Source organism: Nuphar pumila, chromosome 16, assembly GCF_984573655.1.
Source record: "Nuphar pumila chromosome 16, dmNupPumi1.hap1.1, whole genome shotgun sequence".
NCBI lineage: Eukaryota > Viridiplantae > Streptophyta > Magnoliopsida > Nymphaeales > Nymphaeaceae > Nuphar > Nuphar pumila.
Window position 1 is genome coordinate 82,200,442 of NC_143264.1, and position 144,179 is coordinate 82,344,620.

The 144,179-nt window shown below is 37.4% G+C and overlaps 5 protein-coding genes and 1 long non-coding RNA gene across 10 annotated transcripts; 3 read left to right on the plus strand and 3 right to left on the minus strand.

Moving 5' to 3' along the window:
- Positions 1–4,729: 4,729 nt before the first annotated feature.
- Positions 4,730–43,612, minus strand: LOC149813847 (uncharacterized). 2 transcript variants are annotated; one of them, XM_089992057.1, is made up of 20 exons: positions 42,695–43,612; positions 40,486–41,022; positions 40,243–40,392; positions 37,998–40,163; positions 37,790–37,906; positions 36,421–36,603; positions 36,258–36,320; positions 34,670–34,741; positions 34,297–34,572; positions 32,862–32,981; positions 25,477–25,536; positions 14,526–14,566; positions 14,348–14,425; positions 14,173–14,257; positions 12,032–12,187; positions 11,695–11,909; positions 6,375–6,541; positions 5,511–5,572; positions 5,279–5,369; positions 4,730–5,188 (listed from the first exon to the last, which is right to left on the minus strand). In XM_089992057.1, exons 1-15 carry the CDS (start codon positions 43,586–43,588, stop codon positions 12,059–12,061), a joined length of 4,971 nt encoding a protein of 1,656 aa, XP_089848183.1. In that variant the 5' UTR covers positions 43,589–43,612; the 3' UTR covers positions 4,730–5,188; positions 5,279–5,369; positions 5,511–5,572; positions 6,375–6,541; positions 11,695–11,909; positions 12,032–12,058. The 2 variants fall into 2 exon arrangements, with proteins under 2 accessions (XP_089848183.1, XP_089848184.1); XM_089992058.1 differs by having other exon boundaries at positions 4,730–5,369; positions 42,791–43,612.
- An 11,883-nt stretch (positions 43,613–55,495) lies between these two features.
- Positions 55,496–61,193, plus strand: LOC149813848 (ATP-dependent zinc metalloprotease FTSH 2, chloroplastic). The gene is made up of 5 exons (XM_089992059.1): positions 55,496–55,648; positions 57,548–58,756; positions 58,905–59,218; positions 60,130–60,370; positions 60,718–61,193. The coding sequence occupies exons 2-5, from the start codon at positions 57,575–57,577 to the stop codon at positions 61,054–61,056; spliced, it is 2,076 nt and encodes a 691-aa protein (XP_089848185.1). The 5' UTR covers positions 55,496–55,648; positions 57,548–57,574; the 3' UTR covers positions 61,057–61,193.
- A 13,682-nt stretch (positions 61,194–74,875) lies between these two features.
- On the minus strand, positions 74,876–76,564 carry LOC149813849 (putative aspartyl protease At4g16563). The gene has a single exon (XM_089992060.1). The coding sequence runs from the start codon at positions 76,536–76,538 to the stop codon at positions 75,084–75,086; it is 1,455 nt and encodes a 484-aa protein (XP_089848186.1). The 5' UTR covers positions 76,539–76,564; the 3' UTR covers positions 74,876–75,083.
- A 15,221-nt stretch (positions 76,565–91,785) lies between these two features.
- Positions 91,786–97,867, plus strand: LOC149813850 (syntaxin-52-like). 3 transcript variants are annotated; one of them, XM_089991587.1, is made up of 7 exons: positions 91,786–91,950; positions 93,514–93,733; positions 95,814–95,915; positions 96,276–96,379; positions 96,494–96,594; positions 96,672–96,716; positions 97,526–97,867. In XM_089991587.1, exons 2-7 carry the CDS (start codon positions 93,516–93,518, stop codon positions 97,655–97,657), a joined length of 702 nt encoding a protein of 233 aa, XP_089847713.1. In that variant the 5' UTR covers positions 91,786–91,950; positions 93,514–93,515; the 3' UTR covers positions 97,658–97,867. The 3 variants fall into 3 exon arrangements, with proteins under 3 accessions (XP_089847713.1, XP_089847714.1, XP_089847712.1); XM_089991588.1 differs by having other exon boundaries at positions 91,789–91,953; XM_089991586.1 differs by lacking the exon at positions 91,786–91,950 and having other exon boundaries at positions 93,504–93,733.
- Positions 97,868–99,525: 1,658 nt separating this feature from the next.
- LOC149813851 (uncharacterized) lies at positions 99,526–103,032 on the plus strand. Of its 2 annotated transcripts, XR_016428341.1 has the most exons (4): positions 99,526–100,515; positions 100,635–100,747; positions 101,102–101,277; positions 102,072–103,032. It is a non-coding gene; the product is annotated as an uncharacterized LOC149813851 (long non-coding RNA). The 2 variants fall into 2 exon arrangements; XR_016428340.1 differs by having other exon boundaries at positions 99,526–100,747.
- LOC149813852 (putative glucuronosyltransferase PGSIP8) lies at positions 101,829–119,806 on the minus strand. The gene is made up of 5 exons (XM_089992061.1): positions 118,872–119,806; positions 116,007–116,265; positions 115,311–115,515; positions 114,294–114,441; positions 101,829–102,652 (listed from the first exon to the last, which is right to left on the minus strand). The coding sequence occupies exons 1-5, from the start codon at positions 119,141–119,143 to the stop codon at positions 102,115–102,117; spliced, it is 1,422 nt and encodes a 473-aa protein (XP_089848187.1). The 5' UTR covers positions 119,144–119,806; the 3' UTR covers positions 101,829–102,114.
- Positions 119,807–144,179: the final 24,373 nt, after the last annotated feature.

Here is a 144,179-nt window from a genome sequence, read left to right on the forward strand (position 1 = left end):
TGCACCATATAAGTCAAGAGAAACAATAAAAGAGAAATGAAAAATTGAAAATGAGTAATATCCTTATAAAAATGGTGTGCTTCTCGAAATGCTTACTAATTTGAAGAAATCTCCCACCCCATGTTCCAAATTTAGATTTTGAGTTTTTAAGGATATTTTTACACTTTTGAAAATCTAGGACGATATTCGCAAATCATTGTTGCAAATGTCTCCAAAATGTTTACTAAAAAAAGATCGAATAAAGGGCACAAGCAGGAAGACATTTGCAACTGTGTAAGGACATTCGCAAATCATGTTGTAAATGTCTCCAAAATGTGTGAACCTCCTTTTATTAAAATTACATAAGGATCACTGACAAGTGGACATTCACAAATATGTGAGGCAATATTGTCAGTAACTGTATTGGTCCTGAATTGTTTGGCCACCAATTCAGCTGTATGGGCCAATACCAATACTCAAGTGGATCTATCGGCTAAAAAATGAATAAATAATTTATTATGTGTCAATCATAACGTGACACATTTTAAAAATATTAAAATAATTTAAAATATTTTAAAAAATATTAAAAGTATTTTTTTTTTTTTACATTTATTAAAAATTAACCAATTCAGGCTTTACAGTGTTTTTGATTACTGATAATATTAGTGTATTTGCATGTCAGAACATTCACAAATGTGGAAGTATTTAGTTCGCAAATATAATACGACATATGCAAATCATGTTTGTAAATGTCTCTAAAATAAGTAAACCTCCTTTTACTAAATAGGTTCACATTTGTGAATGTTTTGACCTTCGTATGTGAATGTCCTCCCACATTTTTTTAACATCTCACTGTATGTAACCCTTATCCGGTTTTAGTAAAAGGAGATTCACACATTTGTTGAGCATTCGCAAAAATGATTTGTGAATGTCCTCTTGCTTGTGCCCCTTATGTGATTGTTATTTTTTTATTTTTTATTTTTAATAAAAAAATTACACATTTTGGAGACATTTACAATAATGATTTGCAAGCATCGTGTTATATTTGAGAAAGGGTGAAAATATTCTAAAAAGTCAAGAATCAAAATTTCCAACATGAGAAGATTTTGTTGAATAGATAGGCATTTTGAAAAGTGTGCCATTTTGCAAGGACAATACAATCATCTTTATAATAAAAAAACCTTTTCTTTGGTTCTTCTAATTTACCTTTACCCCCAATAATGCACTAAAACCCAATGCTGTAAAAATCATATCATATTGAATAGGTTAAGGTGCCTTGAAAGAAGTTGTCTTGCAGATATGAAGAGGCTAACGACAAGTCAAACATGCCCCACAAGCCACAACAGAAACGAAGCAGCCAATCACAAAGTTCCATGAATTTCATCTCTTCATGTGATTGCAAAAGAGAACCAAAAACTTCATATCCTCCTCCTCCTCCTATATAACCCTTCCTTTTCTATATGAACTCTTCTCATCTTCTTCCACAACCCTTTGGAAACTCTGTTGCTCCTTTGCTTCCACAGAGTTTAGTCAGCAGATCATAGCCATGGTGTACCACTTGATAATTGCAGCCAAGATCAGGTTGCTAACAGGCTGCCACGGCCATGTGATCACACTGCTCCTGTGGCCTTACACACTCAAGTTTCCACTATGGAGTCGGGTATCTAAATCTTACCGGGAGCTAACCACTTCTTCAACTCTCTTCTTTTTCCAGTTAAGCCAGATCGTCTTCCAGGACCCTTCAATCTCGAACGGCCGGAGATGGGAAAGAGCCCTCAGGCTCATCTCGGAGAGGACCGCCAACATGTGGCGGCTTCCATCGGTGGAGCCTGATGCAGTCAGTCTTCATACATTAACCACGATTTCTTTGTAGGGATCTAAGGCTCCGCGTGATTGGTAGGAGATGACAGTGCAGGTCTCCCTGTGATGGGACGTTGCAGGTTCAAAACCCCAGTGGTAGGATTGAATAATAACTGGTGGGGTCTGCCTAACCCCAGCTTGCCTTTCAAAAAAAAGTGATGTTGAAGATGTTCATGCTCTTGTATGTGTTACGTGTATCAGACAATAGTAATGAAGTGGTACCACCCTTTTGGCATTGCCTGGGATTTTGTCTATTTTGAAATTAATAGCATGTTGAATTTTAGTGGCTACGGCTCACCATCCCATACGCCCAAGAAACCAAGACACTAAAGGTGTCGTTTTCTCCAATATATTGCAATGTAGGCAACTCTAGATTAATTCACACACACACACACAATCAATCAATATTCATTCTTCTGCATCAAGGCTTCTTCTAGGTTGTGGGTTCGACGTGTGGCTGTCACCAAGTTGATAGGACGTCACAAGTTCGAAACCCATGGTTAACACCCCTTGCAGCAATCCCCGGTGAAATCCCCAATGGGCAGGGGGGGGCTCAAGGGTTTCACCAACCAGAGGCCAACCATTTCGCTGTCGGTGATGAGATCTTTTTCTTGGATTATTCAAAAGAAAATTACGGTACTTTAAGGTTCTGACGTTATGCACTATAATCACCTTAGAAATTTTTAGTGTGCTGGTTACGCACCTGACCATTAGAACGTGAGAACAAAGACCTCTTAGTATTTAATCTATAAAAGAGCATATATATATATATATATGTGTGTGTGTGTGTGTGTGTGCGCGCGCGCTTGTGTGTGTGTGTGTTTAAAACTAATTAAAATAATAAATAGTGCCTCAACATGTTGTGGTGGGTCACCTAGATCCTGAGAGCAGAGACATCAAGAGGGAAAGCCTCTTGGGTGGTAGTTCTTGAGAATAATGATCTGCCGAAGGTCCCCCCCCTACTACCGGATGCTTATCTAGAATATCAAGCTGAAACCAATGGCATGGGAAGGTGGCTGTCTCTACCCTAGCATATTCTGTGCTTGAGGCCGAACACTTATAGGGGCCTATTAAAAAAAAAGGGGTCCCACGCCTGCCCCTGCTAAAAAGGAAGAGACACTTATAAAGTATTGGCCCCAAAACACGAGCACGCCACCTGTCTTTACCGAGTGATGGAACTCACATGCCAGAGAAAATCCTTTAAAGCATTGCTGTTGGTACCAAGACCTTGTTTGGAATGTGGTAGCTGTGATGGAATCATGTGCGTTTATGCATTTGAAGAAGTGGAAGCTGCCAAATCCATTCAATACAAAGGAGAATCCCATCCGGCCCAAGATACATCCATCTCTATGCTACTTGCCTAGTCAAGATGTGGAAAGCAATTAGACAGTGGGAGCCATTATTGTTGTTGGTAATGAATCCAGTGCCCCTTTCTCCAAAAAATGGTTCAATGCGGTAGTGCTTGAAATGGTTTGCGCATCATCATCCAAACATTTAAATTTTGCTTTTCAAATAGGTTACTGGCTAGTGGTTAACAGAACTAGGAAAGCCAGTGACGAACCTGAATCCATTTAGTCGGATTCAAATGAAAGCAATCTGGTTAATAATCAGATTTGGATCTGCTTTAAGAAATTTACATCTAAATTTGAATCTGATTTAACATTTGAATCCAGTTACTTACAATGGGCATATCTGATTAGCTATATATGCTAAATGGAACAAGATCTAATAGTAACTTTTATCGAATTCCAAATATGTCTTTGAATCTGATTAGGCCATAACCGAGTAAGTAGGATTCAATAATGCCTACATCCAACCCGAATCCAAACCATTTTTATTACTAGATAGAACTCATGAAAGGAGAACATAAATAGGGACTTGGAGAGAGAGAGTCTAGGAAAGAAGATAGAATGCCAAAAAAAAACTGAACTCATACATGAGGTAATCCATGACGTACATGAATTGGTGATGTGGACAGGCAAAGATGCTTCAAAATAAACAACAAACTCAAGGACGTTGATGTGGGTTAGACGCCCAAACCATGGTCTATTTTAAGACCTCTGAAGAGCTAGACCCGAATGGCTCCCAAGGTTAGGTCCCATCATCTCTTATAAATCACATCCTACTCTTTCTGAATTCCAGCAGAGCTTAAGACAGACTAGTCGACGTCACGCCCCAGCCCACCTTCTTTAAGGATAATCTTAAGAGCTTCTCTTCGGATCATACTACTCAAAGTATACAACAACAAGGTTCACTCAAAAGTGGGATCAGCAAGAGGATAAATGCATTTTTTGCAGAAAATTTTATCTTATATTTAACAGTCATTCAAGCCCCATCTTGAAATCGATCCCTCCTACCGTCAAGAGGGCATAGTCAGCACTAGTTTAGGTTAGTTTTGCAAATCAGGCCCCCAGAAAACATATGATCAACATGGTTCATTTGCAAAGAAACCGAATATTGGAGCCTTGAAAATGGTAAAAATTGTAGACCGTTGATTTTTGAAACCCTTCGGAAGCCTGCTTACATTTTGTAATTGGACAATCGAAAAGCCATTTGTATAAGCAAACCAGGTAAACCACGCCTGTAAAGTTAGATTTAAAAATTAATAATAATAAATGAAAAAACCAGCACCATCAAAACCCGCCCGACGTTTAGGAGGAACCAATTACTCTGAAATAAAATGCTTTGTTACACGTCTTAGAAGTCATTATGCTGGCTATTCGATACTATCAAGTTGGCATTAAACTGGGAATTGCAAGACAATTATTTGCGTGCCCCAGTATATTTTTACGATATTAGAACATGCTTTTCTTTTTTGAAAGGCAAGCTGGGGTTAGGCAGACCCCTACCAGTTATACAACTGTACCAGTGGGTTTTGAACCTGCAACGTCCCAACACAAGGTGGCGTGCATTAGCTGCTCCTACCCTGTTATGAGAAACGCTCAGGGCAATAAAACAAGCATTTGTGCACTGCTACACCAACGCAAATGCCAGTCATACAGCAATTGTTGTCATTTATCATAAAAGAAGTGGAGAAAGATTAGGTGGAACAAGTTAGAATGGAGGTTGATGCCTCCACACACTGTCGCATGGATACTCCAACATACCCCCTCGTATACTATTTCTAATGGAAATTTACACAAAAATGACGTGTCCCATGTCCATTCGGCCATATCCTTGTGACACAGCTTCCACATTTCTTCGCTATTGCCAGCAATGCTTCTGAATGGTGTTGCAGTAGATGCTACAATGCCACACGCTGTCTCTGCTGAATGCAACAGCACCTCTCTCTACTCCACATGAATTGGGTCAATCCAGGTCATGGAGTCCTCAATCTTTAACATCAAACCTAAAACCGCAACAGCATCAACCTTTCTTCGAATTTGAGATGTGATCTAAATGATTAGTTCCATAACCCAACTCTGAATGAATAAGGCACCTTCTGCATTATGGATCTGCTCTCAATCTCCAATATAAACCCAGAACTGCAGTAGCATTGACCTGCCTTGAGGTGATGAATCATTCTCGAGCTGCCAGAGTGTCATTTCACAATCTAAATGTCATTTTCCTTCGAGCAACTCGTTGCTAAAAATAATTCATATAACAAGCAATTATTTTTCTATTGTACTGAAGCATTTCAAAGAAACTAACAAGTCTTTTCTAAAACTAACCTGCACAGTAGCGAAGATTGGAAAACTACTATTGTCGCCAAGCATGACCAAAAGAATGGATTCTGTTCAGAGATTACATAAATAGAAATGAAACAACCAAAAAGAAGAAACAACCAAGTGAAACAATGATGAAAATTAGATATGTGGCGGTGGATGATGTAACCAAAAATAGCTTGTGTAATTTACGTCACTTTTTCAAGTTAACAACCAGGCCCCTGTATGTCCCTTCACAAGTTTTTAGGAAGATTTTGGGTGTCCATTTCATGAGCCTCTAGTTTTATCTTTTGTCAGACCCAATATTATCTCCTAGCTTTTTGAAAAGAGGTTCAGATCATGGACACTAGATTCTATAGCTAAGGTTCCGATGATTCATAAAGCAGAAGTGGGTGAAGAACAAGTCTGGATAGGGTGCAATATGATTGCAAAAAAAATTGTACATTAAGTACCCCGTCACCCTCCATCAGGTCGTGGGTCCCACACCTGACAGGCCCTGCCCCCAAGATGTAGGGTGTTCAGGTGCTTAATGCACAAATATTTGTGCAATCATATTGCACCTGATCTTTTCACGTGAACAGTCTAAAGAGCATACCCTTCAGTCTCCTGTAATGACTTAGGTCCTTCAGGAGGAGGGAGTTGGCTATCCTGAATTGGGGAACTATAGCAACATTCCTTTTTAGTGAATCGTATGCCTCCAACACTCTGACCTATATAAAGTATTTGATGTGGTGAGCAAGCCTAGAACCTGTCTGAAATCCTACCAATGCAATCGACTGAATAATTCTACATGAGGTGGAGATTACTTTCACAGCTTACTTCACAATTAAGACAGGTTTCAGAATTGTGTAAGATTGAATTTGCCAATACCTATTTTACGCAAGTAGTTCTCATGCACATACAGATTGGACGTGTGTATCTTGTTGAGCACACCACCTTTTTCTCATAATAGAACTGCCATTACAGGCCGATTTGAAGCCTATCCTGCATGAACATCACGGACCATGTTCTACCCTTGGAGATAGCAAACAACACTGCTACAAAAAGTGCAGAAATAGATTAGCCCATCTGTGGACACGAGATATGTTACACAGGGTTTATACAGAGTAGTATAATGAAACAAGTGTACTACCACAAAGCCACAAAGAGGCTACAAATGTGCCCATACACAAATACAAATGCCACTTATGGGCCAAATACACAAGAGCAACCAAGGGCTTAACATATAAACCTTTCAAAAGAGAGTAAAAGCACAAATATAAAAATATTATTAATTCACAATGCTTAGTACTACAAGCATAAAAACAAGGGGCCAAAATCCCTTTATATACAAGAGGGGGTATTGGGGAGCTCCCAATATAGACGTTTATAGAACCCCTAAACAAAAGGCTAAATTACAAAAATAAAAAATGAAAATCCAAAACTGGCCCTAATGGACAACACCTATTACATGTACAAAATAACCAAAATACACCTGATCAAATACCCAAATTACATAGCCCTATATATATATATATATATATATATATATATATATATATATATATATATATATATATATATATATATATATATATATATGCACAAGATAACACAATACATTTTAACACCTCCACCCCCCCAAAAAAAAAATAAAAACTTATGGTGTGATCATCGAAAGTTTGTCAAAAAAAAATGAAATTGAGGTGATGAAAGCGCCTTGGTGAAGAAGTCCGCTAGTTGATACTCGTAACTGACATATGGTAGGGTGATTTTCCTCAGGAATTCATCACGCACATAGTGGCAATCCATTTCAATATGTTTGGTCCTTTCATGAAATGTATAGTTGTCAGCTATGTATATTGCACTCTTATTATCACAACACAGTCTGGAAGGTGTCTGAAGATGAACGCTCATGTCTTTAAGTAGTCTTCGCAACCAAACGATCTCTGATGTTGTAGTAGCTATTGCATGGTACTAAGCTTCAGTAGATGATAATAATACTTTTTGTTGCTTTTTACACTTCCATGACACCAGATAATCATCTAAAAATACACAAGCAAATAGTTGAGCATCGATCAATTGGATCTCCTCCACAGAATAAGATATCAACTCAAAAGAGGAAGAGGATGATAACAAAAGTCCTCTAAAGGTAAAGGTTTGTAATTATCTAACAATTTTCATCACAACACTGATGTAAACTATGGGAGAAGAATGTTGGACTTAGCTAGCAGTATGAACTGCATGCGCAATATCAAGCCTAGTAATAGTTAAATAAGTCAAAGCATCAATCATTTGGTGATACAAGGTAGGATCTTTCAGAGGTATCTCATCATCAATCTTCATCTTGACATTAATAACTTCAAGGGTATCTACTTTTTTTACATCAATAATGTCTAACTTGACAATAATATCATTAACAAACTTAGTTTGAGAAAGTAAATATCTCCTAAGAGAACAAGCAACCGCAATTCTTAGGAAAAATCTAAGAAATCCAATATCAGTCATTTCAAAATATTTTTTAAGAATACATTTAATATGTTTTACTCCCTATTTGTCTTTACCTGTGATGATCATGTCATCAACATAAAGAAAAAGAATTACAATCCCTGCATCAGATTTCTTAGTAAACATGACAGTATCAGTATAACATAATTTAAAACCAAGTTTGAGCAAAACATAACTAAAGGGATCACACAGTTTGTTTTAAACCATAAAGAGTCTTTCTTAATTGAAGCACCTTACCAGAAGGAACTTCATATCCAAGACGTGAATTCATATAAGCTTCTTTTTTTAAATCTTCATTTAAAAAGACATTTTTTATAGTCGTTTGGTAGATAAGCCAATTTTTAACAGCAGCAACAACGATAAAAGTCCTAACTGAAGTCATCCTTGTTACGGAGAAAAATGACTCATCATAGTCTATCTCATATTTTTGTGCATAACCCTTGGCAGCTAACCTGACCTTGTTCCTTTTTAGGGTGTCATTACTCTTAGTTTTAACTTTATAAACTCATTTGTAACCTACAGTTTTCTTACCTTTAGGCAAGTCAGATATCTCATGAGTCTTAAATTTTTCAAGTGCTCCTAATTTTTCATTCATAGCTTCTATCCATTTGGGATAATCCTTTGCTTGTTTATATGTGACAGGTTTAAAATAAGACAAATTTCTAGTTGAACAAGCACTATATTGTTGAGCAAAGGATCCATATGAGGCAAACCTATCGGGAGGTCTAGAGGTCCAATTTGGTCTTCTGACACCTTCTAACTGTTAAGTTTCTAACTTAGAGTAACTTTCGAAAGCATTTGGTTGAACATTACTTGATATATATAGTTTGTCCTTTTTTAAATCAAAACATTTGAACCCTTTTTGAGTTTCCCAGTATCCAAAGAAAGCATATGGTAAGAGAGAGATCATCATTTTTATTGGTGAGAGCAAATCACTTACATCTAAAAAGTCTTAATCTAAGATAATCGGGAGAGATTTTCAAGAGTTTTTCATAAGGTGAAATGTTTTGAAACTTAGATGATGGAAGTCTCTTAATAAGATATACAACCGTCAAACAAGCTTCATCCCAAAAATGTTTTGGAACATTTTTTTAAAATCAAAAGAGTTTTAGTAGTCTCAATTATGTGCCTATGTTTTCTCTCAGCTAGTCCATTTTGTTGAGGTGTATAAGCATGATCTTTGATGTACGATTCCATTATTTTCAAAATATGTTTGAAAATCATTTGACATAAACTCTCTCCCAGAGTCGGAGCAAAAGATGGAAATTTCAGCTTTAAATTAATTTTTGATAAGATTATGATATTTTTTAGAGTTATTAAAAACCTTACACTTGTGCCTAAGAAAATATATCCAAAAAAATCTAGTGTAATCATCAATAAATATCACATAGTAAGAGAAATCATCTTTAGATAAGATAGGGGGAAGGTCTCCATACATCCGAGTCAACTAATTCAAATGGTTTAGAGGAAGACTAGGTCTTTTGGGGAAAGGAAAGAGCTCTCGTTTTGCTAAAAACACAATCTTCACAATGGAATTTTTCATTACAAAATTTGTCCAAATGGGATACATGAGATCATTTTGATAAACTAGGATGTTCTAGTCTTTGATGCCACAAAACTACGCCCACATTTTGAACAATATAACAAAAATTGCTTTTTGAAAGAAGAAGATGATCTATGTACTGGAGGTCCCCTTCCATATGTCATTCCTCAATCTGCTTCCCGAACTGAAAATCATGTACAAAACATTGTTTGTATGAAAAGGAGACACTACAATCATGGTTGGTAGTTTGTGAAACAGAAAGAAGATTTAAATCTAGTTTTGGACAAATCTAACTTTTAAAATAGAAAATTTTGAAGTACTTTTAAAATTTTCAATACTTTTTATGTTAAGAGAGGACCCATCGACGGTAAAATCATTATTTTGCGTTGAATTAGTACTACACTCGAAAAGTAAAGATATATTTGAAGCCATATGAAATGAAGCTCCGGAATCTAAAAATCAAGAAACCTTATCGGGAGGTGAAAATGTAGAGACTGCAACTCCGAAAAGAGAGGAAGAGGAGTTCTTGATTAGTGGATGAAGGGCCTCCATGATTTGAGAGAACATGATTCCAATGGATTTTGAATTTTTATTGCTCCCACTTCTTTATTCGTGAGACGTTTCCACGATTCCTCTTCCTCCTCCTCTCCTACTCCTGCTTCTTTAGTGTTACACTCGAAAAGTAAAGATATACGTGGAGTCATATGAAATGATGCTCTAAAATCTAAAAGCCAAGAAACCTTATCGAGAGGTGAAGATGTAGAGACTGCAGCTCCTAAAAGAAAGGAGTTCTTGATTACTGGATGAAGGGCCTCCATGATTTGAGAGAACATGGTTCTAACGGATTTTGAATCCTCCTTCATGATTTGAGAGAACATGGTTCCAATGGATTTTGAATCCTCTTTTTCCTCCTCCTCCTCTTAGTTTTCTTCTTCTTCTTCTTTGTTCACGCCTCAGGCTGCACCTTGAGGCACAGAGGGTCTCGCCTCTTCATATAAGGGAAGAGGTTTTTCCCTATAAATAATATTGATCCGAACTTGTTCAAACTCAGACCTAAGACCTCTAAAGAATTGAAACAATTGTTCTCCATGCTTGTATTTTTTTCATTCTTTAGCATCATTCGAAATTTCCCATATAGGCTCAAGTTTAGCCAATTGGTCTCAAACCCTTTTGAGGATACTATAGTATTCCCTCATGGTTTTATCGCCTTGTTTGCAACTATGTATTTTATCCTTGAGATCCCACTTGTGAGCCACATTTTTTTTGGTATATGTTTGTCTATATGTTTTTTTATACTCAATCATAGCATTTTCTCTATCAATTCCCTTAAGAATCTCTTCCTTAGACCCACCATCATCTCCAATAACTATTTTTGTGAGAATTGGTTGTGGCTCTAACGTGGAACCATCAACAAATTACCATATATCTTTTTCCATAAGAATTTTTTTTTAATGTCATGGCCCACATATTGTAGTTTTTCCATTCAAATTTGATGGGAACAACTTTTACAATTTCTTTATCAGCCATAATGGAAAAGAAGACAAGAGTGAGTGGAAAGAGAGAGAGAGAAGGGGATAAGAAGACGAGGAGATGTCCCAAGTTGACCTAGATGCACCGCAGGCTTCTTTACACGTTCCAAGCTTCCAACACCTGCTCTCATCGCTCTCTTTATGAATCCTTACACTTTCAAGAGCTTCTAGCTCTGATACCATGTAATGAAACAACAAGTGCACTACCACAAAGTCACAAAGGGGCTAAAAATGTGCAAATACACATTCAAATGCCACTTATGGGCCAAATGCACAAGAGCCACTAAGAACTTAACACATAAACCTCTCAAAAGAGAGTAAAAACACAAATATAAAAAATAATATTATTTCATAATGCTTAGAACAAGCATAAAAACAAGAAGGGGCCAGCAGCCCCCTTTATATACAAGGAGGTATTGGGGAGCTAGCTCCCAATATAGACGTTGGGAGCTCCCCAATGGTCATATTTATGACCGTTGGAGAGCTCCAACAGTTAGAGCCCCTAGACAAAAGGCTAAATTACACATACAAAATGACCAAAATACCCCTGGTCAAATACCCAAATTACATAGCCCTATATATATAACACTACATTTTAACAAGTAGTACATGGCAGTGTATTTAAATTTACCATGAGCACCGCACAAAGCCATCATCCACCAACATAAGGGTAGCTGCAGATGTATTTGCCATAGCCATCATTTCTTACCCACAGAGATTTGTCCGACTTTTGTGCCAAAGCATCAAGATCTATACAGGTAGTGATAAGATATGAACTTCAATACCTACTGTAGGATAGGATATGCAAGTGCTTCAGGTTAAACTGGTTTCTTTCATTATCATCATCTGATTAAGATCAATTCAAGCATCCATGTCAGTTGCCACCATCAGAAAACATAAATATAGGGAATGGAATAGCTGGCAGGAACATGCCTGTATTGTGAAAGCACAAGGACAATCCACATTACCTGCAAAAGCATGTCTGGCCAATACGATCACTCCATAAATGATTTGAAGCTTGGGATAATCATTGGAAGCAACCTTAGAGATGCTTTTCTTGCATCATCAGAACATGGGAGATGCATTAGCGCCTCTTCAAGAGTGGAATAGGCATCAGAAAAGGCCTGCATGGCAGATTAGGTCAGAGTTGAACAGCATGTGAAAGCATACAGACATACCCACTTTTCAGTAATATTGACTCCCCATTTTCCAGACAGCAACAACTTGGCTGGAAAGCGTTTGGCCAAAATTGTCCAGCCACAATAGAGCCAGTTGTGCCAGCATCACTTGAGAATCACTGACCTATAAGTCGCAAACTTTGGCCAGAAATCAGTAGGGATCGCACCATCATTGGCACTGTCCATCTTAGCAAACTAATTACTAACCACGCAAGTTAAGGGAAGGGAGAAGATACACAGTCAAAATTAAATGTAAAGCTAAAAAAATTCACTATGCAGCAACACCAGTAGAGAATCACGTGCTCACTCAAGGCTAGAAACTGGTGGAGAGGAAGCAATCACTGCCATACAACAGGATTTCCATATGAAAATGGTGGGGCCCATAGGATGAGCTTTTGTTTCACGCAAAATGGAAATGGCCCATTTTTCATAACTCATTTCATGTGAAACAAACAAGCCCTATTGTGAAAAATACCATTATATGTCGATTTTATAATGAAAGAAAGCAATTCCTAAGAAAAAAAACAAAATTTCATATATGAAAATGCATTTCCAACATTAGTACAACTGTACAAGTTTGATTTCATATCAGGGGAAGTGAGCTTCCCATAAAGTTCCAGGAGCGTAAAAGAAGTGCATTTTTTTGCACTTCCAAAGTGAGATTCAGAGCTCTCTAGAAGCTTCTGATAACTATGTGCATAGCACTCAATATTGTAAACTCAAAGTGCAATTCATGGATCTAACATCTCTTTTTCTCTTTTCCTGTTCTTTTGGCATTAAGTGTGGGATTTGAACAAAAATAGCTCTAGCTGAGCATATCCTTTAACCATCTGATGACATTAAACACCAACTTCTTACAAGACATTTAAAATAACAAGTAGGGTTGTTAACAGGTCGGGAATCCAACCCATCAGGTGAACCCAGACTTACCCAAATAACTAGTCTATGGAAGCTCAAACCAAACCATGTATTTAAAGAGTATTTAAAAAACAAAAGCTCAAACCCAACCACATTATTTGAGTCAGGTTCGGATCAATCAGAACAATATTAGGGTCAGCATTTTTATGCCTACACCGGCATATTTGGGCTTGGGTTCAGTCAGATCCTGTACACAAACCTGAATCACTGGCGTCCTTGTAGAAATCCTTCATCAAGAGGAGATATTATTTTTCAATCCAGATTAAAGTGTGACAAAGAAAATGAAATTGACAGCATAAAGTTTTGGACAAAGTCACTTAAAGATTTTCAATCTAATAAATGAAAATTATTTTATGGCAAATGAGAACTGTAATTGTGAGCCCAAATAGGCAGTTCCTATAGAAATTAATATCAGAGGGGACTTGATATGACAGCTTCTCAGATGATGGCTCAGTTCAGGTTTATGGCTCATCACACATAGAGCACATTTCCCAGCACACAAGATCCAACCCAGCCAAAATGCTTTATATTTGTTCGAGAACATATGGATTGACAACAGATATAGATTCTTCAATCTTTCCAAATAAAGAGTCATATATGTTAAATGTATTGTGCCTGCATGTCAGTACAAAAATGGAGATGAAAAATACCTCAACCATTTCCCATTAAATGAACTCTCCAGGCTAAAAGATGCAACACATAGGAGATGTAGCCGAAAGGATAAAAGATAACACGATACTAAAAGAAAAATATTAAACGAGGATAATGGCTTAGAGAGAAGAAACATCTACGAGATCTGCACATAGCCAGAGTTCTAGCAACGAATTGAAGATCACCCAAACAGGGCTAAAACCTAAAGGGAATAATGTGGAGAAGCCAAGTTTATGCAGTAATTAGAAGCAGATAAATAGGGTTGTCTGAGAAAACAGACACAAAGATGTGACATGGCTACAATAATGCTCATGATGAGCTAGTTAGGAAATACATGCAAAAACCAGTAAAGAACAAAATACCTTGATACACTGATGTATCCGAAAGCAATTCCTGCCAACGTTGTTTGTTGGATAAAGAGGGTCAGCAATATGCAACGGATCTAGGCTGAAAAATTCACAAGAAGAAAATTATTAAGAAAAATCACCAAGGAACAAACACAAGGGGAAAGATAAACAAAAATAAAAAATTCATCACCTTTGTCCTCTTTCTCTGTTCATATAAAGCCCACTACCTCTTATTGAAATACGCATTTGACGTGGATCAAACACATTACTGGGTTTTAGAGAGCATGATTCATCAGTTGGATAGAGGACAAAACATATCCTTTGAGAGAAAAAGAAAAAACTTGCTAACCAGTCAACAATTAACTTACCCAAAAAAATAAAAGAAGTCCATCAAGAGGCTCCCTAAGTTCTAGACAATAGAAAAAATAGCATTAGCTAACTGAAAAGTACAAATCTCAACCTCATGAGAAAATTAGGAGCAAAACTTGGCTACAATATCGTAGCTAGACAGCTAAGAAATAACAACAAAATAAACATGGAAAAAAGTATTGAACAGAAAAATATTATATTTGGTTTCAAATGTCATAAAAAGTACATGAAAATTATTTAATTGAGATAAGTTCAAAAATGACAAGGATAATGAGCTTCATACAGGGAACAATAATTTATTGTCTTTGAAGATAACAATACTTCCCTCCATCAGAGGCATGCATTTATGCAAATACGGTAGCATAATGCAAAATTAGGCTTCACTGCAAGGACAAAAAAGGTCAATTTGCCCTTACCAGCTTTTTCGCCAATACTATTATGATATTATCAGCTTAAGGCGCCAGTACCAAATTTGTTTTGTGGTTTATAATGAGAAACAAATTTGTCAAGCACATAGTCCAAAGGAGATGGAATACCATAGGCTCAGTTTGGGAACCGGCGTTGGAGGGATTTGCAAGGAATCCGGGGAAATAAAAAAACTGGACTTCAAAGGAAATGGATTTCTCAAAGGAGTTGTGGTTTCCCTATATTGTTTGGAAGCATAAGTAACTCTTTCAAGGATTCAGGCTTTCAACTCCTGATTACTCACCATGCTTGGCTGTAGGTAAGTGTAGTTGTAAGCCACTTGACTGCACCATTATTGCAGTCAATAATCGGGTAAAACAGGTGAATATAGGATTTACTGAGATAAATGGGGTAAAAATTTGAACCATCAGAAATTCAGGAACCCACCGGAATCCTTATGATTCAAGGAGTTGTAAACAGGGTTGCACAACGAGTCAGGTTAGCCCAAGCTCGAATCGGGCTCAGCTCACTTAAACCAGAACCGTTGTCGCCCAACAACGTAAATGAGTTGAGTCCACACATTAAGTGCAGGGCTCGGGTGCACTAATGACCCTAGCTTGATCAGCCACCAGGGCTCGTTAAGACCGTTTAGGCTCGGTTAAGCTTGCGTTAAAGTTAACCATATCGTATGCATGTTATACATAACATGTACCACGTGTCTTCTTCTCAAAAACATTTACCACGTGTTGTAAATTTGAACTATTGATCTTAAATGATCAATGGTTCATAATAAACTGAATAGCCCATATAAATTCTTAGGAGGCTAATCAGCAGAGCAGCCCCCTTCTCCTTTCCCTTTCCCCTTCAGCTCTCCCCTTTCCCTGAAGCCATTGCAGCAACCCTGTGCTACCATCGACATTAGAATGACAAGTCCGGCGAGACGTCGACAACGAGGCCTCCCCAGCCTCTACTAGCCCTCTCTCATGCTCTGCTCAATCCGCCACATTTTCATTTGTCGACTGTTGAAACCAACGTGGAAATGTCCAAGCTGCATTGCTAGCTAGGCATCTAATTTAAATGGGTGAGATCATGACCCAGAGGTGGTGATGGTGACCATTTCTAAATAGGAGCTACTAAACTCAAGGCCTCTCTCATATTTGCACCTGCTTTGTCTCCCCTCTTGCAGATTGGCAGCCTCGCAAGCTCTGCTCAACCAGGGTTTAAGATGCCACCATGACTGGTGCACACGAGTCAAGCCGAGCCAAGCGCGGTACCCGGCACGAGCCAGACTCGGGCAAGACCTCATCAGGCTCAGAACAAGCTCGAGCCAGGCCTGAGCATCCAGTTGTTGGGTCGAGCCGAGCTCGTACAGCTCAGGCTCGGATCGAACCTGGCTCATGTGCAACCCTAGTTGTAAATACCTCATTTTTATTAGATAAGTTGAAATTTGAAATTTCTAGTATTTGGGTTGGCAGATTCCCAGCCGAGATTCACGCTACACTCCACTTTCCTCTCCCAAACATGATCCAAATCCGTTTGGACCCTGCCACATCATCTAACCGTCTCTGACACCCTCCCAGCTCCTTCGATACCCTTCTCCCAAACAGAGCCTTATAGATGAAACAAAGCAAGATTTTGCCAAGGGAAATTGTAGGACAGTTGTTAGTTAAATCAGCTTTTTTTCTTTTGTGATGCTAATTTTTTCCCAAGCAGTCACCATAACATCATCGCTGACCCCAATTGTTTTGGGATGGAGTAGTAGTTGTTGTTGTAGTCACCATAACATCACCATATATTCCCCATTTCCTCATGTAGTTATATTGCAATAAAAACCAGCCTCAGCCTTATCTCTAACTGAAAAAGAGGGACCAAAATGTAAGTGGTTCCACCAACTAGAGCTGGTAAATGAACCGAACAAAGGTTCAAGCTTGGCTCATTCTTGTGGCAAGAGCCCAAGTTAAATGAGCCGAGCTTGAGCTGGCTCGTTTACAAAAGAAATGCATTTTTCAAAAATTGAAGATAATAGAATGAGGACTTTAAGCCTACTGAGTGAAACTCAAACTGGCTCGTTTGCAAAATAAATGCATTGTTTCAAAGCTATAAGCAATAGGATTTGAACTCTAAATGCATTGTTTGCAAGCCAAACACTTAAAACATTTAGTTAATGATATAAAATATATGTAAAATATATTTACTAGCTATCGAGCCTATGAGAACCGAGATAAGCTGAACACCCATTGTTCATGTTTGGCTTGCCAAGCCTATTCACGAGTTCGAACAAGCTCTTTACTACCCGAGCCACAAGCGGTTCATCTTGTTTCCAAGTCCTACCACCAACACAGTTAACTATATTCATATTAGGCATTGCAGCACAGTCCATGAGGAATTTAGCATCCAAAATTACCCTTCTCATGCTAAGAAATTCTCCATCCAATAAATCATAGCTTTCCGTTTTCGGTCAGACTCTGTCCAAGCCTCGAACATCATCATCCATCAATTCCTACTACTACTGTAAAGTTAAAAAGTTTGAACATACTGAAAACAGCAAGATGCTGCACCCAAACCTTTAAGATGCTTCACTTAACCACCTCAATTTTCACCTTGTACCAGTATCATTTTGATTTTCTTTTTCTCCCGACCTCTCATATTCCTTGTCTCCATCTACTGATGCTTTTTAAGCAGTAGAGTTCTGGAATTTTTTTTGTCCTATTTTCTTTTTCCAATCACTGAGCCCCTTGAATCTTCTTTTCCTCCGAAATGTGGCCTTGCAACACAACTTGACAGATTTATCCTTTTTGTCTTGGCAACAATTCAATAAAAGTTGACATACTACAAACTGACGGGTTAAAGTTTGAATCCCAACAGAATATCCTAGCTTGCAAGAAAAAAATGTCATCCATGTTCATCTTGTAAATTTACATCTACATGAAGTCATAAGATATTATAAGTTCATAGCTTGCTTCACAAGACATGGACCCTGGCTTCAAGTTCAAACATCAGCAACAAAAACCCAAAAAAAAAATCTTTATTTTACATTACAAATAGAAGGGTAGGATAAAACATTGTTGGTTTCCAGCTGAAACATCTTGAGTTTCTCTTTTTTCTTAGGAGAGATTACTATGACTGTCGTGGAGAATTAGTTTAGCTTAAAAAACCTGGATGTTGTAGTAACCTCAAAGATGCTTATATTTTTTTTATTTTCAATAGCCAAGATGAGAGATAGACTTTGGTGGATTAAAAGTTTGAAACCCACAAACATTGGTTTAGTGTGTTCTTTACCAATCTAGCCATCACCCTCAGCCCAGTAATAAGGTTAATATGGGCTGGTATTACCTACACCATAAACAATACCTCTTATGGAGCATATAAAACCCCACAAACTGTATTTTCTATTTCTATGAATCTTATTGCCCCCCTTCTATCAAGAAGTTTAACCTTCATCAAACCAAGGTTTTAAAACCCGTGACTCGGGACTCGACTCGTTCTTTATTGACTCGTGACTCGGCGGGTCAACTCGGTGACTCGGACCGGGTTTTGTTAACTTTTGATTTTAAAAGAAAAACAATTTATAATGTCTCAAACCATGTTTTTCAGTAAACAAGAGATCCTTGGGTTGTGTTAAGGCATGTAATCACTGAAACTAGGAGAGAGATGTGACTCTTTCTTAGGTTGCTTTTGAACTGATAACAATTGGCATCAACTAAATTAGCTTGGTTTTTGCTTGTATTACTTCCTAGGTTTGTCATTTTCTAGTTAAACCATTCATAGAGAGCAATAGCATTGAAAAATGCATAGGCTGATCTCTGCCAGACTATCTCACAGGAATATTCCCAACTTACCAGTTACCCTTGTGCCATGCCCCTTTATACAGTATTCTTAATGAAAAATTGAACAATGGCATGCCATGTGTCCTTTTTGTTGTCCATGTGACCATATATAAATGTACATCCTTGACAAATGAACAAAGGTCATTAAAAGCAACTAATGTTGTAGCAAAAAACTCTAGGATAGCCTTCAAATTTCTTTTTTAGACAAAGGACTATGGAGTAAGTTGAAGAATAACTATGGTGTAAGTTGAAAAATATGAAATTAAGTGGCATGACAAAAATTCTCGAAAGAGATGCAGCATATAAAATCCTGGTTGTTCACTCCCAAATAGAGCTAAAACTCTTTTCCCTATGAACACTGGCTTTTAATGTTGTTTCTTATGAATTAGCGGGATTTTTGTATTTTGATGGTTCTGTGCATTGTCAAGCAATCAAGAACTTATGTGAAGCTCTGTTGACATTTGTCTTATTGGTAGAAATTTATGGAAACGTTACGAATCCTCTCTTGAGTGACTTCTAGCTACTGGCTACCACAAGGCCAATTACCAGTTTCCAACATATACTTAGTTCTTTAATTTTATGCTTCTGATAATAGTAATACATGATGAATATTATAGTTGATTATGCTATGATAGTGATACCTAGTACCTGTTACGAAGTTAACATACACACACAGGGAAGATCCAAGAGCACACATACCACAAATCCAATGAGCACATCAGTCCACCAAATCAGCCAACACAAGGACCACTAAGGACACACTCACAAGAGACCCTAAGGGTCTGTCTGATTGCTTGTCCAAGATTGGACAGACCCTTAGAACATAAGGGACAAAACATATGTTTTGTCTGTAACAACCGTACTTCATCCCATGTTTGTTTCAACTCAAATAAAAAATCAAAATTCAAACATCCCAGAACTCGCCCGAGTCAGGCCCAAGTCAAGCCCGAGTCTTGGCAAGCCGAGTTTGCCTTGCCGGGTTGACTCATTGGAGGGTCGAGCCGAGCCGAGTCAACGAGTTGACTCGACGAGTTTTAAAACCATGCATCAAACACCTTACAGGTAACTTGGCACAGTGCCTGTTTTTTCTAAAGAAACTAAAAAAATTTAACAATAAAATAAAATCGAGATGAAACTTGCTGTGGTGCTTAGAACTATACCTCAAGGGTGCTTTTTAGGTAGCATTTGATTGTACCTGCAAATAGTTTTTCTAGGATAATGATGTGTAGAGTTTATCAATTTATGTTTAGTTAAACATTTAAAAGCTTGTTTGGATGTTTAAGTCATGCCTTTAAAAATTCTAATAAAAATAAATAGAAATATACCTCCTAAAATAAGGAGGAACTGATTTTTTTCTACTTCTATCATTTCTAGTTGGGATCCCCACTTCCTCTTCTTTCCTTTCCCCTTGATCGTGTTCTTCCCTTCTCTGCTCACTCTGATCCTGGTTTGTCCCTCTTCTCTCATGTTCCCCTTCTTCTTCCCACACAACAGACTGGTCCTCTGCTCCTCCCCTTCTTCCCTAATCTACCCAACCACTTGGCTGAGGGAGCAGCCACTGACAACATTGGTATCAAAGAAGACCAAGCACAGAGAGCATGATTCACACAAGGATGAGCAAAAACTGTTTTAAACACGCCATCATTCAAACAATCTATTTCTTTTTCTACTGTTTATAATTATTTGCAAACGTTGTTTGCATTTACTACTTCAAAATAATAAACATAAACACATCCAAACAAGGCCATGGTATTTCAAAATTATAAACACAACCATTCAATCCTCATGTTCCTTTTAAGTCAATCAACTTGATTAGTGGTCCTGGCCACAAGGGCTCCGCTCATCTGGTAGGGACGACTTGTGATTTGTGAATGTCACCAAGTTGATGAGGCATCACAAGCTTGAAATCCATGAAAGTGTGTGCATATGTGATTCTATGTGTGCATATTTATGTAAAATCAACTAAAGTTGAACACCAGATTGCCTTACCAGTCAAAACTAAAAGTTATGCATAAACGACTTCTATGATTTTTCATGGAAGTGTTTGATAATGCATGAAATGCATATCATATTATCATAAAACCATGCATTCATATGAACTTTTATAGCTTAAACACTCTTGTTTATGTTGTTTTAGGTTCGAAGGAGCTACGGTTCGAATTTCATCATAATCAAAGTTAAAACGAAGAAATTAGAGCATTTTCTGAGAAATCGGGTCTGTACTCATGCGAACCGGATCCAGATTAAATCCAAAATTGTGTAAATAGCATTGGGATTTGGTTCACACATCCTCTTAAACCCAAATTCAAGATCCACACGTGAATACTTTTAAAAAAAATCCGTTTTGAAAATAACACAGGCACTTTTTTAACAATTTTAGAAGGTTTCGGGTACTATTTTGGAAATAGTTAAAATAGGGACCTATTTTATAATTTTCATAAATTATTTTTATAAAAGGAGAACGTTCAGTCATTGTTCATTGTCTTCCCCTAGGGTTTCATGTCACCCTCTCTCCCAAACCCTTTATTCCCTTTTGCTTTCTTACTTCTTCTTCTTCCCCCTTGTTCTTTCTCGCCTGCGATTTCCGATCTTCGTCCCCTCCATTATTTTTGTGTTTTTTTTCGTTATTTTGGTTTTGTTTTTGTTGCCGGTACACACAAATGGAGGCTTTAACTCGGATTTGATGTGAATCACCATCTACCTTCACGATCGACCGACCGAGAAAACTCTCCCTTTGCAACTGACCGATCTCTTTTCTCCACCATCGATCTTCCTCTTCGTCAACTCGGTCTCCAACGTAATGCAGCCAAAAATGGATTCCAGCGACAAAAAAGATGTTTGTGGCATGAAAACCAAGGTGTAAGTCCACTCACCTCTACCCCCACATTCGTCATGCAGCCCTCGAGGTGCGCATTCCTCCCCCTCTGTACGTTTCGGTCTTTGAACCCTTATTTTGTATAAAGAACCCAATCTTGTCCCCTTTTCTTTTTCATTTTGTTTTGTGTTTTTGGTATTAGGTGTTAGTTGATGTCTAGAATGCGTTTATGTGGTCTGATCGTTTTCTTGGTGGTGTTTCGTTTGAGTCTTGAGTCGTCCGGGTCATGGTTGTTAGTCGAGAAAGTGGGAGCGGAAAGCGATACGAGAAGCAGGAGCAGGAAGCAAGGCACTTTCAAAATTTTAGGAAGCGAGAAGTGTGAGACGACTTAGAAGCGAATCACGAACCGTCTCGGAAGCGACCTAGGAAGCGAGGGGGAAGCAAAAAAAGAGAAAAAATAAAAAATAAATAAAATAAGGAGGAAGTGTGGGGAAGCACGGTGGAAGCGAGGGGGAAGCGTGCTTCCCATAAAAAGAAAGTGTGCTTCTCATAAAAAGAAAATGTGCTTCCCATTTATGGGAAGCACGCTTCCCAAAAAAGGAAACGTTTCCCTGCGTGTTTTGTAAGCGCGACGTTTCGTGCTTCCGAAACGCGCTTCCCCATATGCCTAGGTGCTTCCGGTAACTCTAGTCTGGGTCAAAGAACTTAACCGAAAAGGCCCGTCAAGAAAGTTTTGGTTTGTAAAATCTGTATGTATAGATTCATAGCGTAGTATATTTTTATATTTATTTTGCTTTGATTAATTTTAGAGTAGTTTTAGTGTAGATCTGAGTTTCTTGGTTTTTAGATTTAGGTTTTTCTAAAAATAAATTAGGCAAAGATTAGATTTTTTTCAATTTTTAGTGTTTTTCTTCGTAATATTGTTATTTTCTTGAAATCGTTAGATGTAGTTTAGTTTCTTTTTGGGATTCACGTAATTTTTTATTAGTTTAGGTTCAGATTTAATGTAGATTTAATTTAAATTAGGTATTTTCAGTATTTTTGTGGTTTTTAGTTCAGTTAGGTTCAGATTTAGGTTAGATTTAATTTAGATCATGTTCTTTATTTTTTATATTTATTAGATTAATTATTTAGATTAAAATAAAATAGCCAATTAAGGGTTTTTGTAAATCTTTTTTATTTCTTTTTAATTTTCGTGATTAGATATGAGTAGTTCTTGCATATTTTCAGTATTAGGTTAGTTTATTGAGTGTTTAATTCATGTTCTTGATTGTTTTTAACTGCTTTAGTTAGTTTTGTTTACTTAAATAGTTTAAATTAGAAATCGTTAGAATAAATAATTAGTTGTTTTAATTTTTTTAATTAAGCTAAGTAGATTAGATTTAATTTCTGTATTTAATAGTAGTTATACTTAATATTTAGTTCCAAAAAATTTAATTTCAGCACTTAGATTAGATAATAGGCTTTTAATTCAATTATCATTTTTAAATTAATTAGATTAATTCTAGTAGATTTAGTTAATTGTAAGTATTTTTTCTTTTTAATTAGTTAAGTTCAAATTCACGTTAATTCAGTTTCACAGTAATTAGATTAGGATTAATTCATTGATTAATGTCAATAAAAAAATAAATTATTTAGCATGACTAGCTTAGTTAGTGTAGATTAGTCGATTTAGTCTTTTTACCAATCATCGATTTTCTTAGACTAGCTTAAATTATTTTTGGTAAATTGTAATGAGCCATAGAATTAATTTGTCAATTGAGTTAGTATTAGTTTTTAATAAATTCACCTCAACTTAGATTTAATTGTTTGGTTTTTTTTATCTTGCATCTATAGATTAGTTAGAAACAATAGCCGACTTTTTTGTTTTTAATATTGTTAATTAGATAAGCAGATTAAATAGTCTAGGTTAGATATTATATTATTGTCTAGATTTAACCAAGGTTGCAAAACTAGGAAGCGGAAGCGAGAAACGATACTGAAAGCGGAAGCGAGAAGCGATGCATTTTAAAACGTATAGGAAGCAGGAAGCGAGGAATAAAAAAAAAGAAATGTAAGAATTGAATGAGAATCAAAATAAAACACAAATAAAAACTAAAATAAAAGTGACTAATACTAAATTTCATGATTTTTTAGTGTAAGAATTAAATTTTTAACAAAATCTAAAAATGATAACTACCAATTTATCGAAAGCGCGTGGAAGTGAGTGAGAAGAGTTAGAGAAAACACATAAAAACATGAAAAGTTGAGTAAGAAAACATATAATACGAATAAATGAAGCTTGTGGAAAGCATAGGAGAAGTGTGGGGGAATCGAGGTTCTCATCAAGTTTCGGAAGTGAGGAGTATCGCGCTTCCAAAGCGAGTTTTCGGGAAGCGAGCTTCCCACCTATCTAAGAAGCTTCCGGTAACTTTGGATTTAACTCATTATTTTAGATTTAGTTAGGTATGTTAACTTTAGTGTTAGTTTTAACTCACGTGTTACATCTAATGTTAGTTTAGCCTTATAGTTAATAATAAGTTATTGATTTCTTGTTTTTTTTTAAATTCTTTGTTTGACTTACGTTTCTTTATTTTATTACTTGATTTTGTTATTTAGTTAGGTTTGTTTAAGATTGTTAAGTTAGTCATCAGTGCAACATGTGTTAATTTAGTTATTTTATTTATGTAGTTGGTTAGCATATGTTTTCTTTTTTTGTCCTTTAGTTAGTTGTTTGTTAGTTAGTTTTAATTGATTCTTGAATACGGTTAGCATGTTTCTTTAATCAGTTAGTTAGTAAATTAATTCTTGATTTCTTGATTCTTTATTAGTTAATTAGTTCTTTACTTTTGTTAGTTCCAGCATATATTACTTATTTTACATGTTCAATAATTAATTGAATTAGTTTAGTTTATTTATTTAATTATTGCTTAGTAGATAATTATAGTTTAGTCTTAGTTCAAAATAATCTAGTTGCATTAGTTCCCTTTTAACATTAAGTGTAATTATTGTCTAGTTTACTTTATTTGTTAATTGCATTGTTCCCTTTTAATTTATAGTTCCCTCTTAATTTAGTGTTTCCTTGATTTTTATTGTTCCCCTAAAATAGTTCTCTTTATTTATTTAGTTGATTCTAATTTGATTATTTGATATTTCTTTGCTTATTGTTTAGAATAGGAAATGTCCTTTTTAATTTAGTTTTCCAAAATTTTGTAAACCTTGTATTTGGTCCCCTTAGCATAGTTTCCTTAATTTTGTAAACCCTTTGGGTAGTAGTTCCCTTGGCATTTTATTTTTATTATTACAGGTCCCTATTGTGCGAGCATAAGGAGGAAGGATGGGATGAGGTGGATACAAACGAAGAAGAGGATCATAAAGCTCCCTGGATTTCATCTGAGGGCACGAGCATATTAGAATTTATATTGTTTTTCAGTTAGTTTGTAATTAAAAGATAGTGTAATTTTCTTTTCTCAGTTATTAATAAAGTTAAGTTCAGTGAGTTATTTTTTGCCTAAGTTCTTATCCCCGTGGAGACGATCCGACTTGCTACTTTGCAACGAGTGCAAGAACTGGTTTTTAATTTATTATTTGGTGCACAGTTCTTGATTTAAAAATATTGTTTTCAAAATCATGCACGAGATCGAACTACTAAAAATTTTTTCATTATTATCATAAACACCTAGGCATCTACAAATCACATCTATTTACAATGCAAAAGCATGCATGAGAATGATACTATGGGAAACATTCAGATTCTTTGTAATTTAAGCACTTACTGATGAATTAACAAAATTGAATGACCATGTATCTAGCATTCAAAATCCAAATTGTAAAACAGAAGCTCATCCCTCAGTAAGAAATGTCAGACAAGTCAAAAGAAAGATTCAATTTCGCTGTCTCTGCGATTATGATGTTTATGCGTACATGGTTTCCAGGTCGGCCCTTATGATGTTGATGCTGAAGAAATCGTGTAATCAGCAAGACCTGCACAAAATTCACCATGTAAACATTACTACATAAGTTTCATATCATAAACTACTTCCCTCAGTTATTAGGATATCATCATTGAGATTGTACCTCAGATTATTTTCTCTTAATTCTACTAAAACTTTAATTCCAAGAATGCTTTAAACAAAAGAATAACAACAAATCTTAGCAGTTATCAAGACCGCCATAAACATTTATTCTAAGGTATCAAATTCTGGTACCAATATAAAAATATATTATCGAGCACAGACATTTAGAATAACATCAGAGAAACAGAACTGGTCTTAGGTGAATACAAGCAAGTGGTGCTACGTAACAAATTACAAGTATGTGCCTATTCCACATGAAGGGGTATCCCCTTATAAGTAATATGTAACAAGACTTTATTTTACAGAGAAAGAGCATGGGGATTGGGGTGGAGAAAAAACTTGGAGAGTGAGCGACCATTGGAGGAAAAAGTGGAAGCTCCCATTTAAGTGCCACATGAAATCCTTGACTTCAAACTTTGAAAGATTCAGGCTTATCATATTCTCTTTTTTTAGGGAAATCTAAAATTACATTCAAGTCGCAAAGAAAATACAAGATACACAAAAAGAAAGTTAGATTAGGAAAAATGTGATGATTCTCGTCAAATAATAGTATGAATAATCTCAGTCATCGACTCCGATTGTGCTGTTCCAGCCACAAGCTCCACCATGCCAAGGTGTGCCCCCACTTCCATCCATTCTTTCAATCTTGACCCTTATGCATCACCCATTTAGATAACTGATTGTTTGATGGAGTTGATCCTCACCCACTCTCCTAGCAGATATATAAATATGGGCAGTTTAACTCATCTTGAAGAGAAATCAAATGTTAGATCCAAACCATAATGAGGAGATATGGAGGAAGTGGATCCCCTTGTGGATGTCCCCTGCTGCTTTCGAAGAATCCTGTTATATATTTTAAATTATGCTTTTTCTTCAAATTAAAAAAAAAGATTAGTGTCTTGGACAACTTGTCGTATATGTGAGATCAATAAATGCAGTAAACAGTATAAACTGAATTTTGTGTGGTTTGCAATAAGAACAGATATCTGGCTCTGGTATTGCTTGATTAATGGAAACAGTCATAGTGATTAGAAACTAATGAAGTTGGAATAATGGACATTCTCGAAGCACAAACTTCAACAAAATGGAACAATTCCATCACTGTTTTTGTCATAATAGAAAAACCTCAAGAATGCCATAAGAGCACGTTTGGAAGCAAGAAAAAATCTCAAAGGAAAAGAAAATTTTTCCTATGAGAAGTTTTGATATGAAAACTTTTCCAAATAAAAAAAAAAATGCTCGTTTGTATAGCATGAGAAAAAGAGACTGAAAAAATGTGAGAAAAATGAGAGAGAGGTGAAAATTATGGCGGGTGGAGGAAGATGAAGATGGGGGAAGCTCTTCCTGTGGCAGCCGATGAATGAGCTGTGTTATGGGTGAATGGTGTTAAAATATATGTAATTCATATATATATATATATATATATATTTATATATATATAATACCCGATAGGGGTATTTCTATCATTTCACAAGTACCCGATAGGGGTACTTGTTTTTCTTAGTTTATTTTTTTCTTTATTTTTTGTAAAATGTATTTTTTATTTTTTGTTTTTTTTGCTCACTCAAAAGGGGCCCCACCATGTAGTCGATGGGGCCTCCAACGGTCACATTAGTGACCGTTGGGGGCTCCCAACGACTACATGGGGAGCCCCCTAGGTGGCTCTCCTTTTAAGGCCTCTTGGCCCTCTCCCTCTCCTTCTCGTGTATAAATAGGGGTGCTCCCCTCTTGTATTTTTTACTCTTGAGAGCTCTCTCTCTTTCAATAAGAGGCATTTATATTTTTATGTTGTGTTGTCTCTTGTGGGTTTGGGTATTAGCCCCTCTTTGTTTGTTCATTAGTAGATGTTGTAAGTGCTTAGTGCACTCTTTGCTTTTCCGCATATTTCATTACATGGTATCAGAGCCTTGTGTATGCTCTTCTTTTTAATATAGCTAGTGGTGTAGCTATATTTGTTTTTTTGTTTCTCTCTCCTTTATATTCTCTTGTAAGTGGTTGTTATGGAAGGAGAACAAAAGATTGATCTCTCCTTCAAGCTCAATGGTTCCAACTACATGATGTGGGCCGCCGCCATGGAAAACAACCTCAAAGGGAAAAAGCTTTGGGGATACGTTATGGGCACCATTCCGGAACCACAACTCCAACTAACTAAGATGGAAGGCGATCAAGAAAAAGCTCTTGAAGGAGATGCCCGCATAAAGGCCATTGAAGATCACCAATCTAAAATAGAAGATTGGGAGAGTAAGCATGCCAAGATTCTTGCTTGGTTCATGAATAATGTGGAGCTCAAGATTTGCGCCAACATTGCCAAATTTAGGATGGCAAATGAAGCATGGTTCTTCATGAAAGGTATGTTTACACAAAAAGACCTTGCTCGTCAATTCTTTCTTCAAGAAAAAATCCGGACTATCAAGCAAGGAGAAATGAGTGTTAGGGATTACTTTAGCACTCTTGGCCCTCTATGGGATGAGCTATCCTTACTAGAACCAAAATGGGTTTCTAGTATAGATGTGGAATTAAGGAGAGAACAAATGGAAAAAGAACACTTTTTCCAATTTTTACATGGGCTTAGGCCCGAATATGAACAAGTTAGATCCTCCCTCCTACATAGATCAAAGCCTCTTCCCTTGGAAGATGTCATAGCCGAAATATGCCAAGAAGAAACCCGTCTTGGCATGATTAAAGGAGGAAATGATGTCTTGGCCGTATCCAAACCCGGCAACCATATGAAAACCTACAAACCTCCACATTTTGGAAGACAAAATAACTATAATGGCAACTATAGAAAAGCCATTTGCCATCATTGTCAAGAACCGGGTCATATAAGACCTAATTGCCCTAAGTTGAATGAAGCATCAAAAAATAAAGTTGCTTTCGTTGAAAAAGCTACTCAAAAGAAAGAGGAAGCAATCAAAGGAACGGACTCTTTTTCTCTTGCTCAACTATCGGAGGCACTACAAACTCTACTCAAGATTCCATCAACTTCGGGTGCCGCCGTAGCTTCCTCCTCTCCTCCAGGTATGTCGTCTTGGATCCTTGACTCTGGAGCTTCCTTTCATATGACCCCCCTTGAAAATGAGCTTTCCGATTTATGTAATAACTTTAAAAACTCCTATGTTCAACTGCCGATGGTACATCCTTACAAGTTAAAAGTCTTGGAACCTTAAACTTTTCAAAAGACTTCTTTGTGCCAAACGTGAGAGTTGTACCTCAACTTAATTTAAATCTCCTCTCTGTTGCTCAAATATGCGATCATAGATGTAAAATCTCCTTCTCAACTAAGGATTGCTCTATACAGGATCTCCGGTCCGGGAAGCTGATTGGGCAAGGCCATAGAAGGGGAGATCTCTATTACATGAGCAACTTGAAACTCCCCATTAACTCTTTTTGTAACCATGTCCAAGATAAAAATATTGATATTTGGCATCAAAGACTTGGACATCCAAGTTTCTCAAAAATGTACTACTTTCCATTTGGAAAGAAATTTTGTAATGAGAAACATTTTGTTTGCAAGAATTGTATTTTTGGCAAAATGAAATCTACTCCTTTTCCAAACCGGACTTTTGTATCCAAAAGACCTTTTGAGTTAGTCCATTCGGATGTTTGGGGTCCTTCCCCCGTCATGTCTAAAGGAGGGTACTCCTATTATGTCACTTTCATCGATGACTATACTAGGTATGTATGGATCTACTTTCTCAATTTAAAATCCGAAGTCTTTGAGTTTTTTAAAAAATTTCATATGATAGTTAAAAATCAATTTTCAAGTAATATCTCTACTCTTAGATCCGATTCGGGTGGAGAATATTTATCAAATGAATTTCAAAACTATTTAGAAGTAAATGAGATTTGTCATCAAAGATCGTGTCCTAGGACTCCTCAACAAAACGGCTTGGCCGAAAGAAAGCATAGACATATCATGGAAACCACTAGGACACTCCTTATTTCCAAAGAAATTCCAAAGAATTTTTGGGCCGAAGCGGCCTTAACCTCAACTTATTTAATAAATAGAATGATATCTTCATCCTTACAAAATACATCTCCATACGAAAAACTATTTGAAAGAACACCTGACTTCAATAGATTAAGAGTTTTTGGATGTAAATGTTTTGTCCTTACTCATAAACGGGACAAATTATCTCCTAAAGCTATTGAATGTGTTTTCTTGGGTTATGGAGAAAATCAAAAGGTTTTTAGATGTTTTGACTTAAAAATAACAAACTCTATGTATCCAAAGATGTAACATTTTTGGAAAATGAAAATGGTTTTATGAAAACTAAAGATATTGACGAAAGTGAATATACTTTTTTATTTGATCTTCTATCTCAAGAAGATGAGACTCCTCAAGAAGAGGAAATCTCTAATGAGTCTTTGAATGACCTAGAGGAAATCCCTCTTGATAATGCTGTAGATGAGAATAATAGACCAATCCAAACATATGTTAGGCGTGGTCAACAAACTCAGATAAGTGCCTTAGAAAAATACTCTCAAGGATCCGACATTGAAGAAACATCTTTAAGGAGATCCAGTCGGATCTCCAATCCTCCAAATAGGTTTGTTTCCTATGAGTCCCTAACTCCTAGATATAGAGCATATCTAATTGCATTACATTCATTTCATGAACCTTCACACTATAATGAGGCCAAAAATATTCCCCAATGGGTTGAAGCCATGAACTTAGAGCTTAGTGCCCTTGAAAAAGCAAAAACTTGGGAAATAACTTCGTTACCCACTGGAAAGAAATCAATAGGATGTAGATGGGTCTTCAAAATTAAAACCAAGAGTGATGGTTCATTAGAACGTTATAAAGCACGATTAGTAGCTAAAGGATATGCTCAGGAATATGGTATAGATTATGAAGAAACCTTCGCACCTGTTGCTAGAATGACTAGTGTTAGGACTCTTATTGCTATTGCGTCTGTAAAGAAATGGCCTATCTATCAACTTGATGTTAAGAATGCATTTCTAAATGGCGAATTAAATGAAGAAGTTTACATGGACCCCCCACCAGGAGTATGTATTGGTAAAAATAAAATTCTTAAACTTAAAAAGGCATTATATGGTTTAAAACAAGCTCCAAAGGCTTGGCATGATAGATTTAGTAATGTAATGACAAGTTTAAATTTTCGTTCATGTTATACTGACACTGCTTTGTTTGTGAAAAGTGCAGGGTCTTCTGTAGTTATTTTACTACTTTATGTTGATGATATGATCATCACAGGAAGTGATGAGCAAGGCATTAATGATATTAAAAAGGTTTTGAAAGAAAATTTTGACATGTCTGCCCTTGGTTTCTTAAGATATTTTTTAGAAATTGAAGTGGCGTACTCTCCTCGAGGGTACATTCTCTCTCAGATGAAACTTGTTGCTGACATCTGTTCCAAATCGGGTATCTCCGATGACAAGAAGACAGAAACCCCAGAAGTCATCAATGCAAAATTAAGGTTGGAAGATGGAACACCTCTCGAGGATCCTACTCCCTACCGGCAACTTGTTGGGTCTCTAACCTACCTATCCATCACACGGCCAGACATTGCTCATGCCGTCCACTCTGTCAGTCAGTTTCAACATGCACCTACAACCGTACACATGAGTGCAGTCTTAAGGATTGTCAGATATATCAAAAATACCATAACTAAGGGAGTTTTTCTTTCTTCTGCCTCGTCACTTGATTTAATTGCTTATACTGATGCAGATTGGGGAGGAAATCCCAATGACCGTGTCTCAACTACCGGTTTTTGTGTTTTCTTAGGTGACTCTATGATTTTGTGGAGATGCAAGAAGCAACACAAAGTATCATTGTCCTCGACGGAAGCAGAATATCGTGCTATGGCCACTACAACAATGGAACTTGTGTGGCTAAGAAGCCTCCTCAGTGATATGGGCATTGCCATCTCTACTCCTTCGAAGATGTGTTGTGACAACAAAAGCGCAATCTATATTGCAAGCAATCACACCTTCCATGAGCGTACTAAACATATTGAGATGGACTGCCATTACGTTCGGGATGAATACCTAAGAGGAACTATAGCACTACCTTACGTCACATCAGAGTACCAGTTGGCGGACTTCTTCACTAAGGCTCTTGCGGCTCCTCGGTTTTTGTTTCTCCTTAACAAGCTTTCGGTTATATCCCCGTAAAGCTTGAGGGAGGGTGTTAAAATATATGTAATTCATGTATATATATATATAATACCCGATAGGGGTATTTCTGTCATTTCACAAGTACCCGATAGGGGTACTTGTTTTTCTTAGTTTATTTTTTTCTTTATTTTTTGTAAAATGTATTTTTTGTTTTTTGTTTTTTTTGCTCACTCAAAAGGGGCCCCACCATGTAGTCGATGGGGCCTCCAACGGTCACATTAGTGACCGTTGGGGGCTCCCAACGACTACATGGGGAGCCCCCTAGGTGCCTCTCCTTTTAAGGCCTCTTGGCCCTCTCCCTCTCCTTCTCTTGTGTATAAATAGGGGTGCTCCCCTCTTGTATTTTTTACTCTTGAGAGCTCTTTCTCTTTCAATAAGAGGCATTTATATTTTTATGTTGTGTTGTCTCTTGTGGGTTTGGGTATTAGCCCCCTCTTTGTTTGTTCATTAGTAGATGTTGTAAGTGCTTAGTGCACTCTTTGCTTTTCCGCATATTTCATTACAAATGGTTGCCCTAATGAAAAAAGAAAGAAAAATTCCACCACCCCCTTAGGTGGAGGAATTTTTCCTAAACTTTCTTTTCAAAAATTTCTCTCATTTGGAATGGATGGAAAAGTAACAATTTTTTCTTTCCTGCTATTTTCCCACTTTCAGGCGTTCCCTAAAGGAAAACAAGGTAGAAAGCAAAAGAGTGAAGTGCAATTTTCGGTGATAACAAGCATATACAACAAAGTGAAAAAGAAATTCAACCACATCATTTATATTATGCAAGTCACCAAAATAAATGGATCACACAACATAATGCTTCTGATCAAGTTTCTCAATGGTTAACCATCTTCATCAGCATGCAAATGTAAGGATTTGAGATGATTATATTGCTAATTTGCTAAAAAAAAGCAACATCGGACATCTCTGTACGAGGCAAGACACATGGACCAGTTGATGCATTAGTGCAAAAGAGAAAGGACTAAACATGGAAACAAAATGACTGGTTTTTCTGCAGTTAAATAACAAAATAGAAGGATGTGTGGAATACGATACATATCCACAAATAACTGTGGACATACTGTAACGAAATAAAGAGTGAATTACCAGACAGTATGAGCTCAAACCACCTGAATAAGAGCGATCTAAGCTGCGATCTGCTAAGAACTGCTTCAATACCAAAGCAAGGGGAATGGCTGCAGGAAATTGCCCTGACAGCTCCCTAACCTGAAAGCAACAAAATCAAAGAAATTTTACACTTGAAACATTTCCAACATGTCTTTATCATGAAACCAACATTAATGGGAGGAAACAATTAAAAAGAATAGTAGGTTCGCACAAAATTACAATGGGATGAAGAATATCCACATCAAACAGATGAAATGGCATTGCATTCATCAGAGTTGTCATCAGATATCATCCCTTCCACGTCATAAATATTAAACATAAAGAATAACGTGTAACAAGTAGCATAGAGACTAAATTGATAGACTTAAAACAAAGTCTAGCAGAATGTAACTACATTATTAAGGAAAAGCACCATGTTAGAGGACACCAGGAGGAGAGAAAGGATAAATATGATGCGCCTATCAGAGACAAAGGTATGGATCTTAGGGGTGTCTTTGATATTCTGTAGGAAGTAATTGAAAAAGGATACAGATAGTTAAAAGTAAAACTTAAAGAAAAAGGAAAGGCAACATTGATAAAGACATCTTGATCTTAAAAATTTTAATATTGCTGAATTTTTTTTAATGAAAAGGTGAGTAAATATGCCAATGTAGCCTCAGCAGATTTGCCTAAAGAACAAACTGTAAATCATGGTGATCTAACCATCCTATTATCTACCAAAAGCACTCAAATTCAGAGAATTAAGTTATTCACAAATATTATTAGATGAAATTAGAATAATGTCCATTCAGCCCATCTTTTACATACATGATACATGGCTCTCTAATGTTGCTCAAATTGTGAAAACACTTGGCATAGTTTGCCAAATAAAAAAATTGTAGTCCTAGCATATCTGCCCTTGAAAATAACATAAATCAATGTCACGAAGATGTCCTAAATATTTATTAAAAGCACTAAGCTTAAGCACTTTAGGTTGTTCACAAATATTAGAAGATGAAACTTGGACAGAGTGCCCCTTCAAGCCCTAGATGCTGCCTCTTATCCTCCATTCCCTCTAAAGGACCACTCATTCAGTTTATGATGACAAGATATGAGAAGCTTCCGACATGGATATAAGCATGTTTAACACTAATACTAAGCTCAGCTGTAAACATCAATTTACATATTCAAACTTCCGGTAACAAAGGGTGACATGAAGTAAGAATACATGAGAAAGAGGTCCACATACCTTTCATCCAATCTAATATACCATGGAAAAAGATCTCCATACTGATCATAGAATCAAATAAATTGAGAGTATAAAGTAACAGCAACGCTAAATATTTTACGAAAGTTCATCATTCCAACATGGAAACCACTTAAAAGTTAATTATTTTAATAAAGATAAAATAATTTGAGGGTCCAATGACTTTACCAACTCGGTAGTTTGAAGCCCAGAATGTGTTGGCGATTGAAAGCTGATATCCAACCGTATAGATTTCTTGTCAATACCAATATTAGGCTCTACTCGTGCATGAGTAGATGATGTTAAGCTTTCCAAGTTTGACAAGTTTGATATTTCACTACCAGTAGATGTGCCCTGGTCAGAAGATAGTTGGGCATTTTCACCTCTTGAACCATGAACAGCAGCACTTCCATTACAGGAGATAAGATCTTCAGGAACTTCAGCAACAAGCATGATCACAGGTATCTAAGGAAGAACAACATTCAAACAGAATAAGAGTGCATAGATTGCAAGTTATGCAAAACAATCATCAGAAAAGCATGAAGGGAAGAGGGAAAATTACAGCTGTGTTCTCAATGGTCTTAAGAGAATCACTTTTAACCCACTCCTGGTTGGCAAGGTATCTAGCTGCATGCTGGAGAAAAATATACAAAAGCACATCAGGCCTTAATCAAGCAATGGAAAAAATGAAATCAGATATATTCACAACGAGAAGAAATACAAACATCACAGGGCCGAACAATGTCAAACATGATTTCCTATGTTGACTAGAACATAAATGAATTGACTGGAGAGAGAGAGAGAGAGAGCAAATTTATATGTATCCAGTGTTAGTGAATAAAATGGCTTAGAACACTATATATCCATAGTTCACAGACTGAACTGGCAAATCAACTATGAGGTGTTTACTAAGCAAAGATTCTAAAGGCTTAAGGCGATCAGCTCCCCTCTTCTAAGCCTTGTAAGTTGTAAATCTTCCTGGTGAACTCACAGCGACTGGAAAACATTCCTGTGTAGGAAATACAAGCAATACTGAAAACCCACATGAGGAAAGAACCAGGGATTCCTGTAGCTTACATCAACGAATTCCATTCTTGTTGCACAATAAATTCATTAGTTCTCAAACGAAAGTTCATATGAGTAGACTCAAAAACATCATTGACGTCATCAAGCAACATCCCAACTACATGGGGTCAGTTTTACGAGTAATGTTTCTCCATTTCTTCCTATCTAAAGCTACAATTTTGGTCATCTCATAATCTTCCATATTATCACCTCATGGTCTGCTTCTTTTCCTAATTTCTTCCACGTGTATCATGTCAACCATTCTTATAGATGTTACAATAGGTCTCTGTGCAATGTTGAAACCATCTTAAACAACATTATCTAATATTTTCCCTTATGCATTTAGATATGTTCATTTCTAACACATCTATTTTCTTAACTCCAGGCATCCATCTTAACATACACATCTCTCTTATCTGCAACATGCACCCTCTCTTCGTATTGCTGCTTAGTCGCTCAACATCCAACACCATAAAGAGTGTTGGTATTAATGGTAATTTTGCACAAACGTCATTTTAATCATAGAGGCCACTAACTTGTCCCCACTTTATCCAGCAAGCATCGATCTTACTAGTGATATTTTCTTCAAATTCACAATCTTGTTGTACCATCCCAATGAGGGGGATGGAATCAAAAGTAATTCCTTTTGTATGTTCCATCCCAAAGAGGGAAGAACTTCACAAAAATTTTGGGACCATCCATCTAAAAGAAGCATGCATTATGGTTACACTCCGGACTCGGATTATCATGGAGTACAATCTACTCTAGCAAAGTTTAGTTGACAGAATCTCCTTGATCAGTCAATATCTCCATCTGATGATAGTGTGGTTACTAAACTAAATAATTGGCAATAGGTAGCAACAAGTGTAGTGTCCAATTAACCGAGACAGGTTAGTCCTCTCAATCAGAAAAATAAAAAGATCTGTCTCATGTATTCTACGCTTAACCTGTTAGTCCAGGCACATTGCATAGCATGAAGGCATGAAAATATATAACAAAGAACTACAGCTGCTGCTGAAGTATTGAGTTACACTTGAAATAAAAAACTTACATGAGGGGGGGGGGGGGGGGGGGGGCGAATTTACCTGAAGGCATGTCTCTTTAATACCATTACGACCCTCCAAAATTCCAGCTTCTTTTATGGGCTCCTGGCAGATGAAGTCTTCATTATCATCTTTTTCTGATGGAAAATACATCCTCAAGGAAAAGATCAAGATAAGGCTTAGCTCCTCTTAGTAAGGTCCTTACCAAATTTCGTACAGGGGGTAAACACACAACCAGATCCACATCACTAGTTGGAAGTGACAAACCAGTTGCATTTGAACCAAATATCTTTATCCTTGAACGTGGCCAGAGCACTTGAAGAGATCGAGAAACCCTCTTGACAGCCCAATTAACATAAGGTTTTCTCATCATATTTTCGGCACCAACCTAACATTACCAATAAGAAGATGAATGACCATGTGTTAGTATTGCTGCTCCCTTGTTAGCTGAAACATTAAAAAAAAGGCTTGAAAACATGGCACTTATAACATGCAAATACACTTCACTTCGAATAATGAAATGTGTTAGGGATTACAATCCAAAATAAGCAACTTCATAAATATATCAGCTATTTCCTCTCAACACCCCAAAGGCCTGCATAAACAGGCCCAAATCCATTGGATGAATTCACACATTGCATTACAACAGATCATGTGAAAATCACTTCCAAACATAACTAGACAGCAATAATCAGCAACAAACAAGGAAAGAACTATGCTAAAGAAATATTGTCATCCAAAATGTGAAGCACCGATTAGCACTGTCCATACAACCTACCGTCATGAAGAAACAGATAAAAGTATACCAAGGAGTTTAGTGAACCAGAAGATAGATGCAATATTAAGCACCATGATAATCATTAAAGCCCACAAAGCAAGAGGGGGCAAAAGAAGAAAAAATTTCAGGTGGAATAAGCAATCGGGAAGGCAAACAGAAACATGAAGGGAGGCATTGCTGTGACATGTCATCATGGATGTACCAATAACCTCCAAGCACCTTTAGCATTGCACTTTGAATTAAAAAAACAGAAGCCAAACCTAGATACTGTTAAGCAACAAGCACTAATGAAACGCTGAAGCCTGAAACATGATTCCACAGCCCAAGAAGCTTTTTTTCTACATGACTGGAATTTAATAAAATAAATATATTGAATAGTCATTAGCAAGACTGCCCTCTATAATAAAATAACAGCAGAAAATCAAGCCAAAAAGAAAAGGCAGCAAAGGCATCACCTAAATGAGAAAACTATGATTTAGACATAACATTAGGAAGAGTTGCCTTTGCTAGAAAATATATTCACCAAAACAGCAAGCTTTCCAACTGATCACAGATTTACCAAATAAACGCCCAGCCAAAGGTGCCAAGCGCATATGCTAGAAATTACCGAAGAGGCCTAGTCATCTGAAAGTTGCAGAAACATCCGCATAGAGAGAATATAACTCAATCATATGTCCAATAGCATGCAACAGCATTCTAAAATATATTATAGATGGCAACTGGAATTAATTTTCCAAAAAGCATTCACCAAAGGAGAACATACAATGAGGAGAAAAATCAAGAGATAAGCACCAACCTTCTTGCAGAAAAAATCAATTTCTTCATGAAGAAGACCATGTATCAAAGCTAAAGATGCTTTAAGATCAGGAGATTTCTGTAACTCCAGAGATTGAAGTGGAAATGCAACATCCGGCTGGAATGAATCAACTTAAAGTTATACACAAGGGAAGAATATTAAATGCACACATGATAATACTTATAAACTTTCCATGATATTCACTTACATGTTCCTGATCCAGGGATATCTGTGAGATTGCAAGCAAACGATCTTGTAGCAAGGAACCAGGTACAGGTTGCATCAGTGCCGTGCTAGTAAGACACTTCCCTGTGCATGAGGGCCAAAAAACTTCTGCACCATCTACACATGCTTTACCTTCCTCAAAACTTTTTTCAAAACTTTTTTCATCTAGATACATATTTTTCATGCCCCAGTGCCTAGGGCTGGAGCTTCCAGACCTCACAGTAGGGAAGTCCCTCTGCTTTCTTGATTCACCAACAGGAGAAGGGGGAGGCGGCTGTGGAGCACGTGGAACACAAAGTACTACAGGTGATGGAGGCCGCTTTATTCGAAGGTAATCCTTTCGAGTGCGAGGTATGCAGGGGCTACTATGATCAAGACTTACCTTGAAGTCTGACCTTGAACCTTTCCTTAATGAATTTGGAATGATGATGGGACGCAATACAGGGCAAGGCAGTGCATCCCTTGGCATCCCTTCTACAGAACCAACATTTTGGTTCGTCATCGAGCCAGAGACTTTCTTTTCTTCTGGTATCGTAGAGGAAGAGTAGTGCATCATTCCATTAACCTCATTCCCTGGCATAGCATAACCAACTGACTGGAGTCCAGGGGACAAAGAATCAAATGGAGGACAAAATGGAGCAGCAGGTGGAGAAGCCAAACCATTGGTACTGTATGAACAAGATAAGCCAGGCACCCCAACAATCTCATCTACTGCTCTATTCAAATCAGCTTCATGCCTTGCCCAAGAACTATCGTCAGAACTAAGAGAAGGGGGCCTTGAAAATCCTGTGCCAGCAAGATCAGATGTGTTCCAGTACATAACACCACCACCGAAGAACTGACTGTAGTCCCTGTCAGAAAAGAGATGTGTCTCATACTCTTCCTCCGAAAGCCAATGTCCCTCAAAATCATCTGCCAGATCTACACTTTTTGATTCATAAAGATCCATCCCTTCGCCTATACAAGTTTTCTCATTCTCATTTTTTGCTGTACTGTATTGTGCTCCATAGGCAGTAAAACCAGAGTGTAAAGAAGGTTGCAATCTTGGAAGAAATCCAGAATCGACGTTATGTGACAAAGACAGGCTTAATCTATTATTGCTTCTAACAGCAGGAGGCCAATCCAAACTCACTGCAAGAGATCTTGAGGACATCATTGTGCTGCTATCTTCAACAACCAAATTATTTGTGTACTCCGTGGATATGATAGACTGCTGGAAATTATTATGTAAGTTGCATCCCACTTCCAAGTGCAATCTATCTGTAGCAGCTGGGAGGTATTGTGCATTGACGGATAGGCACGGCAAATGTGACACATTTGACCATTCATTTATTATGCTTCCACCAAATCCTGCATTGCCATTGGCATGGTAATTATCATCCTTGCTCACCTGCAGAGGTGCAGTTTCTTTAGATGGAATAACAGTTTCTAAAAAGTTTGGCCGCCCAGGTGACACCACTGGCAAACGATTGCCAGGTGCACATTCGGGTTTATTGTGCTCATCATCTTTAGAATGTATTAGAATGCCTGACTGCTCCACAGCTGAAACATCATCTGAAACAGAAATGTTATTTGAAGAATTCCCTATAGACAATGCGGAACACACACTACTATTTATCTGAGAACATACAGCAATTTTTTTTATATTAGTGTCTGGTGAACCTTGGTTTCTTGGGACATCTTCACACTTGTCACTCGAGTCGGATGTAAATGAGCAGTTGCATACTCCTTCGCAAGGATTCGTTATGCTTGAACTGGAACATCCAAAATCTCGATCAGTTTTTCCAACTGCAGAATGCACTTCAAGATCTTCATGGACATCTAGAGTAGCATCAATATCATCCCCCTTAATGGAAGCATCCCAAGCACTTGAATTATGAGAAAACTGAGCAATAATTGTAGTATCAGAGAGATCATGATCAATATGAGGATTAACCGCTGATGCCACAAACTGTATTTGTTGACGCTGCCCATTGCTAGTTCTGGAGGAAGGATCATTAGACAATTGATGTCTATCCACAAGGCCTTCAGCGTTGTCTTCACATAATCTTTTGGATTTTGACTTTCTCTTTTTACTCTTGGAGCTTGCTTTCCCTCTCCTCAAGTGAGCAACATGGGCTTTATTATCAATTAATCTTTCAGAACGTTTCTAACAAAACAAATAAATAAATAAAATCAAAGATGTGGTTTTAATAGCAAAGAGATTGATAATTCAGAACAATGATTACCATCTCCTTTTCTGCATATGTATTAGCCTCTGAATGATTATTATGTAGTGTCGCAGCATTAACCATGTTATTAGTAGTGTCAGCTTGAATCCAAGTAGCCTGCAGCAGATTTCCATGGTTGCACCCCTCAATAAGTTTGCATCCATGTTCCTGGAGATTCACCCAGGACAATCAGTGATCAAAAGACCTTCTTGGTTCAGATTTATAAAATGGAACCACCCCTAAAAAACGAGGGAAAAAAACCTCAGAAGGCTTTCGGCACGCAACTTCAACCAGAGGAGACTGCTTCTTCTGAGATGTGCTCTTTCGGCGGGAGCCTTTCTTTTTTCCTTTTGCATGACCTGCATCAGACTTCTCAATGGATTTGATAAGCTGAGGTTTCATGTTGAGATTGTCCAGAAGCTCAAGCTTTATACAGTCACTCGACAAACGCAAAAGAAATTCCCTGATTCTCCTAAGCAGATTATCTGAAAGGGTAGGAATCGAGGCCAGTGAACTAAAGAAAAGTTTTTCTGTATCAACCTCATGATGTTGCCAAACCAGTAATGAAGCAGAAAGCTCCTGGAGTAAAAACAATCCATTAAAAATATTATCCAACGATGAAGATGGTTGGGAGGTTGAGACTACATCCAAGAGAACTGGATCAACATGGGAAAGCATTTGAATAGTCCTCTCCCACGCTGGAGAGATGTGGTGCCGATGTACTTGGATTGCATCTACACTATAATAGTCTCTTCTGTCCTTCAAAACATCATTTCTACCAGCCACAGTGTCAGTAACCTGGCATTGTTGCATCCATCAATGACCTTATCATACAATGAAGCTTCTCCAACACTTATGATAAATCATACATTATGGCCACAGAAAAAAAATTGAAAAATATGGGTCAAGCACTCAACAAAAACACAGAACAAATGAATCCAATCAGCATGTCACATGACCATCAATGACATTTTCCAAATAGATATTAGTTTGGCTCTTCTAATGTGCCCCAAGAAGTGGCCTAGTGTCCTTGAACTTGAACACAGCATGTATTTGGTTTTCCGTCTTAAAAGCATTACTCAATTGACTTTAAACACATATATGCATGCATCAGCTATGTAACATCCGTTCATTTGGAAGGGGTCTGTTCCCATGTCTGACACAGGTATGGGCACATCTATGTGACATAGATATACACATACCTTTTAAGGGCATTTCAAGAAGCGTTAAAGGCCTACACCCTTGATATCTCTCCACAATGTACGCTCCAGAGGCTTAGGCCTCTTCCCAGATGAGTCAATGAGGCATGACCTCCTTTATGAGAGGCCCACACCTCTTTCAAAAGTCAATAAAATAACTAACACTGGTAAGTTACTAATAGTAGTTGCAAAGAGGGCTAGTTACCTACTATGAGGGCCATCTTTTTATATCAATTTACACTTAAACATTTAAAAAGAATAAATGTTTCACTCATCTTTAATGCTAAAAAAAGGTAAATTATAAAAAAAGAATATGCTGGATTTTTCCGAATGCTAAAAGTTGCCTAAAAATTATAGGAAAACTGACAAAGAACCTACAGTTCCAATTGCCACAAAACGAAACAAAAAAGATGGGATTCTTTTCAACTAAAATTAGTTGAAGGCAATAATATAGCTTCTTTGGTTTGTGGTTTGATGGAAATATTGTCCATAGATATAAAATTAATGTTGAGATTGTTTGATCTCAGTAGGATATCATGTCTAAAATAGAAAAGAAAACCAAATAGAAATGCAGTCATAGCTTACAATATAAATTTGTTTTTCAGTGATCATTTGCAATAACTACTATTTATTTATGCTTTATAGTTAACGAAGTAATTCATTCGGCAGTTACTTTTTTATATATTTTATTAACTTTACGCATTGAAAATTATAGAGGCTCACACCTCACTGCGGCTTCAAAATTACACCTCACGCTTTTAAAATCCTTGGATAATATAGTACATTCTGAATTTGTTTGATCGAAACAGATTTCTGAAGGACACAACCTCACACACGCTTTATCAAATTGGTGCACTTAAACATACGTGTGCATACATAATTACTTATAAGTACACACAATTTGATAAACGGTAAGTCTTTGCCAGCTCGTGCATACATGAATTTGCATAGATTTTGGTATTAGAATTAGATGAAATAAATTAAATTCCATCTATTTGATTCGACACACACGCATGCACGCATCCACGTAGACTATATGCACAAACGAATGTGCAACGCATATGCAAGCACGCCCCAGCATGGGGGAGCACGCAGACACAAACACATCACGCAAGTAAAATGAGATGTTAAGAGTTACACCATCGTAACCACTTGGATAGAAATTCGAATTCTTAGTGCATTATTTCCAAATACAACGCCTGTGTGCATCTAAAACGCTGCAAGTTTCCACGAGATAATTGCATGGAAGATAGAAAATCTCGATGGCTCACCTCATCTACAATCTGCAACGTCTCTCTAAAAAATGTTGCCAGAAAACAACTTCTAGCAGAGCAAAGCGAAAAAAACACAAAAGCGAAGCGAATTACCAACGCTTTGGTTGCCTTCCGTGAAATCACGTAGAAGACTTGCTTCTTGATCCTATCGTCCAGACCATTCCACCAATCTATGCAACCCCTCTTCCTGTACAGCACGTTCTCCACAATCCCGGCAACATTCGCCCCCGCTTTCACCTTCACTCCCCGCTTCTTCCCCCGTGAATTTGCCCAAGCAAACCTTAAAGCCAGCTCCATCTTGTTCACCACGAAGGACTCCATGCTGTAGTACCCCTTTGCCTTCAACCACGGCAACTCCTCCCACTCCGTTGCCGTGGGCGCCGCTGGCCCCCTCAAGAACTCCCCGTTGGAGACCCCGTCCATAACCGCCGCGAAACCCTCCAAATCCCTAACGAAATCCTCCGACAGGGTGACCGTATCGACGGGAAAACACGATCCGACCTCGCCTTCCCCTTCCCTGGAGCTGAAGAGGCGTACGCACCGAGCTAGAGCTTCTTCGAACGGATTCGAAAGGCTAGCCCTAGCGAGGAGGCCGCGGGATAACCGGAAGCAGAGGCTCGGGAGCGGCGGGTCGCCGACCTGGACGTCGGGGAGGATGATGAAGAATCCGTGGCCGCTCCGGAGGAGGCAGGACTGCATCTGGAGGAGGAGGCGGGTCCATGCGGGATCGACGGCCGTGAGTGCGGCCTGCCTCTGATGGACGGTGAGAGACGAGAACCAGTCGAGGATGGCGTTTCTAGGGTTTGCAGAAGAGGAAGAAGAGGTGGAGGCGTGGTAGAGGGCGACGTGGTCGGAGAGGGCGTCGATCAATTGGTGGCGGTTGGCGCTCATTTTGATCGCAGGGGAAACGGAAGCTCCGGCGGGAGATCGACTCACCGGGGAGGGGGTGTTCCGCGGTATTTATAGTTGCTTGCTGTCGCTGGTTGCAGTTCCGAAGCCCGGAGCGGGCTCCCAACGGGTCGGTTCTGGGTCCGACTATCGTTGATGCAGTTATGGGTCGGGTTCGGTGTGGAGTCCGAGAATGTAAACGGTTCGAATTTGGATAAGATTAGGCTATTATCAGATCCGACTAATCGGATATTTGGGTAAAAGCAATTGGAATCGAATTCGGATTTAGATGGTAAAAAACTCGTAGTAAATTTGATTTTTTACATGTAATATGGAACCAGATATCCATAGAATTTTGTTCTGGGTCCTAATTTGGTGGTGAATCTGATTATAATTTGACCAGATATCCATAGAATTTGGTTTTGGCTTGGTAAATTTGACCAAACGGAGACCGATTCAGTCAGATATCAGATAAAATTTTATCCATTGACTTCCCTAGTCCAGTTTATAGGTCTGCCAATTGGTCAGGCCTCCTGCTAGATTTTGCTTAGGTGGACATTAAAATGATGAGCCCGCTTGACCTAACCCGGGCCCATCACGGAGCACACCAAAAGCCCGGCCTGAGTTACTGTCGGGCTTGGGCCAAGCCCTTTCAGGCCATCTAGCTAAATGGGTCAGGCTGGGCAGGACCTGTTCTGTTGGCCCACAACCTCCTATTGAATTCCAGCGAAGAAAGAGGGCCCCATTTCTTTCCTCAGTTCTACCTCAATACTCATTATTAAATTTATTAATATATTTATATAAAATAATATTTAAATCTCTTATATTAACCTTAAGTTTTTAACCAAGTGAGTGTAACTGTTTTCCTCTTTCATGACCCCTTTCTTTCTTCAATCCTTTCTTTAACAAGTCTACCTCAGTTGCAGAGAACTCAGCAGAAAGCAAAAGACGATGAGATCACTTAGCCACGATGATAGATAGAGACCTGCAAAGACCTCCTCCCTACCGCATGAGGGACAAGAATTGGGATTTTACCCATGGGACAGGGGTGGAGGTCCAAAGTTCCCCAAAAATGGTGATGGAAGGCAATATTTTGAGGCAGGCGAGAGTGGAAAGCGCCTCTGTCACACGTGTCCCAACCCACTGCCATCCTACCATTAGGTGTTTTTATTTAGTTTTGTGTTAAGTTTTGACCGATAGTATAATCGCATTATTTTTGTTTTTGTTTTTATTTTTTAACAGTGCTAAATTAGATAGATTTATTATTGATTAGTTATTGATTTCCGTTTAGTTGTCCTCGAATTTAGTTATAAGTAATTTGTTTGAGTTTTTAATTGTTAGTCTCGTGGGCTTTTTTGTTATTTTAATAATAGTCTTGTTAGTATAGGTATAGTTGTGTATTTTGTTTTGCAGGTATTTTCTCTTAGAGGTTGCTTCTTTGGAGAGGAGGATATCTATAATTACCTCTTTACTTGAGTTCAAAGAGAAAAAGTTTTGAGCTTAGTTTAGGGTTTGCTTTCATTTTAATCGTGTTTACTTTTATCGCATTGTAATTAAAGAGATAGTGTAATTTTTTTTTTTTTTTGAAATATTAATAAAGTGAGGTTTTTAAGTGAAATAGTATGCCTTATTTTTTGTTCCCTGAAGAGACGATTTGACCTGCCATTCTACATGAGTGCAAGGACTAGTTTTAAATTTATTATTTGGTGTGTAGTTTTTGCTTAAAAATAACTATTTGCCAAATCACCCTAAATTTTTTACGTCATTACCAGAGAACGACATAGATAAGGTCTAATCCATTACTCACTTTATTGATACTTTTTGTTTAATTAGTAAATATAGGTTTTAACTTAGTTAGTAAATATAGGTACATGATCTTTTGTGTTGTTATATTTAAGATTATTTGTTTAGAATAGTTAGTGCACTCATACTTGACGCAGATGTCAGTATATGCAAGGGTGTAAATCTTTGGGCTTTCTGTTGCATCCTTTTATCGAAGATCCTAAAAGACTTTCGTTATTCTCTAAACCAAAACGAAATGGATGATCAAATGGAGCATACTAGACCTACACGCCCTTTGAGGGAGTACTTTCTACCCACATAGTACACCCAGACATCATGCATCAAGAGATCTGATATAGGGGCATCACATTATGAGATTAAGGTCAGTGTTATTCAGATGTTACTGATGCAATTTTTTCAATAAAATATTTTTAAATGATATTTTTCAATAGAAGTGTTCGTGCAAACTGTGAATCAAATTATAAAAATCGGTTTACACTAGTGACGAAGTCCGGATCGAACTCAGAAAACGGGTTCAATCACTTTTATACCCAAAACAAAATAAAGTTTGTTGCCTTTCAATAAAATAAAAGAATCATTAACTACTTAACTAATTACAAAAGTTACCCTATGCAAAAAGGCTTAAAAAATAAAATGGCTTTATTACAACCCAATTAATAAAATGGCCCTTTCGCCCTAAAAGAATAAAACTAAAGAAAAGTAAAAAGTGCTATAGTTTTTTTTCGTAATGCGTGCATGGCCCTTCGCTATCATGCTTTATCTTCCTTCAATGTGAGCCCTGTTGTAAGACACAAAGAAAAGAAAAACAAAACAAGGAACATAGAGGAAGAAGTTTCTAAAATAAAAGAGGCTAATTAGATGAAAGAACTAGAATAATAGAAATAACTAACTATATCCAATTCAAATAACTAATTAAACTGACAATAAACAAATTAACAATGTCTAACTACTTAAAGAAATAAAGATTCTATGTTAACCGACTAAACAGGCAACTACTAAAACTCTATAATTCTTTTTTTTTTCTAATGCTCATGTCTTATGCAGTGCAGCCACCACTCACAAAAATTAGCGCACACCCAGTCTTGCCCACATGGCTGCACACACTTAAGCGATCAGACTATGCAGTCGTGCTCTTCAAGTACACCGAAGCAAAAGAAAATATTATTCAATCAGCGTGCCGCTCACAAAACAACAAAAACAAAGGAACCGGTTGCTATTATTACTTAACTTGTAGCAGCCCGAATGGCTGAATTCAGTTGTTCCAAAGATATTAGACTCGCCATGTTGCATCTAATGCTCGGTTCAGCTTGCGTGATCTGGTCAGATCACACCAACGTTAATGACCGAGCCTCAGCGTGCGTGAACCATGTTGTTGTGTGCACTCTTGTCTGACTCAAACCCAACAAAAAAACACTTATTGTTTTGTGCAGATCGGGTATGCACTAACAGGCTGGCCCGTGCATTATAAAAACGATGTGGCTGAATGCTCAAACTTGAGCGGATATGCGTGACTATATTGTTCATGTTGGTCTGCTTAATGATCTTGATCAGGTCTGTCACTAATGGCATATCTGATAAGAGTTTTTCCTGCGTGACTGCATAACAAAAAAATATGTAGTGCCTAATGCAGTAAATTTAATGTAACCCTAATCTAAAAACAGAACAAAAATAAAACAAACCCAGACTATATTTCAGCAATGCATGATGGCAATCATCTCTGATACGGTGGATGATGTTATAGAGATTTTCATGAATAATTTTTCAGTGTATGTCTCTTCTTTTGATGATTATCTTCATAAGTTGACCAAGGTACTCAAACGTTATATGAATACAAATCTTGTTCTCAATTGGAAAAAGAGTCACTTTATGGTTTAGGAGGGGATTGTGACCAAGAGAGGGATTGAGGTAGACCGAGCCAGGGTGGAGTCGATCTCACGACTGACCTCACCTACTACAGTGAGGCAAGTCCATTTTTTCTTAGGGCATGTGGGCTTTTATCAATAATTTATTAAAGATTTTAGAAAAATCTCTAGACCATTGTGTGCTCTATTGGCCAAAGAACATCCCTTTGATTTTGATGAAAAGTAAAGGAATGCATTTAAGACACTTAAAGATGCCTTAACTATTATACTGATTTTGAGGTCTCTAGATTGGATGATCACATTTGAGATCATGTGTGATGCTTTCGATTATGCCATAGGAGCCATTTTAGGACAGAGGATTGATAGAAAACCCTATGTGATTTACTATGCGAGCAAGACTCTTTCTGATGCTCAAATGAATTATACTATGACATAAAAAGAGTTGCTCGCCATAGTGTTCGCATTGGACAAGTTTAGGTCAATTTTACATGGTTCTAAGGTTGTTGTCTATTCTAATCATGCAACATTGAAATACCTGCTGAGTAAGAAAGACATCAAACCTAGGCTCATTCGGTGGGTCTTGCTACTACAAGAGTTTGATCTCAAGATTCGAGACAAGAAGGGCACCGAGAATGTAGTAGCCCACCATATTTTCAGGTTGATTGTAGATTCTACAATGGATCAAAGACCAATCAATAATTCTTTTCCAGATGAGCAAATTATGGCAGTAGGATTATTTAGTTACCTTGGTTTGCCAATATTGTGAACTATTTGGTGACCAGATAGCTACCTAAGCATTAGGGCATAAATGAGAGAGATCGATTGTTAGCACAGGTTAAGCACTATTTCTGGGATGAACCAGAGTTGTTCAAGTATTGTGTATACCAAGTGATAAGAAGATGCGTCCCAAAGGAAGAGTATGAGTTCATTCTTACTTTTTGTCATTCTCTATCTTGTGGAGGGCATTTCAGTAGTAGGAAGACTGCAACCAAGGTTTTGCAGTTTGTATTTTATTGGCTCATCCTCCACAAGGATGCTCATGAGGTTTATCAATGTTGTATTTGTTGCTAGCAATCAAAGAACATGTCCAAGAGAAACATGATGCCCTTGCTCCTCATACTTGTAGTGGAGATTTTTGATGTTTGGGGCATTTGTTTTATGGTCTTGTTCTCGCCATCATTTAAAAACGTGTATATTCTTGTGGCAGTTGATTATGTTTTCAAGTGGGTCAAGGTCGTGGTAACCAAGACCAATGATCATAAAGTACTGCTTAAGTTCATTGGTTTGGTGTACCCCATGTAATGATTCATGATGGTGGCAAGTACTTCAAAATGTGTAGGTTGTCTCTCTTCTTAGAAAATACTCTGTGCACCACAAGTTCGTCACCCCTTATCATCCTTAGATCAGTGGACAGGTAGAGGTTTCAAATAGGTAGATTAAGAGAATTCTTGAGAAGACAATTCGACCAGACAGGAAGGATTGGTCTCAGCGCCTTGATGATACATTGTGGGCCTACCAAACTGCCTTTAAGACCCCTATTGTCATGTCGCCTTATCATTTAGTCTTCGAGAAAGTATGCCACCTCACTATTGAGTTGGAATATAGGGCCTACTGGGAAATTAAAAAGTTCAATTTTGATTTGACCCAAGCTGGCAAGGAACGACGATTGCAGTTGAGTGAGCTCGAAGAACTTTAAAATGATGCATACGAGAGTGTGAAGATCAATAAAACTTGAACCAAGGCATTCAATGATAAACACATTGTCAGAAAAGTGTTCGAGCTTGGGCAAAAAGTGTGGCCCTTCAATTATCGTCTTCAACTCTTTCCAGGTAAGCTTAGATCAAGATGGGATGGTCCGTACGTGGTGCATGAAGTCTTTCCATATGATACATTGACCCTGTACAATTCTCGTACATGAGATACTTTCAAGGTCAATGGGCAACAACTTAAGCCCTACATTTTAGACGACTCACAGGCAGGAGAGTGTCAAGTCTTGGATCTTGCTGAGAAGTAAGACTGAGCATAGATTTTGTGTCATAATCATAGACTAAGAATAGATTAGATTGCTTTACTTTCTTTTCATTGTTAGTTTTTGAATAAACTATCATGGATTATTGCTTTATTATGTTACACTTTTAGTATTTATGAGTTACATGTTACAGGATAACATGGAACCTTGAATGGACTAATTCATATGCCAAACCAACAAAAAATCGTGCGTCTGCATGTGCATGGTGATGGTGCATGGACTAGGCAATATTTAGATCAACGGGTTATGCTCAGAAACATGTTGTATCTTTCCTTTTTCCTATCTTTCTTTTATGTTTCTTAGGTGTGCATGAACATTTGCATTCTTGTATTATAGTATGCCACTGAGGATAGTATCGTTCAAGCATGGGGGAGGGTATGAGATGCACACCCCAAATTTTTTTGTCCATATATCTATTTGTTTGTAAAAAAAAAAAACTCATAAAGTTAGGCTTTTGAGAAACAAATTTTAGGGTTATATGAATGTTTTTACATTATCTGACAATTTAGAGGATTTTTAAGCCCCATGTAAACAAATTTTTTTTGAATCCAATCTAGAAAGAGTGGTTATTTATGTAGATTTTAAAAACAATATAGGATATGATTGTTATAGTTTGTTTTGAATTGCATAAATGAATATGAACAATTATTTTATAAAAAACTAAGCAGTGAAAATGTAATGTGATAATAAGAAAAGAACACATGTGCAGTTTGTCTTGAAATTCATAGTTGTTCTTTAGTAGTTGAATTCAAGGACAATGCAAATTGCTTGCGCTCACGCAAATAGGGCAACTGGGAGGGTCAAACTTCTTTATCTAGTCAATACTTGTGTCTTGATGGGTTCAAGCAAGTAAGCTCGAGGGGTGTTCTACATCTGATGCCCTAAAGTCGTCTGGTTTGGGAGTCATCGGCCCAACACTCGTTATATGGACCCATTAGAAAGCCTAAGAGGTATAGGCATTGCACATGATAGGAAAAAAACTATGTATAACTATGAAAATCTAGACCTTAGTGACTCGAGTGATTAAGTTTGAGGGATATTTTGTATCTGGTGCCCTAAGGTCGTCTAGCCTGGGGGTCACTGACCCAAAGCTCGTTACATGGGTTGTGAAAACTTGAAAATTGACATAGTGCTCAAATTAAAAAAAATAAAGAAATGAGCTTAATGAAAAATCATTGCTTAGAAAGAATTTTGACAACAGTTTAAAAAACATACATGTGAGGATAGAGGGGCAATAATATGAATGTCCTTGGTTTTTCTGAAGAAAAAACATAGATAATTGCAAACTCTAGAAAGGTAAAAGAAAAATCTTTATTACTGTGGAAGCGTGTTAGACTCTAAATATATTATGAGAATGCATTTGCTTGAAATATATGTTCAAACTCATTTTCTTGAATGCCTAATGCTTTTTGGAAAAGACTGTATATATTAAAGACAAATATGTTTGTATGTAACATCATTGTAAACTCTCGCAAGACCAAACTTGCTCACTGGGGTAACTCAGGAGTTTAAAGGGCTTGTTGTATATGCTAAATGCAATTGTGATTCTTACGAAAGTGAGTTAGGTTAATTAGGATGTGTACTTGATTGCTATTTTCTGTTTCTTAGCATAGCTAGTTAGAGGTTGCTTAGGGTTGGTTTACTCAGGAACTGACAAGCAAGTAAGCATAGGGGCATTTGATAATGTATTAAATGCATATAATTTTATCATACATTTATGCATTTATATGTCGTTTTATGGCTTAAGTATCCATGTTTTTGATGTTTAAGGTACAAAAAAGCTTTGGTTTGAATTTCACTCAAAACTGAGTTAAAATGAGAGAGATAAAGCTATTTTAAGGTAGTGGATTGATTTTTTAGGAGATTTGGATCCAAATCTGACCCAAAGCCTTCACCATGGACCTTGAATCAGATCCATACTTGAACCCATCCAAGATCTGCATATCCAAGGTGAGAAAATACCGAATCACCCTCAAAGATGGCACCTAGAGGTAAATTATAAATTTTAATAAGTTGAAGGTTGTTCTTGAAAATAGCTTGAACTAAGGGTTGTTTTAAGGAATAGATGAAAATTTCCATATAAAAAGAAAGATATAGCAACCCTAAAACTCGTCCAGTAGCCTTGATAGTCGTGCCAGCCTCTTTTCTTATTCTTCTTCATATTTTTCTCTTCTTGTTCTCTTTTTCTTTTTCATTTTTCTCCTTGATTATCTTTATGTTCTCTTTATTCTTTTTATTGTATTTTGTATCTAATCGCTACAGGTCTAATCTTTTGGAGCTTTAAATTGAATTTGGCGTGAAAATGCCAATTACCTTCATTGTCGACGACCAAGAATCCCGTCTATCAACTGTCGGCCATCTTTTCTTCTCCATCAATCTTTTCCTTCATAGACTCGACTCCGGGACGTGTGCAGCAAGTGGATATCAATGTTGTAGCAAGAGAAAAATGTGGGTATGTATTTTCAAGAAAGGTAGATTGCTCTCTTCCTAAAATTCGTCGGACAACCCTTGAGGTAAGTGTTCTCACCCACTGCTTGTAGTTAGGCATAAAATAGGTTTAATTAGATTAGGCATGTAGTTCTCTGTTAGTTTATTAAATCAATTTATTTTTTAGTTTTCTTTTGAAATTTATTTGAGATTAGATTAATTAGAATTAGATAAATTAGCTTTAATAGCATAGCGTCAATCAGTGTTAGCGTGTCCTGCAATTTTAACGTGTCTTAGTTAATTTCAATTGTTTATTGATTAATTTGATATTAGTTAGATTAAAATTTATTTTTATCTTGCTGTTTTGCACCAGATTCTGTTATCATTATCATTTTTGGTCTGATTTAGTCGATATTAGCCGAGTTTTTGTTTAAGTTAGCAGTAGATAGCTATATCATGCGGGGTAGTTTTTCAGTGTTTTAAATTAATTTCCAACATTTTGTCATTAAGTTAGTGATTATTTCTTAGTTTAAAATTGATTTTTGAATGGTCTTCATTCTGATTAGTATTTAATTAGATTGAATTGCTTAGTTTTAAATATTTTATCGTTAATATAGAAATCAATAAAGTGAATTTCGCGTTGTAGTGTGTGATTTCATATGAATTTTTGTAGAGTTGCATCTAGGGACAAGACAAACACATAACTAGAGGATATTGGCTAGGTCTATGTTAAATTCGAGGAGATTCTGGTCTATTTTGACCTTGCTCGTCCTCTGTCCAAAGTTTACAAGTTCTGTCGAGTTCAGATTTTCTTTATTTGCAATTTGGGTGGAATAGTTTAGTTTTTTGTTTTTGTTTTTGGGTATTGCTTTGTGTTATTTGATATATTAGTGTTAGTTAGGTCTAGTCTGTGTGTGTGTGCATTGATTTTCGTCAAGAAAAACAAAGGTGTTTTTATTTAGTTTTCTGTTAAGTTATGACCATTAGTATAATCTCATTGTTTTTGTTTTTTAGTAGTGTTAAATTTGATAGATTTATTGTTAATTAGTTATTGATTTCCTTTCAGTTGTCCTTGAATTTAGTTATAATTAATTTGTATGAGTTTTTAACTGTCAGTCCCATGGGCTTCCTAGTTATTTTAATAATAGTCTTGTTAGTATATGTATAGTTGTGTATTTTGTTTTGCAGGTATTTTTTCTTAGAAGTTACTTCTTTGTAGAGGAGGATATCTATCATTACCTCTTTACTTGAGCTTGAAGAGAGAAAGTTCTAAGCTTAACTTAGGATTTGCTTTCATTTTAATCGTGTTTACTTTTATCGCATTGTAATTGAAAAGATAGTGTAATTTTTTTATTTTCTTTTGAAATATTAATAAAGTGAGGTTTTAAGTGAAATAGTGCCTTATTTCCTGTTTCCTGAGAAGACGATCCGATTTGCCATTCTACACAAGTGCAAAGACTGGTTTTAAATTTATTATTTGGTATGCAGTTCTTATTTAAAAATAACTATTTGCAAAATTGCACAAGTGGTGATGATCTCGAGCCATGCCCTTCCCTAAAAAAAGAAATGAGGGAGAAGACAAATCAAGGAGTTTCGTTATGTTATGTTCTTCGTTATCTTGTTTATGTTTTTATAGAACTTTTGGTGAGGATTTATGTTCTTTCTTATTGTCTTATCATCAAATATGACCTTATCGATGGATTCAACATGGTAGATTTAATATGAATCAATCATTTGATCATATTTTTTGGACTAAAAAATAAGTTTTTTTTGAATTACAAAATTTTGTGTTTTGTCCACCGTTGATTTTTTTTTAATCACCCAAAAACATTTCACGCAGGTTGAATTTCGGCAATTTAAATATCGATCTTCACTAAATGAATAATGTAGATCACATTTATGCAGTTCGATAATCAGGTTTTCCCTAGAAAAAAAAAAAGAAGTATTTTTTAAATTAATAAAAATTAGGAAAAGAAAAGTTTCGCAGAAAATGTTATAAAATTTGAAGAAACAATTTAATAAGCATGTTAAAGCATGTAAAATGATGGGTGAACTCGGTCATATGATCCAAAATGACTTAATCCGAACCATTATCCATATTTGTCCAAGTTGTCTGCACATCGTCATCAAACAACCAACATTTAAAACACAACATACCAGTAAGATCCAAACAAATATTGGGCTTTGGTATGTTACATATCGAACATAACCGGTGTTCTGTCAGTTTTCATGCCTTAGAAAGGCTGGCCAGTAAATGCAGTGTTATATATCTTGCGAGTTATATGATTTTATCCAATGTCCTTCATCTCGGGCAACTTCACACACCCCTTCTAGCCAGTACACAAATAGCAAATGATCGGGTTTATGTTTTGCTGAATCACAAAAATGAAATCTCCAACCAGGTTTTATATAATTTTAGAAGTTTTTTTTTTTTTAAAAATAGGCATAATTTTGAAATTTTACTTTTACTACAATTAAATCAAAACACTCCTGTTGCATCGGTACCGGATACAAACTCTTCCTATTCATCACCAACTACAAACTGACATGTCTTCTGGTAAATTAATCTCCTGGGGTTTATTTTATACCCACCTTCTACATTGCAGCAAATGACCCTTCCTGTAGATTTAAAACCATTGTAGTCTGGTATCAAATCAAAGACCAAGTTGCTCCATGCAAGTTAACAAGACAGAGTTCTTGTGAGTATAAAACGCGAGGACTGCGTTTTAATACATATTATTAAAAACTAAAAAGCAGTAAATACTATTGAACGTGTCTGATGGTTTTTAGGGATGGCAGTGGACCGGGGCAGGGGACAAGCTCTTCACCCCCGCCCCATCTCAAAATACTGCCCTCCATCTCTGCACGGGTCTTGATTTTAACCTCCATCCCCATTTCATGTCCTCTTGGTTCAAATGGACCGAGGTTCGTTTTCACTCGGTCCACTGCCATCCCTCACTCCTGCCCCGTCTCAAGATTAGAACCTCCATCCTCGCACAGGGATGAATTTTAACCTCCACCCCGCCTTCATCCCCGTTTCATGTCCTCCATCCCCGGTTCAAACGGGGATGAAGCGGGGCAGGGTTCCTTTAGAAGGACTGGGATAGGGCTAGGCAGGGAAAAGTGTAAGTTCATTCTCGCACGGGGATGGATTTTAACCTTTGTCCCCGCCTCCATCCCCGTTTCATACCCTTCAATCCAAATGGGGCGAGGCGGGACGGGCCCCCGCTTTCCCCGGTCCACTGCCATCCCTAATCCCTAAAGAAGGATTGAGGATGGGGTGGAGCGGAGCAAGATGGGGATTAAAGACAGAACAATGTGTGTGTGTGTGTGTGGGGGGGGGGTGAGGTGGTGGTGGTGGTGGTGGTGGTGGGTGGGGGGGGGGCAAGGCGGGCGGAGCTCCGTTTTCCCCCCATCGACTGCCATCCCTAATGATTTTATCTCGTTCACCGGCAGTTTGGTTGACAACTCCTTGCAAGCAAGGGGTAAGTCTACGGTGTTTTAAGCTGTCAGGATAGCGATCGTAGTTTTTTTTTTTGTGTAAATAAAAAAAATCTAGTAGTTTGATTGGACTGAACTTGACTTTTGGTTTCTATTATATCGCGTGAAAGGATTGTTTGCCAAGTATAAAGCTTAGGGAGCCAAGAGGCCACGTCAAGGTAGTGTCCTCCACCACAAACGGGCGCTCCTAGTCAATGTGTACTCGGCACCCCCAAACGGTGTCTTTGTGAATGTGAAAGTTGGGGAAAAAATCAGATAATAAAGGACAATATAGATTTTCCAAAGAGCAGGTGTGGCTATCGTTCAACCACCCTAAACAAAAACAAAATCCGAACGCAAACAGGAGAGAGGAGAAAAAACAGCGTTTGTTATAAACATCCTTGTGCAGCTCTGCCCCTCCGCAAAGGAAAATAGCAACCCTTCTGCTCTCCACCCCTCCTGGTACTCTCTCTCTCTCTCTCTCTCTCTCTCTCTCTCTCTCTCTCTTCTGTGCAGGAAAAAAATCATGAAATAGCGTTTAGTTTAGTTGGTCGCCACTGAACACGAACAATTCGTGGGGTTTCGCTTTATTTTATTCATTTTGGTGCTTTGAATTTTTCCTTCTGCGAGCTAAAAATTGGATCCTGGAAAACCAGGCAATTGTTGATGGTGTTTGTTTTAATTGGTCGCGACCAAACACGAAGAGTTTGTTTGTTTGTTTTTTCGCTTCGTTACATGCATTGTTTTTTTTATCTTTGCTCTTGGCCTGAATCGGGCTTTGTAGATTAGTATTTTTACAATTATGGTTATGACCCAGCTGATGAATGCCACAATTTCGATACCACGGGCACTGGTATTGCATCTCAATGATTAACTAATTTCCCTTTATGTTATCTTGAGTTATTCGTCTTCGTTCTTGGTTCAATCTCATCCTAGTTCTGGTGTTTATGGTGTTTTACCCTGTTGATTATGTTTAGTACATAAAATTTGCACTTTATGATGTGTTTCCCCCGTCGGCACCTTGTTGGATTAAGGAATTTTGATGCAATTGGTATGGATATGCTCATCAAATAATTCTCAGGAATAAAAAGTATTGGATTCCCACAATGATTATTGAACTAAGGAATTGCAGCACAGTCCATAAAATTTTGCACATTTCAAGCTTGTTTTGAAGGGCTTGCTGCTGAAATGAGTGATGCCTCGTCTGTTTGCTATACATTCATATTTGTTTCCTTTGATACTTCTAAAAGTCTCACAAAAATGAGCCCACGGGGGTTGCCCAGTGGTGAGGGTGGTTATTGGGAAGACGGTGCAAGCCGTCTTTCCCAGGATCGATTTTCCCTGGGTTCATACTGGTGGCTTGCCCCAGTGGCTGTCCTTTGCGGGACAGGGCACTCACCCAAGGTTTACTATCTAGGGAGGAAGCCCATTAAGTAACCATTGTTCCTAGGCAGGTTCCTAGTAAAAAAGACAAAAAAAAGTCTGGCATAAACACAATGAATTGGATCACGTCTTTCATTTTAGTTGATCTGATTATGCTAGAATGAAGAATCAAACCTATCTTTTTTATGTTTTGATTAATGCAAGGACTTGATATTGGCACAGTGTACTCCAACAATTCTTGAATTGCAAATTTATGAATTTCTTTACGCTGTAGATAGCGAAAGCAAGCCTGACCAAGCTGAGTTGTTTTCCTTGCTCAAAAAAATAACAAGTTCAATGCTCCATATGGATATAAAAAATGTGTGTTCTATGCATATACTTACCCCTAAAAGCTTGGTCTGGCTTGAGGTTGTTTTACAAGCCCAGATCTTGATCTTGATTGGGTCTGTAAGCAATCTGTGCTTGAGTTTCTCGTGAGTAGCACAGCTATTTCACATTCCTTGTGCATCCCTGCTAGTCTTGTTCTTTTCAGTGCATCCAATAAGTTTCTTTAGTATAGATTGTTTAGAGTTATAAAAAAGACTGATTTTCTTATGGGTATTGAATGAACTGTTATTAGTGGCTTTATTTGCATGAAGTTGCAAATGGTTTTGCATATTTCTCCTTATGTACATGTTAGTGCCTTGATTCTTTGAATCCGGCACATGTCAAACCTTGGCTTGTGTGATGTAGAACAAAAAACAGTGATTCATCAAATATGGTGACCAAATGATATTGTTGTTAGAGTTTTCTTAGATTACCTGCATGTGTGTTCTTCATGTTCATCACTTTTTGTTATTGTTTTTAGATTTCCTTTTGGCATAGAATCTTCCATCTTTTTCATTTTGTTTTCCTGCCGATAACCAGAGATTATTATGTTATTTCCCATATTTCATATTTTTTGACCATGGTTTCCATTGCCATTATGTTGTATTGCAGCTTCTGGTCTTGATCTTGCCTGAACTGATGGCTGCCTCACCAGCTTGTCTAGCTTCAGTCAGCCTGTCTTCTTGCAATAACAAACTTGGTAAATCCTTTTATGGCAGACAATGCCCACACTACTCGGGCCTTCCCTCTTTGAGCATGATTCCTAGATCAGTCTCTGCCACTGCATCTTTGGAGCAGAGGCAGCACAATGGAAGAAGAGAATTTTTGAAATTGTTGCTTGGAAATGCTGGAGTTAGTTTATCTTCTTTATTGAGTCCTAAACGTGCCAAAGCTGATGAGCAAGATGTGTCATCCTCGCGGATGTCATACTCAAGGTTTTTGGAGTATTTGGACAAGGATAGAGTGCAAAAAGTAGATCTTTTTGAGAACGGTACTATTGCAATTGTTGAGGCAATTTCCCCTGAGTTGGGTAATCGAGTGCAGCGGGTGAGAGTGCAGCTGCCTGGGTTAAGTCAAGAGCTGCTTCAGAAGTTAAGGGAGAAGAATATTGACTTTGCTGCTCATAATGCCCAGGAAGACTCAGGTTCTTTCCTGTTTAACTTAATCGGAAACCTGGCATTCCCTCTGATCTTGATTGGAGGATTGTTTCTTCTGTCAAGGCAGTCATCTGGAGGAATTGGTGGGCCTGGAGGTCCTGGTAACCCCCTTGCTTTTGGCCAGTCAAAGGCTAAGTTCCAAATGGAACCAAACACTGGTGTTACCTTTGATGATGTTGCTGGTGTAGATGAAGCTAAGCAGGACTTCATGGAGGTGGTAGAGTTTCTGAAGAAACCAGAAAGGTTCACTGCTGTTGGGGCACGCATTCCTAAAGGTGTCCTTCTCATTGGTCCACCAGGAACTGGAAAAACTTTACTTGCCAAGGCAATTGCTGGTGAAGCAGGAGTTCCATTCTTTTCTATTTCAGGATCCGAATTTGTTGAGATGTTTGTAGGTATTGGTGCTTCACGAGTTCGTGACCTTTTTAAGAAAGCAAAGGAAAATGCGCCTTGCATTGTCTTTGTTGATGAAATTGACGCTGTTGGTAGGCAGAGAGGGACAGGAATTGGAGGGGGAAATGATGAGAGAGAGCAGACACTTAATCAACTTTTGACAGAAATGGATGGTTTTGAAGGCAACACTGGTATTATAGTAGTTGCAGCAACTAATCGTGCAGATATTCTTGACTCAGCTTTATTGCGACCAGGACGCTTTGACAGACAGGTCGGTCTAATATTCTACCCTCACTAGGCCATATTTCTATGCCTTTTTTTTTTTTGTTTTTTCCACGTTTACATGACTTAAATCCATGCATCCAAGTGGGTTTTAGAGTTGTTAAGAATGTAAAAAATTGGAAATTTATTTATTGTAGGTTAGCGTGGATGTTCCTGATGTACGTGGGCGAACTGAGATATTGAAAGTACATGCTAGCAACAAAAAGTTTGATCCTGATGTTTCTCTTGATGTGGTAGCCATGAGAACACCTGGTTTCAGTGGGGCAGACCTTGCAAACCTTTTGAACGAGGCTGCTATACTTGCTGGCCGCCGTGGGAAGACAGCTATTTCTTCCAAGGAGATTGATGATTCGATAGATAGGATTGTTGCTGGAATGGAGGGAACAATCATGACAGATGGCAAAAGCAAAAGCCTTGTGGCATACCATGAAGTTGGTCATGCAATCTGTGGGTAAGAATGATTGGCTTTTCTTCATAATCTCTATGCTGACAACTATAGATTACATACTATATCTAATTGTCAACTGGTTAGCGTTTCTCCTTATTCCTATATTTATGGTTCTTTGATGCTCACATTTGATGCAGCGTTTTTTTCAACATGTAGGAAAACTCCAAAAAATTCCATGATGTTCTTTTTCTTCCTGTTTTGCATTTTCTTTTTCAAGTTCTCATGATTGTGTCATGAGATAATCCCATATTTTTTTTTCTTTAAGTTAATATATGCTTATCATTTATCAGTATGGAGAATTTTCTTGTTTTTATTTTCCTTACTCTCTCTCTCTCTCTCTCTTATATTTTCTGCTATTATCGAGTTTTACCAAAATTTGTTTCTTGGCATTTTCCCTAAAAAAAGTTAGGATGAGAAGAAAAGTTGGACCATCTTTCAATGGAAACACCCCATGCATGCTTTGGCATCTCATCACTGTGTGGGGATCTTGGTGAAGTTTGATAATATTTGAATATGAGTCTAACTAGGTATCTATCGAAGAAACATAAGAAATTGATTTTCTACAGCAAATTTAGGTCTCATTTGTTGATTGGAAATCATTGGACAGGCATTAAAAATAATAAGAGAGAAAAAAAGAGCATAACGTGGGGTGTCCTCTGATGATATATTGTGATAATTAGATATCCCGGAAAACTATGTTTCCTGGGCATGGGTGCGAGCATTTAGCACTTGTATTATGCTTCTCTCTCTCTCTATATATATATATATTGGTATACTTGTTGCTATTTGTCTGGTATCTGCTTGTTTGTTGTTTTGTGTGCCTCTTGATATGCTTTCATATAGGGTATATACATGGGAATCGGTTTCTATTAGCTGTCTCAATCATACATGCTGATAAGCATTTGTTGTTGTAGTACTTTAACTCCAGGGCATGATCCAGTACAAAAGGTTACACTAGTCCCAAGAGGTCAAGCTCGTGGCCTTACTTGGTTCATACCAGCTGATGATCCAACACTGATATCTAAGCAACAACTTTTTGCAAGAATTGTTGGTGGTCTTGGTGGCAGAGCTGCCGAGGAAGTGATCTTTGGTGAGCCTGAGGTAACTACAGGTGCTGCTGGTGATCTGCAGCAGATCACTAGTCTGGCCAAGCAGGTAATATAGCCCACCAAGATAGCCTCCTGTCAATTTCTGTAATCTGTGGAACCGAACGACACTACAAAAAGTAGTGAGCAGATTGTCTGCATTTTAATTGTTCAACATTGTCATTCAGTAGTTATCATAGCAGTGCCTTATGCTATTTCAATTAACCGATCGATTAGGGCCACTGCCACCTCTATCCAAGCCCATTCTCAACTGAGTCCAATTGGAGACCAGTGAGGTTTACTTAGACTTGAGAGGCCTGCAATTCCTGGCTGAGCCCCTCCCAGTTTTTGCAACCTTGGTGTAGTCCCTTCTAATGGGTACATTGCTATAACAAATATGATTGCTGATTTTTGCAGATGGTAACTACCTTTGGGATGTCTGACATTGGTCCATGGTCCCTAATGGACGCTGCACAAAGTGGTGATGTCATCATGAGAATGATGGCGAGGAATTCGATGTCCGAAAAGCTTGCAGAAGATATAGATGCAGCTATTAAGACGATATCAGACGGTGCATATGAAGTGGCTCTCAGCCATATCCGGAACAACCGTGAAGCAATTGATAAAATTGTGGAGGTACTTATTGAGAAAGAGACACTGGCAGGTGATGAGTTCAGGGCCATACTGTCCGAGTTTGTGGAAATTCCTGCCGAGAACAGGGTACCTCCATCTGTACCGGCTACAGTCTCTGCTTAGGAAAACTAGAGGTAATCCTCATCTTGTTCAGCATGTAAATCATTTAAAACTGTCCATACCTACATTTATCTGTTTGTATACACGGATCCTGTAATTTATGTTGGATTAAATTTATGAAATGCTAGGTTTTTGCTCTCTCTCTCTCTCTCTGTTTTGTATATATAAAGTTTCATTAGATGTGTGCATTGCAACTCAAGTCTTCAAACTTCTTCGCATCTTGATTGATGAATCAGCAAACGACTTTCAGAAAAGGATCCTGTCTTCTGACATATGATACAGAGGATACTGTGTCGATCCTAGCCGTCCAACTGGTACATCTGGGCCGCTAAGACAAGTCATATCCAGATGAGAATGTGGACTAAACCTAGCCATTGGTTGGATGGCCAGGATTTAATGTAACATGGATCTCATCATATGTCAGGTGATGGGATCCATACTCGCAATTTTCTTAGCCCTCACCATTCCAAGCAGATCCATACTCGCCACAGTACCCTTTTTGCCAAGTGGAAAAAAGCAAGCAATATTTTTTTAAATTATCATGAATTTTAAGTTGAAAATTTCAGATTCTGATATAATCCAAAAAAATGATACTCTCAAAATCTAAGCCTATTTTGAAAATATTGTGATATCAACGCAATACATCTACATGGTAAAGACAATTTCTAAATTTCTTTTGGCAGTTTACGGACTTATTTTATATTTTTATATATTTTGCATGTTTTATATCTGTTGATGTTTTAATGAGAAAAACAAAAATTGTGAGATTTTCGCTCGCTGAAAATTTTCTGAGACCAAAATTTGTGACATTGCTAGAAGCTCAAGTTCTACAACCCTCTGAATTAGATAATTTGGCCACCAACTTGACAGAATAATTCTAGCATAAATAGGACTGTCAATGGGTCGGGTTTGTTTTAAGTACTGTTGCTATCCCCGATCCAGATAATCAGGCATGGGCATAAAAAATACCGATCCGATTATTTGGGTTGATCCAAACACGAGTTGAGTACGATGTAGTTGAGGTCGTGGTTATGATTTTTGTCGGATGACCTACCCGATCCGAGTGCTTTCTTATATTCTAAGAAACAATATACTATAAATACCTTCCAAATTATGTGCATCGAGCTTGGGATTCCATTTTCTCATCTTGACATAACCTGAACCCGAATCCAGACCCAATTGCTCGTTATTTACGTGGCTTGACATCGCTACTGTCAGAAGCAAATGAATTGGACGAATCTTCAAGTGGAAGTGTCTCCTCTCTCTCTAAAAAAATAAAGTGGAAGTGTTTCGATGGCAGTTCAGGTGCAATTACATTGCACACTTTGAGTGTGCCGCTGCAGCTAACCACCCTCCATCTCTAGGCTACAGGTCAGCTGTGGAGCTCAAAAGAAGATGGAGGGTGGATCAGGTGCATCAGCACACTAAAGTGTGCAATGTGATTGCACCTGATAAGCTGTCCAGTGTCTCAGACTTTTCTGTTTCACTGTTAAATGTGCTTTCAATCTAACAGAAACATTCCCAAGAGCTCCGCGAACCTGGCTAGGCAGGTTGGCTTAAAAGGTATCCAAGTTGAAGGATATTGCGAGTTCGATACTAGGGGGTGGATCCTTTGCCACAAGGATGAAACTGGGAGGAGTGGGGAGTTTGGCCTGTGGACCTCAGGGGCTTTATCAGTTGGAGGCCTGTACTAGGGCTGGCTGGTGAGAACCATGTTTTCCCTTGGCTTCGCCCCCCCTCAAAAAAACACAAAAGAAAAAGTAGCAGTACAATACTCCGATTATCTCGAACAGCTCGCATCAAACTTAAATTGACAAACTTGAAATCAATTGTGTGGGCATTTCAAAGTCCATTCAGGTTAGAAATTCTTCATTAGGCTGGGGTCGATGTCAGGACTCAGGACTAACAAAAGACCATAAGCCAGAACCAACCAGAAAGAACCTAATCATTGCATATGCCTGTAAATTTCATACGGGCGCTTTTCCTTTACCACAAACTCTCTCATATACAACGTTACATAATTTTTTGCATTCATATTCTCTACACTTTTGACAATTGTCATTGTTACTGTTATTTTCACTCACAACTAAGTAAAGGTATTGAATGCTTTCCTAGAAAATGATACCTTAGTCCTTGCTGAATTTTGCTGCTCGGGAGTTGTGTCTTCAATGCTGTCTCCAATGAACCTTCCATATCGATTCAGCATGCCCAAACCTTTTCAATGTCATGGAGTTCATTGATTTTGCCTGCAATTTCGTGACAAGCACAGTAATTACTCGAATGACTCGATAACTATTCATCTAGAGCTCGATCATATATTGGCTCCCCATATATGCTCAAGTATCAAAGGGACCACTTGGAGAATTAATAATATAAACAGCAACTGCTGTACTGATAATAATAAGTTGCTCACCTGAGCTGTCTGCTGAAAGAGCATGACCACAGTTTCTTGCATTCGTGATGTCAATTTGATGAGAATGAAGGATTCATCAGCAGCTCTCCATTAGATGGATCAAAGGTGCACTCTGCCTCAGTCCATCTAATTTGAATCTGCCACTTGTCCTGGCTGAAACAGGCCTATTCAACATCTTGACCCCTTGTTTCACATGATGATCGAGCAAGAAAATTTATCAGAGTCAAATGAACGGTTATTTTTTACAATAAAAGGTAATTTGAATGCCAAAGATCACCATAGTTCTTTGGCTAAAGAATATACACCTGGACCCGTAGAGATAACAATTTCACCCCTTTGGTCCATCACCCAATCAATCCAAAGTGCAAATCCATGGCAGATGCCAGGCTCGATAAACATGGCCTGAGAGAGAGAGAGAGAGAGAGAGAGAGAGAGAGAGAGAGAGAGAGAGAGAGAGAGAGAGAGAGAGAACAGGATTTCAACGTAGCCACAGAAAGCGTCAATAGAGTTGAACCCAAAGAGAACAAAAGCAGAAAAATGAAAACAGAACATAAACAAGCTGGAGCAAAACAAACAAAAAACAAGCGACGCAGGAGCCGCAAAACCAACAAGGTCCGGAGGGAGTAGAGTGACAGCAGGAGGAGACATTAGATCGGAAAGATGAATACGCAAAATAGCATAAACGTCCACTAGATTTTTTTGCGCAAGATTATTAATGTCGATCGAAGATTCCCAAAAAAGGGCATCGTTGCGCGCCATCCAAACAAACCAAGTGATAAACAACCACGACCTCCAGATTAACCGTCACCGCTTGCTGTGCCGAAAGCAGACTGAACCCAAGATGAGGTCTAGCGCAAAGGACTCCTCCATAACCAGGACCTTCGGGTACCTCCAAGTCCTACGAAAGATTTTCACAAAGGTAGGGAAAGACCAGAAAAGGTGGAACAGGGATTCTTCAGCAGCATGACAAAGCACACACCAACTCGAAAGCTGAAAGCCCCACCTCTTTAAGGTAGAGTGAGTTTGGACATTATCGTGCAACATTAACCAAGTCAGGACTCGAGAACGGAGAGAAGGGCCCTTCCCCCAGAGCGCAGATTCAGGCAACCAGGCTGCCCCCGGGGGAAGCAACGATCTATAGACTTTGCTGGTCAATAACCTCTCGATAGGAGCAATAGCCCAATGCACCCAGTTACCAATATCGACGGGATCATCAAAATTATTGTTGAAGAAAGCTAAAGCCAGCAACCATGACTTACGCGAAGGAAAACCGAAAGGAGAGAAGGATGCTCATACTTAAAGAGAAGAAAAGTAGCACAAGGATTATTTGGTTGATGAGCAAGCTAGCAATGCTTAGAGACTGGGGCAATACTTCTGAGTCTGGCTGCAGGAACACCTAAATCGGTGATAAAACGCGACAAAACCACCGAACGCCAGCCAACCAGGTGACACTTACCCTTGAGATGACACCCAAACCAAAGAAAGTGTGCTAGCAGACACGTCAGATGCTTCTCCACACCCACAAGCATCAAAAACATGAACATGAAGAATTCTAGAATGGTCGAGAGAACGTGCTTCACTAAAGTTAGGCGACGAACATACGAGAGATAAGAAGCTTGCCATAAGAGTAATTTGCGCTTAACTATAAGAAGCGTCGGAGCCCAAGCCACAAAGGTAAGCCGCTTATCTTGTAACGACAAACCCAAGTACAACATCAGCAGCTCATATATAACACAGTTAAAAATCTTCATCCCAGCAACTAACATAGAAGGCTGGACATGAAACATAGAAAGTGAACACTTTTGCTCATTGAGAGAAAGGTCGAAAAGAGAGAAAAATTTGAAGAATAAGCTTGAACCGAAGCATCTATTGAACACTAGCTCGACAAAAAATGATCATATCATCAACATAAATAAGAGCATGAGCATAAAAGTCCTGAACTGGTAAGGGATCAATTAAACTGTAGGCAACGACCCGCTTAAGCAACACAACAAGACCCTTGACGACCGCATTGAACAATAAAGGCGAAAGAGAGAGAGACCATGTCATCCAAGTGATATGAAAAGAATCTTATCCTAGAAGTATGCAACAAGTTTTTAGTCATTTTTTGAATAAACAATAAAAAAATAGTAGGAGCTCTGAATGTGTCAGTAAATTTCCAGTGACAACTAGAAACTCTATTATATAGGGCAACTTGTGAAACTAATGAGAACCACTGAACATGATATATTCAACAGTATACCTTAGATTTTCCAAAAACATGTACTCAATGGCTCAGATAAATTGAACTCCATGATTGTAAAGGCCTCGGTGAGTTCCTGCATTTATAACATATAATCGCTTTATGGAAGGACCTTCATGAACTTTCACAGATAAAGAGTAATTAAGAAAGCGGCACTGTTTGCTTGAAAAAAAAAATTTCAGGTTAAATCACCAATAAAGTTATTATTTGCTTACCTTCGTTTCTCCACATTGCCAAATAGAATATGTCAGGAAAGGACCTTCATCAAACTCAGGTAAGTCACTGCAAGCCCCTAAGATCTCATTCACAGGAAGCCTTCAACTCTTTTAAGCATGCGAAGACTTCGCCATAAATCCTGCAAGGCTGCAAGCATTAAGCTATATTCTGAACAGCCAAGCTAGATCGACTACAAAACATTACATGGAGAAACATACTGGAAGAGACATGGCACAACATCTTGTCGCTTGTCATGTCGTACATGGGTATCTGAAAATGTGGGAACAGTTACGGGTCGATCCTCAAACGATAACAAACACGATGACACACAAAACTTGTTGTGAAGAAATAATAGAAAAAAAACTTTTAACGCGGTTCTGCTGTAGCCTAACATCCAGGATACTCCTCTCTCTCAACCATTCACGTGAGAGGGAGGATTCCTTTTAATAATAGTTGTTACAACTGATTGGGGATTCTATCATCATTAGAACCCCACATTTAAGGATTACATAGGTTAATTATTTGTTTTCTTAGTCATCTTGATCCTATCGATCTTATCTTTCTCATTTTCAAATGTACAATCTTTCCTAATAATTGAGCTTATCCCTTTGTATTGAGGCTGTACATAGACTTTGATACACTCATTTTTTGAGATGGATCTGGATCTTGTTTGTTCGGGTCTAAACCTGGATCACATGAAGCTGGACTTGCTTCAACACGCCCTCCCAAGCTAATCACCCTGGGATTAAGCTTGTTTCTCAAATAGCTAAATATTGATCCTCCTAGTGGTTTTGTGAGGTAGTTGCTCTTGAGAATGAACAAACTTGACTTCAATTTCTTGCTTAGCTATTTTTTCCTTCACAAAGTTAAAATCCACTTCTATATGCTTAGTCTTGGCATGGAAAATAGGATTTGCAGATATATAGGTAGCTCGGGATTGTCACACCATATAACTTGTGGTTTATGTTCATGGATCCCAAGTTTCATTAGTGACACTCTTAAAGCTAATGCCTTGCATTCCACTTTTATACTAGACTTGGCAACCATTTGTTGCTTAGAGGACTTTCATGATAATAGATTCATCCCAAGGTAGGTCAAATATTCATCCATGAATCTTTGATTATCGGGGCATCTAGCCCAATCAGCATCAGTGTAAGCAGATAACAAACAATTGTTAAATTTGAAAATCTAAAGGCCTAACTTAATTGTGCGCTCAGAGCTCCTAAAATATTGTGGTATTGAGTTGGATTTGTGAGACTAGTTCCTTCATATTTAGATACCTGAACATTGGCGGCAACAGGACTTGAAAGAGGCTTGCAATTTTCCATTACTGTTATAACAAGAAGAATATATATATATATATATATATATATATATATATATATATATATATTATTTGGGTAAGTAAGATTCCTAAGTCATTCTTAATAACTTTTATGCTTAGAAAAAATGCAAGGCACTTATGTCTTTTATAGAGAATTATGCACAAAATTTGCTGATGAGTTGTTGAACCATTTCTTTTGAGCTTTCGATTATTATTATGTCATCAACATAAATCAACACAAAAAAAGTTACCCAACTTGAGATTTTGATAAACAAAAATGTGTTAGCTTTAGAGCCAGTAAAACCCAATTTTTTCAAGTACTACTTAGTCTTTCGAATCATGCTCTTTGTGCTTGCTTTAACCTATAGAGGGCTCTATTTAATTTACAAATATAGACAATTTTTTGTTTTCAAAACCAGGAGGTTGTGACATATACACTTCTTCCTTTAAAAACCCATGGAGAAAGTCATTATTAACATCAAGTTGACGTATCACCCAATTATGACTAGTGATAATGGAGAGCACCATGCAAACACTCGTGGGTTTGACTACTTAGTTGTAGGTCGCAAAATAGTCTATCTCCTCTTGTTGACTATATCCCTTAATTACCAAATGAGCCATGCACTTTATCTATATGTTTCTTAATTTTATATAGCCACTTGCACCCAACAACATTAGATGATTTCTTTGGTGAAACAATAGTCAAGTGTTGTTCCTTTTAAGAGCCTCATATTCCTCTACCATGGCTTGATGCCATTTTTGATTCTTTGAGAGCTTGGTTGAAATCAATAGATTTATTTTCTTGAACTAACTGACTGATCAGGCCAAAACCAAAATAATAAGGTGATGTATTTATAGATCTCGACCTTAAGGTTCCATCCTAAGACCGAGTCACCATTTGGTGAGTTCGACCTTGGACAGGTTGATCGAGCACATCAACGTGCAACTCATGACTATTAGCAGTATCATGTGGGATTTCAAAAAATTGCTTATTATTCTCTATAACTTTCCCACCTTGATTTTCATCATCGTGATCTACAACATTATCTTGCTTAGACTCAAGGTGACTAAACTGATTACCATATCCAGGAGGGTACAATACAACCATTCAAGCAACATGATTGATCTTATCCCTATCAGGTTTATTCAACTCTTACAGATGTTCCAAAACACGATCAAACCTGATTTGTGACTCATTCTTTAACCATCTCGTCACTTCCTTGCGAGTAATGGGAGTTTAGGTTCCATCATACATAAAATTTGTCTGATCAAACTTCACATGCCGTGAAATATAGGTTCTTTTAGAAACCAGATCAAAGCAGAAAAAACTTTTATATAAAGTTTCAACACCAATAAAAACACATGCCTTAGACTTGGGATTCAACTTTGAGTTGTTATAGGGAACAAGATAAGGGTAGCATGTGCACCCAAAAATTTTCAAATAATCATAACTGGATTGTTTTTTAAGGAGCAATTCATGTGGTGTCTTACTCTTTGTATTGAAGCTCGGCAAATGATTAGTCAACTGAACAACATATTGAGAAGCATCCACCTAAAACTCAAAACCTAATGTGGCATAAAAGAGCATACATAGACCACTTTGAGTCATATGCCTATGTTTTCTTTCCACAATACCGTTTTGTTGTAGTGTGTGTGGGCATGATAACCATCTTTGGATTCCACAGTGATTTAATTATTCATCAAAGTTCTTATTGATGAATTCTCCTCCCCTGTCACTATGAAAAAATTTAATTGAGTGTCCCACTTGTTTTTCTACTATTTTTTTTTTGAAAATTTGAAAGTAGTTGAAAGCATCTGACTTCTTTACTAAAAGAAACAACCAAAAAAATCTAAAAAAATCATCAACCAGTATAAAATAATACTTATACCTTTCTTTTGATGGAACTGGTGTTGGCCCCCAAAGATATGTATCTATGATCTTTAGTGGAGTACTAGAGACATGTTCGAATATGCCAAAAGGAATCTTATGCATTTTTTCAACCATACAAGTAGAACATAAAATATCACTACTAACACCAATAAAATTTAAATAGTTATTTTGCTGCAAAAGCGATAAGGTCTTAATTATGTCTAGGATGACTTAATTTAGCATGCCAAACTTGAGAAGAAGAAGATTTTTTTGTTGCATATGTTGTGCTCATTATATTTGTGTTGTCCTTATGTTTGTGCGTCGGCCATATATACATTCCTGTCTTAATTGGATCGCTTTGAATTATTCTTCCTTTGGCAATCCTTTACATAAAAAACTTGAGGATAAAATTCAAGAAAACATTTGTAATTCTTAGCAAGATTTTTCTTAATACTAGGCATATGTAACATATTTTTTAAGAGAAAATAATCATTCTTAGAGGGTGAGAGAACATTAATGATGTATGATATAGGTAGATCATCGTCATTGGCCACCATTATCTCATCTTTGCCATGATATTCATCTTTGCTGGTTAGATTGTCATTTTTGTTGTCATATGATGTGAAGCTCCGCTATCGAGATACCAATTTGAATCTGTCATATTATTCAGAGCTGCAAAAGCCTTGGGGATATCATAATATTGCTGAGCAGTATGGTTTCTTCTTTTGCATAATTGACATATAACTTGTGATTTACTATGATTTGTACCATTTGCTTTATCATGCTGACCACCATCATTTTGATTGAATTTTTGGTTTTTGCGACCAAATTTTTTATTTTGGCCACGACCATGATAGAAATGTCCAGATCTCTTTCCTTTTGAGTGAATAAGGCTGTGTTGGAGTTTTTGTCAATGAGAGGGGACTTAGGAGGTAATGAGAGGGGACTTAGGAGGTAAGAGTTGAAGTATTTTCTCTTGATTTAGAAGCATTTCATAAATATAAATAAAGCTTGGGAAGGGAGTCATAGTGGTGACAGTAGTCACAAAACTCTCATAATCAGATGACAAACAATTTAGGGTATAACTAACAAGATCATTATCGAAAACCTTTTCCCCAAAGAATATGCCAAAAACTTGATCTCACTCAAGTAATTGACCATGAGTTTATCATTTTTCTTTATAATTTGCAAATCTCGCTTAAGTTATAATATTTGTAGGCTTGAATGAGAAGCATACAAATGTTCCAAGGCAACCTAGGCCTCATGAGTGATAGGTATATAAATGATTTGAGAAAGCACATGCTCACATATTGTTGCCTTGATCTAGCTTAGAGTAAGTCGGTCTGTTCTTTTCGATATTTTGAATTTAGGAGTTGAGTGGACTCGGTATGAATGACCTGAGCAAGAGCTTGAGATGTCCCATCTACATATTTGATCAAGTCCTAAGAGTATATGATGGACTCGATCTGATTATTTCGATCAAGTTTGATAAAAACAAAAGATGATCAGGAGGCATTCTATGGAATAGCTTGATTTAGAATAAAAAATCCTGAGGAGGACTAATTAAGAAGATGCTTTTGGCTCTGATACCATAAAAATGTATTTTTTTTTAATAATAGTTACAACTAATTGGGGATTCTATCAAGTCATTAGAAGCCCACATTTCTTGTGGATAAGGATTACAGAGGTTATTTGTTTCCTTAGTACTCATCTTGATCCTATCGGTCTTATCTTTCTCATTTCCAAATGTGCAATCTTTCCTAATGATTGAGCTTATCCCTTCAGATTGAGGCTGCTTGTAGATAGACGTTGATACACTTGATTTCTGAGATGAATTTGGACCTTTTTGATTAGGGTCTAGACCTGAATCATTTGGAGCTTGACCTACTTCAACAGTATCCACATTTCTGAGTAACATTTTTTGTGATAATAAACTTTGTGGCATGGGTATTCACATTTGTTGTGATGATCCAAGGGAAAAAAACCCATCACCCCTTGCACATTGGCATGGCACACTCTGAGTGTGCCTCTGGCGGCCCTCCATCTGCTTTTGGGCCTCACAACTGACAGACTGTCAGCTAAAAATGGAGTGCAGCCCATTATAAAGGCACACTCAAAGTGTGCCATGTGATGGCACCTGATCGTGGCCCCATTGGCTGATCTCCAGTTGATAAAACTCTTGAGATCCCTTACTGACTGGAGAGTACAATCAACTTTGACCTTGCGGTAAGAGAGGCCATCCCCCGTCTGGATGTTGCAGGTTCAAACCCCAATGGTACTTTGAATAATAATTGGTGGAGGTCGAGTGTGGATCGGGTGCAATTACATGGCACAAAATTTGTGCATTAAGCACCTGATCACCGTCCATCAGACCTTGGCCCCACAACTGACAGGCCTGTCTCCAAGATGGAGGGTGATCAGGTACTTAATGCACAAATATTTGTGCAATCATATTGCACATGATCTTTTCACGTGGGGTCTGCTTAACCCCAGCTTAACCTTTTAAAAAAAGAAAAGAAAAGACGCCACTGGTGGGTTTTGAATTGTGATACTGTATACGTTTGTGAGTAACAATTTGTTTCTTCATCCAACACAAAGATTATCGTCATTTCACTCTCTTAGGATCTCACTGAATGGCAGGATAGGCACCTAGACTAGAATATGTATGCATTCTCAAATTTGTCTCACTTTTCATGAGAGTCAATCAGTCGAAGCATGATAAATCACAACCGTAATCTATCACCATTATTAGGATTGGTCCTCGATATGGGGTGTTCACGGATCACTCACAGCCTGCCTTCACGTTGATCACCATCCATCTCTAAGATGGACGGCTCTGGTGAAACCAAGTACTGTGACTGGTTTGAATATTCTTAGTGTGAAGATAAGAACTTGAGATATTTCTGTAATCAATTCATCAGTGAAACACAGCCCTTCAATGAAAGGCTGTACATACCTAAAAGTTATGAAACATATATATATATATATAAAGACATGTACTATATGTATTTTACATATGATCAAGCTTTACAAATGCTTAAAAATTATTATTTTTTTTTTAGAAAAACATGCCAGTTTGCGATCGACTTGTAAAGCTCGGTTCGTAATGATCTCAGGCTCGGCTCATGACGAGCTTGTGACCCGAGCCCGAGCATGGCTGTACCCTTTTAACAAGCCAAGCAAGGTTAGTTTGCCAGCCCTACTCTCTCTCTATATATATCTCTGTGGCATTTTTTTTTATAGGCAAACTGGGGTTAGGGTAGAACCCCACCAGTTGTACATGGTGTCATTGGGTTTTGAACTTGCAATGTCCCCAACACAAGATGACGTGCACAAACTGCCACACAAGCTGAGCCCCTGTTGGTATTGTGGCATTTGTTTCTATATAAACAGGAAGGATAGATGTCAATTGGGCATGCATTGGTAGAGCTGGTAAAATGAGCCGAACGAACCGATCATGAGATATTCAACCTCAGCTTGTTTTTGTGACGAGTTGAATCGGGCTTGTCTCTAAATGAGATGAGGTTGAACCCAGACCTATTAAGCCAAGATTAGACCGACTTGTTTATAAAAAAAAAAATATACATTTTCAACGGTGGAAGCAATAAAGATTTGGATTCCAAATATATTGCTTGCAAACTCTTATTTTACATCACATTATGTCATATAGAGCATACAAGCCGAGCCATGAGCTGCTCATCTCATTTGTTGGTAAGTAATAAGTTCCAGATCCACAATCTGAAAATGTCCTGGATCTAGGTTTAGATATGTGATTGAACCATGTAACACACCGACACGTACCGGACTTTCATTCGCGGAAACCGTTCTCCAATTGCCAACCAATCTAATTGGGCCCCCATCTCTAACCCATGCTCGGGATGTTGCTGGGTCATACTTTGTGGGACCCAGATCCAACCCGTTTTTAGCTTTGGGTTAGGGGAAAGCGCTACCTACCTACCAGACGGCGTGACCAAAAGCGGAAGGACGGCCGACGTCATATTCGACCAAAGGTCCAGATGTGTGAGCTCTGTCACATCATTGCGGGTCCTGGATTTTCCTTTCTATGCAAAATGACGAAATTATCCCCTCGTTGTCCAACTCAGGGACACTACGCCGGTCAACCGAGTAAAAAAGACTCGGGTCTCTGGCCCAAGCCAGGTATGCCCGCATGCTTCAAGAATCAAAGCTCATGGTAATTCTAAATTTAAAACATGTCAAAAAAAATTCCTATTTACTTGTTTCTTTTATGAGAAAATATTGGATACCCTCGTGGGGTTCTAAGCATAGTGACAAAAGTTTAAAATGCCAAAAATCTGGTCGAGGAGAATTTGAAATTTTTCATAAATCTCGCATTCTTTGGCAAAATCTTGGGAATAAAAAATAAATTAAAACCTATAAATAATATTTTTTATAAGAAAGTATAAATAAAACACATTTAAAAATGAAAGTCTCAAGGGTTTTCATGATAAATATTTTTTTAAAATATAAATATCACAATATTTGTTAGGGTTTGAAAATCTTGCAAGTGATATATTGGTGAGATTTTTATAAATCTGGCGATATTTGTCATAAGAAAGGTTGTTTTTGACCAAATATGCTACTGGATGATGTGTTCAGCATTATCAAAATAGTAAGAATCCTATTCTTGAATCATAATTTGATTAATACATAAATATATTTTTGAGGGTTTAAAATTAAGAATATTGTAGTCCTAGTCTCAGGGTTTTATGCTATTCGTATGGCAGGCTGAACCAGCGCGATCATGTCTTTGTGCCAGCAGTGATTTTATTGAGTTATAAATAAAAAAATATTGAAGCATTTAGCTACGAGGTTTAAAACCCCTCAAGAAAGTTTTTTCTATTTTTTTATCATTTTTACGTGCATTTTTTTATGCTTTCTTAATGTTTTTTCCATAACAAAGATGGGGAATTAGGACCCCCTCACTTCTACAAACATCTTTTTGCCAACCCAAACAGGCCTCATACTACCAACCAGTTATGGAACCAATCATATACAAGTTGGGTTTGAACTTGCAACGTCTCATCACATGGTGACTTGCACAAACTGCTCCTACCATATTGTCCGAGTCCTCCGTTGGTGCTTTCTTAATGTTAGTTTAACACTGGCTTCTGGTTTAACGCTTTACCCACCACCCATTACTCTAACCATTGAGGACCAAGCCGTGGCCACATTGGGCTTAGTGGTGTCGAAGGGCCGGGTTTACCGGAACCAAACCCTATAAGGTTTGGGTATGGTGACAAATAAAAAGACCTGATTAAAACTCGGGTCCGAACCTAAAGGTCTGATTAATACATGGATCCTAGTATAGTTTGTGAAATTTTATACCAGACTCGGGCCCGACCCATGTTTCAATTAAGACTTGTAATTTTTCAAAGTAAAAGTGATATAAAATATTATTTTATCGGGTCTGGTTCATGTAGTTCTTATAGGGTCCAGGCATGATTTCTCTTATAGTAGACCCGATTAGACCCATGTGGAGACCCAATACCATACCTGAAAATCTGGTCTAAGTCTGATTCTACCTGAGTCTAAACCAAACCCGCCCCGTTCACACCTTTGACTGCGCTCGTTGTGGGAATGTACGAATCAACGCGCCGACCAGCCCGACACACTGAAAGTGGCATTAATGTAATTAATCCTTGTCTTAAGGGTGATTAAATTATTGCACAAAAGGTTAATTGAATGGATGTATGTTATGGCATATCGAAGCTCGCCACGTGTAAAGTCTTTTGAAAATAAAATAAAATAACCAAAATAACCCAACAAAGTTACACCCAAGGATCGACCTGTCATTTCCTGAGACATTCCTATCGTCATCACATCATTCTAGAAATGACAAAAATGTCCCCTGCATGAAGAAAAATAAAAAAAGGCCAAAAGTGGCGTTTGACTGACGATATTTACATTGATCGCACTATAAACATACAGAAACGTATTACAAAGGTCAAAGAGAGTTCCACACGGAGCCACAGTCCTTCCGCCTAAACCCGATTCTAGCCCTTTCTAAATCGTAAATGACTTCCACGTCCTGCTGCTGGAAATTCCCAAGCACCCCCGCGGGCCCACCTGCCTCGTCGTCCAACTCACCCTTTGTGGCCCCCATCACTAGGAAGCACCCGTGGGCCCTTCCCTGGGGCTGGGGCCCACCACCCCCGAAATTGAAGAAATAGCTCTCCGTCGGTAGCTCCACGCTGGCATTCCCCCGGAACACGAACACCAGCCCGGGTACCGTACTGCGCCAATTGTCTCCCTCCACGTAGTAGCAGGGCCCCACCCCGCTGGCCTCCTCGACCTCGCTCGCGCGCTCGTGGGCGCCGCCGATTCCGCGCACGAACTCTGCCCGCACCCGCCGGAACAACCCCTCCGGGAGCGTCGTGAACGTCGTGCCGGAGTCCACCACGAGCCCGCCGTTCCCGGTGGGGTCGACGCTTCTCAGTATCTCCGGTGCCGGAATCCACCGGTTTCCGACGAGGACACCCTCGAGCCCTATGTAGTAGAAGTAGGGCTTGCTGGGGTTCTTGAGCATCGGCGTGTAGGAGACCCCGTCGTCGTCGTCGCTGGAGGAGGAGGGTTTCCGGCCGAGGAAAAGTGCGCCCGGTCGGTGGCTGGCGGAGAAAGAGAAGTGGTGGGGGGTGAGGCAGTAGGAGAAGCGGCGGGTGGAGAGCTGGGCGGGGAAGGAGAGCGCTCCGCGGCCGAATCCGGCGACGCCGACGGGCTCGGCGAGGGCGGAGTGGGCGCAGCCGAAGGTGAAGTTCCGGAGGCGGAGGCCGGCGGCGGGGAGGCGGAGGTGGCAGGAGACGAGGCGGGCGATGAGGCTCCCGTCGGCGTAGGCGTAGTAGAAGGGGGGGCAGGGCTTCCGGCAAGAATCGGTCTCCAGGTCGTCGAGGTCGCAGCCGGCGATGGCGCAGAGGTCGGAGGATGAGGCGGAGGAGTGGGCGGAGGAGCACGCCGGAGAGCCGCAGCGGACGGAGGAGAAGGAGGAGGTGGAGGAGAGGAGAAGGGGGAGAGAGGGCGGGGTGGGCTTGTTCTCGCAGAGGATGCATTGGAAGCGGGCGCAGGGAAGCCAGACGACGTCGCTGCCGGTGTCGAGGTACACGTGGACGGTCTGAGGCGGGTGGCCAAGGGTCAATGGGAGGGTGTAGTCGGAGCCTGGGGCGAGGGGGACAGGGCGGTGGTTTTGGTGGTGGTGGTGATGGTGGCGAAGGGATCGGAAACGGGCGGATGACCGGAGGGAGGAGAGCTTGAGGAGGTGGTTGAGCGGTTGTGGGGCTTGGTCATGGGTGAGCCTGTGGTTTAGAGGAAGGAGGAGAAACGTTGGCGGGGTGGACAAAGAGAAGGTGGGTAGGAGGAAGAAGAAGAGAGAGAGGAAGAGCAGAAACAGTGGTGCTGATGAAGCCATGTAGAGAGAGAGATTCAGAGAAGGGAGGAGGGGTGATTTATATAGGCAGAGAGAGAGAGAGAGAGATTAAATGTCTGCAGGAAAATGAGAAGCAGCAGTCCAGAGAGAGAGAAAGAGACGGAACCAGAGGGCGATGTTAAAATTTTATACAGGACTAGAGAGAGAAAGAGCGGATTTAAAAAATTTGCAAGAGAATGAATGCTTTTGAGAATGGATGGAAGGAAAGGAGAATCAAGAAAACAAACAAGGGGTGCGAGTAAAATGGTGGGAAAAGTCAGCCACTGTTGGTTTATTTAAAAAAAAATGCATTATAGGGAATTATTGTTGGTTTATTTATCAAAGAAAAATGCATTATAGAGAATTAATTGATAAATTGGGCATTTGGAAACATTTCAATTGTTGGGTTCATTAGATATTGAATTTTTATAAACCTTTTTTCATTTTCAGGAATTCATGGAATAATGAATATGGAATCCAAAAAGAAAAACATATGATTGTACCAAACTCTATTTTTCATATGCACTCCTCTTATGGATACTAAGAGGACTAACAAAATAAAATAAAATTTTTTATCACTTCACTTTTTAATTAAAATTTGGATAAGACACTTATTAAGTCCCAAGTCTTGTGTTAATTGAAACATACAAAAAAGAAAAAATATTCATTGGACTAAAGGCGAAAAAGAAGAAAGTGAATGAAAGCAGATCCACTAATTCCTCAAATAAGTATTTTTCTGAAGCATTGGATCAAAATAGTAATTGTAGGAATGAAGTGCTGAGTTGATATAATTTAAAGAAGCGAAGTGTCGGGCCAAAGGAATAAAAGAAGCATGTATTTTTTAACTTTTCATATTTCTAGGATTACACAAAGGGATTAGCAAATAAAAGTGTTAATGCATCGACAAACCCATACATTGTTAAAGCTTCCATAAAAGCCAGATTAAGCAATAAATTAACTCATATTTTTTTGTTGTCTAGCGATACCTTCTAGGGTTTGTCCAACAACAGTACCTTGACCAACTTCGAGTCCAATTGAAACAAGTCTTATGGTCAATCCAACAACAATAATGAAAGCAACAAAAATTAAGGGATTAATCCTTAATCCCTCCTCATCTTACTAATACTATATAATGTTCTTGTATATTATGGTGAATACCAAGTCTAAGCAGTAATTTCAAATGTAGAGGTTAATCATAGACAAAGTTTTGCTTTTTTGGAGTAATTAACCACATGATCATAACCCCATGGTTGAACATGCATCTAGAAGCCATCATAGAGTCATTCTCCCAGGTCATGTCGAGCATTTAACCATGTTGATTTCCATAAAGAAGCCTATGTTATTAAAATGTGATGCATGTCTTTATCTTTGCCATGTTTTTTAAGTTTTTTTTAATTTTTTGTTGACTTATGTTCTGATGATCTGTATTGATACTCATAGAAGTTTGACTATCAAAACAATTATGAAATTGTGCATGTAGTTAAAGTATTGCACATATAATTTAAGTAAGAGAGTCAAAATAAAAAACATTAAAAACAATCATACATTAAAGAGGTGGATGAGTGCTTCGAAAAGTTCATGCATTGTACAACTGCACATGGATAACTTTTAAATAGGCCATGTATTTGTATAAATTGTTGATGTTTTATTTTCCCAAAAAAACATGTTCATGTTGTGAATTATACTGAATGGAATTAAATTATTATATATATTTTAACCAAGGGTAAGGGAATTAATAATAATGAAGTGAAGCTTCGACCGTATATCAATGGTCAACCCCTGATAGAAGGTTTCATTGAAACAATTATTTATTTTAGAGTATCCCATCTCTTTTTTTAGAGAAACTATAGAGATAAATGATAAGAAGATATTGAAACATCAGTTTGAAAGAGTTGATAGAAGTGGGGGTTCATTTTGGTCATGGTACTGGGAAATGGGATCTTAGAGTGACACCTTACATCTCTGCAAAGCCTAAAGGTATTCCGATTACAAATCTGATGAGAATTGTTTGTTTTTTACCTATGATTTAGTTTTTGATGCACCAGAATAACATTCTCTTTTAGGCCTTTCAACCAATCAATATGACCCAGAAGAGCTGCTTTGGATAAAACTCAAGTGGTTTCTTGAAAACTAGCTTATGATATGAAACTTTGAGTATTTAAAGATGCTATTATTATTCTCATTAAGAGGACTCTGTAAACAAATAGCCAAAGCGCTACCTTATCGTTCTGCTCGCAACAATCCTATTAGTTTCCAACGCTTATCTTTGGGTTTTGTTTATATTTGGTATGTCTTGTTTCCAATAATGAGTTCATGGTGGGGGTTTATGGGTTCTTTTGTTTTTAGTTGAGGCCCATGAAGTTTTAGGTGACGTTGTCAAAGACACCTCATGTTGTCTTTCTTTTCAAATGGGTCCATTGGTATCTGTCGTTATAAATATAAACTAAAAGGAAAAGGAGAAATATAAAGATATTTGTATGCTGGCTTTCCTTTTTTTCAAATGTTTTCTTAAACAAAGAAAATCATTTCCTCAAGTAATTGCAAAAGTGAGAAAATGGTTTCCTCATGATTGCAAGATGGAACGCATAAAAAAGTGAATGATTCCCTCATCTTTGAGGGAATCAGAAGTTGATATTTTAAATCACTTTTTCAAGTGCTCATAGACGTACCTTAACTTAATTATCCCTCTTTTCTAGTTAGTGGTATGCCTAAATTCTTGATTCCCTAAAAAAAAAAAATCAATCTTATTATTTAAAAACAAGTGGCATGGTTTTCAAGACCAGGTACACCAAGTTCATCGCAGCAGTGTGCTCATTCCTCTACTTAAGTTTCTTGATGCATGCAGCACCGTTTTGTGTTGTTTCAGCCGTGCACCTCCCGACGAGGGAACCGTTCATGCAATAAGGTTGGCTTGTGAACTTGACCCAAGTTGATGAGACCTCACAAGTACGAAACTCATGAGTTTGCATCTCTTATGCTTTGCTAGCATGTTTGCAATGTATTGTGTTTCTTGAATTTTTTTCAAGATCTTGTGATTGTAAACTTGGACAACATTTTCTCAAGGTTAGTGAAATATGATAAAGACACAAGTTATGATTGTGACTATGAGATGTGATAGGTTTTGCTTTAATATGGTAAAAGTTAGGTTATAAGATTGACCTTGTGACCAACAATCACAACTTTTATTTTCTCAGCTGTTCTAACACATGTTATCAAAGCAAACATGCCCTTCACTAGAACCACTTTACAGTAACTAGGATTCCCAACCATTTTCGCATAGGAGGGTTGGCTCTAGGTGTCAATGGGTTAGGTTTACCTGGACCCGAGATTCCCGAACCCTATAGGGTTCGGGCATGGTGATTAGGAGTGCCAACTGGTTGGGTTTGGTTCAGACCCAGGTAGAATCAGACTTGAACCCGGTTTTCAGGTATGGTATCAGGTCAAAACTACGGTCTAATGGGGTCTACTATAAGAAAAATCATGCCGGGGACCCGATAAGAACTACATGAACCAGACTCGGACCATGCCTTTTAAAACCATATTTTTTTATCATTTTTACATTGACAAATTGTCAGTCTTAATTGGAACTCGGATCAGATCCAGGTATGATATAAAATTTCACAAACTATATTTAGATCCATCTACTAATCGGACGTTTGGGTCCAAACCTGGTTCTTATTATTTATCACCATACGCAAACCCTATAGGGTTTGGTTCAGATTGGGTCTGGGTAAACCCGACCAATTGACACCCATAATTGTGATAAATAATAAGACCCGATTAAGACATAGGTTTGGACTTGAAGGTTCGATTAACACATGGAGTCGAGTATAGTTTGTGAAATTTTTATACCAGACTCATGTCCAACCCTAGTCTGATTAAGACATGCAATTTTTTAATGTAAAAATGATAAAAATGTTATTTTATTAAGTATTACCCGGGTCTGGTTCATATAATTCTTATCGGGTCTGGATAAGGTTTCTCTTATGATAGGTCTGATTAAACATGGATTCAAACCCGATACCATACAGGAAAATCAGGGTTAGGTCTGGTTTTACCTGAGCCCGAAACCAAACCCGATCCGTTGACACTGGCTCCACTCACATAATCTTGGTTCCAAATCTCATAACTGCCACGTGGAGACATGTAATTCGCTAGAAGAGACAGCCGGATCCAGCTTGTTAAGTTGAACATGGTCACGGTTCAGGGTGAGATTGACACGGAAACGAGTGGAACGTTGCACGAGGGCACGAGGGCCTGCGCTCTGACTCCCACACTCAAGTGCGCACCATGGCTTCAAACCTCGGCACACGATTACCAGAAATAACGATCATACCCTTTCAGTGACGTGTAGGGCCCACCATATTATTGTTACAAGACGCGAACTGAGACCGTCATGAGAGGGATTTTATTTAATGATTCTACTCAACTTTTCCTCTGTTTTTATGTAGTAAAAATTAAATTTAGGGCCAACCTTTAGCCCATAATCTAAAAAAATACGTTTCCCATTTTTAAATTTCCTGATACACTCCTCTGGTTTTCTGAAAACTGCTAAGTAGAGACCTACTGTTGCCACCATTTGTTTCATGAATTGGAATTTATGAAAAAATAAAAAACCTTTTCAAGCTTTAAAGGAATGAGAAATCATATGAAATAAAAAGTTTTTTTTTTTTTAAACAAGTCATTGTCTCGAATAGAGGGCATTTCTATTTGGGCACGTTTGGAAGTGAGAGAATGGTAGGAAAAGTACAAGTAGAAAAGAAAAAGTAACTTTTTCATCCTTCCCAGTTATAAGAGAAAGGTTTTGAACGGAAAAAATATGATAAATTCTGAATTTTGGAATGGTCTTATCATTTACCCATTTGTTCAGGTTAATTAACAATTAAATTGAGTCAAATGATGATAATGCTCTCAAGTGGCTACCATACTTACCCTTCTTTTTTGATGAACCCATGAAGGTAAAATAGGTATTTTTTTAGTTTCGAAACTAACATAGAAAATTAAAAAAAAAAATCACGTTTTCCAATATGTTAGAGGTTAACCCAAGGTTTCTATTTGGTAATTTTCAAGAAACCATAACCATATCCAAAAAATTTAAAAAGAGATTCGGATTTTTAAAATAAGAGAAAAGATTGGCCTCTAGCACAAATTGTCCCTTTCATAATCAGCTGTCAGCCACCACAGCATGAGAGTTATCCACAAACCTCACAAGTGGTCAGAGGGAATAATACGCCAACTCCCCCAATCCAAAACGACCGCAAACCAACCTAAAAAAAAAAAAATCACACAGTACACCAAGACCTGATCGCACTGGCTCATCCTGCCATACCTACGATAGAGGCGGGACCCTAATTTTTTTTTTTTTTAAAGCCCAGTCCTAGCCCAGCCCTGATTCTATATGAAATAGATTTTTATCCATTTTTTTAGCAGAGTCCAGTCCTAGCCCAGCCCTGACTGCAGCAAATAGTTTGATTTGTCCATATGAAATAGATTTTTATTAATAATTGTAGCCATTTTTTATTTTATCTCAATTTTTTTTTCGGGGACGCTGCCCTTGAACCCCCAACTATCACACCAATTTTTTTTTTTGCTACACCCCTGTTTGCCCCCCGTCACATGAATCCTCTGGATCATGTCATGGTGCCGGTGCAGGCGATATAAAACTCCAAGGCTTAGGGCTTATGCTATGCATTGGTTTGCGCAAATGAGCGATGCCCATAAAAATCAAACCTTGACTGCCCATCTAGCAGCAAAGGACTCACCCCACTATGACAACCCTCCTTTGGGGTCCCACAACTGAAAGGTTGTATCTTCAATATGAAAGGTGATTAGGTACAACAGCACACTCAAAATGTGCAATGTGATTTCACCTAGTTGGCCCTCATCCAAAACCGAAGGCCAACCTAGCTAGCGGATCTAGGTAACATGATCTTCCCATTGTTTGTTTAACATGGCTATTTAAAAGGCATCACCATTAGGGCGGTTATATTGAAAGAATGGTAACTATCGAGATAACAAATTAATTATAATATTCAAAGTGGTTAGCAAGGTATTATTTTTAGATTGTTATAGAAATAAAATGAACAATGGATGAGCCTACCTCATAGAGATAGGTCAATGTTGAATATCATATTGAGAAAATGTTGTCCTCTTGTTCTTTCCCAGTACTTCCACTGCATTATGCTGACAGCAAACGAGCAAGTGGTGATTTTTGCTCATTATGTAATGGCCTTTGGGAGTCAGTGGTACTGGACCTTTAAAGATTGTGGTGCATATTCTGAAAATGCATCGAGTCATGAGACAAACGATCATCTTCATCATCATCAAGTCTTATGCCAACTATACCGAGCAGGGTTCGTATTTAGGGGTGTCAACGGGTCCGGTTTACCCAGACCTGACCCACACCAAACCCTATAGGGTCTATTGTAATAAATAGGAAGACTCAATTAAGACTCGGGTCCAGACCTGAAAGTTCCATTAATACATGGAGCTGGGTATAGTTTGTGAAATTTTACACTAGATCTCGGCCCGACCCGAGTTCCGATTAAGACCGACAAATTTTTAATGTAAAAATGATTTAAAAAATATCAACGGGAGTTCCGCTTGTCTGGTAGGAGCAGTGAGTGCACATCACCTTGTGTTGGGGACGTTGCAAGTTCAATACCCAATGGTATTATTATTTAACTGGTGGGGGGTCCGCTTAACCCCAGCTTGCCTATAAAAAAAATGATAAAAAATATTATTTTATCAGGTATGCCCCAGGTCTGATTCATGTAGTTCTTATTGGGTTTGAGTATGGTTTCTCTTATGGTGGATCCGATTAGACCCAAGTTCAGACCTGATACCATACGCGAAAATCAGAGCTAGTTCTGGTTTCACCTGGGTCCGAACCAACCCGGATCCGTTGACACCCTTATTTGTAAGTCTTGTTTTTTAATTTCTTTCTAGCAAGAACTACAAATTCGGTAACTTTACCATTTTTCATGTCACCTTTCTTAAAATTATAAAGCGTATGGTAAAAATGAGTATTGGATGACCTCAGCTACAGTGCAAATGCATCGACTGTCATCATCATCAAGTTTTATGTCACTATGCTGAGCCGGGTTTACGAGGCTTGTTTCTTAATTTCTCTCTCCATATCACCTTTATTAAAGTTACAAAGCAAGCTAAAAATGAGTGTTGGATGACCTCAACTAAAGCTGTAACACACGGGTTTGGGTCGGGTCCAAAATAAAGTCTCGTAGTGAAAACAAGTTGGGTCTTGAGTATTGTAAATGAAGACTCAAAGCTGAATGAACCCGACCAGATTATATACCCCATGCCCAAATGGTTCTCCATATTTTAAAGCCGAACTGATTATGTACCCAAACTCAAACTGACCCATACCTGACCTGACTATATACCTGAACCGACATGTACCCGAACCTGCTTCATACCCGATCCATCTATTTGAAAGTTTTTAATTGGCAAATATTATATATTTAATTAAACATTTAAAGATATTGATAAACTTAGAATTAATATGCATTGCATTTTAGTAATCTAAACTTTAATTCATTTTTGCATATACTTTCTATTGCCCTTTTGTTATGGAAAAAGTGAATCCCAGAATAATACCTGAGAACTCATTGAATTTGCTACATTTTGAATATGATATATCATTAATTTTTTTGTAACTTAAAATGTTTGGTTAGAATAAATATATTCTTTTTATATTCAGATTTTGACATTATTTAAAATAGATATTAAGCTTCTATTTTGTTATCATATAATCTTCTTAATAAATAGTTGATTTCATTAATTTACATATTTTTTATTGATAGGTAATTAGGTTGAGTATACTGATCACATCAAGACTCTAGCTAAAACCCGAACCCGTTAACCTATATGGGTCTACTTGTTCATCCATACCCAGACCCAAATAAAAAAGGGTTTACTAAAGGCCAACCCAGTTATACCCAACTCTATATATACCGAAACCCGTTAACCCATATAAGTCCACAGTTACTAGTTGAAACTGAACCCAAATTATATTAGGTGGAGTTTGAGTATTACTTTTAGACCCGATTCAGAATCGGGCCTGATAAAACCAGAACCGAACTCGACCCGGTTACACATTTACTTTTGGATAAAACATGCCAACTCACATTTCTAGGCAAATATGAGGTAGATGTCTTGATTCAACCCATATGATATTGTATATACCATAGTTAAATATATTATATATTTTGCAATTATAGGAAATGATTGACCACATGGAATATAAAAATCTATTACAAAGACGCAAATATGCTTTCACGAAGTTGAATGGTTGGTATAAATGAGTACAACCGTTTGAGTTTATGAACACGTGGCCATCAACCTTATGATGGAAAGATTACAACCCTCGGAGATTAATTAAACCCGAGTCAATGACACGACAATACCCATGTCAGAGACACGTCGACACGAGGATGCACGACTCGCAAGTTCTAAATTTTTTTGGAAACTAAAACATGAGGACATGAATTTTTTTAATTTTAATAAATTAAAAACTGTTTTTTAATATTTGAATGTTAAAACTACATTTTATTGAAATTAAACCTTAAAACATTAATATTAAAATATTATCCATGCGTGTCCGTGTCCGTATGTTCAAGTGTGTTCGCTTGTGTCACCAGGGACACACCAACAAAATGGCATGCCCCCTGTGACACAGGACAACACTGAATGTTTAAGGCAATTTTAACTACAAAATAATAATTTAGAATTTTATTATGATAGTAATTCATTTCGTCTCCCTGCATACCTGAAATGAAATATGCCTTAAAAAAGAGAAACTTTCATGTAAACTACACTATAAAATGCTTGGAATTACATAAAAACTCCAATTAATGAAGCCACTTTACGGGACAATCTCTAAACTTTAATAAAACTTTTGGAATTTATGAATCATGCATTAATTTTGCATTTATTCATGGTTTTGTTGAAGCTTGGATATCTTGTCATAAGGTAATGGACCAGGCAACAATGAAAAAAGTAAATAAAAGAGGCAAATGAGATAGGCAACTTAATTTTTTTTATTAAACTAGTGTTAGAAAATGAATAAGGTGCCAAAGGGGTTTGACACTGTAGCTACAGTGCATGTTCCTGGGTCCCCACTGAGCGCTGCATGGCGCTCAGTGAGGTGTACGGGGGAACTGTACACCGCCTTACATCCTGCAGGCTGATGTACGGCGGTGTATGGCTCCCCCGTACACCCCACTGAGCGCCACGCGGCGCTCGGTGGGGACCCAGGAACATGCACTGTAGCTACAGTGCGTGTTCCGGAGGTGCCCACGCAACACCCTCTCGTGGGATGGGGCCTCGACCGCTAGATAACCGGTCTAGGTTCAAATCCCATGGGCGTCACCCATTGCGCAAGCTGAAGTGTGGCGACTTCCTTGGAGCAACGGGTAAGCCCACAAACTTTGCCCCAATGGGGTTGGCGTAGTGGGTGGGGCCTTGGCTGCTAGATGGGCAGTCAAGGTTCGATTTTCATGCGTGTCACCCTTCTGTGCAAGGTAATGTGTAGCATAGGCCCCCGGGGTAGGGGTCCTAGCCTCAAAGTTTTAAGCAGCTGACATGATGACCATAGGTATGGTAGGCAGAGCCAACGCGATCAAGTCTTTATGACAGGTGAGGTTTCTTCGGGTCATAAATTCAACAAAAAATCCACAAACAATGATCATAAGTACGGCAGGCAGAGCCAAAGTGTCTAGGTCTTTGACCCTGGGGTGGTTTCTGTGTAAATATATAAAAAAAAACGAACAAGGTAAATGATATAGGCAACTTAATGGACACCGACCTCTTTCCTTCTCATAAATCACCTTTTTGTTTTGAAAATGATACACTTCTTGAAAGACGTTGAAATTTTAAAAATTAGTTTGGTATCCAAAATCCCAAATACTATTATTTTTAGGATCTTTTTAACCTTTGCACCTATCATTTTCAGTGCGAATTTCCTCCATTACCACTAGAAATGCCTTAGCCACCTCCATGGTCGGCAGCCACCGACACTTAATCTCCATCACATTGTCAAAAACCAATCTATGGTGGATCCCCTGGTGGTGCGAGTATGGCGGATTTCATCGCGATTGGAGGAGCCACCACTTGGTAGCGGAGAATGGCCTAGGTTTTCTTGTGAAAACTCAAACCTTGAAACCTCACAAATACTTGAGTTACCACACATTAAATTTTTTACCAAATTCACATAAAATAAGTGCGAACGAACTTTCTTTTAAACTCAAACCGATAAACATCCAAATACTTGAGTTATCTCGCATAAAAAGTGTAATAATATCACATAAAAAATTTATAATTTTTGTTTTTAACTCGAACCGACAAACTTTACAAATACTTGAGTTACCTCGCATAAAAAACGTAATAACATCACATAAAAAATCTGTAATTATTTTTTAACTCAAACCGACAAACCTCACATAAACAATTTACAAAATTCGTATAAAATAAGTATGAGAGAACTTTCTTTTAAGCTCTCGAACCTTCAAACATCGTAAATACTGAGTTACTTTGCATAAAAAATTCTTAAATTTACATTAAAAATTTAGAAAAATTCCTTTAAACTAGAATCGATAAACTGCACAAATACCTCAGTTACTTCATATAAAAAATATAATAATGTCGCATAAAAAATTTGTGATTTTTTTTGCAAACTCGAACCTCCAAATTACGCAACAACTTGGGTTACTTTACATAAAAACTATAATAAGTTCGTATAAAAAAGCTACAGATTTTTTTTAAACTCAAACTGACAAACCTCGCAAATACTTGAGTTACCTCGCATAAAATTTTTATGAAATTCACATAAAATAAGTGCAAACAAACTTTCTTTTAAACTTGAACATCCAAACATCGCAAATAGCTGACTTACTTCATAAATACTTGAGTTACCTTCAAACATCACAAGTAGTGCATTGCCTCGAGCGTTGATATGAAGCTTGCAATCGAGATTTTGGTTACACTATTAATCTCGCGAGTCAAGAGTGCAGTTGTAGAGAGTATAAGGTTACCATTTTTTTTTGCAAACATGTGATCGCGTGCATTTTGTACGAAGGTAACCAACCAGATGAATACTACAACAAGTGGTACACTATTGGTTCGTATCACGCTACATATAATAGCTATCAATTCATACCAATGACGGATAATATGTCACACATCGCTCCTCCGAACCCTATTCTCCTCTTACCACCAAAGGTGGGTCATAAGCCACGACACCCTAAGAAGAAGAGACTGATAACAAACAAGGATGTTGCGTCATACAAATACAGTATCTATGGTGAACATGACCACAACAGGCAAAAGCACATGCATTTATTCTTTAGTTTATTGTGCAATCTGTATTTGTTAGTTTTTCCTTTAATGAATGTTGTTTCTTTGTATTTATGTAGTCTTTGTTAATGAACAACTTTAATGTTTTATATGTTGTATGTATATCTTAAGTAGTTCACAATGACTACAAGGAGATCAAAAGAGAATGAGAGATGTGGCGGACATCAATCCTACAAAGCCTCATCCCCAGCGCCAATTGTTTTGCCTGTGATACATGATGTGTAGGATGTGCAAGAGACTGATAAGGATCCAAAACAATTTGATTTTGATGAAGAAACTTGGATGAAAAATGATGTAAGTGTAAAATTTGCATGTTTGTTTGTTTATTCTTCTATATGTGTACTCATTCAAATATAACATGTATGTACCACATATGTAGCATTTAACAAGATTCTTACAAAGACTTCAAGTAAAATACAATTGACCCATGAAAAATAAAAAAAATCTGCTAAAGACGATTTACCTTCCTCCTTATTTCTTTATAAGTAAGCGCAACATTTTGTTTCTGTTGTATTACTACTGAAAAATAAAAAACTAACTTATATACATTGACTGGTCACAACAATTGCTCAAACTCCCATGCATGAAGAGTGGGCAGTTACATGCTTGGACAATAAATCCTTGCCTTACATTTGGTTTGAAGTTGACAAGGTATCTATTTATAACATTGTTGTGTAAGTACCAAACTTAAATCCTGTGTGCCCAAGTTGTTTTTTAATCTCGGTTTATTTTGCTGCTCTTATTTTCTGTTAACTCAAATAACAATCATTGGGTTCTTTGGCAAATGGACTTGAAGGCGAAGGACTTTACACTGTACAATTCACTTCACACCACAACGTGCACAGATGATAACATCATCAACATAGTAGGTTATCGTTACCTAGTGAACAATAATAAGATTACTTTCTCATACTCGGTAGGTTTAACAAGTTTAATGTTTTGTTGCTGGAACATTTTTTTACAGGATATATGGGCTACAACAGTTTCACCGATTAGACGGTCACACTTATAGATGATATCCTTAGGTAAGATAACAAGTAAGTACATTACTTATATATTTGTTAATTAAAATTTTTTTTTTTACATGTTGTTGACTGGATTATGATTGTTATAGGAAAAACTTGTTTTTTTGTGATCGCCTACATGTCACTCTTGGAGAAGGGAGCATGAGAGAATTTCAGATAGGTACATATTTAAATGTTCTTGTTTGTGATGAGCATAAGAAGGTTGGTAGTTGTTTTTATAACGAACATAAACCCCTTTGCCAGGTTGATATCACAGACGAAAGAAAATAAATGATCGCTTACTACAAGTAAGTTAAGAAATTTGAGTTGGCAAAAATAGTTAAAGCAGAAAGGCAGTGATCGAAACGAAAAAGGCAGTGAAAACCAAAATAGCACAATCAACGAGATCTAACACTACAAAGCTAAAGGAAACCTCAATAGCGCAGCTAACATAAAAGGTATGGCTATTGCCATCACTAAATGGACACACTCCGCTGGTGGCAAAGGCCGTGCAAATGAAAGCTTTGCGGTTGGCAAAGGCAAAAGAAGTGCAAATCAAAACTCCAATAGTAACATTCAAACAAAAAGGGGCAACTGAGGGAGAGGATGCTGACAGACTGTAGGGCAAAATTGATAATATTTATAGGTGAAGATATTGACATGAAGTAAACAGTGAATGTATGGATGTCATTTAAATTCTGAATGATGTTTTAAATATAAATTTGACAAATTTCGTGATATTTTTAAAATTTTGGATGTTCTCAGGTTTATATGTTTAACTTCATTCTAGGTTTAATATTCTATAACAAGAACATGCGAAAAATGTAGGAAATTGGCATATTAAGGAGGAAAACCACAAATATTGGTTATTGATCATAAGTTTTTTTGTGAACTTCCTCATCATTGTTTGCAAATATTTTTTGTGGACTTACTCATCCTCGCAAACAGTGGTCATTGTTTGCAGCTTGGTTATTCGAGTTTAAAGAAAAGTTTACGGCTTTTTATGTAATGTCATTAGATTTTTTTTATGCAAAGTAACTTAAGTATTTGCGAGGTTTGGATGTTCGAGTTTAAAAGAAAATTCACAGTTTTTTTTTTCTGCAATGCTATTACATTTTTTATATGAGGTAACACAAGTATTTGCTAGGTTTGTCTGTTTGAATTAAAACAATATTTTGTATTTGTGATGTTTGTAGGTTCGAGAGTTTAAAAGAAAGTTTCTTTGCACTTATTTTATGTTAATTTTGTAAATTATTTATGTGATGTAACTAAGTATTTGCGAGGTTTGTTGGTTCAAGTTAAAAAAAAATCACAAATTTTTTATGCAATGTTATTATATTTTTTATGCATGATAACTCAAGTATTTGTGAGGTTTGTCGATTCGAGTTAAAAAAAATTATAAATTTTTTATGCGATGTTATTATATTTTTTATGCGAGGTAACTCAAGTATTTGCGAGGTTTGTGAGTTCGAATTAAAAAAAATTACAGAATTTTTATTCAATGTTATTACATTTTTTATGTGAGGTAATTCAAGTATTTGCGAGGTTTGTCGATTCGAGTTTAAAAAAAATCATAGATTTTTTATTCGATATTATTACATTTTTTATGTGAGGTAACTTAAGTATTTACGATCTTTGTCGGTTTGAGTTTAAAAGAAAGTTTGCAAGTTTGCTCACACTTATTTTATGTGAATTTAGTAAATTTTTAATGCGCGATAACTTAGGTATTTGCGATGTTTGTCGGTTCGAGTTTAAAAGAAAGTTCGTAAGTTCGCTTGCCCTTATTTTATGTGAATTTAATAAATTTTTAATGCATGGTAACTTAGGTATTTACGATGTTTGTCGGTTTGAGTTTAAAAGAAAGTTTGCAGGGTTACTTGCACTTAATTTATGTGAATTTGGTAAAATTTTAATGCACGATAACTCAGGTATTTGTGAGGTTTCGAGCTTCGAGTTTTCATAAAAAAACCCAGGCTATTCTTTACCATCAAGTGATGGCTCCTCCAATCGCGGCGGAATCCACCATATCCACACTACCAAAAGATCAAACAAAGATTGGTTTTTAACAGGGTCATGGAGATTAAGCATCGGCTGAGGCAGCGACTGCTGACAATGGTGGCGGCTAAGGCGTTTTTGGTGAAAACAGAGGAAATTCGCATATGAAAGAAATTCACACCGAAAATGATAGGTGCGAAGGCTAAAAAGATTCTAAAATAACAGTATTTGTGATTTTGGACAGCATATAGATTTTGAAATTTTAATGTCTTTTAAGAAATGTGTCATTTTTTGTGTACAGTACAATCATTTTTAGTTTTTGTTTATATTTTTTTTACCCTAATAACTTACATGTTCTGGCCCCCACATAAACCTTAAAATATATTTGTTTTAAATTCTTGGTCGTCCCTTGGTTCCACCCTTGTTAAAAATATATAAGAATATAAATAAAATATAAAAATATTAGAAATGTCAAGAGTATCATTTTCACATTAATATCATAAAAGCAGTATTTTCAAAATAAATAATGTTTTTAAAAATGGTAATTTTTTGGAAAGCATACCGGTCTTTGAAAATATCGTGATAAATAATATTATTTTCAAAAATAACGGCGATATTTATCATGTTGGTCATGATCTGGGGTTCAACTATGAGAGCCGACTAGGCCCCGTCCGTATCCATGTTTGGAACCTTTCTGTAAACCTCGGATACAGTATAAAGTCAATTAAAATCCGACCCATATCCGACCCGCTTGTATTAGTGCGAGGGCCCGCGAGACAAGCGGATAAATTACGTGCTTCACCCTCGGAATATTCTTTCATAACAAATTCTCCCCCTCTAGAGCTCAAAAAATACGCAATCGCGGTTTCCTTTTTCCTTCTGCTAAAATCGGACGGACAGCCGAGCGGAGTAAACGGCGAACCCTTCTCGGCGGGGAACTCTGGTCCGTTCGATCGCCTCATCTCCTTCATTTGGGCGGAAGAAACATCGCCGGTTTCCGATCCAATTCGTTCGATCGGCGGATCGATCTCGCGGCGACGGAGGTGGTGATCTCTTCATCTGAATTTCTTCGAACTTTTTTTTTGCTGTTTTTCTTGAAATTATGGAATTGTAATTTCAGTCGGAGTCGGAAAGTTATCTTTCCGGGAAGTTTTTCCATGGAATATCTTATCTCCCCGATTTTCTAAACCCTAGAACGTCTCAAAAACCTCATCCGACGTCGATTCCCTTCTCGGACCGATGTAATCTGCATGAATCCTGAAAGTTCGAGATTATATCGTGATATTTCGTGATTTTAGAGATTTCGGTAAAGCAAGAAGAGACGAAAACTAGTTTTCCGTGAATTATGGATTTTGATCGTTATTCCAAAGAATGCATATTCATATTGGACGGATTTGTTACGCTATTGGCTGCCTGACTTTTCTTCTTTAACCACTTTTTTGTTCGTAGACCTGTTTATCTAGTTTCTCATAAAAAAATGGCTCCCTCTCTAGCTACCTTGGTCGTTCGCTTTAGGTTTCCATATCCCGTGCCATATCGCTCGATTAAACGACAAGAGTCCTCTGTTGATGTTTCTCGCAGAAATTGGGCAAAATTGTTTATTCCAAATTTGATTCACAGTTCGGTCTTTGACAAATAATGAAAAGGTTTTGATAGTGCCTGTGGTAACTTCAAGCATGATGGGTAGCTCAGTCTCACTTTGGCCTAAATTCTATGAGAAACCATAAGCAAAACACACTAAAAACCCATGATATGCACACCACGTCGAGAATCCAGATTTTACGGTACAACTTTTCAGCATCTGGAAAACTGAGGTTCTAAAATCTATGGAAGTATAGAACCAGCAGTTTAAATATCTGGTTCTGCATCTAATCACCCCTTATTGAACTACTAGTTCTGAGTTCTGCTATAAATTAGTCAATGATCAAATATCACATAGTGAAGAAAATATAACTTTTTTATGAAAAGATCCCATGCAATTTCCTGCAGATGATTCATGTATAATATAAAGAAAGGCTGTTTACTGAATTTGTTTGTTGCATGCAATCAGATCTATGAATTTCTTTTTGGTCCATTGTAGATTCGAAATGAACCATAAAGTGTGATAGTTGTGGAAATCAGTTGCTGCACAAGATGAAATCTGTCTGAGATTTTACTGCTGTCTGTAGAAAAGCTGAGACATATCAAAGAAATGTCATTTACTGAATTTTTTTGTTGCATGCAATCAGATTATGTGAAGTCATTTTCCTTGGTCCACTGTGAATTCAAAATGAATGATATATTGTGGTAGTTGCGAGAATCAGTTATTGCACAAGATGAAATTTGTCTTAGATTTGACTGCTTACTATAGAAAAGCTACAAGTATATCATATTGTTTGCAGAAAGCATCTTTGTTATCATTTGTGAAACACATTCAGAGGTGAGCATGTTTATCTTGGCCATATTCCTGGTATATTCAAGTCCATACGCAAGCCAATTCCACTGTTTATTTATGTATGTGTCACATTTTGTTTTCATTATATAGTGCAAAGGCGTAGGAAGTTTCATTATTCTATCTTAAAACTAAGCGATGTTTCACATTTCAAACTTTTGTTACATGACAACAGGAATGGCATCTGCTTTAGAGTCTTGGATGAGGGAGCTCAATGAAGCATCCAAGCTTGCAGATGACATTAGTACTAGAATTCAAGAGAGAAGTTCATTGCCCCCCTCTGGCCCAGAGACGCAACGCTATTTGTCCGCCATTCGAAGGAAGATTACAATTCTTGGAACTAGACTTGATAGCTTGGAGTCCCTTCTGTCCAAGCTTCCTAGTAAGCAGCCGATGTATGCCACTTGTTTGAGAATGAGTTGTTTAATTAAGAAAAGCTTGCTATTGGTTTACATCAATAAAGAATTCATTTTATGGTTGCAGATTAACTTTGCTTTTTTATTTTAATGTTGTAAGATAGTGGGAAAACATTGCTTTTATTTGCAAATGTCTTGCAGTTGAGTGTGTTTTTGAGTCTTTACATTCGTTCTATTTCTTTGAACTATTTCATGTTAGGGTGGTGACAAATAGATGCGAGGTTGAAGGAAGGCCATTCCTGAAACTTGCAGATCTGATACCAAAACTCATCTACGAAACTAGGATATTTAGAAATAATTAGGAATAATCGATAATTATATTATATAGTAACAAGAAATAATAATAATAAAGGTTTGGAGATGGTGGGCTAGAGAAGCTATGTGTGCTGGGTGGAAGATAATCAAGGGAGTCGAGGAGAACCCAAACATGTTTGGGGAAAAATAACGGATACTCTCAAAATGAGTTTGTGTGCCCCTATGCTATTCATGCGTGGAACAAAAAACATTAGTTATCTGCACATTTAATTGGCAAACAAAAGGATCATAGTCAGAAGGCTCACATTATGACTTGGAATTGGATTGACCAACTTGGTGAATTAGATGAGCAGGTTTATTCTTTTAATAACATCATGTAATATTAAAATTAACATAGTAAAAGTAGTTAACTTATAGACACCAATTGTAATTGCATATGAAAACATCCAATAAATGATTTTTATTCTTTTAAATTAGTCTTGGAAGAAAATAATTAATGTTGTTACTGGTAAATATTATGACAGATCGTTAGCTAATTCAATGATGAACAAGCCCTTGTTGACCAGAAAATTCAATTAGTTTAATATTTTGGAGGTTTGAAAAAATATAAGCACGTTTTGAAGAATGGCGGATATGGCAGTGGCAGTTACTTCTAATCTATGTATAACTTTAAAGTTAGCCAATCAACTGAGTCAAACAACTCGCTGTTTTATGCCTGTAAACTTTAATATATGATAAGTAAGCACACTTTGCATTTTTTACATGATCCACCATGGCCAAGTTGTACTTAACTTAGTAGTTTGTTCAACTAGCTGGATTAGGACGATCCATGGTCAAGAATTGAAAAAGATGATCCTTGTGTGTATTGTGTTGTGACAGGTTACATGATGAAATTTGAAGGATAAGTGATTCCTGATCAAATCCTTCAATCCTGCCAACTGGCCTTGAGTCAGCCTGCTATTGGGTTCCTCTCTTGTACCTTCCTTTCACTTGTAGCTGAGGGATGGGGTTACAGCTTGTCATCTTCTCTTATTTAATCTCATTTATATAGAACTTCTTTGATCATCTTAAAATAATACCTATAATTTGTTAGATCTGCATGCCTGTGTTTCAGGGCGTGTTTTATGTTCCTGTTAGTTTCAAGGTGTGTCATATGTTCCTGTTAGCTGGAAGGTTTTCTCCATCTATCCAGCTGTTTTCATTATTCCATACCTTTAGAGTGTCTAGAATCCATTTGAAAATGGAATTTGGAGAAGCTGGTTCATTTGGATGTTACTATGGAGATATTTCTGTAAATGTCAACTGGCCGAGTGCTGTGAAATGTAGTCTTTTTGTATTAGGTCCAGTATGGCAACTTCCCTAAATCAATCTAAGTTTCTTTTTCTTGGTTTTTATGGACGAAACAACTTGCCATTAGCATTTGTATATATGAAAAACAGCCACCCGTATGATTGGGTTGTCCTTGTTCACGGTAATGATTGTAATCTGTGAAATTGTTTCATTTAAATTCAACTTCATCCATTTCAAGCTCGTTCATGTCAGTAAACTCTTTATCTTGGTTATGTTTCTGCTGTAACGAGAGTTAAAATCCAATAAAAAAAGTGTCTGTGTGTGGCATGTGTTCTATTGACTTCACTGCCTCTGCCTGGACACTGTTTTCTTTTCTGGCCGATAGATTCTCTTGAATAGTTACAATTAAGTAAATCTTATTTTTATTTTTCAATTGTGACAATATCTTTGTTATGTCCATGTTTTGTGATGTTGCCATGAAAATAACTTTTTTGCTGTTGATTGTTGGTTACAGAACAGAGAAGGAACTTCATCGCCGCCAAGAAACTCTTGCAGGTCTCAGGTCCAAAGCCAACCAAATGGCATCTGCATTAAACATGTCCAACTTTGCCAACAGGTTAGCATCATGGATGGATGATTTCCTCGTCTGCATACTTAGAACTTCGATGGTTTATTTGTTTCCTCCTGTACATAAGTCCATATCTTCTTTATTTGCACACAGTCAGACTATTGTATGTAATGAGTTTGTTCTCTAACGACTTTATAGTTGTACTGTAGTTCTGACCTATTCTAATTCTGAGTTGACTACCTTAATCTAAACCAGGAAATTTGATTTGCTAAAACTTATGCATTTGACTGTATTTGAGAGATGAGGGCTCTTTGTGTGTAACCCTGGAGGACTAATATATGCAGACATGATGAGTTTTAATTGCACAAGAAGTTAATGATGGATTGGTCATTTTTTTGTCAACGTTAGGGACAACTTGCTTGGACCAGATGGTAAATCTATCTCTGAGAACAATCAAACTGCTGGCTTGGACAACTATGGTCTTGTTGGGCTGCAGCGGCAGATTATGAGAGGCATGTTATGTGTGCCTTGCTTCTACTTTTTTCTCATGAGTCTAATCGGTGTTTAGTTGAATATTTATGTGCAATTTTGTTGTTGTTAACTCTTCGATTTGGCATCTATTGTAGAGCAAGATGAGGGTCTGGAGAAGCTAGAAGAAACGGTGCTAAGCACAAAACATATTGCATTGGCCGTCAATGAGGAGCTGGATTTGCACACACGGCTCATTGTATATTTCATCACTATACAGAATTGTGTCATCTCGTTTAGGATGGACAGATTTATGACATATTCTGTATCTTGCAGGATAACTTGGATGAGCATGTGGATTCAACTGACTCCCGTCTTCAGGTTGTACTCCCCTCCTTTTTTATTTTGTCTTTTTGGATAATGGGGAACTTCCCATTGTGGGCGGAGAGGGTGCTGCCTCCTCGCCCATCAGAAATAGTTTCATGTTTGGCTTCGGCCTTGTGACAAGGGACGTGCACTCTGGGTATCGAACTCTCAATGTCCAACTTAAATGCCTTTGTTATTTCTTGTATTTTTTTTTTGAGATAACCAATTCTATAAAGCGGAAGATTATGGCGGCTTGGGTAGAGGTGCAGTTCCATTTATCCAACTTGTCTGCATTGTTCTGTACTTGCTAATAGAGTTAAAAAGTTGGGAAGTCCAATGGTAAAATTCAATCAGCGGCTGGTTTCATGTCCATCAAATAGGTATCTGTTCATTCTCGGGTGACTAGGATTAGTGTTGCGATGAGCTAAGCCAAGCCCAAGCCTGAGCGCGTTTGGGTTCGGGCTTGACTTAGGTAGAGCTGAATTTTGATATTAATAAAGAAATTATTTTCTAAAATTTTGAAGGATTGTAAGAGGGGACTGGAGTTAAACACATCACCTCTTGCAAGAGGCCTAATAGTTGGAGCAACTGTGTGTGTGCGATAAATGCATCATATACAATAATTAATTATGTAATAAGTATATGATTGGAAAAACAAGAGTTTTATTGAGCTTAGGCTCGAGCTCTGCTTGTTTATTAAACGAGCCAAGCTCACGCTGAATTTGTCTAAGCCAAGCATGAGCTTTTGCGAGCAGCTCAACTTGTCGTGGTATGTATCTCTAGCCCCTTTGTTCAAGTTTCTGTATTGTTTTCTGTTCAAGCAGCGTGTACAAAAGAGATTGGCGATCCTCAACAAGCGCACGAAAGCAGGATGCTCGTGTATGTGCCTCTTGTTAGCAGTGGTCGTCATTGTCATCCTTGCGGTTGTCGTTTGGCTCCTGATCAAGTATCTTTGATTGCAAAGGATGGACCAGATTTTGAACCTGCTTCATCAAAGAAATATCTGCTTTGGGTCTTCAGTTTGTGTTTCTCTGTTTACTTATTAGTTGCTCGTGTTATCCATCTATGATGTGCTTGTGTCATTGTGACTCTGATACAGGGTTATGAGAAAACCAGATCCCGCTGTAAATTATTGAAGAAATGGCCAAAACTTGTGTTTTTGTTTTTGTTTTTTTGTTCTGGTTCTGGGACTGATGATGAATTTATGGTTCATTTGATAGGAATGGATTCTTGGATTATGTTTTTTCAACAAAAAGAATATGCAGATCGACAAATGAATCACCGGAATCCGACTTGGGTGCAAGTTTTTTTAGCGATTTAAAATCAATGGCGAAAAAAAAAACATGAACTTTTTGTGACAAAAAAAAAAAACATAATTCAACAGTTGATTCCTATTAATTCAACTATGTTGAATGCATCTATGAGGTCAGATTTGATCAAGACAGCTTGCATCAAAGAGATCCCAGTGGGGCATGATGATAAGGGATGAGTGGAACTGGGTTACAAGGTCCGATTTCAAGCTCCTAAATTTGGATTTGGGTTAGTTAGATGCCCAATCGAACAGACGTCATTGGCATCTCTAGAGCACAGTGTATTCAAATCATAGTTACACGCTTCCCACTCCTCAATTTGCTTCTCTCTCTTCCATTTCGTTTCCCATTTGCTTTCCCCATACTTCTCACTGTTTCTCCCTTGTTTCCACAATCACTTCTAAAACGAATCACGCTTCCTGCTTTATACTACTTTTTAATACTCGTTTCTCTTCTTTCGCTTCAAGCGTCGCCCGTATCCATTTTGCTTCATGGTAACCTATGATTCAAATCATGGAAAGATATTAGGAAAACAACAAAGCTGAAAAGGGGTCAGATATACATCAATTCAGTAATAGTCTGCATCCATATCTATTTATCACAGTTGGCATCCAGTAATAAATTGAAAGCATCCAAGCCATAAGGGGTTTGGCATAGTGGGGTGGGGTCTAGGCTGCTAGGCGGGTAATCTAGGTTCAAATCCCATGGGCCTCACTCCCTTGCACAAGCCAAAACAAGGCGACCCTATGAGGGTGAGGGGTAAGCCCTAGGACAATGAATGTAAGTATGGCAGGCTGAGACAGCACAACTAGGTCTCTGATTTTCGACCAGTTTCTCCATGTAACAAATAAAAAAAAAATCTGGAATCATCTAAAATGACAACTCACACTCATATCCAACTTCACCATTCCATGTTAACCCATTATATCATGCAACAATTTAAAAAATTAAAAAACAGAAAGTACATATAAAAAAATATGAATAGAAATATCAGTAATTTAAAAATATCAAAAAATCCTTTGTCTATTATCGTGATAAATTGCGATATCTGAAAAGTAGGCAATATTTTGAAAGTGTTTGCTTCTTGGCATTATGTCTATATATTTTCAAAAACTGGACGATATTTGTAACTATGCTTTTGGAGTCCGGTTTCAATCATGCCCCCATCTTCATACCCCTCCTAGTCCTAGGTCGTATGATGCAACTTGTTTTGATCAAATATAGATGGATTCAACATGGTCCATTTAATAAGAATCAACACATGGATCATATTTTTTTTACGATTTTTTTTAAATCACAAAATTTTGCAATTTGTCAACCCTGGATTTTTGAGTCGCACAAAAACAAACCTGTACACAAGTCGGATTTTGGCGATTTAAACGTCGATCTTCACTAAACGAATGATGTAGATCGTATCTACGAAGTCCGATTTGATTAAAACAACTTACACCAATGAAATCCCAGGAGGGGTACTGAGATATTACACCGACTTGGGTATTTGGCCCTCACCTACGGAACTAATCCTTTAGGCCGGCCCTTGGATAACAAATCAAGCCCCACTCTTCTATTCTTTCCATTCTTCCATCTTGGCTGCCAATGAATGTTGGTAGACCAAGAAAGCCGTCCCCTTCAGAAAAATGATGGCACTTTATCTCCACCCTCCCTTCCGTCCACCATCTTACATTTCTTCTTCTTTGAGGGTGGGTGGTGCGAGAAGCGCCAAAGCTGTGGTTTTGGCGCTAATGATGAAGAAGCCCAGCAACGACGAGTGCGTGCAACCGAATGCCTGGAGGAGGAAGCATTCGTCTTTGTGGGTAGGTGGGTTCAGTTTGGGCATCGACCTCGGTGCGTCCAGAACCGGCGTCTCTATAAGGAACGGTTTTTCCCCTCGCCCTCTTACCGTAATTCTCTCCTCTTCTTATCTTTGGGTCCATTTGGGGTTGTGGGTCGTTTCGGAAAGTGGGAGATTTTGCTCTTTTTTCTGAATGGTTTATTGTGGTTGTATGGATGGATTTGGTTTTTCTTAAGTTTTGTAGTTGAAGGGTCATAAGTTCGAGCTACGCCTAATTGAAATCGCTGAGCAAGAGGTAATCAACCGCCTTCTGCTTTATCTTAGCTGTTTTCTTTTTCTCTTTTGACAGATATTTGGAAGCCAATCAAGAAGAACCCAAATTTTGGATGTGGTTTTTTTTGCCTTTTCTTTTTTTTTCTCTTTGGCTATGCATAATTGAACCATGTTTTAATCTGATTGATTATATGAGAACCATTTAATCGTGTTCTCTTTGTGTTGATAATTAGATTGTTTCTCTCTCTCTCTCTCTCTCTCGCGCGCGCGTTTGGTTTTTGTAGTTTTGTCAATAGTAATGATAATTAGCCCAATGATTATTTAACTATTGTAATGATAGCTCCTTCACATGGTTTGAGATTTAGGCAGTTTAGACCTTTGTCTTTCTTGAAGGTCGTTCCTGGATATCCGTTTTATTGTTGGTCTCCTTAAAAACTATGTAAGTATTGGTGTTAAATCCGTGTTAAATAAGATATACTTACATATTGATTATTTCTCTGTTCGGTTTTTCATTTTATCCTGTTCTTTTTCCTTTTCGAATTTCGATTGTTACCAAAGGAATCAGACAAGCTTTTAATTGGGCTCCCTAAATCCTGCGATGGAAAAGAGACACCACAATCCAATAAGGTCCGTAGCATAGCCAGACGACTTGCTGCTCGTGCAGCAGAGAGGTGAAGTTCTCAATTATGCTGCCTGTATGAATTTACACTGTTGATTTAGGCTCTTAGTTTGTCCTACAAAAAGCAAGTCATAATCAAAGAAAAAGAATGCCAGTTTCTGGAAATGGCCCAAGAGAGTTAGCTGGAGTTCGTGATTGTCTTGAAATTTTGCATTTTTTTTTGAAAAGAGGTTGCAAATCCAAGGGGAAGATATTGACTCGTGCACTACAGATGGCCATTTACTTTTACCTCTGCAAATGGATGGGGGAGATCTTCTTTGGGGAATATCACCTTATGGAATTTTATTTTTTTCCCCTTCTACAAAGTTCTAGCACTGAAGTTTCTTCTGCATTTTTGTTGATTCAGATGGTACTGCAAAGATATTTTGAATCATGTGGTCATGAAGCTGAATTGGTTCTCCCTAAAGACCGGGCTCTTCAAGAGAAGATTCGAAAAGGTCCTCTACGTGATCCAGATTTTTGCCCTGCAACAATGGAGCTGTGTGCCGAACCTCCATTCTTTCCAGGAGTGATAAGGAATAGGTAAAGATGTGATATGCATTGTAGTACTCCCGTAATGAACATCCAAGTCAATGTAACTAACAGTGTTCCGTTACTGTGTTTCTTGTCAATGCTTTCTGATTAGTTTGGTTATGAAATCTGGCATGTCACTACTGGAAACAAGAGGACCAACACGACCTTACAATCTATGTGATTTAGCACCTGAATGTTTTGGAGAGAAAATCCATACATGAAAGTTTTGAAACTGGATTTTAGCCGACCAAGAAGTGCCAGTAAATCTGTAACCAGTGATGAAACTTTCTCCTTCATGCTAACCCTAATATGTGCCATGAAAGGCAGTGAATGATGCACGTCTAACAAAAGAGTTACCTTGGACCTCTTGGTTCTTGTGCATTGACTCTCGAACAAAGTTAATTCTATGCCCTGAATAAGGAATATATGACTTATCCAAACTCTCTGCCAAGGGCTGGACAATGGAGGTGGACTGCCATGTCAACCACTGCTATCACGGAAGCCCACTTTCAAAATGGAGCACCAACTAGAAAGACACATTTCTGTAAAATTCTCCAAGAAATATATTTTAGTAGTTCGTGTTGTCATTAGATCACCATGTCACCAAAATAGAATTCAAATACATACACACCCTCCCTTTTTTCACAAAATGGATAACTTGAACCATCCAAATTGCAAATACATCTTTAAATTGTCAATGGCCCCCGATTTCCCAAAAATGGTGGCGTGCTGATTACATGTGTGCATGCACTAGCATATTGAAACACTGCATGAATTCTTGACTCTATGCATCCCATGTGCAGGAAACTATAGTGTATCCGCAATGGTAGAACGTATGAACAAGTCTCAATAGAGTTTAGTGAACTCAGGTTGTGGTGATTCCCCTAATCTGGGAAAGAAAGCCTCACGTTCAAGAGAGATTTGCACACAAGCCATCACCTTGACCAACGAGCTCCATACAAGAGGTGAGCAACAGAAGGCATACGCAAAAATAGCCAGTGCCCTCACCACGCCATCACTATACCAAGGGAAGGCCATGACTGCAAGGGAACCAGCGATGCCGAGCCATGGTGTAAGCACAGGAAGTGCAGGCAGCAAGAATGCATTGATAACCACGGACAGGAGTGCAGATGAACCCAGCAAGTAAAGGCTCCAGCCTAGCACTGGGTGCACCGTACATGGGATGAGAAAGAAAGGGACGGTGTAGCCCACAAGAATCGACCACATGGCTGTCACCTTGAGCACAGACTGGAAGCAAGAAACACTCTTTTCAGGGTGCCGGTAGCACAACTTGGAGAAGTTGGGGCGGGCAAGCCGCGTCAGAGCCATGATAGCCAGGTACATTACAGATTGGATCAGGACAACTGGGATCTCTGCACCATACCTGATGAGGCATGCAAGTACAGGAGCGCATAAGATAAACACTATACACATCAATATATTCTCTTCATTGCAATGGAAGTCCTGTTCTTTTCTTTTTAAGCCAAAAACAAAGGGAACTGTATAGAAAAATGCCACAGAGGCATCTGCATAACACCTAACAAGGCCTAGTTCAGACACACAGCAACCTAGTAGACTACAGGCTATAAGCAAGTCAGATTGCAACAAAGTACATGATTCACTCTGAATTCATATAAAGAATGTCAACACTTTCTCAACCTCCGCCATCAAACCATCTTGTTTGGTAGGAAATTAATGCAAAAATCATTGTCAAGGAACTCTTCACTTTGTCATCTTGCATAATAAATTTTGTTACTATGGAAAGATGCTATCAATTTCCAAGGATAATTCTCCCAAAATACCTCTCAAAAGCTGGTGTAAACTTCTGTAACTTCTAGACTAGCACAAGAAAAAAGAAAAAGGAAAAAGAATGAATTGAAGGTATACATATATACTTGGCTATGAAAGTTAAATCTTAGTAAATAATGTCAGTGGTATTTGAATTTAGTTTGTTTTTATCACAGCCAGTTCATAATAACATGAAAATCTCAATAAAATTGTGATTCATTAATCCACATATCTAGCAGTGTCCAAACTTCAAATTTTAAGACCCTTTTCGAATGGCCTATCAGAAAAAGACCTCTTTGAATGACAGGTAAGCACACAGCACGAATTTACTAGACCGTCCAAATTCATCAAGTATATCCAATTGTTTTCCTTTGATCATCTTAAAAGTGTCAAAAGTATTCCATATCTATTTTCTAATGTAGCGATCTCCTTATGCTTTTAAGGGATGATAGAAAATTTTCAGTTTGCAAGGACATGTTCCATGAATAGATGGAGGATATACATGATTGTCAAAAAGCAAGGGAAGATGTACTGAGTTGGACACCACACTAGAAGAAGGTCCACCCAATTTACTCCTGTAACTTACTCGATCTTATTATGCTGGCAGCTTCATAATTATAGAACAATAAGCGGCATCAGCATGACATTTTTTGAAAGTTGCATTTTTTTCTGAAAGAGACATCAGCATGAGATATCACCTATTTCCACACAACTACGTGACTTTTCAGTTATTACAATTAACTGCTTGGCCTATCTCAATCTGACTTAAGCGCAGTGTAGATGATGAAATTACCTTTTTGACCTTCACTGATGAAGTAGCCCATAAGCCCATACCATTTTATTTTGCTAACAGTTGGTTTTATTTTTAGTACTACTGACTAACAACCGATATCAAGAACTTTGTTTATAGAACCCCTCATTACCCATGAAATGTGCTCAAAATGGCGGTTCTTGTAATAAGATGCCAATGAAGCAATAGAAGATGGCAATAAGCCAATAACACACCTCACTAAGGCAAAGAGAGTATGAGAGAGAGAACACCAACATAAAAAAATATAAATTTTATTAATAATAATGCTCACTAAAAACACACTGGGTTTGAAACCCATTTAAATACATACAAGAGAGGACATACTAGCTGTTAGAAGTGTCTAACGGCTAGTCCAACTAGGTTAGACACTCCTAACGGCTAGTTCAACAGCCATATTACAAATAAAAAACAAGAAAACAAAAAGTACATAAATCAAATATACATATTATACATACTAAATATATATATATAGTATATATACATATATAGTATATATGCATATATAAATATGTATTTAACACTCCACCTCAAACTTACAGTGACATCATTGAATGTTTGCTAAGAAGGAAAAGAAATGGCGGTAAAGGTAAGAATTTGGTAAAAAAATTGCGATTTGATATTCCGACTGTACATAAGGTAACTCAATAGTTTCTTTCAAGTGCTCTTCCAAATGTAGTGGGAATCCATCTCAATATAGTTGGTTCGTTCGTGGAAGGTATAACTGCTGGCCATATATATGACACCCTTGTTATCACATCACAACTTTGATGGTTCTGAAACATTAATTCCTATATCTCTAAGAAGAGTCTGCGGTCAGATGACCTCAATTGTAGCTGTAGCCATAGTCCTATACTAAACTTCTGAAGAGGATAACGACACTTTCTTTGTTTTTTACATCACCAAGATATAAGAGAATCACCTAAGAATACACAAAGGCTAGTGGATGAGTGTCGGTTCTTGAGATTTCTTCCCCAATATGAATCAATATAAGCAATACTCAAACCCTAGTAGGCCACCAACAACAGGCGACCGCCATTCGCCATTGGCCTCTCTCTCTCTACGAGGCAAGCTCATCCACCCTCCCCCCCTCTCGGCATGGCGACAAGGCAAACTTATCACTCACTCTATGAAGTGAGGCCCTTTGAAAATGAAGGGTATGTTTCTTTATTTCTTTATAGTTTATTTATTATTCTACTATATTATGCATTAACCATTAATAGAATTTTATGATTTTCAATTTTTAATGCATATTGCATAATGCTCTTAGAAATTATTAGAAATTACAAAGGTAGTTATTACTTTGAAGATTGAAAACACGTCGATCCACATATCCAGGAGGAGAGGAACACACACACTACATGCTCACACAGAGAACACAAGAACTTAACGTGGTTCGGTCTTAACATATGACCTACTTCCACGAACTCTCTCTCTCTCTCACACACACACACACACACATAGAGAAGGAGATTGCCTCTCTTTATTTATAATGTTGTGTACAAGTCCAGCATTAGGGAGAGTTCTTATGGACTTGACTCTCAAGAATACAACTGATTTTATGAAGCATACAAGACTCTTTAACCTTGAGGACTCTTCCTTGATATTATTGAATGGGGGACTCTTTGAGAGAGTCCTTATACATGAGCTTCTGCAAGATGTGTCCTGATTCTAGGAATCTGAACATGAGGACTATGAGCGTGGACCCCAGTGCTCATGGGACGTCCCATGGCCTTGGGCCTCTTCTCCTTAACACCACGCCCCTCTAGTCAATCTTTGTGAGATTGAGCTTGTCTCTAAAGAACCCAATTTTAGGTCCAAAAAGAGGCTTAATGAGAATATCAACAACTTGGTTCTGTGCAAATTGAACAACAATCTCCCTTTTAGAGACCTCCTGAACAAAATGATAATCAATCTCAATGTGTTTGGTTCGGGCATGGAACACCGAATTTGCAGCAAGATATGTGGCACCCAAATTGTCGCAACACATCACTAGGGTTTCACATGGAACAACATCCATCTCTGCTAGTAACCGCTTGAGCTATACAAGCTCATACATTGTTCATGCGTCTGCTTTAGTACTTGACCTTACCTAACCACAATGTGTTGTTTGGTTGAGCTCTATGATATAAGATTTGTTCACAAATAGGTTAGATAGCCACTTGTAGACTTTCGATCATTGGGGAATCCTGCCCAATCGGCATCAGAGAATGCAAACAAACAAAGAGTTGCAGACTTTGAAATTTTAAGTCCCAAATTTATGGTTCCCTTGAAATATCGCAGGATTCTTTTAACATGTGTCCAGTGGTCAGAATTTGGTTCATGTATAAATGTTCTCCACAAAGGCTATATCTGGTCTAGTAAACGTCACACATTGCAGGGCATCAATAATACTTTTGTATTGGGTAGGATCTTCCAGTAACGTCCCACTATGTTTAGAAAATCCGACATTTGGGATAGAAAGAGTCACAACTGGTTTATACTCTGTCATACTTATCCTTATTAGCAGATCCAGAATATACTTTCTCAGGCACAAGATTTTTGAGGACCCATGAACTATCTCTATTCCAAGGAAGTAGTCAAGGGCCCCCAAATCTTTAATAGAAAACTCTTAGCCAAAAGCCCGGATAATGTGCTTAACACTGTCACACGAATTTCTTATTATAACGATGTCATTAACATATACGAAGACAAACATGTGTAAACAATTATGATGATGAATAAAAATGACGGGTCGACCTTTGATTCAATAAAACCTAACTTCTCCAAGTAAATCCGAAGTCGTTCAAACCATGTGTGTGGGACATGTTTTAACCCGTACAGGGCGTTAAGCTTGCATACATACTCAGGATGGTTTTTATCATCATAACTTGATGGCTGACACATGTAAACTTTCTCTTTAAAAACCGCATGAAGAAAGTCATTATTCACGTCCAACTAGTGTATAGGCCATCATAAGCTAACAACAATAGTCAGAATAATTCTAACTTATGTAGGTTTTATGATAGAGCTAAAGGTCTCAAAGTAATCAACTCCTTGCTGACTATAAGCTTTGGCAACAAGGAGAGCGTTATATCTGACAATAAACTCATCAACACGCTTATTGATTTTATAGACCCATTTACACCCAACAAGATTACACACCTTTTTAGGAGGACCAAGAGTCCAAGTTCAGTTTTGATGAAGGGCCATGATCTCATCTTTCATGGCATGACGCCGCTTAGGTTCAGTGTGGGCTTGGCTAAATATATTTGGTTCATGTTCCTCTTAGGCAACTTCATTGAGAAGAGCGAAGGGGTATTTGAACCCAAAGAATAAGTGTGGTTTCAACATCCCATCTTAAGACCGAGCAACCATATGATGGGTTCAGAGAGGAAGAATTTGACTCACAAGGTCAACAACAAGGTTTAGACCAGAGGACATAGGACTCAAGGAAGACACAGGGCTCAAGGAGACATGTGACCCCGTGGTTTCATTCGGTGACTGGATTGAGTAGGTGTTGGGACTTCACATTCCTTAGGGGTTCCAGTATTGACGTCATCACCTAAGATCTCAGGTTGAACATATTCATTAGGAGAGCAGACGTGTAAGAGGTTTGGTTGAGGTAGTTCATGAAGGGACGCTGAATTAGGCAATACTATACTATGGTATCTTTAGGGGGACTCATCTTAGTTTCATACATAGTGGGACTCTTATTTTGACTAGGTTTTTTATTTTGGACCCAGTTTAACACTTCCTAGGTCGTAACAGGCTCTTTCTTTCAAGCAGAAAGTAACTTCCCTTCATCAAAGATAACATGTCTTGACATGAAGGTTTTCATGGTTACGGGATCATAACACATATATCCTTTATAATTTGAACCATATCCAATAAAAATACATGGTTTGGATCTAGGTGCAAGCTTGGATTTTGTATAGAGAACCAAATATAGATAACACGTGCATCCAAAGATTTTTAGGTGTTCATATCTAGGAACTCTTTTAGGGAGCAGGAAAAGACCCATCTACATATTTAATGAGGTCCTGCAAGAACATCTGTGATCTCCAAAGAGATAGTTGTGCCTATCGAGCTTGATTGACACCAACGATGAGAGAGTGTTCCACTGAATAGCGGGATTGGACGCAAGGTACCATATCAGAACCTGAGTTGGATGCCATGAGGATCACGACCAAGGAGAAGATGACTACACGCCCAAGAGATCGGTATGATCCGGATGGCTCTGATACCATGTAAAGATTGAAAACGCATTGATCCACACATCCAGGAGGAGAGGAACACACACCACACGTTCACACAGAGAACACAAGATCTTAACGTGGTTCGACCTTAATGTGACCTACGTCCATGAATTCTATCTCTCCCCCCTCTCTCTATCTCACATGACAAAGAGGAGGAGATTGCCTCTATTTATAATGTTGTGTACAAGTCCAGCATTAAGGTTATGGATTTGACTCTCTCAAGAAAATAACTTATTTTAGGAAGTATACAAGACTCTTTAACCTTGAGGACTCTTGATTATTATTGAATGAGGGACTCTTTGAGAGAGTCCTTATACATGTGCTTCTGCAAGATGTATCCTGATTCTTGGACTCTGATCATGAGGACTCTGAGTGTTGATGCCAGTGCTCATGGGACGTTTATGGATCTTGGGTCTTCTCCTTAACAATTACTAGTTTACTTTTCATTTTTTACTTGTTTTACAATTAGACTTTTGTGCAGCTTAATTATTCATTTCATTATTGCGCTTATCAATATTCAGCTATGAAGCCTATTACTTAACTTTTAATGCAGATATTTTGTAGTTTTTGTTCTTCGATGCTTTGATTTAGTGAATTTGCTACTTCGAATTTGATTATTTGCATTTGCATTATAAAAAATAAAGTGTCATATTCAATATTTAAAGTATTATGTAAAAAAACACTTAAAAAATTTAGATCTTAACCCGTTCGAGTTACCCGATTCAAGTCGTTGACCCACGAGTCAAGGGTCGAGAGATCCAAGTTCGAGTCGTGGGTTTGCCAACTATGATCTGACTATTCACAACACCGCACTCATGTAAACTGACGTTGGCGCATGTTGAAATTGACTTGAAGTATGCACTGTATGCGCAATTCAGTGTTATCGAAAATGCGCCTTGAGGCACAAAAGGCGCACCTCGCCTTGAGACGCGGCCCTATGTGCCTCAAGGCGCAAGTTTGAGACTCAAAAAAAAAAATTTTTTTTTACAAGACTTCTGAAACATAATCAAAAAGATTTTTGTAGGTTAATCTCATATATTTTCCAGTTAATTCAGTTATGTAATAAGTTTCTTAGTATATTACTATATTTTAACTTTTGTTGGTTAATCTCGTATATTTTTCAATTATTTCAGTCATGTAATTAGTTTCTTAATATATTTTAACTTTTGTTGGTTAATCTCATATATTTTTCAGTCAGTTTTTTAGTTACTTTTATATGTTAATCTCATATTTTTTAGAATAATCTCCATATATTTTAACTTTTGTAGGTTAATCTCAAATATTTTTCAGTTATTTCAGTCATGTAATCAGTTTCTTAGTATATTTTAACTTTTGTTGGTTAATCTCATATATTTTCCAGTTATGTAATCAGTTTTTAGTTACTTTTATACGTTAATCTCATATTTTTTAGAATAATCTCATATATTTTAACTTTTGTAGGTTAATCTGATATATTTTCCAGTTATTTCAGATATGTAATCAGTTTCTTAGTATATTTTAACTTTTGTTGGTTAATCTCATATATTTACCAGTTATGTAATCAGTTTTTTAGTTACTTTTATATGTTAATCTCATATTTTTTAGAATAATCTCAAATATTTTAACTTTTGTTGGTTAATCTCATATATTTTCCAGTTATGTAAACGGTTTCTTAGTATATTTTTTCTTTTATTGGTTAATCTCATATATTTTCCAGTTATGTAATCATTTTTTTAGTTACTTTTCTTTTATATGTCTGCATTTTTATCATCCATAATTCCTGAGCGAGCAACAATAGCAGACATATCAAAAGTTTTTTTAAGCATAAATTAAATTTATTCAACGCCTTTCTTATCACTTCTAGTTATCATATCATCTACGTATAAGAGTAATATAACAAAATTGGAACTTGTAGATCGCACAAAATGAACAGTATCAGTATAACATGATTTAAAATCAAGATCCATCAGAGTTTTACTGAACCTATCACACAATGCATTTGGGGCTTGATATTAAGACCGAGAGGAGGATCCATGTATACTTCATTCAAATCTCCATTTAAGAAGGCATTTTTAACATTTAATTGGTATATGGGTCAGTTCTTAATAAAGGCTACTGCAATGAGAGTCTTAACACTAGTCATACGAGCAACAGGGGCAAAGGTTTCTTCATAATTTATACCGTATTATTGGAAATAACCTTTGGCAACTAGCCTAGATTTATATCTTTCCAATGATCCGTCACTTTTGGTTTTAATTTTAAATACCCACCATCCTATAGTCTTCTTCCACTTAGGTAAAGGTTGAATTTATCAGGTTTTAGCTTTATGGAGAGTTTTTAACTCCAAGTTCATGGCTTCAACCCACTTTTATTTCTTAGGTCTTCCTATAGGTTGAGAGTTCATGATACAAGTGAATGCATATGAGGCAAACTCTATAATTAGGTGAAAAAGACTCGTAGGAAACAAACTTATTTGAGGACCTAGAAATGCACTCGGATCTCCTAAGACTAGGTTCTTCTATCTCATGGGATTGACTACATTTATCAATAGCACATGGATAATTCTCACTATCACGTCGAGAGTAACATTAAAGTTAAAGGGTAGGTTTCAATATCATTATTTGATTCATGAATAGGTTTAACATTAACATCAATATCATTGAAAACATTATTACCATCATTATTATTATTCTCACTAGAATCGCAATCAATGATTTTCTCAGCATTATGTTTGGGCAATAAATCAAGCAAGGCATACTCAAGATCTTCCTTAGATTCTTTAGCATCAAATTGGTTTTCATTATCAACAAATGTAACATTTCTAGAAACATAGAGATTGTCATTTTTCAAATCATATCTATAGCTTTTTTGGTTATCGACATATCCAACAAATGCACATTCTATAGCTTTGGGAGAAAGTTTGTCATGTTTTCTAATAAGCACAAAACACTTGTATCCGAGCACCCTCAATCTTTTCAAATCTGGGCTAATTTTAAAAGTTTTTCTACATGAGAATTGTTTTCCAAATTTGATGAAGGCATTCCATTTATCAAATATACCACGGTGAGAATGGCTTCGGCCCAAAAAAAATTAGGAACTTTTGAAATAAGCAAAGTTTTAGTAGTTTCAATAATATGTTGGCGTTTTTTTTTTGCAATGCCATTTTTTTGAGGTGTTCTAGGGCAAGATTTTTTATATAAAATCTCATGGGTATTTAAATAATTTTTGATGTTGGTTTTGAATTGATTTTTAACTAAATTATATATTCTTTAAATGCAAAAACATTGGATTTGAATCTAAGAAAATAAATCTGAGTATATCTACTATAATCATTTATAAAAGTAACATAATAAGAAAACCCTCCTTTTAACATAATGGTAGTTGGTCCTCATATATCCGAATGCACCAATTCAAAAAGTTCTTTTGAGAAAGAAGTTCTAGTTCCAAAAGGAAGCATCTTCATTTTTCTAAGTATACAATCATTATAAACAAAGTCTTTTTACTTACAACGTTTTTCCAAAAAAGGAAAAAGGGGCAATTTGGATATACTTGTGTGTCCTAATCTTCTATGCCAAAGAACTAAATTCATTTATCGAGTACTATATAGTCAAAAGCCTCGACTAGTCCACCTAATCGGTCTAGGCTAAGTAAAATGCCTAGGCTTTGCAATTCCTAGGTGGGTATCTTAAAAGGTACCAATTTTGCCGACTAGGCACTGACGAAGGCACTTAGACAGCAACTAAGCTTCCCCCACCTAGACATGAGGGCAATTTAGTTATTTATTTGTATATATGTAATTATATGTATGTGCGTGTGTTTGTGTGATTTGTTCTATGAAATCATGAAAGCATGCTTAGTTATTATATTTATATATGTGTGTTTATGCTACTTTGCTTTTGGGATTTTTTATGTGAAACATTGAAAGCATTCATAATGAATTTTAGCTGATTATGTTTTTTATATATGTGTGTTACTTTGTTTCTGATGAATTTTTCTACAAAAACCTGAAAGCATATTTAGCATTATGAATTATGTAATATGTTTTTTACATGTGTGTTATTGTGCTTCTGGGAAAGGTTGAAAGTATATTTTGTTGATTATACTAAATATGTTATGAATAATTGAATATATATATATATATATATATATATATATATTTTTTTTTTGTGTACAATTATTTTTATATATATTCTGGTTATGTATAGTAATATATTTTTGTGAAAGCATGTGTAATTTTGTACTTGTGTAATGAAATCATCTTATTAGTAAAAGAATTAACATATTTTTATGTATATTTTGTGTACTTTTTTTATATTTAATTGGGGGTACCGACTAGTCCCGCCTAGTCCTCAAGTAGTCTTTGGGGTTTACCGACTAGGCACTGCCTAGCGCTTTTGACTACATAGCTTGAGTATAGTTACAAAAAGATTCTTTTGGTAGACAAAGAAAGTCCATATAGCATTGATCTCCTCTTCTATGGACTTGCCCAATCAGCTTCTCTAACTCGAGATTCTGCACCCAACAAACCTTAGATGAGGAGGGCTTACACCCATAATTCAATATTTGAAAAACCGAGAAAAGATTTAAATTTAGTTATCGAATTACTCTATTTGGAATGAAAAAAGTTTTTGATTCTTTTGTAAAGTCTTTTAAGTTTTCAATACTTTTAACATTTAAAGAAGTTTGAAGTGCCTCTTGCAATTGAGTGATTAACAAGTCCTTGAGGTCACCCCCTCTTGTGCTTCTCTCTCTTGGAAGAGTCTTCACTCACCGAGGCCACCTTTCGACTGAACTTGGAACATTTTGGTTTTATATCGTTTCGTTGCAATGGTGGCAAATGATCTTTCTTCCTCCATTATATTGTTTCTCGAAATGAGGAGGCCTATATATCCTCATGTTGTTGTTAGGTCTTGAAACGACAAGAACCTCCTCACTTGTTTTGCTCATGACAAGTCTTGTTTCTTCTTGGTGCACTTCAGCAAGTGCCTCACTAATAAGAGGCACAATTGTCTTATGAAGAAGAAAAGACCTAACTTGTTTAAACGTTGGTCTAAGCCCAAACAAAAAGGAGAAAAGATTCTCCTTGTCAATTTGCTTTTGTCTCATTTCAATTGTCGGGACTTCCCATTTAGGTTCGAGCATAGCCAATTCATCCCATAGAGGGGACAAGACACCATAGTAGTCTTACACTTCTATATTCTTGTTTCGTAGTGCGAACTTTGTCTTGAAAATAGTATTGTCGAGCCATATCCTTTTGAATGAACATGCCCTTAAGAAAGACCCATGCATCACAAGCTTTCTTAAATTTGATGATGTTAGTGGCGATCTTAAACTTCATACTATTCATAAACCACGATAGGATTTTAGTTGCCTCCCAATCCTCCATTTTATTTTGATATTCTTGCAAGACTTGTTCTTTTTCTTCAGTGAGAACCTTCACTTGATATCCTTCTTTTCAAGTAAGCTTTAGTTGTGGTTTCATGGTGGTCTCACTAACATACCCCCATAATTTTTTTCCCTTTGTCTGGTTCTCCATAGTTGTTGCCCACATTAGATAGTTGGATTCATTGAGTTTGAAGAAAATCATGGAGATGGACTCTTTCTCGGCCATGATCACAAGCAATAAAGAAGCTTGAATCTGCAACCACCAACAAGAGAGTGAAAGCTTGGAGCAAGATACACAATAGGATCAACGACCGCAAGAATACAACCACACAATCCTCAAGCTTTACGAACCAACGAGCACAACAATCTTCAAGGTCCAAGAACACGTGGCTCTGATACCATGTAATCGGATGCAAATGAAGCAATACAAGAGGGCAATAAGCCAACGCCCCTAAGGGCAATACAAATGCAATAAGGCAAAGAGAGTATGAGAGTGAGAGAGCACTAACATAAAAAATATATAAATTTTATTAATAATAATGCTCACTAAAAAGCACACTCAACAATGGGTTTGAAACCCATTTAAATACATACAAGAGAGGCCATATTAGCCGTTAGAAGTGTCTAACATCTAGTTCAACAGCCATATTACAAATAAAAAATAAGAAAAAAAGTACATAAATCAAATATACATATTATACATTTTATATATACTAAATATACATATGTATATACATATATAGTATATATACATATACAACTATATTTAACAGTTCCAACATGCTTCATTTGAAAGTGTAGACTACTGAGAAAATATGAACGCTTACCCAAGTGTTCGGCGGCGCTGCTCATGCCAAGACAGGCCCAATGGTAAAACAGGCCAAGACCACCAATACCATGGTTTCAACCAAGGAGCGCTTGGAAATGTGATCACGCTGTTGGGGCCACATGGTATACTCCATCGCAATTTCAGATCTGCATCCAAGGCAACCAAGTCTGTTTCATTTTTCTCTTCATCCAAAAATGAGGATTTTGTTTCTTTATTTTCCCTTTTATCATCAAGAAAAATCTGCTTTCAGAAAATCATCCAGAGAAAATCAAGCAAAGCACCTAACTGACCATGAACAATGCTAGCTACATTAGTCAAATTATCATTGGTCCAGAACATCATGAATAAAGTAATAACTTTTGGGAAGGTCATACAAAAGACCATGTATAAGTTGCCAGCATGTGAACTATTTTCTAACTACAGGTTCAAAAGATAGAGATTAAAGATACACGGTACAAGAGGCAAACAAGTTGTTTTGTCTCAAGAAATGTTTGGAGAACCCAAATTCCTGCAGTTCCTGGCAATTGTGAGGAGTCAAGAATAGACCCTTCATTTTTCACATAAACAAATTAAAATTTGAGATTCAAGATTAATTGAATGTCATTTTGAAGAAAATAAGACAAAAAGAATAAACCCTTCATCTTTCACATAAACAAATTAAAATCTGAGTTTCAAGACTAACTGAATGTCATTTTGAAGGAAAGAGGACCAGAAGAAAAAAGAAGTGACCATCAAGAAATTATAAGTGGTAATATATCTCTAGCTAGATATCAGAATTTATTAACTGAAATGAAAAAGTTAATTAAAATGTAAAAAACATAGCAGGTAAAAAAAAGAAATTAAACGAAAAAAGATGGCAGATGGCCTGTTGTTTCCAATAAAATAGTAACAAAAACTGCAAGATTTCTCCATTATATGGCAAGCTTGCTGAAATATGATATCAACCATTGATACAGGACAGTGGACCAACATTGCTCAAAGTCATTGATCAATAGATGAAGCAAAATATACTTACAGTAATATGATGCATCCATTTGGTAGCCCAAAGGAAGGCGATAATAGCCATCTAACTGCCGCGAGCCATTGGCAGGTGGATGGAACATTGGTCGGTCGAGCATGTCAGAAAAGTAGCCTACAAGAAAACCTTGGTCTGCCCCATCCATGTTCTCACGCCCAATTTCCAACTCGTGAAGCATGCTCTTGAACACCTCCATAGATGGCTGAAGTTTAAGAAAACCAGAATCAATAGCAGAAAGAATATAAATTCTCTAGCGCACAAAGTTTCATGAAACCAAGGCGACCACATGCTATGCAGAAGTATCTAATCAAACTTGAATTTCAGAAGTTTCATAGACCATATTATGATAAAGAAGCCTCTTATATATGTAAAAACAACCAGAAAAGCCATGCATCATAAAAAAGTAGTTTGATCCTTTCACAATCTCTACTTGAAGACGGTTCTTTGCCTGAGGCTTGTGATTGCACCAAAACCATATGAGGTTCCTAATTTTCTCCAACACGAACATAGAGAAATAGCTTCTTTTTGTATATTTGCAGGCCCTTCTCCTTTTTCCAAATAACAAAAAGGGGGGCATAGGAATTCAGCGCAGAAAGCATCTTCAAAAGACCATTAGCTTCAATCTCCCTTGGTGCAGACCAAGTGACATTTGTTCATGTGAAAATTTTGTTTCTCTATATTTTAATACGATACCTGCAAAACAAAAAGGCCAGTGTGGAATATGCACGGGTTGATGAAGACTGCACAAAACTGGCCACACTGGAAAAGTTCATCAGTCTTCTGGAGGAAGATATTATCTGAATCTAACATGACAACTCTATCATAGTCAATAAGGCTCCAAGCATACAACTTGTTCAACGTAAGCTTGAATCTGTTGTTGAAGTTGGCCTGGTTCTTATATGGATTGTCCACATTTTTTACTGAAACTACCTTAACACCATCTTCAAGTCTCCTGCGAATATTATTAAGCTTGTATGAGATCATATTATAGAGAAAGATAGCAGAACAATATATACAAGAAGACAATGACAATTCAACTTTCAGATACGATTAGGAAATTAGCATTATAAAGGAAATATTGATATCAGTAATTTCCTATACTGATTTAGATCAAAACAGACAAATTCTCAGAACTGCATCAATATATTAAGAAATTACATCTTCATAACATGGATAACAAATTTGCTCTCAGTTTTCTAACAAAATGGTTGTATACAATCTAACAAGTACTGTCATCTTCTAATAAAATGTCATAAAACACTTCAAACAGAAAATATCAAAATTTATTCCCGTCCGGCCCAGAGTTACCAGTCGAGGAAGCGGGAGCGGGAAGCGATAGGGGAAGCGGGAGCGGGAAGCGAGGCACTTTCAAAAATTTAGAAAGCGGGGAAGCGTGGGACCACTTAGAAGAAAAATATGAACCGTCTCGGAAGCGACCTAGGAAGCAAGGGGGAAGCGAAAAAAATGAAAAAATGGGGAAGCGTGCTTCCCATAAATGGGAAAGTGTGTTTCCCATAAAAGGGAAGCGCGCTTCCCAAAAAAGGGAGACACTTCCCCACGCGTTTCGGAAGCGCGATGTTTCGCGCTTCCGAAGCATGTATCGGGAAAGCGCGCTTCCCCATATGCCTAGGCGATTCCGGTAACTCTGGTCCAGCCACCACACACTTCGCAACAATGTTAACCAATATGAATATTTAAGAATCATCTAGATGTTCAATAGTTTATTGTATATTGCTTCTATATGTTGATATAATTATACAGAAGATGATTTTACAAAAGCTGGATGACACCAAGAAAAGGTTGGCTACCATCTATGAAATGAAGAATCTAAGAAATCCGAAGTATTTTCTTCTTTTGAAAGTTGCATACTGAAAAAGGAGACTTTACTTATCTCAACATAAGTATGCAATTGATCTAGTTGTAAAGGCCAGCTAACAAATGATTCTAAAAAAGTTTGTTCTCCTATGAAAGAAAATGTAAAATTAAGGGTTTCGAATGTAGTAGATCCAATTGTGTACAGACAGCTAATTGTGAGCCTGATATACTTAGCCATATATAGGCCATATATCACTTATGCAATTCATGTAGTTAGTCAGTTTATGAGCTCTCCTACATCAGTTTGTCTTGTTATTATATTCCAAAATATTAGATATGTGAGACACTATGCATTATGGGATGTTCTTCTCATTCTCTTCCACATATCTTAAGAGGCTTCACTCGAGAGGGTCTCTCTGCTACAGGATTTTGTGTTTTTCTTTGGAGCTCCCTAATTTCATGAAAAAGTAAAAAATAGCAAAGAGTTGCATTATCTACAACTGAGGCAGAATACAACTATCACTTAAGTTACAATTGAGATCATTTGGATAAAATGGTTGTTGGAATAATTAGGGACTCCCATTTGTGGTCAGATCTCCTTGTATTATGACAATGTGTGCCATTCACATAGCAAGGAATCTAGAATTTCATGAAAGGACTAAGCATATGGAGATAAACTGTCACTTTACTAGGAGAGCTTATGAAGAGACATTCCTCTTGAGCATGTGGACTAAAATGATACTAAGAGTTTAGCTCATTTGTTTCCAAACTTGGGATGATTCCTCTTGCATCATCTCAAGTTCGAGGGGGAGTATTGGGATTGACGTATCATATATGTTATCATGCTATGTGCTACCTCCCTTTATTATGTATATGTACATAGCATTCTTTTTAGAAGTTGTACTTTTCATAGCTAGTGTAGAGTCAACATTCTGTCTTCTAGTGTAATAGAGGGGTGTCTTCCTATGACACCTCGTGAACTTGTTTGCAATAACTCTGTCGACAGAAATTTTACTACCAGCTCCTTTACAGTAGAGACCCTTCGACATGTAATAAAAAAATATGAATGATTAGCATATTTTCAATGTAGGAAGCTGTGAGAATGGTCATGATTTTTTGTTATAATGGTTGGGTGATACATTTTGCAACAGATGATGGTGCAAAACTGTGACTAAGATTATGGACCACTGCAGTTACTATCAGTTTCTGGTTTATATTTTTATGTTCACCTTTTACCTTGTGATAATAAAAGCATTAGCTGTGTGAGGTAGTATCACGAGTGGATGATGAAAAAATATTTTTGCAAAGGAACACATAACATACGTAGTATGGCACTATGGCAAACTCATTTCTTCTCATTTTCCTGTTTCCAAATGAAGACAAACAAAAAATAGATTGAGAAAAGAACAACCATTGATTTTTTATTTAACCAACCAAAAATTGTCTCCTTTTTTTTGCTTTTCACTACCATTAATCTAACATGTCGATTGAAACGTTTCATTCTCATGACAATAGCTTTTACCTATATAACTAAGGATGTGCTTTGCAACATGTATCCAAACACGAACTCGTGTTACGAATTTGAGCTAGATAAAGCAACGATGATGATATTAGTGCTAATGAATTAATGATGGTGGTGACCATGTGATACGATGGCTTCCGTACTGAAACTCCATATAAAAGCAGATAAATTTCAGCAAAAAACCTGAAAAAGAGAAGCATGAAAGCGACGAATTCTCTTACAGAGCGTTGGTCCACCGCATCGGCACGTCAGTGGAGGCAATGACTATCAGATCGGCCGCGACCTGAAGCCTTGACAGAGACCTCATCATCACCCTGGTCGCCACGTAGAACTCGTAGTCCCTCGGTGTCCCCATGTACATCATCGCCGCATACGCATTCCTGTAGCCCTCCTTCTCCTCTGCCACCACCAACCCCGCCCCGGCAAGGGCCGCCAGGACCGCGGCCACTGCAACTGCGCACCGACGTAATCCCCACCGCCAACCCACCGCCATCCCTCTGGAAAAACAGAAAAAGAAAAGAATAGTCCGAAAGGAGCCCTACCTCCTCCTACTCATTCAGATCATCTACCAAACTAACGCGAATCCGAAGAATCTCCACCACGCCAAACCCTAGCTAAAGGAAACTCCCTCACCGTCGTCGCAGGAAGGCCAACTCTCCGGCGCATTTCACCTCCTTCAACCTACAGAGTAACTTCCATCCCCTTTACAACTCCGAAAAAGCCCTACGTGGCCAGAAGCCACGTCGGATTCAATATTCCGGCGGCTTGGAATCACCGGATCTGCATACTGAAGCTCGGACAAGCCTGTGTCTGAGAATCCCCGGCGGTATTGCCGGAAATTACGACGAAACGACGCATTTTCCGATGGGTTTCCTGATTTTCTGGCGAGCGTCTCGGTGCCGGAAAAGCAGCGATCCCGGAGCTTTCGGCTTGCCAAACGGGGTCCGGAATTCTGTCCGATCGCCCAAAAAGGGTGCACGGAGACCGGTTGCCCTAAATATGGGGCAAGCCTCATAGAATTACTGAAGTACCCTCTTGTTGGCGTGAAAATAACGTTGGTGTTCTCTCTTTAACTGTTCGGATTCGGATCGGATGGGACCACTACCATATTCGACTAATCGGACAGATTCAGATTCGGTTGGTAAAAATCTCATACCAGATCCGCTTGTTTACACGTAAACAGATAATATTTGTCAGATTCTATAGCAAAAATTCAAAACCATATCATCATCCGATTATAATCGGATGTGATTTTGGCTTACCAAATGCAACTAAATGGAATCGAATTCAGTCACATATTGGGTAAAATCCGATTCATTGGCATCCCTACCTCTTTGCTCTAGGTGCATGGATCATGGGCCTTCAGCCCAAAGGTTCAAGATGTGGAACCTTGGATATGTCCTCATAAGCTCCATTGTCTTCATGCGGTGGATTCTCGCCCTCTCTCTAACAAGGGTGTCAACGGGTTGAACCTTACCGGACCTTAGGTAGACCCAAAGTCTGTTGTGACCATGAGGTGCTTATATCGGATCCAAGTGTAAGTCTGACCAGATTTACTATAGGCAACATTATACATGCGTCTTATAAGGATTGCATAAACAAGACCGGGACCAGATAGAATAAAACGATATTTTTTATGCTTTCAATTGAAAGAATGTGAATCTTAATTGCAATCTGGGTCGAACCCAGGTATATGGTATGAAATCTCATAAACCATATTCGGATCTGTAAGTTAGTGAATCTCTATGGTCCGATCCCCAATAGATAATCAAACTTTTTATTTATTATTAAAACCCAGATCCTGATGAATTCGTACAAGTTGGAATGTGGCAAACTTACCGGATCCAGTATGGATATTTTATCATTTTGGCTGTTTCAATCCGATTTGGATTCAACTTTTCTATGTATTTACCGGATCTGGATCTGATCCATTTAAATCCCTACCCCTACTAACAAGTGGTCTCTACCTCTTGAAACGTGCTTCGTAGCTGGATCTGATGCCTAGGTGATGTTTTATGCGTACTTGTATGAATAAGGATGTGAAGCAAGAAGCAAGTGTTTAAGAAATGCCATGTCTGTGTAATTATATGTTGCATATCTTTTATTATAAAAATGATTAGGAAACACTTTGTTTCTTTTGGTTTTTTCCTAAATGTTTAAGTTTTTATAGGTTATTTTTTTATTTTTGTAATATTTTTTCAATAACTTATGCTATGTTTCTATTGTCCGCTTGTTTATCTATATTACTCATATTTTTATTATAGAAAAATTTGAATTTTGTTTAATATGGCACTGTGAATACTGACTCAAAAGAAGCCACACCCACAACATATGAATTTGTACCTCAGCAAGTGGAGAATACAAATTCTAAGGTTGAGATTAATGTGGAAGGTTCTCAAGAATTGGAGGTGAGTGAGGGTCCTCAATATATGGAGGTGGGTGGATCGGATACTTAGCCAAAGGTTGCAGTTGTGCTCTAATGACGGGGTTGCAACAAAAAACAACTTATGGTGCTTGTGGATAGGTATTTTGTTTATTTGTTATTTTTTATATACATATTTGTAAGATGTTTTTAATAATTACAATTTTATATTTAATAAATGATTAAATTATCATATATATATATATTGCACTTCAATTTTTAAAACATTATATCTCTATATGTAATTAAATGATTAATTTGACTGGTTTTATCAAAATTAATTGTAACAGTAAGATCCGTTGTCTCAAGATTAAGAGGATCCAATAAGCTGCATACATTTGTTCTACTGGTTTAAAATACATGAGTAGTTCGTAATACTAAAGGAGGATATGAATGACTCACTGGATCGAATGTATTATTATAATTCCTGAATATCATACCATGAAACATCAGTCATAACCTCTTAGTAGCCATTGTACAGTTATGAAATCAGTTAACCAACACGTTCAAGTTTTGAGATATCAAGATGACCATCACATTAAAGGTCGTGACATGAATCACCAAATTTAAGTATCATGATTAGAGAGTGAGTGCACGTCGATGGAGTGATTTTAAGTAAAATTTTTGTGCTTATCTGCAAACAGATGAGAATGTATTCTAATGCCAAATGTTGAAGTTATCATGGTTGAGGAACCATTATGGCCCCACTAAGGTAAAAAGAATGAACGAAAAGTTATGTGTATTGGAGGGAAGGATGTTGCTAGGTTGGACATAGATATGAGAACATTCTTGGTTTACTTTTTTGGTACATGCATATTCATCGATATTGGTAAAAAGATGATCCACAACTCATATATTCAATTGTTGTAAGACTTGGATCGCATCGATGAATACACGTAGACAACAACCTCACTTGCACATCTATATGAAAATTTGGGTAGAGTGAGGTGTGAGAGAAGAAACATGGTCAACATGTTGATTTTGTTGGAGGTATTTATTCCTTTATTATACTTAAACATTATTTAACATTATTAATGTATTATACTATGTATTAATTTATATTAATCATTTTATTAATCTTTGTAGATTTGGATATGGAAGCACATATCCATTGGAAGGCCCTTGAGACATGGCTGTCTTATTGAATTTTCACGTGTTGCAATGTGGAATCGGTCATGCAACGAATACAAGGGTTATGATCAAAGAACATTGGGTCTCCCGTGAGAAGGGACCATTGTGTTGCATCATTGCGCAAGCTGACCAGGGCATATGTAAGTATTCTTCAAACAATGTGCTACATTTTTTTACAAATAGTGTGATATAGGACTAATCATAAATAAAACTTTGGTCTATAGGTAACGTGTTGCCCTTACAAAGACGCAAATAAAGACCATTCAAATGTGGTTATATAAGTGAATGACATCGCGATGAGAAACATTTAATTACACAATATGAATGAAGTTATGTGCCAAATGGCCAGCCAAGCGGTCCGACAGTTTGGTTTTATTCAGCAACAACTCAGTCATCCTTGTGCGATTAACAGAACAATCTTGTGCACAATGAGGGACCGAACGAAGGATTACCTTACGATCTTTCTCTTTTAATTTGAAGACTGGTAGGAAGACAGCAATGACATCGACTTGTCATCCATAGTACATGCCTACGATGATGATGATATAGCTATTGCCAACATTCAGTTTACAAACAGTCACGCCGCTAAGAGGGTTTTTAAGAAAGAAGAACATGGGGTGAGGAGTCTGAAGCATGCAAGGATTGAAAGTGGAGCGAATGACCAGTTGTCGCTTGCACTGGCTAAAAACTGTATGTTGAAGGAGATGCTTTAAGCAAAAGAGTTCATTATATGGACTCAAGTTGACCTTATCACTAACAAGGTTCGGGTCATCGAGGATGTACAAGCGTGCCTAATGCATCCACAATAGTGGCTTTTGTCTTCAATTTTGTGTATATATAACAATGATTCATTGTAAATTCGATTGCTATTGTAAATCCTTTGATGCAAATTTGATAGATTTTTTGATGCTTTTTAAATTGTTGATGTTCTTTTAATATTTGATGTTTTGTATATTATGTTTTGTAAGTTATGAATATTTTGTACATTATGTCTTGTAAGTTTTGAATATTTTTTATATTATTAATTATAAGTTATGGATGTTCTGCATATTATCTTTTGTAAGTTATGGATGTTTTTTAAACTAGTTTGTATGTTTAACTTCATTCCAAGTTTAATTTGAATTAAACAGGTGAACTTGAATGTAATAGGTGAATTGTGTAAAATATTATAAATTTAAATTGAGCAGGTGAATTTGAATATAATAGGCGAATTATATAAATGTTATAAATTTGAATTAAGCTGGTAAAACTATCAATGTGCGAGGATGAAGAAGTCCTCAAAAAATTATGAAAAATGACTAAGATTTGCGAGGATGAAAGAGTTCACAAAAAAATATTTGCAAAAAAGAACAAATATTTGCAAGGATAAAGAAGTCGGCAAAAATTTTTGCGAACAATATGACCAATATTTGTGAGGATGAGGTAGTCCGTAAAAAGATTTATGGACTTCCACATACTCGCAAATATTGGTCATTTTTCGCAAATCTTTTTGTAGACTTCCTCATTATTGCAAATGCTCTACTGTTTACAAATTATTTTTTGCAGACTTCCTTATACTCATAAATATTTGTTAATTTTTACAAATATTTTTTGCAGACCTCCTTATACTCGTAAATATTGGTCATCTTGCACCAATCTTTTTTGTGGACTTCCTCGTCCTCGTAAACACTTATTATTTTTTTACAAATATTTTTTCATGGACTTTCTCATCGTTGCAAATTAGGGCATCCAAAACTTTTACAAATCTAAACTTACATCTAGAAAACAAAGATCAATACATTGACATAATTCAAATTCAAATTTACAAATTTACATCAAGAACTTACAAATACAAATTTATATATCTACAAAATTCAATCGAAGACAATTCAATGCTTTAATGGCTTACAATGAACAATATATTTTTTCATGTCCTTATTACAACCTGAATTGAAGTTAAATATACAAACTTATTCAAAGAACATCCCGAACTTACAAAACATAATATGCAGAATTTCTAGAACTTATAATTAATAATATACAAAACATCGAATATTAAAAGAACATCAATAATTTAAAAAATATCAAAAAATCTATCAAATTTATATTTAATAATCTATCAAATTTACATTCAATATTTTATAATACTAATCAACGTATAGTCCCCATAATTATCGATAACTTAGATTATGATGTATCGTCCTCTGTCACCTCATTGTTTGATACCTCATCCTTTGCCATTTGTTTGTCTTTTGGATATTTTTTGTTATGTTGTTGTCCTTTCTTATTTTTTGTCTCATCCTTAACCTTTTTTTAGGATCCTCTGAAGTCGTCTTCTCCCTCATGAGTTTATAGAATTGAATCATATGTTTCCTAGTTTTGTTACATCATTTAAAAAAAAAGCTATTACCAAACAACTAATTATAGATTACATAAAAAAACTTAACAAAAAACACATATAAACACATATAAACACATACCTATGTAAAGTTTAATTCATTGTTTTTGCATAAGTACTACATATACAGTAATACAAATATATCACAATCATACATGTAATAATTAGGTACCAAATCAAGCACATGTACATGTACAAATTGTGTTAACAAAAATATGCAAATTATCCATTTTTTTGTCAAGGAATGTTGTCCATGAGACATGCCATCCAATCAGTGAAACAATAGTAGCCAAACCATGCTGAAAAAAATGAACATACAATGCCAACATTAAACCTACAAAGTATAAGCGAGCAATAAGTACATTATTCAATAAATAATGCTATCGTAATATGTTTTTGATGTTCTTATTAGTAATAGTTATGTTACCAATAAAATTATACAATTTGAAATCATTCACGTTCATATCCATTTTTCAAAGAACCCAATGTTGGTTGCCCCAGTTGACAGAAATTAAAATCTGCAACATAATTCGAGATTAAAGTCATTATGCACTTGCAAATTTATATTTTGTAAGTATGCAAAGTTATAGAGTAGAAACCCTATCAACTTTATCAAAAGGATACAATAATTTATCGGTCTTCAAGCATGGACAAGCCCCATCTTGCATCCCTTTAGTTTTGACTATTTGTTGTGAACAATTAATATTTATTGATTGGTTTCTATTAGTCAGTAGAAAAACATTAGAAACCTAGCTTTCGAGATTCACAGAAAAATATGAGGCAAGGTAAATAGTCTTTGGCAATTTAATTCAATCTGTCATATCATTCTCATGAGCCGCTTGAAGTCTTTCTATAAATCTTGATAGATGTTATATAAGAGCAATATGTGATACATTCTTGTTATATTCAAATGAGCGTACATACAAATGTAACAAAGAAACAAAAATGAATGTGCAAACTTAACAGTTATGTCACTTGCCAACACAGTTTTTTCATAAAATTTATGCTCTTTCATTTTTTGTGGTTTTTGCCATTTGCTTTCTGTATCAATAATTGTTATTACCATCAATTGAAAAATGAATATAAACATATACATAAAATTTTACCACTAGGTGTATACACACGTCTCAGGACATTTATTATACTTTTGGCACCAAAATTGGGTCCTTGCTTAGGGGTTGAGATGAGAGTTTTGATCGCTTTTTGTTTATAAACATAGTAAACACTATATAATAAATTTGGTGGCAAATATTAAATAAAATACAAAGAAACATACAAAAAACATCTACAATAACAACCAAACACAAATATGCATAGGGTTATTAAATGCTCATATCTACAAACAATGAAAAAAATTCTGAATGAAATAACACAAACATGCAAGTGGTTATGGAACTCACGTTTTGACCTAACTAGAGAACTGAATGTGAAGGACACCGCAACCTCATAATAATGCAACAAAAAAAAATTATGAGAATCACTGCAAGGAAAAGGGAGAAATGTTGAGGGTTCTAGAGAAAAAAGGGATAGTCTTTTTTTGAGAAAAAAACTAGAAAAAGAAACAAAATGAACAAAAATGACTTTATATATGATTCAACGAGCATGCAAATTTAAAAAAACTCCATAACATATTATATGCACATATAACCATTTTTTTATGGATCTCTTTGATGATCAATTACTCAAATGATATCTGCAAGGCTTTATGCAAACTTCAAACTATATATGCGAATTTTAGTTAAATATTTGTGAAGTTTCTAGGTTTCAACTACTGAAAGTTCATAAATATGGTCATGTAATCATCGTACATTATATGCAAATTTAGTAGAATATTTATGAAGTTTCAATTAATGAAAGTTTACATATTTTATCTTGTGAACTCCGTCCAATATATGTGAATTTAGTAGAATATTTGTGAAGTTTTAATTTAAAAGGAGGTTCACAAATTTGGTTATGCGAACTTCATGAGGTCCGCAAAAAAAAAATGTGTGAATTTACATTTAAATGAGTGTTCGCAATAATCGATATATCGTGCAAACCTCAGTAGGTCCGTTGCATGAAGGGTAAAATAGTCTTTTTAAAGTTAAACATTTGCATTTTTTGGACATCGAGTGGTTTTTTGAAAATTATTTGATTTTTAAAAAAATACATCATTTTGTCATACAATATATCGGGTGGATTTTTGAAGATTATTAATTTTTTTGAAAAATACATGATTTTATCGTACAATATAATTGTTTTATGTAAAAAGAAAGGGGTTCATTTTTTTTATAAAAATAGGTCATTTTTCGTTATATGTGAGACAAATATAAGTTAGACGAACTGGAAAAATGCCTTCATACCTCCCTCCCTAGGGTAGCTCTTTCCCTTGGCCTCATCCAATATTTTCAACTAGCGCATCTTTCATATGAAAGTCATTTCCCACTCGTGTTGTGTAACAAAGTGGCCTTAAATGCATCTTTCAAACCTTTTACCAGGTTCTAAAATAAACGAAAGTCAATTTATCCAATATGAGAAACATATTTTCCATTTCATATTGAGAAGATTTTTTTTCTAATCTTTAAAAGCTATTCTTTGGTAAATTTTGAAAACAATGAAAGAGTGGTTTTACAGATCCAGAGCAAGCTTTTCTTAATGGTGGTTTACCTCCTATGATTTGCCTTTTCTTTTCTTTTCTTTTTGCTGACGAGGAAGTCTCGCTGAGAACCGGGTCACTTAATGGGCCCACCTCCTTGCGAGGGGGTGGGGTCACCCACACCCAAGCTCTTATAGAGCCCACCAGTTAAAAGCACCCCAGTGGAAGTCAAACCTAAGAGGAAGGGGTCAAAACCTTCGCCTAGGCCCACTGCCACTGAGGTGAGCGAGGCAGGTGTTGATGTGTCTTGGAAATGGACCTGGTAAGATCAGAGATGGTCCCACTTGTTTAATATTAGAATTTTATCATTTATTGTTCAATGACAGCCCAACGTGAGTTGTTATTGGGTTCGGACTCGGTCTAATTTGGTACACTATAAAATCAGACTTGGACCAAATTTTCGGGTTTGGTATTGGGTTCGGACTCGGTCCAATTTGGTACACTATAAAAATAACCATACCCGGACCCGATAAAAACTACATGAACCTAACTCGGACCATACCCGGTAAAACCATATAAATTTTTTACATTGAAAATTTGTGGATCTTAATCCAAACTCGGGTTGGGTCCAAGTCTAATATACAATTTCACAAACTATAACCGGGTCCATGTATTAGTTGGATCTTTGGATTTGAACCCGGATCTTAACTGGGTCTTCTTATTTATCACCATATTCGGATCCTATGGGGTTTGATTCAGGTCGGGTCCGGGTAAACCAGGCCCGTTGACACCCCCAGTTGTGATAAGTCTAGATAAAGCAGGACCATGTAAGGCAAAACATTCTGTGGGAGATAGCTGGATGCTTAGGTGGCACTATTATAACTGATTGGTCTTTAATTCTATAAAGGTTATCGCCAACTCGACTATAAAAAAATTAAAAGATCCAAAAATTGGGTCCATGTATAGCATATCTGTTCTAGTTTTGTGAACCCGGAATTGACTGGATGTGCAAAAGAGAAATTTTGCACTGTTACATGTGGTGTTGGATCCAAGTGTGGACCTGGACCCACATGAGTACAGCACGGATCCTAGCTGTTTCCAGCCATTGATAGGATTGCCAGCTTTTGATGCTAACATGCCCTGTTGTGGAGGATGAGACAGGCTCATTTTTTTATTATATTACAAAAGCCTCCCAACTTATCATCTATTCACAGAAGCAATGCTGTCAGGATTGGCATAAAATGATAATAACCTGAATCGGCTATTTTTTTAATAAATATAAAAATGCTTAAAATTAATTATTAATTATTATTTTAATAATTTTAACATGTGTCACGTTCTGATTGACATAAAATATTTTTAGATTATTTTTTAACCGATTCAGAACGATTCACTTGAGAATCGGTATCGGACCCGATTCAGCTGAATGGTTGGCCAAAGCGATTCATGGCCGATACGGATTCTGACAACATTGCACATAAGGCCACCCATTTTATCAGAAATTACTGTTAACTTCCCCGTTTCTTAATGCATTTAAAAAACCCGCATATTATAAAATGATGTCTTTAACCTTTCATGTCAAAATAACGCATTTTAAGTTCTTTTTCTTAAATAAGCTATTGATGAGAGTCTTTAAGTCGTTTCATTTGTCTAAAAGATGGTCAACAGAATGATACGGAAGGGGATAAAAAAATATATAAGCGGTTAAATGAAAAAAATAAAAAAAACTTGGGTTTTTTTTTTTCTGTTTAGTCCAAGTGAGGTTTTTGGAAGCCAGCCTTGTAAAATGTAAAGGACCATATGATACATGATAATAAAACCATTCACTTTATCTTTCCATGTGATCTTAAATTTTTTGTCATTCATCTTGGAAAAGTGAAGGCAAAAAATTCTTCAATATTTCATGTCCCATCATAAACGTGACCCGTTTACTTTTTGAGGTGGCTAGTAAAGCCATCATACCGGGTTTGCCCGAACCTGACCTGTACCAAACCCTATAGGGTCGGAGTATGGTGATAAATAAGAAGATCCCATTAAGGCCTAGGTTCGGACCCAAAAGTATGATTAATACATGGATCCAGGTATAATTTGTGAAATTTCATACCAGACCCAGGCCCGACTCGAGTTCCGATTAAGACCCATAAATTTTCAATGTAAAAATGACAGAAAAATGCTATTTCACCCGGTATGACCACCTGGGTCTGGTTCATGTAGTTCTTATTGGATGCGAGTATGATTTCTCTTATGATGGGTTCAATTGGACTCGGGTCCGGACTTGATATCATACTCGAAAATCAGGGCCAGGTCCAGTTTCAATGAACCAAACTCGACAGATTGACACCCCTAATCATAGGTGCATGACAACTTTACTCTCTTGATCAATCCACCCATTTTCAGGGTCCAACCTTTCGCTTCTATTCAGAAATAAGTTTCACCGTTTCTGATTTTTTTTTATATTAGCTTTTATTTTTCTGAAAACTGCCAAACAAAGGGTTACCTTTATTATTATCTATTAACTTATAGATCGAAATTACCATAATAACCAATATAATTAAATATCCAAATATGTATCTTTTTCTTTTCTTTTTTTAAAGGCAAGCTGTGGCAAGGCAGACCTCTACCATATGGATTTGAACCTGGGCCTACCCCACTTACCACATGGGATACCACCTCGGTGGTATGTATCTTTTTCTTTCTTATGAGAATAAATGAGTATTTTTCAATTTCAAAGGGAATACGAGAAACCCCAAAAAAACATCACTTTGTATGGCCTGAGGTCCCTATTCAACACTTTTCAAGAAACCTATAGCCCCAATTCAGAAATTTCAGAAAAATGAAGCCCATTTTCTACATTAAGAGCAAAAAATTGCCCCCCAAATGAAAATTTTCTTCTTTTGTTTTATTATTTGGCAACCAGAGCACACAATATTTATATATTTAAAAATGATAATTTTAGTGATAAGAGTAAGTCCTTCCTAATCTTTTGTCAAAAAAGTGACGTGCAACAGCTAATGTATGGATTTTGGCATTTTAGAGAGATTGGTTGGTATTAATTAACCTGGATATCATACTATTACTAGTGGATCCTTATAATACATCATACACAACCTCTCTTTTTTTCGACAGAGAAAGCTGGGGTTAGGCAGACACCTAACAGTTATACAACCATACTCTTGGGATTCGAACTTGCAACGCCCCCAACCAATGTTGTCAGTTTAGGTGCTTATTGGCTTGTATTGGCCGATAGGTACTGTATCGTATCGGCAGAAAACCGATACGATTCACCTGTGAATCAGTGTCTTTTAATAAATGTAAAAAATACTTAATTTTTTATATTATTTTAATAGCTTTAACATGTGTCATGTTCTGATTGTCACATAATATTTTTTAATTATTTTTTTGGCCGATTCAGAACAACGATTCACTTGAGTATCGGTATTGGCCGATTTACCTGAATTGTTGGCCAAACGATACAGGGCCGGTACCGATACTCACAACATTGGTCCCAACTGCTCCTGCCATACAATTGTGGAGAGAGGAACCTCAAACTCATTGGTGTAAAAATCCTCAAATACTCGCAAACTCATTGGTGTAAAATTCTTAGATCTCCTTACCAACAGGGGCTCCACTTGTTTGATAAGAGCAGCTAGTGCAAGTCACCTTGTGTTGGGACGTTGCAAGTTCAAATCCCAATGGTATCATTGTATAACTGGTAAAGGTCTGCCTAACCCCAGCTTTCCTTTCAAAAAAGAAAAAGAAAATCCTAGGTCTCCTTCGTGAGACACCCAGCTTTGGCTTCACAACAAGGAACATGTACCCATAGGTTTTGAACTCATGACATTGTTTACAAGAAGCCCCAATCAGATGAGTCAAATCCGGGGTGGGCATTTAATAGAACATTTAGACATTTAAAAGTCCAATAGTTTTTTAGGATTAGCACGGTCTTTCCTCTAGTAGCGTCAATGATGGTTGTTGTAAGATAACAATGCATGAGCCCAAGGGGGGTTGGCATAACGGGGTGGGCCTTGGCCTCTAGGAGAGCGGTCAAGGTTCAATTCTCATGTGTGCCTCCTCTCTGTGAAAACCAATGCCTAACATAGGCCCCATGAGCGAGCGTCCTAGCCTTAGAGTTTTACACCACCGGCACCATGAAACGTGACTAGGTTTTTGTACCATGTGTGATTTTTTCAGGTTATAAAAAAAGGGGAAAAAGGGATCATGATGCATGAAAACAATGATTAGATGGTAATAGATATTGGATCCAAGTATTAGATCCAAAGACTGGATTCAAATATTGAATCCAAACTATGGCTGTTGTGTCTCATAAGAATCCAATGAACCACTACGTTAGTGGGCCCTTGAAATGTGCAGAAGTCATTATTGGATAATGACGCATGATGGCAACACCAGGTGTAAATGATAAATGCCTAGGGATTATCAGATGTAGGATAGTTGATTATAGCATAGAGAACCCTTCCGAAGCAAGCCATCAAATCTCTCTCTCTTTCATTCTCTTTCTAGGTGTTTTTCAATCTGCTGCAACTATTCAAACTGGGCCGACAGTAGTATCAGAGCTACTGTCACAGGCCTATTTCCTTCAATGGGCCAGCGCGGCACGACGGTCCTTCCTCACTGCCGCAAGCCTACTCGTCAGCTCGCTTGCCGATCGAGGAAGCTTGTAATCAGAGTGCAAGAGAGCAAGAGAAAATAGAGGGAGAGAAATTGCAATCACAAGAAGCAATCACAATGAGGGTGAAAAAAAGAAAGCTCAACGTATTTACTTCATTCACAATTTTGCCCGCAGGCTATTACAGTTCAAGTATACGGGCTGCCCCTTCGGGGTATTGATTCACCTGAACCGACAACTTACATCAGACTCAACAAAAGCAAAACAGACTCTAAGCGCAACTGTACACTGTAAATCGCAAGAGAACATGCTCCCCCCTTCAAATCATGCGCCGTCCTCGGCGCCATCTATTTCGTGGTAAGCCCTGACTTCAGTCGGGTAGCGGCTGTTCATTCGAAATGCAGGCTCCCACGTTGGTTCCACTGTTTTCTCCCACTGCACCAAGTATTTCTTCGCTTGTTCCAAGTAGTTGACCTTGTGGCGAAGGATTTGACTGATGTGCTTCTTGGCCCGTTGTGTTGTCGGGGTGCTCTGCATGATGGGAGCGCGTTGTGGCACACTGCTTTCTAGGTCTCCATCATCTGGATGGAACTGCTTGAAGTTGTACACGTGGAACACTGGGTGCACCTTGAAGTCTGGGGGCAACTCCAGCTTGTATGCCAGCTTGCCCACCTTCTTTGTGATGGTGAAGGGTCTCTCATACTTTCTGAGTAGTCCGCGGTGCCGCCCGCGGAAGATGCCTGTGCGACCAGGATATAGCTTCACCAACACTTGGTCCCCAACTTGGAACTCTGCGGGCCGACGGTGCTTGTCTGCCCACTTCTTCATTCTCTTTGCCGCTTTGTGTAAGAATGCATTCGCCAACTCATTCTGCTCGTGCCAGTCGCGAACAAACTGATAGGCGAAAGATGACCTTCCCTTTTCTTGTGCGGCAAGAGTGTGCAGGGTCAGTGGCTGCTGCCCCATGGCTATCTCAAACGGGCTGTAGCCTGAAGACTCGCTCTTCTACAAATTATAACAAAACTGTGCCACATCAAGGAGCTTCACCCAATTTTTCTGATTGGCACTAACAAAGTGCCTAAGGTACTGCTCCAGTATCCCGTTGATGCGCTCTGTCTGCCCATCTATCTGCAGATGGAAGCTTGTTGAAAACAACAAATCAGAGCCAAGTAGCCGAAATACTTCGTGCCAGAACTTGCCCGTGAAGCGGGCATCGTGATCATTTACAATGCTCTTTGGTATGCCCCAGTGCTTCACCACACGCTTTACGAACAACTCTGCAGTCTTCTCTGCAGGGCACTCCTTCGAAGCTGGGATGAAGTTGGCATACTTTGAGAAACGATCCACCACGACCAAAATAGAACTGAGGCCCTCTACCTTTGTCAGACTAACAATAAAGTCCATAGAGATGCTTCCCCAAGAACGTTCTGGAATTGGTAGAGGCTTAAGGAGACTGGCAACCTTCTGGTTTGTCCCCTTATCTTGTTGGCAGATGAGGCATGTTCGAACATACCCCTCAACATCCTCCCTCATCTGCGGCCAATAGTAGCCGCGCTCAAGGAGTGCTAAGGTCCGCTCCTGACCAGGATGGTCGGCCCATAGTGTATCATGACACTCCTTAAGCAATTCTCGGTGGAGGCTTCCCCACCGCGGCACGAAGATGCGTCCCCCTTTTGTTATGAGGAGGCCATCCTGTAGCCAAAATCGTCGAGTCTTCCCTGCCTGCGCCAGAGAAACAAGGTGTTATGCGGTCGGATCCTTCTGCGTACCTTCACGGATGCGGCTCAACAATGCGCCCTTCAAGTGCACTTCAGAAGGCTCCGCACGCACAGCTGCCAGTTCAGCCCTACGGCTCAAGGCATCCGCCACAACATTGGTCTTTCCAACCTTGTAGTCCAAGGCAAAGTCAAACTCAGCCAAAAACATCTGTCATCGAGCTTGTTTAGGCGTTAACTTCTTCTGCGTCAGAAAATAGCTCGTGGCCACATTGTCCATCTTGACGACGAACTCAACACCCAAAAGGTAGTGCCGCCAGGTTCTGAGGCAATACACAATGGCGGTCATCTCACGTTCATGCACTGTGTAACGCCTCTCTACATCTTTCAGCTTGCGACTCTCATATGCGATCGAATGACCATCTTGCATAATAACTCCGCCAATGGAAAAGTCTGAGGCATCCGTGTGGACTTCAAAGGGTCTTGAATGATCAGGCAGTCACAACACTGACTCCCTCACTAAGGCTTTCTTCAAGCCATCGAAGGCATCTTGGCACGCTTCTGTCCAGAGCCATACCCGATTCTTCTTTAACAAATCTATGAGGGGCGCAACAATGAGGGAATAACCTTCAATGAAACGCTGTTAATAGTTTGCCAAACCGAGGAATGACCGCAATTCTGGCACTTTGCTTGGCGAAACCCATTCTTGGATGGCCCTTATCTTCTGCCCATCCATACGCAGCACACCACGCCCCACAACGTGGCCAAGAAAGTTTATCTCCTCCTGCCCGAAGAGACACTTCTCTCGTTTGACACATAAGTCATTCTCCTTCAGCACCTGAAACACTGTTCGCAAGTGCCCGACATGTTCCTCCATGTTACTGATGTAGATCACGATATCATCCAGGTAGACTACCATAAACTTGTCTAAGTAAGAGTAGAAGATCTGGTTCATTAAAGTCGTGAACGTGGCTGAAGCATTTGTCAACCCGAATGACATTACTAGAAATTTGTAAGCACCATAGCGGGTGACACAAGTTGTTTTCGGCTCATCATTTTCGGCAATCCTCACCTGCTAGTAACCCAATCGCAGATCTAGCTTGAAAAAGATACGGGCAATGCCTAGCTGATCGAACAAGTCCGCTATCAATGGCAATGAGTACTTGTTCTTTATCGTGACCTTATTTAGAGCACGATAATCCACACATAACCGTTTAGAGCCACCATGTTTCATCTGAGAAAGGACTGGGGCACCAAATAGGGCTTTTAATGGACGAACAATACCTGCGTCCAACATCTCGTCTAGCTGCATGCGCAACTCATTCAGTTCAGCTGACCCCATACGGTATGGAACCATTGCAGGAGGCTTCGCTCCCGGGGTCAACTCAATCTTGTGGTCGACCTCACGTCTTGGTGGAAGACGCTTTGGCAATTCAGGAGGCATCACCTCCCAAAACTCCTCCAATAGTGGGGCTAGGGTTGGCGACACTGCTGCTTCTACCTTCCCTTCATCTGCACACACTTCAACTAAGAATGTCTGATCCCCATGCTTGACACCCTTCTTCAGTTGCATTGCCGATAACACCAAAGACTTGCCTTTCTGTGTAATGCGCTGCACTGTGTGGGACAGGTCAGACCCCATGATCGTCAACGTGTTAAACTTTAGCAGCATTATAATATTCTGGCTTCGCAGAAACTCCATACCCAGAATCACCTTGAAATCGTCCAGGGGCACTACAAAGAAGTTGGCTTTGCCGACCCAACTCCCCACTTGAGTAGCCACATCTCTTGCTTCACCAAGGATGAGCTTGGCCTCAGAGTTTACTATTTTGATAGTCCTATGATTTGGCCCAGTTTTCAAGCCCAACAGCTCTGCCTCTTCCCGCGAGACAAAGTTGTGTGTGGCCCTAGAGTCTACCATTATTGAAGTAGACTTTTCATTCATAATGACTTCTACGTACATAAGTTCCTTACTGACCTGCATGTTCTTAGTTGCGCAACTTTTAGCTGCGTTAATCAATCGCATGACCCCCATCCTTGGTTGCATGGTCTCAGTGTCACTGCATTCAGTATCGCTGCATTCTTCCCGTGCAACATTGGCTTGCCCGTTGTCCTTTATAAGGCGCTTTGGGCACTGTCTGGCGATATGTCTATCACCGCAGAACCAACATGTCACAACCGCACCCTTGTTGTTGTTGTTGTTATGCTTTGTAAAGTTCTGTTTCTTTTCGGATTGATGGTGTGTCGACGCCTTACATTTATCATTGCGCTGCTCATCCTTCTTGCCTCCGTGGTCAGGCTTTTTCCCAACTTTGGTTGATGAGGTGAAAGGCTTGCGCTGAGTGTCAACTAAGTGCTCAGCTGCCACATATGCATCTTCCAAAATACGGAGGTTGCTTCTTTCCACCTCAGACTATGCCCATGGTTGAAGCCCCACAATGAACCAGTTGAGCATGTCGTCTTCAGACATGTTAGGTATCTCCAGCATAAGCTTCTAGAACGTTCTGACATAGTCTTGCAACGAACCAGTGTGCTTGAGCTCACGAACCATCCGGTAAGTCTGCCTCTACGCATTTCTTGGCATGAAGTAGTTGCGCAACTCCATTTTGAAGTCATCAAAGATGTCTATCACACATTTACCCCTCTCCATGTCATTGCGCTTCTGCCTCCACCAAGCGATAGCATCCCCATCAAGTAAGGCCGCTGCAGCCTTAATCCTCAGATCTTTGAGGGTCACATTCTGGATATCCAAGTAGTCTTCTACTTGGAACAAGAAGTTCTCAATGGTCTTGCTGTCGCGATAACCATTGAATTTTGCAGGTCTTGGTACATCAATCCTTGATGGTCTCTCACCATTTTCGCCATTTAGGGTCACCGTTCGCTGCAACGTGCAGTTTTTCAGCTGAAGCTCCCCTACTTCAGACTGTAAGTCGGCCACTGTAGTCGTCAATGAAGTGACTTGCCCCATTAATAAGGTTACCTGCTCTTGCAGGCTCGCCACCACATCATTCAGTCCATTGAATGATTCACATGCGCATGAAATCGCTTCCTCATGCAAAGTCACCTCTTCCACCAGCTTGTTAACAGTTGCAGCCAACTCTTCTTGTCCCCGAGGTGAACCCATCTCCTCAGCTTCAACAACTGCCTTGCCTTTGGTGTTGTGCAAGTTTTGATAAGGCACCATGATGTTTTGCTCACAAATCGTAGCCTGTCGGCGTGTCTGTTGACACCGACTCCGGAGTCCCTTCCCCAGCACAAGAACGGGCTCTGGTACCACTTGTCACGGGCCTATTTCCTTCAATGGGCCAGCGCAGCGCGACGGTCCTTCCTCACCGCCGCAAGCCTACTCGTCAGCTCGCTTGCCGATCGCGAAAGCTTGTAATCAGAGTGCAAGAGAGCAAGAGAGAATAGAGGGAGAAAAATTGCAATCACAAGAAGCAATCACAACGAGGGTGAACAAAATAAAGCTCAACGCATTTACTTCATTCACAATTTTGCCCGCAGGCTATTACAGTTCAAGTATACGGGCTGCCCCTTCGGAGTATTGATTCACCTGAACCGGGCAACTTACATCAGACTCAATAAAAGCAAAACAGACTCTAAGCGCAACTGTACACTGTAAGTCACAAGGGAACAACTACATTGTATACATTTTTTCTTTTTTGTTTGTTTTTATTGCTTTTTTGAGGCATTTTAGCAAACATCCGGTGTACAAGAACTTTTCCGCGCACATTTGTTGGTTACCGTGCAAACACTATGCATTATATGATATTCATGCAAGCAAGATATAGGTAAAGCATAATATGAAGGCATAACTTAATGAAGTTTATGCATGCAATTAAATTTTTTAAAGCATGTTATATATGTGTTTAATATGAAATGCATGCAAGCATGTAAAATGAAATCATCGTGCATACACGATAACATGTATTGTATTCAATTAAGGTACATCTGATGCATTTTTTTAAGAAGCAGAGATACACATACACTCAGTCACAGTCTTATAAAGAAAAAAGAAAAGAAAATTATTGTTCATGAATGCATACGTGAATCACATGTATATGAATAATGAAAAAAATTGGAACATGTAGTTAAAAAAAAATAACAAAATTGATAAACAAAAAAGGAGATTTATGATTTATGCAGATGCATGAAAAAAATAGATTTTAGGGTTAGTGCAATTTTTTTGAGTCACACGGTATATATAGTCCTATGTCAAATAGCTCATGAAATTATCGTATTCGTCAACATGGGGCGATTAAATAAGTAGATGTTGATGTAGTGGATCCAAAATAAAGACTAGGATCCAGGTTTATTTTGACAATTTGATGAGACATATATTGAACTAGAACATGTTTAATTGAATTAAGAGCTATATCAAGTTATGACATAGATGATTTCTTTTCTTTTTGTTTAAGACCAAACATGATTAACTTGAATTTTCTTGTGGATCTTGTTTGTCTCATCAAGATTTAAATCATAAAATGATCCACAGTGTATGAGTCCAAATTGGACTAAGCATCAAGGATTTAAAATTAAAATGACACTAATGTGTGTTTAACTCCCAATATTATTCTATTTGACACATTATGAATTTAAAATGCCTTTGTTTTATACTTGAAAATACATGATATGATTGAATTTTAAAATGCTCACATGAATCATATCAACTATCATAAAAGTGAAAGTACCATTATTTTCACTTGGAATGCTTTTAAAATGAGCTAATTGCTTGAGAACATGATTGCATGTTTTTTGCATGTTTTGAATATTGTATAGCTTGTAATTGTGTGTTTGGACAAAAATTGAATTTAGAAATATATATCCAAGATTGATATGTTGATGTATTGAATCACTTTGCGAAATTAGAGCATGACTCTGAATATGCATGTGTAGAAAGAAATATTAAAGTTTTTCATTATATACATGAAAAGGGATAGTAGAATGATGATTGCAGGCAGTGATTCACCTTGAGAAGTAAGAGTAAATAACTAAGATTGCATGTTTAATAAAGAACATGCTTATACTTTTCATAATGCACATGAAAAGTCAAAGCATTTGCCATATTTTAAGAATTGATTAAATAATCTTGGTTTGATATATTTGAAGCTTATGGATGTAAATTGCATGCAATGTGTTTGGATTTTTAATTTGAATACAGATAAGGGTCTACTAGTACTAATTTTAAGCATGAATATACTTAAAAATTAATATTTATATAGATGTTGACATGGCATCAAAGAATTGATGAACAATATGACAAATAACTTATTGCTGGTGAGCAATTGATATTGAATTAACTGTCAGATAGTCAGCCCATGGATGGTTATAAAAGGACCATGCATTCCTCTTAAGATAGAGATGTTGGGAGGGTTGTTGACCATGATGACATTACCTAAAACTCATGTGGTTAGTGAACGCTGGCCACCTCTACTTACCATGTGAGAAGCTAATCATGGTTAGTGACGGTTGATCACCTCTACTAACCATGTGATGAAATCTTTTTCCTGCATAAGATGCAAGAAAAATGTGACATTGCAATGCGTAGAAAAATGGAAGCTGAATTATAACTTGCATATGTATGTAGATATTTAGCATGAATGCTTATTTGAATGCATGAATGAATGTTTTGTTTTTCATGCTTTATGCATAGTATGGAATATGGTCATGTTAATTTTTGCAATAATATTTATGATTATTTGGATATGACATGTTTCATGTGACGATGATATACATGGATAGTGAGAGTATAGTCTATGGTGAATTCTTGAAAAGTGAAAGCATAAATCATGTTTGGCAAATCAATTTTTTTAAGCCAAGAGATGTTAAATTTTTATGAATCCATAAGATGCTAAAAATCTATAGTACTCCACATTATGATGAATCTAGTGGACATGAAAACAAAAATAAATTTTGCATATATTTTTGCACATTAAGGGTTATGATTGATTTTTTTATATGATGTGAAACCCATATAGTTATGTGAAGTGAGTGCATGAAAGAATCATGATGAAAAATCAACCTAATTTATGAATATCCTCTTGATAGAAATGTATCATGAAGAAAAAGTCCAACTAGTGTATGTAAAACCACATGATATCATGACTAAACACATACTATATGCGGGAAAGAATCATGATTCATATGATGATGAAAAAACTATGTCTATGTGAGAAAATAACCTATAGCATGTGAGAAAAATATTACACTTAAATATTGATATAACCCTTAGAATTGTGCAAGGTCACTTGGTGCATGTCTTACTATATATAATACATGATGCATCAGTTGTGATATAAGATGTCAATTCATCTTTATGGCCAAATGAGAGATGTTGGGTCCAAGTATTGGATTCAGAGAATGGATTTAAGTATTGAATCTAAATAATAGATCCAAACCATAGCCATTGGGTCTCACATGGATGTGCAGTTATTAGAGGCAATTAATGGATAGTGGGGTATGATGGCAACACCAAGAGGTGTAAATGATAAATGCCCAGGATTCTAATATTTAGGGTAGTTGATTACATGGACCACACACCCAGCTGGTACGGAAGCGAGGGATATGTTGGTCGTCCGGTGGTCGGAGAAGACTGAGCAGCAGATGCAGCACAACAACTCCGGTGGTCGGTGGTCACAACTGGTGGGAGGTTGATGAGAGGCGCATCACAGCAACGCCCCAGTACCTTGAGCGTGCGCCTCACCTCTGAGGCGTACGCCTCTCACAACACTGTCATAGAGAACCCACTTGAAGCAATCCATCAAATCTCTCTCTCTCTCATCCACTTTCTAGGTGTTCTTCAATCTGTTGCAACAATTCAAATTGGGCCAACAATAAACATGCAATGGCAAGATGACTGGCCATAACGATGACAATGGATGGTGTGCACAATGCTAATATGGACGTGATGGTTGCGACTCTTGATGATGATGATGATGACAATGACAATGACATCAATAACAATGAGTTCATGCAACTCATGTCACATAGTCATAAGTTTACAACAACAACCAAGGAGGGCATGAAATTGCAAACTAAGAAGCAAATAATGATCATGCAAGGTCAAGGCATAAGGCCATTATTGACAATTTATTGAAATAAACATGTAAAAATCAGTTTCAAAATAATATTTAAAAGTTTTGTGAGTTGTTTTGAAATTTTATTTAACTATGTACTAAATATCCAAAAGTCGTTGTCTCATTTTCTATTTTGTCTTGTAGTGTGGTACTTTCATTTTAACTTTGTTGTCGTTTCAAACTTACATCAAACTATTTGATAAGGTAAAAAGTTTAGTAAGTCACATGAATTCAAGTGGGTTTATATAGGTTAGGTTTGACTTAGAGGGCTTGCCCTTTAAGGGCTAGGTAATTGCATTTGCATTTGTTTTTACCTATGCCTAGGATTATGCCTAAGACAAAGTCTAGGAAAATATAACAGAACATATGAAATCTAGGATAAATAAGAGACTTAGGATTGAGAAAAGTTTTGGACTTGATTTCTTCACATACTTAATTGAAGATGATCTTACAACTTATCAAGAAGTTAAGTCATCACATGATGCATCTTAAAAAAACCATTAATGATTAAACAAACTTTACATAATAATACATAAAAATTAAGTGATTTATCTTCTCTTACTAAACCTATAAGTTGTAAATGAATTTTTAAGAAGAAAATGAGATCGGATGAAAAGCAATATTGGTTGCAAAAAGGTATAAACAAAAGAAAGACAATTTTTTTTAATACATATGCACTAATTACACCCATAATAACAATTAAATTATTAATTATTCTTGCTTTAGTATATCATTTAGAAATTCACCAAATAGATGTTAAAATGGCTTTTATAAATAGTGAATTAGATGGAAAAAATTACATGGAACAACCTGAATGACTTATACTTAAAGGACAAGAACATTAAATATGTAAATTAACTAAATCCTTATATAGACTTAAACAAGCTCCTAAGCACTAGCATGAAATATTTGATATAGTTGTATTTGCTAATGGTTTTGTAATTAGTGATGTTGATAATGTGTTTATATTAAGTTGCATTACAGTGATGGTGTTATCATTTGTCTTTATGTGGATGACATGTTGATATTTGGTTCTAGCATAGATTATATTGAAAATTAAAAAATTTATCTTCTAATTTTGACATAAAAGGTGAGAGTGCTATTGACATGATTCTAGAAATTAGACTCATTAGGACTAGTAATGAGTTTGTTTTATCTCAATTGCATTATATAGAGAATATTTTTATAAAATATAATAATTATGATTGTAAGTCGGTGATTATACCCTATTATTCCAATGTCAAATTAAAAACTAGTGGATTTGTTTTCACTATTGGTGAATGTGTTGTTGCATGGGATCTAAAAAACAAACATGTATTTCATATTCCACTGAGTGGGTGTAATTTATTTCTTTGGCAGTTGTAGACACCAAAATTTTGATCCACGTAAGGAGAAATATGCAAAAAAATATATGTTTTTAGTTAATTTTAAAGTTATTCTAACTTTAACTTTATTTTTAATCTTTAAATAACATTCTAAAGATTTTTTTCCAAACAATTAATTAAATTAGAGAATCTTAGGTTTCCAATATGACAAAAATCAGGTCAATCCAACATCAAAATAGAAAGTTATAGTCAAAACAAGGTGACTTGTTTTGTAAAAATTCTATTTTGAGTATATTTTTGGACATAAAAGCTATACAGTTTGACTTTTGACTTAAAAGATTAATTAAAGTTAATGATGTTAGCTTTCCAATACATCAAATTGTGTCTCAATCTAACACCTGAATAGAGAGTTATGGTGAAAACAATTTAACTTGTCATAATGGATCTGAAGTACGACCCGATTTGAAACATGAAGATCTGAAATTCCTATATCCAGTCCTTAAAAATCTTCTGGAGGCTCCATCCATGCCCCTAGATTCTTATATTTTTAGAAAACCTAGAAGATTCTCCCCCTCCTTTAGGGATAAACCTTTCTAATCTTTTAGGGATTATTCTCACATTAGATTAATTAAACTTGGATTGTCTTAGGTGGCTTAGCCCCTAAACTAGGTAACTCCATTCAATAAGATTTAACCTAGAAATCAAGAACCAATTATAAATAAACCTTAAAATCCTCAACCAATAGAATCTTTCCACATCATCCATGTCGGATTTTGATTTTTGGACCTTGAACCCAATAAGATTAAGATCCAAACCTGCTAAAAAATCTATAAATAGGGACTCCTCTCCTTAGCCCATCATCTAGAACCTAAGTAAATAAGCTATGTTGCACCTACCATCCAACTTTTCTTCCTAGAGCCTAACACCCACAATTTTCCCATGTGAGTTTAGCCCAATTGAACCAACCCTAGCCTAGTCTAAGTCTAGGTCCCTTGTCTCACTTAGTCTTCTAGAGCCCGCACTTAGTTGAAGTGTTGTCCGAGTTCCACCGCGCTCATTATCGTCATAGGAAAGGGCTACCAAGCCCAACGTGCGATTCAATCCTTTTGAGTATTTATTTTATTTATTCTATTATTATAAGTGTGAATTCTCTTAACTTTTACATTCTTGTTTGTATTTTTTGTATTTTCTGAGCATTGGTGATGGCTTACACCATCAAGCTCGTCTCTTTTATAAGACCCAAATGCAAAGTACGACCACTCACAAGTTAAAGCCTGACGTTGAGGATTTTGAGCCCCTGGTGTGGTTGATCCATGTTTAACAAAGGAATAAAGGCGCACAACTTGAATAACAAAATGCATAACTCTCTCATCTTATATTTGGATCTAGTTTTCAATCCAAAACTATTATATGAATAAAACTCTCTTTTTGGCTTTCAAAATTTGGAGATCCACAACAATGACATGTAAGAAAGTTGAATGACTTATGAATTTATTAATGGATATTCCATTAATTGAAAAGACTTTACTTGCAATATGCATACATTATGATTGTCAACCGACAACATTAAAGACAGGGAGTAAGGTTTATAGTGAAAAATCAAGACATATTCTTAGACATAACTATATAAAAGAATTACTCAAGAGAAGAGTAATCAGTGTGAGCTATGTCAAATATGATCAAAATTTAGATCCATTTACAAAATGCCTCAAAAAAATATAATATATCAAAGTTCTAGAGGTTTGAGGTTAAAACATATAATGCATAAATCACCAATAACAGAAACTCTACCTAAAGTTTTTGGAGTTCCCAAAGCTTAGATTCAAATGGACAAACACATTATTGGGTGATTCAAAAATTAATATCACTTAAAATAAAAATTTTAAAGAGAATTTCTAGCATCATCTATGGAAGTAAGTGTTATTTATGATTACAACGATTAACATGATGAGATTTACTCTCTTAATAAGTCCATGAGCCTATGAGGTTAAAGAACTTTAGTTACAAAGTTTTTTTTTATGACCTTTGAAAGCGAGCCAATTTCCTATAGGACTTGGGTAATCTCTAGAGCATCTACTATACGAGGATAAACACAAATCCATTATATGCCGAGTTTAACAAACATCTATATGAATATTTTAAATAGTATGTGTGTGATATATTTGGTTCATCAATTAAAGGTCTGGAGTTCAATATTTAATTTCACTTTAGGGCTTTGATGAACTTTGATATATTTAAATTAAACTAAGGTTCAAACCCACAAGGTACTTTCAATTATGCA

Coding starts and splice junctions, on each gene's coding strand:
- LOC149813848 (XM_089992059.1), top strand. CDS start 57,575: ATGGCTGCCTCACCAGCTTGTCTAGCTTCAGTCAGCCTGTCTTCTTGC. Junction 58,757..58,904: donor CAGGACGCTTTGACAGACAG/GTCGGTCTAATA, acceptor TATTTATTGTAG/GTTAGCGTGGATGTTCCTGA. Junction 60,371..60,717: donor TCACTAGTCTGGCCAAGCAG/GTAATATAGCCC, acceptor TGATTTTTGCAG/ATGGTAACTACCTTTGGGAT.
- LOC149813850 (XM_089991586.1), top strand. CDS start 93,504: ATGACAACAGGAATGGCATCTGCTTTAGAGTCTTGGATGAGGGAGCTC. Junction 95,916..96,275: donor ATGTCCAACTTTGCCAACAG/GTTAGCATCATG, acceptor TGTCAACGTTAG/GGACAACTTGCTTGGACCAG. Junction 96,595..96,671: donor ATTTGCACACACGGCTCATT/GTATATTTCATC, acceptor TGTATCTTGCAG/GATAACTTGGATGAGCATGT.
- LOC149813849 (XM_089992060.1), bottom strand. CDS start 76,538: ATGGCTTCATCAGCACCACTGTTTCTGCTCTTCCTCTCTCTCTTCTTC.
- LOC149813852 (XM_089992061.1), bottom strand. CDS start 119,143: ATGGCGGTGGGTTGGCGGTGGGGATTACGTCGGTGCGCAGTTGCAGTG. Junction 115,516..116,006: donor CTGGCCTTTTTGTTTTGCAG/GTATCGTATTAA, acceptor CTTAAACTTCAG/CCATCTATGGAGGTGTTCAA. Junction 102,653..114,293: donor CAGCGCCGCCGAACACTTGG/GTAAGCGTTCAT, acceptor ATGCCTCATCAG/GTATGGTGCAGAGATCCCAG.
- LOC149813847 (XM_089992057.1), bottom strand. CDS start 43,588: ATGAGCGCCAACCGCCACCAATTGATCGACGCCCTCTCCGACCACGTC. Junction 25,537..32,861: donor GTTTGAGCTCATACTGTCTG/GTAATTCACTCT, acceptor AATTTTGTGCAG/GTCTTGCTGATTACACGATT. Junction 14,567..25,476: donor AGGGCCGACCTGGAAACCAT/GTACGCATAAAC, acceptor TCTATTGTCTAG/AACTTAGGGAGCCTCTTGAT.